We start from the raw sequence: 136,823 nt of genomic DNA, 5'->3' as shown, positions 1-136,823 counted from the left end.
CCTCCTCTTCACCTCTTCTGTACGGGTCTCTGAAACCCCAGGCCATAGCCACCCTATCAAGTGCTCCTCGCTCTTCTTCCCTAAGCCACCGATGTCGCAAGGGGATGCCAGGAGCCCATGAAACTCGCTCCATTTGATCGTTGCTTGTAGCAACAGCGATAATTCCCACGGATGATGTGAACCCTATGTATGCCAGCGTTGCGGTAAACGTGATTCCCGTTGCAAGCGATTCGTCCATGGTGTTTTGCATATTCGCAGCCCATGTTGCAACCACGTACGATGCCAAAGGCGCAGTTGCCAAACCTGCGAGAGGCACGGCAGCATTCTTTAACAATTTAGCTCTGGTAAAGGCTGGCGCGCAAAAGGTCGTGTCGATAATAGCAAGCGCAAGCGATAGATTCTTCTGCTCTAAAGCAATCTCTAAAGCCTCGTTTGCAAGCTTTGACGAAATGGCATTCTTCAAGCTATTGGGGTTCTGTTGGCGGAATTTAATGGGTGATGTGTTTGCTTCCGGAATAGGTTTATTGGCGTATAGCGAGAAGATCTGAGGGAGGTAGTCGGCCCGCTTGAGGAGGACGTGGATCTTGGTGTATAGTTCGAGGACTTCAGGAGAAATGAAGACCTTTTCATCCACTAAAAGCTCAGTAGATATTTGCGATATAGAGTCCACAACCCTAGATTCCACCTTAGGTATTCTCAATTTTCCGGGCGTAGCCTGCTTTTCGTCGAGGCCAAGTAGAGACGATGCCGCAGTCGATTTCGTCGCAGTCACCTTCGGAGCCGGATTCGAGTTCTCTGTCTCATGCAACTCCTGTACTTTCAGAAAGGATTCGACATGATGTAGGCATTGCTGGAGCAGCGCAATTACTGCTTCTTCCGGGGCTGCTGTATCTGAACGGCGTAAGGCTTCGGACTTTTCTTTGATCTCAGCAAGAGATGTCGTTATGTCTGGAGTTGACGACAACAGTCTTCTAGGAATCTGTAACGGCTTGACGATTGACGAATCGGACGCTAACAAGTGAACATAATCTTGTCGCAATGGTGTGTTACTGGCATGGCGAGTCGGATGTTGGAGAGCGTTTCTAAGTGGCGCCCGCTGTAACGTCGAGTAAGACACAGCCTCTGTTCGTTTCGTTCGTTCGCAGAATTGACAAACTGCCCTTCGCAGCCTAGGTGCCCCATGAGGGCGTATAAAGACACTACCCATTGTGTCTTTATTACTGTGAGACCTTGGGAGGAAAGGAGATAAACGCCTGAGCTTTCTGGCGCTTAACGGAAACGCAGGCGGAAAAGTTACCGCCTAACTAATATGGGTCCAAGCAGGCCCGCAGGAGCCCCAGCCTTACTCATTTACGCTTAGAACACCGCCACGCGAGCCCTCAACGACCCAAGTGACATCGTTGGCGATGGAACTACGACTCGACAAACCACTCAACTAACCGACAAACAGGCTTCATTTCATCTGCCTTCACGATCAACGTCCCATGTTGGCCCCTCCTATGTCGCCAATTTTACGACCCGCTGACCTTCCGACTTTGTAATATCGACTACTTCCTACCCAGCTTACCTGCCTTGCGGGTATCTGGGGTCTCATTCTGCCATTCTGCACAGCTTACCTCCAGCTCAACGATAGACGAACACGATGCCTCCTCCGCCGCCTCCTCCCCCTCCCCCTCCTCCAGGCATGGGAGGTCCTCCACCACCGCCTCCGCCGCCGCCTGGAGGAAGTATGCCTGCCAGGCCAGCTAAAGGTGCTGGTGGTGGGGACAGAGTACGTTCTTCTCTCAATTAACACAAGTCGATAGGTCTACGTCATACAACACAAATATTCTTTACTAACTGTGCGTATAGAGCGCTCTTTTCGCAGATATCAACAAAGGCGCGCCCAGACTAAGGAAAGCGGTTACCAATGATCGATCGGCGCCCATTGTTGGGAACGAGAACAAATCTGGAGGTCCACCGATTGGAGGCGCACCACCAGTACCGGGGATGCCCAAGGCTCCCGGTGGACTAGCGCCTCCTATCCCTTCGGCGAACAGATTACGAAGCAGTAGTGATACCGGGCCGGCGAGAGATGATAGTGGCAGTTCAGGCGCAACGAGCGGTGCACCTCAATTGGGGGGTTTGTTCGCTGGCGGCATGCCTAAGCTACGCAGTCGAGGCGGTGTTGATACTGGTGCGAACAGAGACTCTTCATATCTGTCCGACTCAGAAGCAACTCGTCCASGAGCCACGACCGCGTCAGCACCAAGACCGCCAGTAGGCGCAGCACCGAAACCACCAGGAGCGCGACCACCTCCAGTACCTCCCTCTGCTCCAGAGTCTCCTGCACCCAACCCATTAGTCGCGAATCTGCGAAGGCCACCACCAAAGCCTGCGTCGCGGCCCTCGTCTACCTTGGAGATACCACCGCGTGCTCCCCCTCCTCTTCCAGGGTCAGGAAAGACTCCTCCACCACCTCCCCCATTGGCATCTCGAAAGCCGTCTGGTACGGCGCCCTCAGTACCACCGCCGCCTCCTCCTCCTGTATCAGTGAGCCCTGCACCGCCGAGTGCACCACCACCACCGCCTTCCATACCTGCTCCGAGGCTTCCTGTTTCGGCTCATCCCCCGCCTCCTCCACCGCCATCTTCAGCTCCACCTCTACCCAATGGGGCTTCTCCTGCTGTTGCATCCATTGCGATGCAAGCTGCTCGAAATGCTTTTGGACACTCACACAACACTTCAGCTCCTTCAGCACCACCTCCAGGCTCAGCACCATCACTGCCAGTATCTAGTCCACCACCACCTCCCCCGCCTACGTCACCGCCTTCTTTAGCACCTCCTGGGCGTCCGTCTGCATCTTCAACTCCCGTATCATCACGACCTACCTCATACGATGACCATTCTCTCCGCAGTCAGGGGCGGTCAGCTCTAGATCCAAGCGCTTATACACTTAGCAACGGGACATCAACTCCAGTTTCCCATCCATCATCACCAGGACCGACTCGAAGCACGGTACAAGATACGCGCTTCAAATTCCAGGACGAGAGTCTACTACCCAAACCTCGACCTTTTACCGGTGGAGTACGGAGATATCGCGCGGGCAGAGGAAGTAGTGTCCCACTTGATCTTAGCTCGATAGGATAGATTGAACGCGTTTATTTTACTGTCGAATTCTATGATGATATTAAAAGTTGATCTCATCAAACCTTACCACGCTTTTATACCATTGATTTACCTTTTACGGGCGATTACGTTTGTAAGTTTGAGTAACATTTCGCTCAGCAATCTGAAGTAATCTACTCCTAACATTGCCATGTAATGCACGAAGAAATGAGAGAGCCACTTAGTCTGCGATCTTTTGTAAATCAAAGATTTGTGCGCTGTCGCATAGTCAACTGTTGCGGCGTCGGATTCGATTCCAGTTCGTTCAAACCTCCATATTCGTCGAACGTTATGTGTCGGATCGAAGCGATATGCATTTCGATAATCCATGCGAGAATGGTATCGTTGATTCCTCGTTCCTATTCTTTTCTCTCATTGAGACTTCATGCGGTTCCCCTCTCTCGAGTCGTGCAATATTAATCATCTATTCATACAGTGACATGATCATACATTCTTCGTCCCCCGAATAACCTCTCCCTTGACTTTACTCCAGTCAATATCATTGTCAATCCCCTCATCCACTTCGCCGCAAACAACCACATTATCGCCTCGAATCAGGTACAAGCCATGCTCAATCTCGGAACTGGGTTCGGGGTCCTCCGGAGTGCGGATTATGCGTTCGACGGTTTGGGTGAGGACAAGGTTGGTGAGTTGGTCGGTGGAGAGGAGGGTGCCGAGGAGGGTGCGGCCGTCGACGGTGATGACGAGGACTTTTTCTGTGATGTTGTTAGCTAGCATTCTAGTTGCTTTTCGGTTTTGTTTTGAGGCGGGGCATGATACTATCAGGAGAGGGAGTGGAAGCTTACTATTAATATATGCGCTTAGAGACATGGCGCCTGATTGGTTATTGATCGACTAATGTCAATCTGTGAGGTATCTCGACAGACGAATGTTTTGCTGAGGTAGTTACTGCGCAGTAGCTATCCGACGACCGCGCAGGCCTAACTTCAAGAAGACGGATGATGGCACTCAATGCATCACATGAGACAAAGCCTGTAGCGAAACCTTATGCGATTGAAGGGTTTGAGGAACTAGAGTCAAAGCATGCTCTGGTTCAAGTGCTTGTCATGGTGCTTAGGGTCGTGGTTGAAATGGACCGCAGCTCTCAGATTCTGGAGGCTAGCTCCACCTTTGGTCAAGTCTTGGCGCTTTCATGAGGCTCGCCTTATCCTTGTTTGCTGTAGTTTGCTTTCATCTCCAACTAGACTTTGCTCTGAACATGACTTGCAGACCTTAGATGATCTATACGACCTGATCAAGAGCATGTTCAAATCGGACATGTTCAATCTAACTCATTCCTTGCAATCTCCGCAAACCATAACTCCCGGCTCAGCGCTGACTGCATTCACTGTCTTGGCGGATCCCTCATCGAATCATCTCACTATTTGGCCTCGTCGGTTGCTGACATGACATTTCTCTCGCGAGCCTAGCTAATAGCAAGCTGAGGGTTCATGCTTGCCTAAGCATGCATTCGCCAGTCTACGCAGCCAATTACGCATGCTCGCCGCATCACGCTAATCCATCAACCTGATCCCGACGATCTTCAGCCCACTACGCAGCCTTGTACGAGACGTCTTGGATTCTTTTCGATGAAGCTTTGGGCTGGATATTATCTTGCAGAACATAGACAGTTGGCAGACTTTTGGTCGACTGTATATGTCTTGCAGCAACTGCTGAAATGGTCTATTGGGGCTTGAGCGACATTAAGTGCAAGCCGTGCGGCGTTATATAAGCCGGATCATCAACACCTGCATACATATACGGATACATAGCAAAAGGGGCCGATATATGAATGACTATGCTCAATGGCGGAATTGATTGACTTACTTTTTCCATGGCCGGTGGTCTCGACACTGGCATCTCATCTGGGAGTCGGAGACCTACTCCACCTTTCGCGAGTGAACAGCGAGGTCAGGGCTGTCCTCCACGGCTTTCCGCGCCCCAGACAGTCAACCAAGTCGAGCCAAAAGGATGGAGCCGCTGCAGAAGTACGACAGGATATATTTGTCGGTTGGCACCAGAATCCATATTGGAAACATCTGAAAAGCCTCACGCAAATGCACTGTGCCGAATCGGATCATCGAAAGGGTTATCATTTTGGATTATGTCGATACTGCTCTAGCCCTGTATGCGACGCTTGCATCGTGCGGGTCAGTAACCCATCTAGTCCCTCGGTCCGTTGAAGATCCCCAACTAACGATCAAGCAATAGGAATCCTTTGCACAAAAGACCAGTGCATGGCGCACTCGAACGCGTCATCTCTGCACAGACTGCTGGGCAGAGGGAAATCCGCATAGAAGCCGAAATTTCACGAAACCGCCTTCGGCATCGACATCATACAACTTCCAACCCGGTGACGGAGACTTTTGCCGCTGCACTGTGCACGACGGATGGCTTTGCGCGGGTTGTCGTAAGAAACAGTGCGCGGATGCAGAAGCGAAGAGGGTACATTGTTTTGGCGAGGGATGCGCGAATGTTGCTGGCAGTGATCGGGAGCGACGAAGTATTTGTCTTTGGTGCGATTTACCTTTATAGATCGTCAAAGTGTATGGCTAGAGTCTGAATGAATACCGACCTCGTTAGGTATAGCCAGCTACCACATCGGGGGTGTGATTGGGAGACATGACCGATATAGTGTACGTGCCTATGTACCTGAACCAACACTGACTCGTAGGAAAGGGACGCATCGCAAGACCGCGGAGAGGTATGTACAGGCTGCCTCGGAAAGCACATGACTCTTATAACAGCCATGTCACTCAAGTTTGTTGACTTGTAGTACTCGGCGCTTCAAAAAGTAGTCACTGTGAGTCGTAACATAGATATTCATGTATTTCGATTACCTGACATGACATGCTGGCCACGTGGGGAAGCACTGAACGATCGATTGATCAAGATTGGGTATCTTACGGAGACGGAGTACGGAGTTACTTCAACATATCTACATCGTACACACGAATTGACCGTGCGACATCACGGGCACAAATTGACGTAGGATCTACTTGATACTCAGCTACGTACGTATATTCCGAGGCCAATGATTCCATCACACGGAGCACATGTCTCCACATCAGTTTGTACGTGCGTATCAGGTTGCGCCCCATGTGGCGGTGTAAGGCGCCCCACGGGCAGAGTCGAATGAGTTCCGACTCATCGTTCTCCTGTCTGCAACTCGATTTTTCAGAAATCGTCCTCAAAGTGTAGAATTGGTAGAATCGTTGTCAAGTAGAATTATATCTGGAGCGCAACAGAGTCAGCACAGCACAATACAATGTAGACGTACTATGTAGTAATACAATGTACAGTACCAGCCAAGACGACGATACGAAACAGTCAGACATGTAGCGCTAGTCCACAAACAGCCTGGTGACACCGTAGCGGCGGCAGTGTGCTCATGTCTCAACCAATGAGACACTGCCAATCGGTACATTGCGGTGGGGCAGCGCTTTTAGTGTGCCAAACTGGGACGCACTAAGCAATCCCCCCTCCTCGTTGGACGTACAGCAAGTACGCCAACTTCCCCTTGTTCGCTTGCATCTCTGCTTTGCTTCATGTCAAACTCTTTGTTTCGTTTGTTTCGCTCTCTCTTCACCTCTTCAGCCTGCATGAGGTTTTTCTTTACGTGCTTCATTTTACAAAATCGGTCGACTTCGAACTTTGCGATTTCATTTCTCTCTTTTCACCGTTTCTTAGCGACCGTTGCCAAAAATCGAGGCAGAAGCGTTCCGTACTGCAAGCGCCGGCGGATACTCGATTCGTACAACATCGACAACAGACATTCTCTGCCCTGACAGACGAAGAGCGAAGGCGTGCAGATCTCCAATAACATATCGACACATCCGGCCACCTCTTAGGGCATCATCATCGCCCACCGGGCTAATTGCCGCTGTCCTCCATGCGCTCCGTATCCCGTGCAAGTCGTTGCGTGCAACGCCCAAAACTGTCCTAAGTGACACTACCTACCTTCCATAAGAACCAGCGCCATGTGGCTGGCTCGCGGCGTACAGTCCGCTATATTCTACTATGCCACATGCACTCCCTGTGCCGAAGCCGAAAATCGTCGTCGCCGTAAGAAGGACGCCCTTCGGGCTCAGCGGGAACAGGCAAAGTCCTCGGTGATTGTGACCGATCAACCTCACCTATTTCCTCAGCCGACGCCTTTTAGTACAAATGCAGGATGGATGGAGGAGATTGCCTTAGGGCCCGGTCCGCCAGCTCGTCGGCACCGATCGAAGAATTGCCCGGGTGATGGATTGCCAAGGTTGTCGTCTACGTCGAGTATGACAGTTGAGGGGTCAGTGCTGTCAGGTGGGAAGGAGAAAGCAACCCTGAGTGACAAATTTCATTGGTCGCGCTTCCAGCGAGAGGATGAGGTACTTTGGGGTGAGGAGGAGCAGGAAGATACCATCCAGGGCTCATCCGTGGGTATCTCCGGTCGTGCTAGGGCCGGGACTGGTCATTCAAATAAATACTATATTGCAAGAGCACCACCCGTCAATGATTTGCACCCGCCCATAGTGAGCGGTCCGACGAGTCGGGCAGAGACACGATGGATGCTTCAGCCGCCTCCTAGCGCCAAGGTCATGGCCGGGAAAGCCAGACATGATGTTATGCGTGAAAGTCGAGATCCGAGCATACGAAGAAGAAGTCGCATTGACATGAAGATCAAGGAGTCAGAGGAAGAGGAAGAGATGATCCAGGAGGGACAGTTGAGTCCCATTACAGATCGACCTGGGTGGTTGATCAACAAGGCGACCAATTCGTACCGTCGGACTTTCGACAATTACAAGAAGCACCGACCTCCAATGCTAGAGATTGACACGCCATTGTCGTCACCGGAGACAGGTGACGGAGACCGCGACAATTTACAAGCACCGCCCAAAGCAGCAACTACAGTAGAGACACCACGATCGACATCCATGACGAACGTACGTGCATACGACGAGTGGCATCTCCAGTTATCCCCATCCTTCCATTCCAGGTCCAATTCGCCATCGAGCATGGGGTCGCCGGACGACTCGCTCCATTGGCCGGACACACCGTATTCGCGGCCTGACTCCAAACGCACAGCAGCAGATGGCGGCAAGGGGTTTCATCCGTCGTATCTCAACCTAGCGGTTTCGTCTCGAGAAGTAGACAAAAGCATTGAAGCTATACATCTTGAAGTGAACGAGCCGCGATCGAGAGAACAGATGCAGCCATTGAAATGGCGATGGAGTTTTGACATCTAGTCTCTCCCCTTTTTTTCATGCGGCACCATTGAACCTACCAACATACCTCTAATGTACAGTACACTACCATCCATCCTTATTGCATGTTCTTTTTTTCTGTCCAGCATCATTGCATACGTCTATCGACATCCCTTCGTTCAATATTTTTTCTTGTCTTACTCTCAACACATACAACGGCGTACGTTCTATTCTTGCTTTTGAAAGTGGGTGGGCAACTGTGTTGTTCTCTTTACAAACTGTCCTGCCTTGTTTTTCTTTTGGTCTGCTTATCATTAACCATGAAGGTTTGGTTGAAATTTGCCTTTTTTTCATTCTTGTACAGAGTTTCGATACATGAAATGACTAAAGCTGCATTTTGGCATAGACAAATTAATCGTTCATTTCATAAATCAAGTCTATCATAAGTAACAAGGTACATGAAGAGTAGATAAATTACGACGTAAGTAAATCCCGTACACTCATACCCATCCTCCTGTCCTGTGACGCGGATGATGCAGACGCAGAGGAAGGAGATTTCTTATCTTCTTTCCCAGCACTACCTTCACTTATCGACGCTCCACGCCGGTCCATATTCAACATTAATAGTGCCGCGCTCGCTTCTTGGTCGATTATACTATCGTGCGCCACAAACACGGGACTGGCCATAGTATGCGTCGACGAGATGCTTTGTCTATGTTGTTGCTGTTGTTGGTAATGGTGTTGTTGCTGAGGCAGAATAGCAGGTGACGGAGTCGTGGAGGCAATCTGTTGCGGAACACGGTATGAGGTCGCGTTCCCCATTTGATGTAATTCGGATTGTGGTTGCTGGGCCCGTATTTGAGGGGAGTATAAAGGTCTCAGAGCCGGGGATGGGAGGATGGGATGGTTGATTCCGTCGAGGGTTTGAATTTGTTGTTGTGAGTTGCTTACTGGGCCTGTGTAGGGTGAGAAGGATGGCGAGGAGTAGTAGGTTGATGTGTTTGTTCTGTTGTTATTGCTGCTTGTCTGAGGGAAAAGTTCGGGTGATGAGGAGGATTCTGATGCTGAGCCAGCAGAGTCTTCTTCTGCCATGTCCGGTGGCACAAGCATTTCAGGTGATGTTGGTGACGGTGGTGCGAGAGGAGGACCGTCTAATTTCAGCTTTTTGGAGACGGAGGTTGTCCGTCCGGCTGCTGATGAGGCGTTGTTTTTCAATTCAGTGATGCATTCTTCGAGGTAGTTCATGTAGTCGATGCTTGCCTATGCGGACAATTAGCATACATTTCGCAAATTTCCTGTTCCGGATGAAAAGACTGACCTGAAGAATAGCGAGCTTGTGCATCTCCTGCCCCCGACATGCAGGAATCATATCCTTTAACGTCGCAAACTCCTCATTCATCTTGGACCGTCTTCGGCGCTCAATTAGGCTGTGAGCGGTCTTGCGCGCAATTTTGCGTCCTGCCGCGGACGTAGCGCTGGGTTGTTTTCTTTTGGATTGTTGCTGGGTGGGTGAAGTAGCCTCATTGTTGAGTGCGGCTTCTACTGGGGAAATGGCTGTAGCATTATTTCCGCTTTTAGACGAAGTGCCGGTTGAGCCTGAGCTGGGTTTGGATGTTGAAGCTTTCCGTTGTGGAGATTGCTTTGTTGCTAGTGCTGTTGATGGTGTTGATGCGCTGCGGCTTGATGATGGGGTGGTCTTGGGTTTCATTTGAATGATCTTTCTTGATCGTGTTGGTGGCGGCGGCAGGTTAAATTCGTCCAGCGCCGTTGTCGAGGATGCAGTGCTAGCTGTTGCTGCTGCTGTACGTTTTGTCCCCGCGCGAGCAGCAGAGCCTACACTGTTCTTGCGCTCTGGAGAAGCAGGCGATATGGGAGACTGCGATACCAATGACCCCTTGCGACTGTTTGCGATGCCACTGTCCGCAGCAACAGGGCTCAATGCCGCAGGTGGCAAGGCAAACGAGTGTTCAGACATGGCGTCTATGGCATGAAAAGAGGACTCCTTGACGATAAACTCGCCAGATGCGGCAGGKGTAGGAGGGAGATGAGCTGGCATGCTGCTCAGATGGATGTTTGGCAGAGTGGTACACAGTACTCCGATAAGCAGCTATACAGCATCAAGGTCAAACTCAGACATGTTAGACAAGAGTTAGAGACTGCTACACAAGATATAGATGTCGACATCACATGGGCGCTGGGACTGTCGCGTGCCTTGTGCTCCAACAATCGCCGCTGATAGGCCGGGGCTATTGGCCTGTAAAAATGGCGCTGCTGAGCACGCGACAGGGGATTGCCTTTTTGGGCTAAATTCTCCCCGACTACTGGTATCAAGTGTGTTATTTTACACACAGTATGTACTTGGGTTAGTTTATATGGATACATTACACGCCTTAATATGGGCAAAGAACAGTGACAGTGGTATTGTATTACATAGTGAAGATCAATGGATTGTCCTGCTAAAAAATGGCTCAGACACCAGCACAGACTCACGTGCTCTTACCCTGCCAGCCCAGCCAATCACGAGTGGACGTGCTCCTTGATGCACCGGTCTTGGCACGCCGGATAGTTCTCCCAGCTATCACCATCATCATTTAGCATCAATACACTAAACATATAACTACTTACCACAAGGATGGAAGAACTTACCAGAAATCATTGTCTTTCGGCAGCAATTCAGCGCATTGATTCGCCAAGTCCTGGCACCGCAACGAGCAACTATCCTTGTCATCAACCCGCGTCTCAGGAGCCTCGCTGAAATCCGGGGCATTGGGCCGGGGTTTGCTGTCAGAAATGGGTCGGTTCCAGAACGGCTTGTTCGCGTCCTTGTTGGCGGTTGCATCTGCTTGTTTGGCGAGTTCCTGCACTGGCACGCTCACGTCATTATCGCCCACGGTCGATGGGCTTGAGGCAGGCATCTGCGCGGCGTGGGTGCCTTGAGCAGGGCGATGCGCAGCTGATGATGATGCCGCGACTGACTTTGATGGTCTCACCGAAGATTGGAATCTAGTTGCATGTTTCGATGATGATGGAGCCGCCGAGGATGTTGCTTTGGCGACTGACGACATGGGCACCATGACTTTACTGGCATCAGCTACAGCGGATGAGCTGGGGGTAGCAGCCGCCATAGGTGTCACTGTGACTACCTGTGCAGATGAAGAGCCAGAAAGGAGGTCGGCGGCGCGCAGCTTGGACCGGTTTTTGCGCAGGTTTGAAGGTATTTCGCCGCCATTGTAGTCTGCAGCGATCGATGTGCCTGCCAGCAAGGCCACAGAAAAGGCGAGAACGTTTTGAAAGTACATTTTATTTGTCTTAAATGAGTGTAGTAAAAGGATGGCTTGTATAGATAAACCCTAAATCAAACGAGGGACAGGGAGAAGAAAGTATGTAGAAGGAAGAGAGGTATCAGTTAGTCTCGCAACAGAAGGAGATATTCGATTCTCTTATACGACGACTACCGGCAGTCAAAAGACATGTCATGCAGCGGAGATACTGACAAAACGCGCCCCAAATCAACTTCACTGGCATGGATCGCCGCGTAAATATTTGCAACTATTTTATGATTCGTGTCCGGGGGGATAAGCTCCAGCCTATCGCGCGATAGGCTTGGAGTAATTGATGTTTGGGCGGGATGGCTTCACATTCCAAACTACCCACGATGCATTCCGGAGAATAGTACGCAGCTACCCGCTGCGAATTTCAATCAGGGTAGTACGTATGTGGCCTTTGTATTGATGTTGTAGTTGTCCTGAATTATCAATACTCACACTTCATGTATCGACAAAGTCATCGCCAGTGGTCAGGATGCTTTTTACGTTGGACACCACCTAGACACTGCACACCTAGATATATTAATGAAGATTCAGACTTTGTTAACTGCAACTTCGTCATTTATCTTCAGAGACTTGGACATCTGCAAGGTGGCATATGGAGATCAGCGCACGACATACCTAGATACATGGTACACATACCAACTCACAACCCACAATATACAACATCATTTCAAATTTTGATAGATTGTAACATCGCCAAAGTCGAAACGAAAGATCTACATGACAGTTTTTGAAATTACTTGACGCTCAGATACTAACGTCCAAATATTGCCTCAAGGGCTGAAACGAGTTTGAGCGTAGTCTATTCAACTGCAGTCTAGTCCTAATATGCCCCGTCTATTCAATGATGACATCACCCAAACAAATTCAAAGTAGTAAACTATTCAAAAATCTTCTTCAACAACAACATACCAAAAGTCTCTCCACCAGGTGAACCCCCCATTCTGATAATCCTATTCCCAGCTCTCGAGCTCAACCACAACCCATGATCACTATGACTCTCCACATCATCCTCAACTTTATGTCTGTTCCGTCGATCGACCACACACATCCCCCTCGTCCATTGTCCCACCGTCTCAATGCGGATATCCTCCGGTGATGTTGGGGTAGGTTTCCACCTAGTATCACCCGATGTCATTGCGTACCAAACACAGACGGGGTCGTGTAACGTAAGACTGGCCTTTGCGCCTTCGTGGCCTGGATGGAGACGCTCGAGGGTTTGAAAGACGTGTGCCATGAAGGCATCAACCCATTCGGCGAGGGGGCTGCCTGATTGTAGGAGTGGTGTGATGGTGCGGTCAAAGTCGCCGCGGATCAGATCGTGTTGACTTGTGAAATCCAGTGGGAAGAGTTTCAGGGTAAGTGTCTTGCTGAGTGTTGCGGGATAGGCTGGTAGGCGTTTGCTGGGKGGGAGCGTGCTTTCGGGTTTAGGTGAGGTTAGGGCAAATACGCGTGCTGCAGCAACTGCGTCGGCGTAGGAGTTGAACTCGCCTACGGGTGTGACCTATCGAAACATTAGTCCAAACGTTTACAATACGTTCTTCAGAGGTGATGGTGTTACATTTCCCGGCTTGTCGATCGTCCCACCCATAACAACCACTTCCTTTACACGGAGAAATGTTTCCGCATCTTTAGCGGCGGCCAATGCGAGATTCGTCAGAGGCCCGACGGCAACAATAGTCACGGTGTTTTCTTCATTCTCTTTGAGAACTCGTAGAATCTCGTCTGCCGCAGGAAGTTTGGACGGGATGAATGACTGGTGGGATTTCGATGGAGATGGGCCGACTTTGGGAAGAACCTCGGGATCTGAGATTGGATCAAAAAGATGTTCCCAAGATTCGCCCGGCGTGAGATGGGGATGCTAGTGACAACATTAGATGTGTATAGAGCTCCGGAGAATGAGACTCACGGTGAAATGAATGCCGCCTAGACCATCCTTTCCATCTAATAACTATTAGCGTCAAAATTGACCAAGCAGATCGGATCAGCAAGGTTAAGCAATACATACGAAAATAGTCTGCAAGCATTTTCTGGTCGTCTAGCGGTTGTTGAGCGCCGACAGCAATGACGGGTTTGTGTGTTCGCAGCGTCTCAAAGCCTTCTGGTCTGCCTTGTTTCTTGCGCCATTCCATTTCACGTTCCAGGATGTGTAGCATTGAGACGACATTTCGTAGGCAGCTGTGTAGTAAATTAGCGTTGAGCATGGACGTATGAGCAAGATATTTGTTGGGTAACAAAGTAAAATGAGAGAAGTGAGGTAACCGGGATGCCATATAATTACGTACCTCTGCACCTCAATATTGCCAAACGTCAACGAAATAAGCGCAACCTCAACTTCTTCCGGAGACGCCGCGAAGGCGAGCAGTAATGCAAGAATATCATCAATACCCTAAAATTTTTGTTTCGTCAATCCACCGATTGATTTCCGCAGTGGATAGACAGCTTACTGGGTCGGTATCGATGATGATCTTGTTCTTGGCCATATTGAGAGGTCTTGTCGATGTCTGAGTGTACGGTTGACTAATCCCAATCCGAATATGAGGTTGTAGATGTCTGATTTATATGAAATACAATTTCTTTTTATGCACTGAGTCCATGCGGAGATTGGCTGGCGGTTGAAGAGGAAGCGGAGAGCTCAAGCCTCAAAGAAGTTTATGCAGCAGCCCCTCCCCCGCTACGCGAATGCCAGCCCGCCATTGGCTGTGTCATATTCTTTAAAAGACTCATTGTTGTCTGCACGACATTGGATCTATCCAGCTCTGTATGTAGGTCATGTTTAAGCTCAACGGCAGTACAGAAAACCTAGATAGAGAAGTTGTACTGAAAGATGATCAATCTTGGCCTCTTGCTCTGGATGCTGTCGGAGTAGTACCGCGTTTCCGCGACACCACTCCAGCAACCATTGGCACCACCAACGGTCGGCGAATCTGAAGAGAGGAAAGTGTATACGTGGCTCAGGAGAATACTGCACGCGGTTGGCCCGGGTGACACCTTGCTAATGTACTAAATGAGTTAGTAAGTGTTAGCGACCGACCATCGAAGCTTGTTGCGACGGTAGAAATTGGCGATGTTTGTATGTGAAGTCAAACACAGACCAACTGACAGTAGACTGAATCTGTTAATTATGCAGCTCATAGTGATAATTACGTACAGCAATTCCATTGAGAGGTACAAGAGTCGTAGGAATAGAGGGATAGTAAGACATTGATAATAATAATGATAATAAGCGTTGTATGGTGTTATGGGGAAAGAGGAGGAAAAGGAAGGAGGGCCCCTGAAGCTCCGAGTTTGTTACGTCCTCCCAGCCAACCACACCGCCGTAAAGAGACCACCTCAACCACCTTCTCACACCTCACGTCTTGCACTGTTTCCTTTCTTCTTCTCCCCCATCTATCCTCACGACCGACTTGTAAACAGTCAAGGTTTTCACTGACAACCACCTCCTGTTCACGCTCTCTTTTTTCTTTTCATCTCTGTCGTTGCTCTGCAAGCATAGCTGCTAATCAGACAATCTGTCCACTTGAAGCTTCCGCTCCGCTCCTTTCAAGAGCCACCGACTCGCCGACGCTCTGATCTCACAGTCAGACAACAGCCTCCCTTCGCTAAAAGACACGTCTCATACACGCCAACTCACAACGTCATTGCTACACACACCAGCCTGTCGTCCTACTGTGGCACACTCTATATCACTGTGCCTGTCTCACTCGACCTCGACTCAAAAGGACATCTGGCATTCCCGCTTGCGACCCGTCTAAGTCACCTGCGGAAGAATAACCCCTGCATCCCGAGCCACGCGGCCCCGCAAATCCGGGTCTTGAAGGCCGATCTGCAACATCCAAAGGAAACGTATCTGAAGTTGTCCTCATGAACTGAATCCCTCATCGCTTGGTCCTGATCACGCTACTGCGAAGCTCGTAGCATCGCGATTCCGATCTTCTTGGGTTAGTGTTACTTGTAAACACATCTGTAGTAAGATCCACCTTCAAAGTCGCCTTCGAAGTGGATGATGCTAATATGCTCTTGCATAGGCCGACAACATGAACCCTTACGTGAGTTGGGCGATTATGCTGGTGGTGGCCGGTGGATTGGGATACTACTACTCGAACGGGTCCAAGCTGAAGAACAAGGCGCCAATCAAAGCCGTACCTGAAAAAGTCGAGCCTATCGTCCAAGCGCTCAAGCCAAAGAAACAAAAGGCGCGCAAACAACCCGAACCGCCTGCCAAAAAGCTGGACGAAAAACCCGTTGCTGTAACCACTCAGGTAGAAGACACGAATGAGCCAGAGGAGGATGTCGATAACAAAGAGTTCGCTAGACGTCTGGCTGCCGCTAGATCGGGCGTCTCTGTTGGTGAAACGAAGGCAAAGGCCCCCAAGGAGAAGCGCAACAAGCCGTTGCCTCTTACCCAGGAAAGCGCCAGCAGCGACTTTTCCAACCGTGCGCCATCAAGCAACGGAGCAGACGCCGACGATGACTTGTCTTCGACAGACTTTGTCTCTCCCTCGGGTCGCAATGTCTCTGACATGCTCGAGAAGCCAGCCCCAGGCCCCTCTGTTATCCGCTTGACAGGATCAATGGAGACCAAGGAGAAAAAAGCCAAGCCCCAGGCATTCAAGCAAGTTGAAACAAAGAAGCAGCGCCAGAACCGACAGAAGAACGAAGCGCGTAAGCAGGCCAACCAGGAAGCCGAAGCCGAACGACGCAAGAATCTCGAGAAGCAACTCCACACAGCCCGCGAAGCAGAGCGCCAGGAAGTGAGCCGCAAGAAGTCTGCGACCTCCGTCCCAAGCAATGCCTGGACCAGCACAAACGGCAACCGTGCGGCGGCTGCTCCTGCTCCTGCAGTGAACGCTGCTCTGCCATTACTTGATACCTTTGAGCCAACTGCTTCAGCGGCTGCCAGCGGAAGCTCTTCGGGCGCTTGGTCTGGAAACCTTCCTACAGAGGATGAACAGATGCGTATTCTCGGCGTAGCTGCCCCGGCCGCTGACGAGGACTGGACCACTGTGTCTTCGAAGAAGGACAAGACAAAGAAGAAGACCAAGGTAGACGAGAGTGCCAACGAAGCCAGTGCTTCTGAGTCTGTCGCTTCCTTTGAGCCCGAGACCACACCTCAAGCATCCGAATGGGTCGCTCCAAAAGTTACACAGGTTCCCATCCCACGCGGAAAGAACCACCCTCTTGACTCGGATTGGGCTGCTTGATCGGCTCAAGAACAGATAACATATCCAAGGAAGGAGCTTATCTTTAATACTCTTTTGATGTACACTTTGGGAAACAAAACTTCAGGCGTTCAAATCATTGGGAGGCATAATTTTTTCCAGCTCGTTGACCTGCTCAGAAGGGTAAAAAGAAAAAAGGGAAAAAAAAGGTTGAAGCATTTAGCCATATTGCTTAGTGGGCACGGCCTTGAATGGACAATTTGACATGGCCTGTCTGTGCTTTTCTTCTATTGTATTGTATTTTTTTTTGTATGTGTGAGAGTATACGCTTGTATTTTTCCTAAGTTGTTATCAACAATACCCTGAAATGAAGTGAACTCCCACTATGTGCATATATTCCATAGATACATCAGTCCGGATCTCCAGATTATGGTCCGGACCTTTATTTGATCTAAGATTCTGTGCAGACGCCAGATCTGATCGATCTGACCCACTTCTCCACGATGATGGTCTGTATGTCATGAATCTATACAGCTCCGGACCATGACAGAAGTGATTCGAAATCTAGAAACCTTCCACAACAGTTCCCAGCCCTTGCTCCCTCGCCATATCCAACAAATTCCTCGCAATAACCAAGTCCATAATACCCATCCCAACACACTTGAAAACCACATTTCCGTCCCCTTCAAGAATACTAGCAGTAGAGGTATCAAGCTCCCCCAACTCAATCAACTGTCTCTCTTCAACTTTCGCCATAATCAATTCCCCCGCTTCTTCCATGCACGCTTCCACCGAGTCAACGTATATCGTCCCGTTTACCCCCGACAATAGTGTCCTAGAGTCGATCTCTTGCATGTGCGGTTTATACGAGCCAATCAACGAGATATATCTCCTTTTTGGAGGGTTGAGATCGTCGTATGTGAATAATGGTTCTATGGAAGGTGTGCAGCAAAATATGGCGTCGCTCGATGCCAGATCAGCACGTAGACGAGCCCGGAAATCCTCTTCCTTGCCTTCATGTTCTTCGCGCGAATAAGCGTGAATCTCAAGATGGGGATATTGCACCTTTAGCTCTGGGACTAATGTAGATGAAATACTCTCCTCCAGCCGTCGCTGACTTCGATTGACGAATGTCATCCCCTCGATATCCGTAGGTTTTGGTACAGTCAACAACGCCAATCGCGCATGCCATTCCGCCTGCTTCCCCGACCCGAAAATTAAAACCCTCTTCCCCTTCGTCTGTTGTTGAGCGGAAGAACAGAATCGTCTGAAAGGAATCATACTAGCAAGCGCAGTCCGGAACGCAGTGATTTCCGCCGCGCTCATGACGCCCTCCAGCCGGCCCTCGGGAGAGAGGATGTTGATTACGCCTCTAATCCCGTTTGTGGGTGTACTCACTTTGGGGACTGTGACGACCTTGAAGCCTGTAGAGGCATGGTCGGATACGGGCATGAAGAGTGTTGTTGAGGACCATTTTTCGCTGACGATGCTGGTTCGGGCTGGTTGGTGGATGTCGATGTCTGCTGTTTTGCGTTGTGCGGAGAATGCGGCCAGCGCGGTTGAAAGGGTTTGAAGGAGGTTGTCGCATTTGGTGTGAGTTAGGCTGTGGAGGAGCTTGGTCAGCTCTTTTTCCGAGACGGCTAGCATTTTGTCTGTCCTTTCGACTTTGCGAATATGTTTTATTTGAAAGAAGAGGTTAATATACGGATGAAGATTGATGTTTATGCCACTAAAGCTATAGTTATCGGATCGTCGGATAAATTCCGATCTGTAGATAAGCCTAACCCGGTATCGGAGTCATCAACCGATTATTCTTCAACTCTTCTATATATTTAGATAGTTGTATAGTTATTCCAAAAATAGGTTAATAATATAACAAACCATGGTATCAATATCTGCGCCACGCTCGCAAGGAATAATCATAATTCATCATGAACGGTAGTATATAATTGTGTCATTCATCAGCATTGACGACACATCTGGTATGTTATCCGCCAACGAGTCCATGAGTTCTATCTGCTCTTCTTGACTCAACGTCCGGCCGCGCCAAGGTCCAGGTTGATTCGAATATTGAGAATACTGGTCTCCAAAGGGCCCCATCCAATATGTCGAGTCGGCGCTCATATCAACGTAGCTGCCGCTCGTAGTGACTGGAACGGCTGCATAGTTGGGATCCCAACCAGGAAGACCAGGAACAACAGATGGAAAGGTATTGAAAGGTGTAGAAGGATCAAAGTTCGGATCGCCGTACGCGGCATACATCTGTATGTTGGAATGTTGATTGTGATGCATGTTTCGCCTATGGAGGTGTTTGTTGGCGAGATGAGTGTTAGGGAGGTTATAAGCTTGTGAAGGCATGTATATCGGAGATGATGAAGGTTGAGAAACCGGTGTGTTGGGCTGCTCCTGAACAGGGGTGGGGTTTTTTAGAGGCTCCGTTGATGGTCCTCTTGAATGTGAAAGATATGCATCTGATGTCGACGTTGCCACAGTAACAACTGTTTGTACAGATTGCTGGGACTTGGCTGAAGGGCTTGAAATAAAAGGCGGTGTGGTCACATCTTGCACAGACACCGGCGACGGCTGGGTTGACGGCGTATGCACAACAAAAGACTCCGCGGTATCATATGCTTTCAGGCATGCCGTTATGAGGCTCTTGTATAGCTGCAAGGCCGACTCACACCCAGGCCAACGTTGTGCGGAAATAGCAACCGCCTCCAGGGCGATTTGAAGGTAAGATTTGACCTCTTCAATATCGTGCTCTATGCGGATGTCAGGATATGACAGCGTCCACAGCATGGTGCTGATGGCCTGAAATAGAGATTGAGTAAACGCCCAAGTCAAATCAACAGAGCCTGTGGACATCTGGTCCATGTGCATCCCAACGTTAAAGGCACAGGCCTCGTAGCATTTTCGAGCAGCATCAACCGAGGGTTCCGGTATTTGCGGCGACGGACGATATAGCATGATAATCATGGTATTCTTTCGGCCAACGAACCTGTAGAATATTAGTCCACTTAGCTCGTCACAACTGAATGATAGGCTTACCATGTCTTGCTCAGACCACTGCCACCATCCTCTTTAGGGCATGATTCTACCCAGTCGTCTATTTTGGTCAAGATCTGATCGAACCAAGGATCCTGATCATTTACTGGAGCTTCTCGCTTATTCAAATATAGCGTCCGTCGAATTTCTGCCTGCAGCAAGCGCATCTTGAAAAAATGTATAGCAATACACTTGGCCCAGATTGGCTTGGCCCCTGGAAGTATCCCCTGCGCAGTAATGAATCGGTCATCCACAAGTTGAGGAAATCTGATATCAAGATGATCATGGCTGATGCAGAACGCATTGGGACGACCTAAGCTATGAGCGAGGCCGAACTCCATGGTGATGACTACCCAAGCTACACGTCGACGCATGTCCACTTCCAAAACGTTCAGCGGTTCGCCTGTTGCGGACTTTGTTATGTTGGCCTCTTCAAGCAGCCCTAATTCCTGAGCAAGTTTTGCGGCTGCCCCGACTACCCAATACGAGGCCGTCCTAGTCGGCGTTACTAACGAGTACTGCGCGATAAGGGCCAGGCATTGAAGCGACCGTGTGTCCATTCGTTGCAGTGAAGGTTGAAGAAAGGGTAGAGCTGCCAGGTAGTAACTATCGGCCAAGCCTGCGTACTCGGGACTTAATTTCTGCATACTGATTGCAATGACCATTCGCAGTTGAAAGTTCTGAACAGGGTCTCGGGATGCCCTGAAGACGTCCTCCGCATCCTGACGAAACGTAGGTTCGTGTAATAATGGAAGCATAGCTTGTCCTTTGACCATGTAGAGATCAATTAGCTTGTTCGTCAAATCATGTGGAGGTAAGCTCTCTTGAGGCACAGAGCTAATCATCGGGTAGACCTTGGATGTCGGCTTGGAGCTTTCCTTGGCAAACATGTCACGAATTTCTTGCGCGGTCATTTCTGGTACAACGTCTTTGATACTTTTCGAGTCGGTGTTTTGCTTGGCCAACTCCATCACCAACCTCGTTATGGCGATACCGCTGGAGGGCCCCAAATACCTCGGCTCATCATTTGCTGTGAACTTTATACGGCCGGCGCTCCGAACCATCAACTCTGCATCGGCGGCGTGCCTGACTTCTTTTTCTGCTGCCTCTATTTCTCTTTCAAGCGCGCGAGCTCGTTCTCGCAGTTGTACTATATAGGATCGGGAGATAGTCTGGTTTTTTGTCGAATCGTAGTAGACACATCGCGCATTGCTTCGTTCGCACGGCTCGCATCTCGGTATGCCTGGATCGCATCGGGATTTTCTCTGCAGAAAGTGAATGATCAGTAATGCGGAGCTATGCAAGAGATCGAATMCCCTACTTGTCGACACCTCGTACAAGCCGTTAGTGTATGGGCTATCTTTCCATCTGGCACATCTTGTAAAGTTCTAGATGGCGCATCATGTTTCCATGGATTGGTGAATTGCGGTCGAGAAGCTTGGCTCCGGTGCTCCGCCATGTTGATCTTCTTGTATGCTCAAAAGAACGGGCTCATGAAAAGTGTCTGAATAGCAAATAGTCCGAATTGGCTTCAATCATGGTCTGTGACTCGGTTGTGTAGTGCTGCAATTGCTGCTCCTCGGGGATTTGGAGTGGGCGGACAGGCGGATCATTTGGGTTTCTGTAAGGATAGTGCCTTTTTGGACGCAGTATACTCTTTGCCGTTGACTGAGTTAGTAATCGCTGTGAAGTTTATGGTGGAATCGCCCGCAGTCAGACTGACAAGAGTCTCGAAACAATGGAAGGTAAGGTCGACGAGCATTCCTGCCAGTGTAGATCCACCAATCGGCATGTGCTGCTAGGGCTGTTTTGCATGAGAAAAGCTTCACTCGGGCAGGGGCTCTTGACAGCGCTTCAGGCTGGCTGCTATGCCATATGTAGTCCGTAGTACGTGCTGATAGTCGCAGGGTGTACGAACCAGATTGCTATATATAGATTTGGAAATTGGACGAGAGCACAAGCGCACTATGTAGAGATGGTACCCGTAGTGGAGGGGCAGAACAGAACAGAACATGAATCGATCGGTGCCCACAATAACTGATCGAAGGAGCAACAGACGTATGACCTGCTCTATGTACACATACTATGCACAGGGAAAACTCGAAAGCGCCTGCAGTAAGCGCATCAGCTCAACAAGATGAAGTCGAATGATGAAGGAAGAAGGAAGAGAGGAAAGGAAGAAGCATTGTGCCAGGTACCGCAGGACCAAGGTTCAGGGCAGGAGCGACCGGTGCAAGTCCGTCCCACTGTCCCACTGTCCCAAAGGAAGGTGCGGCCTAACCTTGTTCACCCTAGTCTTCACTATATCGACTGTTTCTGAATTACTCAGGCAAATCCTCTTCGATTCACTTCATTCCTAATATATAGTATACACTATGTATACTCTCATGATCAGTGGATCACACTCCATATTCATTCATGGTTGTGTGTCGCACAGTGTCACAGTCAGAATTGTCTTTCCCCGAATTGCTCGGATAAAGGGCAAGTGCCGACAAGTCTACCAGAGGCCAAAGCTATCCCAGTTGAATCCACACAGTGCCCACTACTGACTCGCTATGATCAGGACCCCATAAATCAGTCCATTCAGACTCGGTATTGCACTGCCGGCTAAGCGTTCACCAAACCAAGAAAGCTTCGAAGACATACTTGCACTTGTGCGACTCTGCGACTAGCGAGTCGTAAGTAATGCTACTGAGTCCATACTCCCGAGCCTTTTGCATCGTCTATCATTGAATATTTGCCGATGGACCCCGGCTACATGCGCAATCTATATATCTAGACGCGTTAGCTGTGCCACCAAAATCGCCAGTGAAACACAATCACATGCGATGAAGAAATCGAATATTCGTGTTGCTATCGTTTGCTTGTGACATTCGTTGACAGATTGTGAGTCTTGGCTTGCAAGAGCCAACGGAAGAGCTTGAGAAATTGACTGTCCATCGAGACAAGTCAACGAGTCATGGGTAAATCAGGGTTAGGGTTATGACTATCTGGAGTCCATTGAGTTCGAGAGTAGTACCTGATACAGATGAGTTTCTTCAACTCGACATATTGTCACTCGGCGGACACACGTCAATCGCAATTGATCAAATGTCGATTCATCCATCCGGTGGGGTTTCATCTCAATGATTTCTGGTCAACCCCGGATCCCCACCCGGAACGAGCCCGAATAGCAGCCACATGGTAAAATGTATGGTCTGGCTGCTGATAGAACGAAGAACATGAGAAGCACAAAGTAATTGTTTATATAATCAATCCTCGGTTGACAAATTTCTCTGACTTATTTTTCAGTGGCATTAGGATAAATTCATTGCCCCATTTCCGAAAGCTTTAACATACTCGTAAGTTTCGTTTCCTCTACTCTGTCAAAGGATAAAACGTAAAATGCATGTGACAGGGCTCTGGTCCTGGCTGATCTAAAGAAACTGGGCATACTAGAAGAAGTCCAAAATATTAGTTACGCTGATGAAAGAGCAATCTGGCAATGGCGGCATCTGAATGGTGATTCATTGGCAAAAATGCACTGGAGTCTGCTTGAAGATGCGACCGACAAGCGTCTGGGTAAAGCCATACAGTTTGAAATGTGGCCAACACCTTCTAGCAAAAGTGTTGACGAAGTGTTGTGGTCGTTTCCTTACCACCAACGTTCTGTTTGATCATGTGCTCGTTGAAATAGAACAGAAACCTGACAGCAATAGAGTTGAAGCCAAAGTCGCAAAGGGCGGGGACACAGGATCCGTCCTGACTCTCACGGCAGACTGGAATCTTGGTGTGGATGGCGCAAAGTAAAGCCTTCGACCAGAAATTTGATCGGTGACACTGTGGAAGGGTTTACTTGGGATACAGAAAGCTTTGGTGCCATGAACGTGCACTTCCCAATTGCAAAGTATGGCTGGGGAGCTGCCAACTTCTTGATTCGAGGTAAAGAATGGGCTGTTATAGGCAGAGCAGGTCCATTGAGTGATCCCTGGCGAGTTGCTTTCAGTGTTGAGCATGGTTTGACTGAAGAGCATATGAAAACTGAAATTGCCCCCGAACGATTGAAAAAGATTTTGTCAGGGAGGTGGTTTTGGTGGGAGACGCTGCGCATTCCAATAACCCTATAGGAAGGTGTGGTCTCATGACAGGTAAGACTGATCCAGGATGTATTTCAGATGCACTGGCAACGGTCATCTAAGGCGAGGCCGGAGAGGATTTGCTGCAGAAGGCGTGTGACAAGAGGCACGAGATCCTCAAAACGATCAGCAATCCAAGCTCAATGAAGTTCGAGGCCATGGTGCAGCAGGATCGAATAAGGTTTCTTCCTAGGACTGCGATTTCATTAAGAAGTTGAACACAGACGAGAATTTCATGGCAATGCGTTGTTGGGTAGCATGCAACTTTATACCCCTGTCGAAAGTCTAGTATAGATTTTTTCATATAGTCAAATGCAATGACACTTGAAGTGCACCCAGAACACTGTAATTATACTTTAATCCACATATATACTTCACTAGTCCTAGCAGTCACTGCTAATGCAGATCCAACTGTGCCAAAAAAGCCCCAACAGCTCAGGCAAACTCCCATGATCGTAAGACTGTGGAAGAGATGTGCGTCATCATGGAAGAGCTTACGATTCGGATTAAGTTGTATCGTCTCATGAAAAGATTGTATACTCTTCTCTCCCTGTCTGTCCATGAAGAGACGTCCTTCAAGCGCATCAACGAACCCGAGGAGCAAAACAGAAAAATGACTGAATCATGTCCACTGTCAGCCATGTATTAGACCAATGATGCAACGGCAAAGTAACCTACCTGGCTCGCTAAAGAATAATCACCGAAAACATAATCTGCTGAGCGCTTGTTCTGAAATGATGTGTTGGCATTATTCCTCAAACCTTGGATTGTACAATAAGCAGCTCTAGTTGCGCGTGGCGACAATGAAACCATATCGTGATGACGATAGTGACTGTCTCAATGGAATGTCGTTGCTCGAAGGCACTGGAAATACCATCTTCTAATTGCCATAAAATGCTCTGACATGCGTTATAGCAATTCGTAGGAAGGAGACATGAGAACGAGGTGGGAGATAAAGGGTGTCAGTATTTGACGCGGGGACGTTAGGTATTTTATAGTTCATGGGAGTCGTCACATGATGACATGAACCCTACTTTTTCTCTGAGATCATTTATTGAGGATGGACAAATTCGTACCACGTATTGTGGTTGATGTAAGAATTGATTTCGACTACAATATAAGAGAGGTCACATAATAGTGCAGGGTCTTATCAACTATTCGAAATCAAAAGCCTAGAGGCCGACAACTATAATTCTGGTATCAACAAGTGGTTGTCAGCATATTCCTCACCCAAGTGAACATTATGAAACCACTTATTGAACACTGGCTCCTGATGTTCGACCATGGGATTGTCCTGCCTGAAATCTGCAGTCTCAATCTTTCGCCTTTTTCATAGATAACACTCATCGACCAAAACCCGATGTTCATTTCAACCACGCGCCCAAGCGGCTCTACACAATCAGCTGATAAATGAGGGTGGTAAGGCCAGTGTTCGGTTGATTTCTGTGTGATGCGCGCAGCATTCCAGCGACCCATGGTACTTAACCGGGCTCACATTTTTGACATCTTTCACCGTCTTAACATCGCCAGGGACTTCGTGCAATGTTAAATTGGATTGTTCCCTAAGCTCACAATCTACTGACAGTTTACGAATCGTGACATAGATGTTAAAATCATTATGATCCTTGCAGGAGACAAAGACCTCGGGTCTGGAGAATCCGGCAACAAGGGTGCCTTCAGGAAGATGTAGTCATAGGTAAGCATGTTCTTTGTTGTTGGTTTGTATGAATGTACTGCGGCATCCGATGATGGAGTATCCTGCAACTTTCCATGACCATTGGCGCGTTTGTCGCTAGTTTTTCTGTCGGCCCTCTTAGGATGTTTGTGGTTCAGCGATTGGCGCTCTTCATAACATGCACACTCAATCATGTCGGTGCTACTTTCATGCTTGTTTCTACTGATCTTGTAGTATTATATGCTGGTCGGGTAATTGTCGGTCTTGTCAACGGTCTACTCATGGCCGAAACACAGCTCTATTTCCAGGAAGCTTCCGCGCCACAATTCAGAGGAGTAACGATGGAAGTTTACCAGATTTGCATTGCAGTCGGAATTATCGTCGGTTCATTTTTGGATTGCCACACATCCACCTGTCTGAATAAGTTGGCATATCAGATTCCATGTGGTTGTTTGTTTACCATCCCGGATTCATTGCCTTCGTCTTACCCTTCATTCCGCAGACGTCACGATGGCTCGTTGCTCACGGTAGACACGACGATGTTCGACAAGCTCTCGAGAGACTACGACCATCGAATACAGATCACCAGTTCCTCGAAGCCGAAGTCGACGAGATCATTGAAATGACATGAGCAGAGAAAAGCCAGAGCTTCAACAAGCTTGTTGATATGTTTGGCGGAGTCAATCGCCGTCAGTCGACCCTGTCAATATGTTTGGTTATCTCCTTATCAGCGACTGGTATTCTTCTACCTCGTCGTCTATTGAACATACTTTTCTCCAAATTTCAGGCTCTACAAACTCCCTTGCCGAGACTCTTGGAATGAATTTGGTGGTCTTGCAGGTATTTCATTGTCCCTTTACCTGATTACGATCTGGGGTAGGCGCACGATACTACTGCTCAGTGCAGGGATTCAAGCTATGTGTATGCTAGTCATTGGCGCCATTGCGAGTTCGGACGGTAGCAAGTCTTCAGTGGGGAACAAAGCTATAGGTGCGTTTGTCATACAGTCTACTTCTTCGATGATACCTTCATGTGGTGGTCCTATGGACGCTAACTTACTGCCGTATAGGGAGCCAAGTATGCATGGATCTAGTATTGCATACTTCCTCTCATGTTCTTCTTCTTACCAGAAACCACAGATCAAACTCTCGACGAAATCGATGGAATGTTTAAGAAACGGATACCTGCTTGGAAATTCAAGTCGTATGTGTGGGTTGCGGCAAATGAATCGAGGATACCTGATCTGAGAGGGAGTATCATTGTGAATGGCGACATGGAGGCTGTGCAAAGTATTGAAGACTTAATTTCTTAGTTAATACTGAGTTTAGGTTTCTAATTACTATTTCTATATTAGATTATAATTTCACAGAACCAGCCAGCTATAACATTAGTTATGATAATCAAATGTCTTCTCTGAATAGTACTAGTTTCGTAACATGGCATCCTTGGCTCTCCTATCAGGCAGTGGCTGTAAGCTGTACAATACTACAATGACCAGCTCGTCAATTTTTGGGTGCTTGCGATGCTAGCCAATCAAGCTGCCTAGTACGGAGGCGACTCCGTCGAGTAATAGTGGATATCTCTCAAGGCAATTCTTGAATGTAAATAACATTTCGCCCCCTAGGAAAATTATGTACGGATTATTACGGAATCTAGTACTCTACGTAATGCGGAGGACTCTGTACTGTACTATGTAATTCACATACTACTCTCTAGCGTGCATTTAGCGTAGTAGATAGTCCCACATTAGTAGGGCGCGCGGAACGCAAGGTTAGTGGGGATGTCCTCTGTTAAACAAAGCATATTTGTGAGAACTGACTTCCTTTCCAGGCCTAGAGCGTAGGTTTTGGATGCTCGGCTCTCGTACCCATTGGCGCTATACTACGTAATATGCAAGCGACTGTTGGGGAAAGGTAATCGACAATCATAATGACTCGTGGAGAGGTGACAGTCTGACAAATCGATTCACCCTGCCAAGCTGCTAGATCTGCCGCCCACTCTTTCAATAACAAGGACTCTTCCGTTCAGGGGTCAACAAGCCCGCCTCGGCGACCTGCTCTCCAGAGCCTTTTCAAGCCTAAATTCGGTTAAAACAATTTTTCTTTCCAACTCTTCTCCTCTCATCCAACTGTGTGGCGTAGCCTCGTGTTTGCCTAGTACCTAAAACCTGCGGATTTGCTTCAATTCTTCTCAGCAAGAAACAGTTGCACGATACACACAACCGGTCAATGACGCTGGACCACGACCAACCAGCATCCTCCGAAAGCCGCGATCATGAGGCGGACGGCAGTCAGGATGTAAACGCCGTGCCCGACGGCCAGACAGCTTGGGCACAAGCGAAAGCCACTGAAGAGCCCGCCTCCGACAATGCAGGCCATACACTGATAGAATCTCATACATCACATCCAATTGTATCCCAACGAGAAGACGGCGCGTCGCTGTCAGATACCGTGTTGCGGGTGTCAACCGACCCTGACGGGAACACTTACCCCGAAGGCGGCCTGCAGGCATGGCTGGTTGTTGTAGGAAGCTGGATGGCTTTATTCGGGTCTCTGGGGCTGCTGAACAGCATTGGCACATTCCAGGCATACATTTCGAAGCACCAGTTGTCTGATTACAGTGACGGCACTGTTGGCTGGATCTTTGGCGTGTTTGCCTGTCTTACCTTCTTTTGCGGCGCGCAGATTGGACCCATTTTTGATGCAAAGGGCCCCCGGTTTCTGGTTCTGGGCGGCTCGATTCTCATTATTGCGTCTTTGGTTGCCTTAGCTTTCTGCACGCAATACTGGCATTTCATGGTGACAATTGGAATTTTTGTCGGTATAGGAACGTCTATGGTCTTCAATCCGGCGATTGCGGCTATCGGTCACTATTTTTACCGGCGACGAGGCGAGGCGACGGGTATTGCAACGACTGGTGGCTCGTTTGGAGGCATTGCTTTCCCTCTGATTCTTGAGGCTCTATTTCCTAGGATTGGCTTTGCATGGGCAACACGGGTCGTGGTGCTGCTGTGTCTGTTGACCCTGGGCGCCGGTTGCATCCTCATCCGCTCTCGGCTTCCATCCAAGCCGGCTTCAAAGGAGAATATCATGCCAGATGTCCGGATCTTTAGGGATCCGATTTTCCTGCTGACCACTGCCGGCGTCTTTCTCATCGAATGGGGGCTCTTTGTGCCGATTACGTATATCTCCTCCTATTCACTAGCTCAGGGCTACTCAACATCATTTTCCTACCAAATCCTTGCCATACTCAACGCTGGCTCCATCTTAGGCCGATGGCTGCCCGGATATATTGCCGACTTCATTGGTCGGTTCAACACCATGATATTAGCCATTCTGGGCTGCCTTGTGAGCTGTGCTTGCTTCTGGCTGCCTGCTGGAGACCGCAAGGCCTTGCTGATAGTATATGCTCTGGCTTTTGGCTTCTTCAGTGGCAGCAATATCAGTCTAACTCCAGTGTGCGTGGGTCAACTCTGTAAGACGGAAAACTACGGCCGATACTATGCCACGATGTACACAATTGTTAGTTTTGGGTAGGTTGTCCTCGTGCTTCCGTCACATCTCATTTTTATTCCTTCTAAATCTTCGTTTTGAGAGAATCTTGACTGACGACTTCCGTAGAACTTTAACTGGGATTCCAATTGCCGGAGAAATTTTATCGAGATCTAATGGCGAGTATTGGGCGTTGATTACTTGGGTGGTGGCCTGTTACTTTGCCGGTCTCGTGGCGTTTATTGCCGCCAAACTCGCCAAAGTTGGCTGGAAGAGTTTGTGGGTTGTTTTCTGAAATCTTTTCAAACTAGATGAATAGTTCTTTGTGAAAATTTGCGTCTCAATGTGCTACAAGCTAGGTGGCGTGAAGAACTTTCTTTTTGTGAAGATATGGACTCTTATTTGGTTTTTACAGTCTCTCTCAACCGCACGCCACGAGTAGTATTGCTTCCAAAATTTCGGTCTATACAAAGGGCGCCTTACATGGATGTTTCTCGTGTCATATTGTGGAAGGGAAATATAGAGGAAGCAGATAATAAAGCAGATTTTTAATATTATTCCGACCAGCTAGAGGGATATTTCAAGGCGAGTTTAATCAGCGTCACGGTGATCTATTGCACACGACCGGTGGAATGCATATCCGCAAGGTTTCCCACTAAGAGAAAAGACAGCTCAGTGGCCGGCAATACCGACTGAAGAAATTTCGGTGGGAGGCCAGATTCGATATCTGTCCGATGAACAGGAGGTGTCTGCCTGTTCTGTTGTTTCTCTTTCATCAACTTCTCAGGCCGATCGAGTTTGGGGGAATGGCTCAACTAATAACACAAGAGGTGCAATAGGTTGGCCTGGAATGGTGATGCGCGTAGACTGTTGAAAGCGCTGGAGTAACTGTTGATGATATGCTCGGGACGATGGTGAATTTCGGCCTTGTTGCTCGACCTGATGCGTAGGTCGACGTAGATGCTCGTCCAAGTGACCCCTAATACTACCTAATGGCATAAATATCAGACAATCACCCGCTACTCGAGTTCGAACTGCGATAACTGCAGAATATTCGGCATCACCAACTGTCGGAAACTTCGGTTTCTAAACTACCGTCGAGTATATCTCGTCTAGCTTATAATACAAGAGAGTATAAGGCTTCGAAGTACGAACGCCTTCTTGAAAGCAAAGTCTTCAAAAAGAATCCGGAACATCCGATTCAATGGAAGAACGGGTACTCAGGTTGACACAGTTTATTCAAAACGATAGCACAATGTAGGTACGTATTAAATGAACGCTCCGATGTATGCCTTCATCAACATAGCCGTATTCTAACCACCTCACAATATAACCCTATCAATTTTAGATTACTTGCTGCAACAACATGAATAATAGGCGAAATGTGCTCAAAATGATTCTGTGTGCCGACAGGTCTGTCATATATTGCTCAAACAAATTTGAAAATCTACCCTAACATGGATGTAGGCGTGTGAAGTCGGTTAAATTTAAAAATCCCTACCGACTCCCTTTTACCTAGCACGACGCCAACGTCCGATGAGCAAATGATCTCGACCGATTTTACAAAGGTGAGACCGTGATTGGCGCATAAGATGTGAAGAAATGAGAAAGGCTCGAGGTTAAATAGGCTTGTAGTGTCTAACATAGCTTTTCCCCTGCTCCCCCTGCATGAGGCAAAGAAAGCCGAATTCAATCAGGAAACGGCAACGATTTCACATGTGTATGATAATTAAGTGACTTTTCACATATATAATCTTGCTGAGGGCTTGAATTGGGCTGTTGAAATTGTAAGACTTTCTGAAAATTCGGAGGCATACTCGGCAGATGAATCCGTATATCATGTTTAATCTATACGTCGAGGCGTTTACGACCCAAACGCGGCTGGCCCTTATACATAGCAAGCCTTCACTGCCATTCCAGATGTTCACGACAGAATTTTCTACTGTTCTCATATATATCATATCCATAGACCCACATTCTACCACCAGGCTCAAACGTGCTTTTGCAATCTGGATCAGGCGTAGGTTTTTCCCGGATCATCTTCTCTCTAATCTTCTCAAGTCCAAGCTCAGCCCACTGTGCCCGCTGTTTATCGCGAATAGTGTTCCATTTCATATCCCGCGCAATCTGAAGCTCTCCATCAGGAAGTGTCATGTCACTTGCATTGCCTCGGCTGGTATTGCGTAAATGATCCACACGAGCCTGTCTAAAGTGGCTCCAAGCATTCATCACCTTCGGTAGATCCTCTTTTGACCTCAGATGTCTTACGAACTCCGATAAAGCAGCCGCATCCTCGAATGCCATTCCGGCCCCCTGCGCCGCATGTGGAAGGAGAGCATGCGCCGCATCTCCAACCAGCGCTACCCTTCCAGATGTACTAACAAAGCTAGGAATAGGGGGCACTTCGCCTAAGGTCCAGGAAACACAGTCCTCTTGAACCAGAGAAGCCAGCGCTTGCACTTCCTCACACCATCCAGATAAAAGGCCGCGCATTGTCTCAAGGTTGGCAGGGTGATTCCAAGACCCGACAGGTACCCCTTCGCTCGGCCGAGGGACACCAACAACAAGGTTGTACAACTCCTTTGAGGCAACTGTATATGCCAATACAAATACGCCGGGCCCCACCCATAATTTTGCCTCTGGGGAAGCTATAAAAGGTGCAGTAATGGGATTTGAGAGCATCCGGGACCGTGGAATCACGGCACGGTAGTGATGTTCCCGATAGGCCGTTGGGGACACATCCTTTGATGCCGGTAAGCATCGCCTGGTCCGAGACCAAATCCCATCCGCTGCGACCGTCAGATCCGCCTCAAAAACCTCCCCGTCAACCGTATAGACGGTACCAGTCACAGCGTCTACGGATTTCACGGACTTGGCAAATAAAATAGATACGTTTGGAAACTCTTTCGCGCGTTCGAAGAGCGCTTTCTGCAAGTCTGGTCTGTAGATCTGCCATTGGGGCCAACCATAGAGCCATGTACTGGAAGGGTTGTTCATGTTGAAGGTTAATTCTGCATCATCCTCCCAGCGGCGAATAGACAAGTGAGAGCACTGGAAGGCAACTTTTTCCAGGGCGGGAGTTAGTCCCCATCTGTGTAGGATACGAGTACTATTTGCGAAGAGCTGCAGTCCGGCGCCGAATTCGCTGAGGGATGCGTTTGACTCTAAAACTGTAATTTGGTGGTTGGGGTTCATGTCTGAGAGTGCTATTGCCGATGCAAGGCCGGCCATCCCACCTCCGATGACTGTGATTTTCAACTGAATACCTGGCCCGTTGGAAGACATTTTGGCATGCGAAATCGTGGAAGATTGATTTCACGTCCCAGGTGCTGCTGTTGATGGGGTCTAGATGGAGGGATGTAGAAAAATTTTCATAGCTGAGGGAATGAGAACTTTCCCCTGCGAGCACCGGCCTCCGCCCCTAGGTAAATAGAGCTGGTGCCTTTCAAGCACGCATTTTAGATGGATGCTTCGGCGATAGCGTTATTTTCATTAACACACGCCGAGAAATGTAGGGGACTGACCTCTGGAAAGATGCCAAGAAATCCTATAAAATATAGGGCTACGAATATATGGGGCTATGTCTAGAATTACTCTAGTCTCCAGCGACGGAGCGGGCCGCCGTTGCATCCTGTACATCTGAGGGACTTTGTGTAATACAAGGAGTGGGGCGTAATGGTAATGTAATGAGGTATCTTTGAATATGTATTACTGATTTTATTTTCAGTGTTATTTTATAGACTAATATCTTATATGTATAGAGAGACTAGGAGCATGTCTTATATATGCAGTCATAGCAAACCTACTTTTTGCCTTACCGGATCATGCAGATCGATATACGAAGTCGCATAGAATCCATGACTAATTGTATGTAGCATCGCGATCTACTCTAAAGTTCCCACCCCGAAAATCCCACGTGAATTTTGTCACCTTATAATTGGGCGACTCAGGGCGAGGTGATGATGATGTGCGCCTTAGTTAAGCTAGAGTTTATACGTCATTCAGGTAAAGCCGATCCTCCACGAAGAAATGTAACGAGTAATACAAGGCGTATCTCGGAAACTAGTTTCCTTTCCAGATCTAGAACACATGTTTCAAATGCTCCACCATGGTTTCCACTGACGCTATAATATTAAGCGACTGTTGGGGAAAGCGAATTGACAATCGTATGTTACGCCCGGAGAGGTGATGGCTGCTGCGTCCTGAAGTTCGTTGTCTGAAGTGGAAATCGGAGCTGATGCATTCAGTGTAACCAATCACTTCACTATGCCAAGCTGCTAGATTTGCCTCCATGCACTCCCCCAATAACCGTGGAAATTGTGCACCCTACTACCTGTATCCAAGCATGACGGAGCAGAAGCCTCATGCTATTGTCGGTCTCGCCGTGACATCCATTGATCATATAGACTGCAGCATATTTTCTCCATCGGATAGCGGGTTTTATACTATATCCGTAGATTGAGGATAATTTTCGAATATTCGTACTAGCATAACTCTCGGTTAATTATCTACATGGTGTCGGACTTCGGCTTAGGTGCGAGAAGCAGACAATACAGACATGAAATTGATACTATAGAGGTCTGAAACATCAGAAACTAAAAACAAGAAAACTGTAGTAAAATTCAAAAATACAAAAAATAGTTGGAAACACGATTGGGACATCCAGTTATCCTATGTCCTTCAATTCCACGACCACTGCAGTGTAATTAACATGTAAAGGCAGTTGAGATACTGGAAGCCCTAGCTCTGACTCAACTGGAGCAGCATTAAAATTTGGGATGCGTCAACCTGACCTTGTATAAACTTCTGAAATCTCCGTCTTTTTCCTTGCTTATGCGATACCTGCCTTCTAGACCGTCTGCATTTTTGCTACCCTTTCTTATGCGCAATTCGGAATTCATAAACTTCTTTTCATACGATCAGAAGATTATTAGTGCTCGTTTCATAAGCCTTGGATATGCGGCATTTGCTTGATTGATTGGTTCGAATGGGCTCAATTTGCGCTGGCTTATACGCTCCTTGATCGTCCTGAGTTGTTGTTCAACCTGACGTAGTATTTGAAATGCTTGCAAGCAAGAAGAATGCGAATTGATGCTTCGACTTTGAGGTGTAAGAGTCCTTAAATGAAAATTAAGCTGTTGGTAGACTCAATCCGAAACAAGTGGCACTAATTCATGTGCCTTGAAGACATTCCAAATAGTCTCAACTTTGTATGCCATGAATCGGGCTTCCGGAAATGCAAAGGTTAATTTTATCAATGTGGTTGAACCAAAGCCTCACTTGCTGCTCAAAAAGTCGTTCATATCGTCGGTCAAAACTGTAAAAGGCTTCCATGGCCATCAAGGATCAACATTTGATATCTGCCGATTGTAAGGCCATTTGTTTAAGAAAGTAAAGTGGTTAATAAAGCCAATTCATTCCAATATTGTCTGTGGTCCACCCCTTGTCACTAATATTGATTCTCCAGTCATTTGGAAGGTTCTCCAATTAGCCTTCCTGGGAGTATTTTGTTGCTTTGAAGATCACATATGAAGTCAAAGCCCATCCAGTAGTATTAATCGCCTCAATCAAATTTGCCTATCTCCAATTGCTAGGTTGCAATAGCTTTGGGGGGTCATATCGGTCGCTTCCAGTAATCACCTTTCAGCCGTACAGAGTTTTAGATATCTTCTGCTGAGATACCATATTCTAATGTAGGCTCTCGTTCGTAATCCTGGATTATCCTTTGGTCTCCAATCTGTCGATTTCCATATTGTGCGAGAAGCATTTTGGCCATATTTCGTACCATAGATGGTCGGAGAGGTAAACTTCGCTTATCTAGGTCCATTGTCACTTTAACAAGCAACTACCATTTGAGATTTCGATGTTGGCCAATTTGTCCATTGACGCCCGTTTCAGCTCTATTGAAGACTGAAAAGTGTGGCATCATAGATTTTGCTGCATACCGTATGGAGCGGGCTCTCGACATTTTGTATCGAAGTTGTTAATTGGACCCGTCGGTATTTCTTTTTTGAGTATTATTATTTTTTCTTTCTGAACCGATGGCATAGTGACGCGATGAGCTTTGAAAGATAGTACAAAGTGCGCTTTCGGGCGAGAGTGACCGGTTGGGGAGTGGATTACGTTTGAACATAGTACCAGTCTTTCTAGGTGTACTAAAATTGACCGTGATTATTGAATCAGTGTACGAAGTTTAGTGTAATCTGTTGATATTCTAACATGTGCACTTATAGCCATGCGATATATCCGAAACAGGAAGAAAACTCAAGTCCGTACTTGAGACAGCTCAAATTTTGGTCTCAGCGTTTGCGCCAACATTAGGTGTGTCTAGTGTATCTTCGTCAGACGAGTTGGTCTTGTCCTCGTGTCCCTGCGTTCCCAGCTTTAAGAAAGGTATCAAGAAGACCCCCAGACCGGCTGACGCTGCAGCAAACCAGTACGTTGACAAGTACGGTTTGATTGGACTTGCCGGTCCCTGGTTGCGGACAGAGTTATAAACAGCAGTCGTGATGCCAAGACTGGTGTTGGCGCAGAACTTAGACGCAGTGTTGAAAATGCCTCCGGCAAGAGACTGGTCGGACGATGGAAGACTGGACATGACATACATCTATATTCCAAGTATCATTAGCTTTCAGGGGAGGAAGGGAGGGAAGGTGGCTCACGTTGACCACGTTGAATTCAGTGTCAGCCCCAACAACCATCAACATTAGCGGCACGAAATACCAGACCCAGTAAGTGCCATCATCCGGTGTAAAACTCATAATAAGGAACGCAGTCATGTACGCCGTAGCGCCAATAAGCATGAGCAACTTGTTACTGACTTTGTGCAGAATGAGACCGCAGACAACGTTGACCAAGATTCCGTTGATAATCATCGGCAGCAAACGAGCAGTGATTTCTAAAGGACTGTAGTGCTTGATTTGTTGCATATATAAAGCCATCCAGAACTCACTGCTGATAAATCCCATGAAACCAAGACAGAGAGATGCGATTAGCTAGGCGCGTTAGTCGATTGTAACTTCGGAGGGAGGGGGGGTGGAGGAGCATTTACCAGAGAAAAGTTCCGATCCCGCCAGACGTAAAGAGGCATCAAAGGAGTTGAATATCTCGATTCCCAGAACAAAAAAGCAGCAATAAGGACAATCCCCAATACGAGTAGCAGAATGACGTATGGTGTTTTCCAGCCATTGGATGCGTCTCCAGCCGTCCTATCCCTGGGTGAGCAGTGTCATACAGAAGCTCATAGCTCGAGATACTCACGAAATTGCAGTCGAAAACAGAGCAATACCAGAAATTGCCAACAACATACCAATAGGGTCTAGTCTCTTCATTGATTGCCAATTCAACTTTGCTTTGGCCATTGGCGGGTCGTTAGGAACCGTCCAGACGGCCAAAAAAGTAAAAATAGCGTATATCACAGCCAATGTCCAAATAGCAATTCTCCAGTTACCAACTTGAGACGCAACACCGGAGATAATCATGCCCCCTACATAGCCCAATGGGTTTCCGGCACTGAAACAGGCAAAAGCACGATTTTTTCGTTTCGAAGGTTTTGAATACACAACCCCCAGCGATCCGACCGCCGGTGGTACGGCAGAAGCGCAAAAAATACCCATGACGCCCGAGAATACATCCATATAAATAGCTGCGTTGGCGAATCCGGCGATTACCAATGCGACCGTAAAGCCCGCCATGCTGGCCATGAACATTATTCGGCGGCCGAACATATCAGCCACTTTTCCAAACGCCAACAGGAATGCGCCGCTCGTGAGTCTATTTCCCCAAAAATTAGAGACTATGTAAGAATGATAGCAAAACTTCAGAACGTACGAAACGCCGGCGGTAATCCATGTGATTTCAGCAGAGCTCATGTTAAGATCTTTTCCGATGGAAGCAGACACGACAAGAACCAGGCCCTCAAAGAATGAGGTCTGAGCGATAGCCATCGTCGTCGTCAAGACAAATAGGCACTCTTGCAGGGTACTGGAGAAGCATTCGGGGCGGTCATTAGGGTTGCGTAATTGCTCGCCCTGCGGGGGACCTGATTCTTCCTGTGGCGCGGTCATTGTGTCCGTATACCTCTGTTGTCTGTGGTAGACGTACCGACCTGTCCTTGGCTGCACAAGGCACAGTGAGAGTAATACTCAGGGGTGCTGAAGAGTTTTTGCTTGTTAAGTTGGAAATCTGCTGCAGGAAGGCTCCAGTCTGGGATTGATGGACTACTGGCGAGAACGATCCGGAAGGTGAGTTCTTGAAAGGCGTGTGCCTAGACTTACTCAAAGTGCTGTGGACACCTCAAGGCGGAAGATCCTGATTAGTCGGTAGTCTAATCCGCCTCTAAGTCTAACTTTTTTCTTTGACGTTTTAGAATCCTTGTGAGCTAATTCGTTTCAAACCATTTTACAACATGAGTGGAATTACGACCGAAAGCACCGACAGGAATAATGTTCAAGTAAATGTTTTTTACGTAAAGTTCCGGACGCAAGTGGCCTATTATTGGTGGTTTTCCATATGCTTCTAGTAGTTGGGGTCCAACTTGGGGATATAGACTATTATAAGACTAAAATCTATTTAGGAATTATCTTTTCTTGGTATAATAATATTATAATTAATAACGTTACATATATAATAAGGTTGACCCCGTTGATCTCCCCTAGTACGTTTTTATCCTGATGTAAATACGAACCATGTAGTTAATACTATGTATGGTACTTTACGAGGAGACCGTCTACTTGAACAAGTAAAGTCTCTATATGATTGAAAATGATAATAGCAAGTTATTGGCTTTCAAAAGTACGGCAGAATTACGTGATCCCTGTAAAGGAGTAAAGTAAAAAACGTACTAGGGAAATTACCGGGTCAACCATAGTATATCATTGTATTTACTCTCAAGCATGCAGGTTATTACTTTGATTGATCCTAAACACACAAGCTAGAGCTAATGAGGTAATAAATCCTGATTGTCTGAATACTCCACAAAATTGTCCACACGCTGATTCAGACAGGTTGCGTCTATCTGCAGAGGCAACCCAGAGAGCTGCAGGGATATGAATAATTGCCTCGTATAGAGTACGTGAATTGAAAGGAGTGGACCTAGGAGTATTATATCTTAAAGCGTATGCCTGCAGCAGTATTCTGTAAATCAATACTAAAAACTGCAGTAGCAAGTAGCTAGGAATATGCAACCTGCGTCGCCGCCACTGTACCTTGTCATATTATTCGTAATATCTCGGTGAGTCTGGTAAGCAGGCTTGAGCTAGCCTGTACATGATGAAATTGATGAGTATGTAATGTCAAGCTTCAGCTATATTATTATAAAGGTATAACTCTGATATAATTACCGCAAAGTAGAGTAGTATAGTGTATATACAATATATCAATCTAATATTTCTATTTTAAGCATAGTACTTTATCTTGTTCATATTATGATTTACGTTATATATCCTATAATACTGATGAATATCTTGTCTGATGTATAATATGATTTTGTCATTTTTGTCTAGAATGGTGCTGTTTTAAACGCGGGTCAGTGTGCTTCTACTTAGCCTGAATCTGATTAGTGTTTGCCAGCTGGAAAATAAAACTGCTTGTAGTACGTACTCAGTATACACAGTGGAACCTTATACGCATTACAATACATTACGGCTCGACCAGGCGGTCCGAGGCGAGTGGATATCCGAGAAGATGCCAAGAAATCCTAGAACATTTAGGCTAGGCCTGGAATAATCTGACCCCTGTAACATCTTTTCAGCACTGAGTCCTTGAGGAACTAACTACATTTTTCGTGACTAGAAATCGTGTATTGCGTAATTTGGTACGTTGGATCAAACTTATTTCTTTCATGACATCAGTTTTATTCTAGTACTACCTTGGCACTGTTTTGGACGAAAGCGAAGGGAACGTCAAATTTACTGTGAATATCTATACAGTGTATAACTTCACACAAACACACACACAGAAGGAGAGAGAGAAAAAAAGAGAGAGACAACGCATGAGGCTTACTTGGAAATGTCTTCTCGTCTAGAACTTGCAATTTCGAGATTTCAAAATTTTGAAATCGGGCCATTCTATGTCTTTTGTTGTGTCGTTTTTCTCTGTCTCTACTGGTGGAAGTCCACAAAGCTGGAGAATCCATCTGGATTGCCAGTTATTGGTCGAAGATGGTATGAGATAGGTTATGGTAAAGCCAGGGAGCGATTTCGGCATGATTGCTTAGGACTTGTTAGGTCCTGCTTGGAGAAGGTCAGTCGTGTCCCGATTCTAAGCTTCTGTCCTTCAAATTAAATCAATTTACACACGGCAGTACGGGGATGCTTTCTATCTCTATACTGATTCTAGGTATCGCTTAATTCTCTCTGGCAAGTATGTTGATATGCTCCGCAATGAGAAGCGCCTGGATTTCATTACAGCATTGGAGGATGTAAGCAAAATGTCAATCCGGAGAAATCAGAAGCTGACACGGAAATAGAAACTTGTCAACGGTGTTCCTGGTTTTGAGCCGATGGAATCAATGACAAGCAGTAAAAAGATCATACACGCCGTAACAAAGCATTCGCTCAATCGCCATTTGGGTAAGTGCCACCCTACCATGGCCAGCTTTGCTTTCCGGGTCTGACTTTGAAAAGGAACATTTATAGAACCGCTAGATGAGGAATCGAAGTACGCACTTGCTCAAGTCTGGACGGATGACCCTGGTAGCACCCCATAACCCTCAACGTTGACTCTATATTGAAGTTGAAGCTAAGGATCCTATCAGAATTCCACGAGGTTATGTTGAAAGATTCCGTCTGGAAGATATTTGGACGTATAATGTCTAGAACCTTTATAAACGATAAAGACTTTTATCGAAATCCAGAGTGGGTTAATGCAAGTTCGGAGTATGTCGAGCTATCAGCATTGGCGGGATACGAGCTTCGAGGGTATCCAAAATGGGCTAAGCGCTGGGTCGCACCTTTTCTACCTAATTGTCGGAAGCTTCAGTCCCTTTTCAAGCATATTAACAAACTCCTGGAGCCTTTGAAGGAAAAGCTAGATCAGGAACCACCGGGGGTTGATTCTACAGATCCGCTCAGTTTCCTATACCAAAAGACGGGAGGTCGGTTGGACGAGCTTGCGTCCATGTTGATTGCGCTCTGCTTAGTGTCATATGATGGAGGAGGTGAACTGTTCACTCATGTCCTTCACTCGGTTTTTACAAATAGTCAACTGGTCAATGACCTCCGTGCCGAGATTGTGACTGTGATTGGGAAAGAAGGGTTCAACAAGAATACCTTACAAAACCTAGTGCTCATGGACAGCGTGTTGAAGGAGGCCCAACGTATGCATCCTGAGTCTGTTCGTAAGTCACATCCACCCACATTCCTGAAGGCTTTTCTTAACTACCGATGTTAGTCATGATGCAACGAATCGCTGTGGAGGAGGTCGTTCTACCCGATGGACTCATTATACCCAAAGGGACTGCACTTTTCGTCTCCGCTTGCCACATTATCGATGCATCGGTCTGGCCTGATGGTGATAAATTTGACGGTTACCGATTCTACAATCTACGCCAGAAGGGAAAGCCATCTACATCCCAAGTATCATATAACTTTACATCGACATCTCCAGACCATTTTAGCTTTGGTCACGGATCCCAAGCATGCCCTGGAAGGTTTTTTGCATCGTATATGCAGAAAATACTGCTGTGTAATATTCTAATGAGATATGAAGTTTCGGTCACTATTCCTGATGAAGGCGCATGGTTTCAACGTGGGCAGACTCATGTGGCTCATCCGGGCCTTAAAGCCCGTGTTCGGCGACGGAAAGAAGAGATTGAGCTATGAGGAAAAATTCTATAATGGGAAAGAGCCATGTACTCTATCAATTAGCACAACCCGACGGGTTTAATGCCACTGCTTTTCATCTTGGGATCCGTCCATAGTCTGACCCCCTTTAACAAACTATTCTCTGCTTGATCGATTTTCGTGTCACAAATTGACTGCCACGCGCTTAATTCCGTAGGTTTAGCCTAGCCAAAGTCCATGTGGCTTATTGTGAAATTGGCCTACTACAGGGTAGCCTATCTCGAAGAAATTAAGCTTACAAGAGAAAAGGAAGAAGAAGCTCTTACACGCTCGCTTGCTACAGGTTTTATATGGTGCAAAAACCCCCGCGACGGTGCCTTATTAAGAGGTCGTGAAGCTCAAAGGAAAATCCCGCTGCTAGGGCTTAGCACAACGACGTAAGATCCGGAGCGGCACCATATCAGACCGAGCAACAAGCAAAATAATGCGTACGACCGTCACACTCATCTATTCCCACTGCCACCACTGATTGCTTGGTAGCAATTGTCAAGCCTCGCCGTTAACTGCGCCCAAATCCAAATATCAGACGCTCGACCCTATTCTGACTCTTAGTGGAAGCAACGCTTCGGTAAATCGAGGGTCGGGGGGGGNGGGGGGGGAGGTGTGGTACTGATGTTTCGAATTCGATGTTCACTAGTAGCTATGGCGGGSCTCCTTCMATTAGTAACTGCAATGTATATCTAGTATTATGACTTCGATTTTTTTTGTAAGCATAGAGGACCACATCTGTAGTGATTGATAGCTGTAAGGTATGACTCAAATGCAGCTGGTCGAAATGACAACCTTGAGAGCACCAAGAGACAAGGTCGGTTCACTATTTGATCCCATCTTCATTAGATAGCTACGGATGGTTGGTTAAATGACTTTTGTTTGACGCACGCCGCAGGCCTGGACGCCAATCTTGAGTGTGAAGAGAATTTGTAGGTGAGACTAAATGTGTTCTGGGAAGGCTATCTGCTGGACCATATACATGAAGTGAAGCAGGAGTGTATCCCCAGGCCATCAGGCACAGGAGGCCTTAGGGAACTATGCTATCAGAAGCTAACTACTGCAGTTCGGCTTCAATGATGCCTTTATGGTACCCATCAGGCAGCCAGAAGTTTATGACTCTTAGTCCTACTGACTCCAAAAGCTCCGTCCATCTCTGACGAGTCCGCTCAATTCCTGGGCACCACACCATAACAATCATATCAGTCAGTGTCTCCTTTAGCCTGGCATTTTGGTCAGGGATAATATAATCCTCAATCAAGATCTTTGAAAACCCTCTCTCCATGGCAGTTGTAATGTGCCTGAGTATAACCTGACAATTATAATCAGACCAATCATGCATAATGTGCTTAAAGTAGTAAGCGCGAGCACCTATGGTACCTGTTAGATAATTGGTGGACAGAACAAGGGCACCACAGACCTTTAACTGGCTGAGGCTCGAAAAAGCTATGCTTAATCCTTTGTATGCCACCGTCGAGATTTTGGATGTCGTCAATTACCGAAGGCAAATCTTCAAGTACGAGCTTCCCAGCTTCAACAGGGAATCTTTGCTTGAACCCCTCGAGGTCATGACCACGGCCTCCGCCGACGTCAACAAGCAACGGACGATCGGGCGATAACCTGTCTAGTAATCGCTCTTGAACGGGAAACCAATCTGCCCAGTGAGATGTGTCATCTCGGCCGCCTTCCATGAAGGTATTAAAACGGCCTAGAGCATCTGGATTCTTGGCTAACCAGTCCCAGCAAGAGTCGGTGGTGTTATAGGCATGTTGAAGTGGCCCTCCATTGGGATCCCCAGGATTCTTGTAGTTCGACTTTTGGAAGAATTCTGGTGTTTTCTGAATAATGGGTAAAAAGTCGACAAAACTAAGTCGATCATGTAAGATTAGAGTTGGTCGAGGTTTCTGGAGAACGGACATCATTGGAAAGTACTCACAGTGAGTCCATGGTTCCAATCGCTTTCCTCTCCGTCATCTTCCTCGACAGTTCGGTAGGCATATATTGACCAGAGCCCACTTCACTAGCAAAATCGTAGCAAACAAGAACACGCATAATACGTTCTACCAAAAAGGTTAATTTGTACAACGAGAAGGTTAAGTTGATGTGACAACCTACCAACAAGTTGAATATCTGCGTTTTTCGGTCCGGCCAGCTCTTTCCAAGAGACTGGGGACGTCCTGTCGGATAAAGTAGTGAAGATGTTCAGATCACTGGCAGTCTTCACAGCCATAAGAATGGCGGGCTATAGATCCCAGAGATTATCAGCAGCAGGCAGATAGATGGCTGAGATTTGATTCATACCGAAGCAAATAGTTTATAAATTGCATCTCCAGGGGTTTCCAGAGCTCTCACGAGGCTGATAGCACTTGCAAGCGCATCTTGTCGGGTCTGCTCAGTCTGAGTCGCTTGGTATGTATCAATGGATGCCACAGCCTTTGTAGTCAGGCTGGCAATATCGTGAGATTTCTGCCCCATAATGCTGGATACAGATAGAGTGGTCGAAGTGTGCACAATCCTGATGATTATTTAGAGGGTAGATAGAGGGCACATCAAGCAATTTGGCAGGATGAATTGACTTTTCAGACTCAATACAAAAGATCCGGTACTTCCGCTTCAGAGAATGTATTTATTAAGGGCGCAGCAACTACTACCTCTCTAGGAAGCAAATATGATAATCAATCTTGCAGCGCTAATAGATTCGACATTTGGAACATGTGGACTACGTCTGAAGAGGAAATCAGTCCTTGAAAATATACATTGTATCACTCGTCACGTATTATCTTGAAGAATTGGTATTGGCCTTACCTAATTCGGAAATAGACCTCCGCGAACCTATAGTTAGATGAGATGGGGGTCATCTCCATCTCGTCCAATTGTAAGGTGACAAAATTCTCGTGGGGGTTTCGGAGTGGGATCTATGGAAGAAATAGGTGTAGATCGCGGTGCTATATACAATTCATTAGTCATAGATTCTATACGGCTTCGTATATCGATCTGCATGGTACAGTAAGGCAGAAAGTAGGTTTAGTATGACTGCATATGAGGCGCATGTTCCTGGTCTCTATATGCATAGGATACTCAAATTGGTAAACACTACGTAAAGTTACATGGCACTACTCATGTTACGCAGGTCCCACACGTGTATGTAGTGTGGATGCAATGCCGGCCCGCCCCGCCGCCATAGAGTAGAGTTTGTCTAGACAGCCCTATATTCTAGGTTTTCTTGGCATCTATCCGGGCATCCGCCGCGCCCCGCATGGTCGAGCTGTAATGTAATAAATGGTATCTTAATGCGTACAAAGTTTTTGTGTTTCAGCTAGTAAATTACACTAAGATTTAGGCTGATTAAAACCTGCTGGGCCCAGTGGCCGAGCTGGGGTTATGGCAGTATTGCAGTTATGTTCTAGGCAAATCATGTTATGTGTCAGAGAAGATGTTTATTATATATTAATTTTGAAAGAACGTAATAAGAATCATATTATGAAGAATATATAGTAGTATACTAGAATGGAAATACAAGGTTACAAGCTTGAGGTATTATACACATGCTATACTACTAAGTGGATTAAACATAAAAAGAGGTTTAAAAAAAGACGCTATAAAGAAAGAAAGATTTAATTCTATCCTATAAGTGATATGATTTTCAACTAGATTACCACTATGCCAAGAAGAGATAGTTCCTAAATAGGTTTTAGTACTATACTGGCTTATTTTCCTGAATCCTGACTACTAGAAGCATATACCTTATGAGATTCTGCTGATTAGAAGCCACTTGCGTTGAAAGATACAGTTGGAATACTTCAGAAATTTACGTAAAAATACACAAAAATACTTACTTGCCACTTGGACATTCTTCCTGTCGGTATTTACAGTCATCATTCCACCGAACTATGTCGTAATTTGTTTGAAATGACATAGTCCACAAGAGTTTTAGAGAGGGAAAGAAAAATATCAGGGAAAGGCAAAGGGGAAAAAATTTAGGCTGAGGAACAGATTACATTATTGAATAACCAGGATATTTTTCCGCCATTCTCGAGGTCTCCAGACTCCAGAGCACTTTGAACAAGCCTAGGCACACGCCTTTGAACTTTCAAGTGCTAACCCTCCTCACCATTCTCGCTAGCAAACCAAAAATCTAGCAAACTAGACTGGAGATTTCCTTTGTCAGATTACCAACTTGACAAGCCAGAAAATCTACAATGTCTTTCAAGTTTGAATCGACCATTGCAAATCATCAAGCCGGCTTTCCCGGTAATCTTGTGCTCATATGCGCGTTCGTCATTGCTTTCTTGTCATGGAAACTTTTCAAAGGCTATCTTAAGACTGAAGGATCCAATGATTTATCTACACCAGGGCTCAAAGAGCTCAAAGGATTCAAAGAGCCACGTCCATATACCACGGCAACCGTAAGCTCAGCGAGAGAGCTAGAATTCTATAAAAGCCTCTATTACAAGCTTCAAAATTTGGAGGAACACCCCGACATAATACCGGTGGCACGACAGGCATTCCTAGTTTTGCTTTCGCAAGCAGTAGAAGATTACGCCAAGGCACCGGAGACCAACATACTCTCTGTTCAGCACTTTGACAGCGACGCGCTTTCTCGATTTCTAATGAATGATCAAGATGATGTCACAAGGCAATATCATCAGTACATCAGTCGCCGACGATCGGGAGGTCCACGCGAGCTTTTTCTCAATCGGCAGGCAGCTGAGGACTGGCTGAGGGAGATTGCACCGCTAAAGTTGGTCGATGGCGCCTGGCTCGGGCATTTAAACAAGATCACTATGCCTTTCTCCTTGAGACACATCGTCAAACAGACTTGGCAAGTGTTTACAGATGAACTGGGGAATGGGAACCCCGACCAGCATCATGTCAAGATCTACGAGGACCTTTTGAGAATAATTGAACCGGACTTGCCCTCGGCAACAACAAAAGCTATTCTGCATCCTCGTTACAAGCTAGGTAGCCTTAAGTATTGGAGAGCAGCTGTGGCACAGTTACTCGTGTCTCTCTTCCCGCACGAGTTTTTGCCTGAGATTCTTGGGTTTAACATGCACTTTGAAGCCCTGCAACTGGAAACAATGCAAGCGGCGAAAGAGTTACCTGAAGTTGGCTTTGACGGGTATTATTTCCTGCTTCACGTCTCCATTGATAATAGCCACTCGGGCCACGCTGCGATGGCTACAGCAAGCGTTGAGGATTACATTCAGCACATTTCAGAATCCGAGGGCGATGTGGCTGCTGATGCAGTGTGGAAGCGTGTTCAGGCTGGATATATTTTCAGCGAGTGGCAATTTCGAAAGGGCAACCAAGCAACAAATATTCTTGCACGACTCGATGATGACTCCCACGGTCGATTGGAGTCCATACAGTCAAAAGTTCTTGCGATATTCGGCTCGAAAATTCAAGCGGCTCATAGGCTGCATTGTGGCAGTCGGGTGAAAATTGGGGAGCGCTTGCTAACCGACTGGCTGGATCCTGAAGCGTTCTCGACCGAGCAATGGCGACAGAAGTTTATTGAAAGCTTGAGCACAAGTAAGCCATGGATATATCCAGGTGACAGCCAGAGGAGCAAATTGGTTCAAGCGCTTCAATGGGGAGGAAAGATGTACGGTTCATTTACGCCGAGCGAGCTTGATACACTTGTGCTTTGGATTGACTCCCTGGACAGCACGCACAGACCTTCCCACTACTCTTACATCGGACAGCCGCCCATGAGATTAGCTTTGGATCATAGTGATCATGTTGCCCTCGCTGCTGGTAGCAGAGCCATTGAGCCGGCCACTCTAGCCTCGTTGAGGAAGCACCTAGGAGATCGGACAGCTCATCTCAATATTGCTCATCTCTTACCACTCTGGTTTACCCAGTGCTGCCTACTGGAATCGTTTCTGTACGCCCCACAGAGATCGGGCGACAAGCTCGGGTGCGCTGTGGTGGGGTTCTTGAGGGCTCAGTCCGGTTTCGAAACGGACGACCAGCCTTACTCAGCGGAAAATGGAGGTATCGTCGAGTTTGGCCTAGAAATGATTCGCCAGGCCTCCCTGCCCGTCCCTGAGAATCTAGATGGCATCCTCTCAGTTTGGCCGTCTGATTTTGCGACAACCATGCTCAAATTAGCTTCCAGCCCTGTTCGAAATATCGGTGTCTTACTAGGTATGTCTCTAGCGTTCCTTGAACTACAGGAGATGATGTCGGAGTCTTCGAATCCCGGCTTGCTTTGTCCAAAGAGCAGTGAGCGCCTTGCGACACTAGTTCGGAAGCAGTACCAATACTTACAAATTTGTCTTGGGGAGATTCCCGCTGGAGATGCGCGACGCGGAGACATCGACCATGGGTTCAGCATGGCCAAAATAGAAATCCATAGACTCTTCGAACACCCTACTTCTACGCCATTCACTCCGAATGTCAATTGATTGTCTCCTGGGGCAGGTCTACACATATAAGGCCAGAAACTCCTGTATCTCTTGGTTATCTTAGATAGAAGATTGTTGATCTTGTGAAGAAGTGTAGTCACATGACTAGTGTCAAAGGTTTCCAGAACTCCTGTTCCGTAAATATCTGAGAGATTGAGTATTGTACTGTATTCAAGTGTGTCTAATGGAGCGAAAGTAATTGGCACCTGGGATTATTCAATGAGATCAGCCAAGCAGGCTGATGTGCTGCAATCACCATATCTGGAATAGCTGTAAAGTAATCCTTCTACTGAGCAAGTCAGCTAATCCCGAACACCTACTGTAGGGCGGCGGAAAGACGACGAAGACATTTGACGGGAATAGGGTGTTGTAATTACGAACATTGTAATTTCATGTAAACTGGCTAAATTGTAATTACACCAGTACTAGCGCCCGTTTACCTATTTTGGCTGACGTCGTATTCTAGAAAACATTGATTCACGTTTTAGTGACCAACAAACAACTATTTACATCTGTAGTTAGATTCTACTTGGCAGCCGCAGCCTCCTTTTCTAACAGCAGATATTTTTTCTCGGCGCCCTTGATGCATGCAATATTGGCACCCAATTTGTTCAAAGTCTCCACGTACTCGTCATACTCGTCAGAATCAAGGACGATACCGCCACCAGCCTGCAGATAGGCAACGCCATCTTTTAGAACCATCGTGCGCAAGGCAATGCAGGTATCCATGTCGCCGGTAATCTTGCTCGATCCATCCTGGTTGGACCTGTCGAATCCAAAATAGCCCACCGCACCAGCATACACACCGCGCTTCTCGCCTTCCAATTCACCAATGAGCTGCATAGCGCGCACCTTAGGAGCTCCAGAGACAGTTCCCGCAGGAAAAATGGACCGAAAGGCGTCAAATCGCGTCTTATCCGGTCGAAGGACACCGGATACTTGAGAGACAAGATGCTGAACGTGCGAGAATTTCTCGACAACCATTAGTCTGTCGACCTGCGTGGTGACGGGATCACACACTCGGTTTACATCATTTCGAGCCAGATCGACGAGCATGACGTGCTCAGCGCGGTCTTTCAGGCTGTTTCGCAGCTCGGCAGCCAAGGCTTCATCTTCCTCAGACGTCCTGCCTCGCTTGACGGTACCAGCAATTGGGTGGGTGATGATACGGCCATTTTCATTCTTGACTAGCAGTTCCGGGCTCGCACCCACGAGCTGGAAGTCGCCACAGTCAACATAGAACAGATACGGCGAAGGGTTGACGGTACGGAGGTGCCGGAACAAGTTGAACGGGTGTATGGAGGTTGGGCGGGCCAATCTTTGCGATGGCACGGCCTGAAATATATCTCCGACCTTGATATGCTCTTTGAGCCTTGTCACATGACTTTCATAGCCTGCTTGGCCGATATTTGATTTATACTCTTGATTCTGAAGAATCGGGTCTTGCGGTGGGAGGGGGATATCTGGGTGTAGTAGGGTGTTGATTGCATCTTGAATGGTCTCTTTGCCCTTTTGATATGCCTCCTCTAAGTTGGCACCGCCATCCGTAATCGGGATATACGTTATGACCTTGATAATCTGGAAAAAGTGATCAAACGCAAAAGTCGTATCGAAGAGCATAAAGAGAGACTCAGGTATTCCGAGCACGTCCTTAAGTGGGCGAGCTATCTTAGGCTCAAAGTACCGTGCACAGTCATATCCGACGTATCCAATGGCACCGCCGGTCACAGCGGGGAGTTTCAGCCCTGGTATAGTTGCGCTGCGAACTTCAGACAGCTCTTTCTCGAGAATCGGGAGCGGGTCGCACTCAGGACCATGGCCGAGGCCGGTCTTGATGACTTTTTTAGGGTCTTGGGGTTCAGTATGGGACTAACATCGAGGCAGAATGGAGCAAATACCTGCGCCGAAAAAGCTGTATCGGCCTATTGTCTCAGTGGTTGCTGCACTCTCGTATAGAAACGACGGCTTCGACCTATCCCAAGCTATTCAGCACAATCCAGCATTGCAAAAGTAGCATGTACACACTTTGCAGCAATCTTTAGATACGCAACAGTAGGAGTGATAAGATCTGCGGGAATCGAGGCGGTCAGGGGAAGCACGTTCGGCGGATACTGAGAATTTTGCGATTTGGCGACAACTTCCCTCGCAACGTCGAGGGACGGCTCTACATTTGCCTGAGGAATTTAGACAGAACAGCAATGGTGACGATGATGAGAGATAGAATACTCACAGGGCTCAGCATGCTGGGCGGAATTTGAAATGGGTGCTCGGTATCAGTTTTCTCTAATGGAATGGCAATGGGAGGGCGAAGCAGGTGTTGCCCGCGTCGGTCTTGGATGCGAGAAGGAACAACCTGCAGAGAGGATATAGCACAGCGATATTACCAAATTTCTCCCTTAGGGCAGTTCCAGATCAGTAGCTTCCTGACGGTGGACCTAGCAGCATTGTATTTTAAAGCTAATGCTTTCGGCAGTATTCTGTAAGTCGATACCAAGAACTGCAGTAGCGCGCAGCTAGGAAATGTAGCCTGAGTCGCCACTGTATCCTGTATTGTTATTTACAATAACCCGGTGGGCCGGATGAGCACGCTTCAGCTTTCTCATACGTAATGGGTTTGTGTCAACTACATGTCTGTAACCTTGTAGAAGCTACTGCAGAGCGGAGAAGTAGGTATATGCAACATACCCAACTTGGTTTTCCATTTTAGTATACTACTACATCTTGTTCATAATATGATTTGCATCATATATCCTATAATATTTACGTTAACTAATTCATGAGGCGGAGTAGACTTTCGAGTGTAAATTTGATCTACATGACTCTCCTGCATACACTGTTGATATACTCCCTTATTTGACCGTCATATCATTGGGACAACTGACACTGCCCCAAAACACCCTTGGTATCCACTGCCTTCTGTATAGATCATTGTGAGTGCGTTTCCCTTGAGGATCGAGCAGCGGGTTGACATAGCCTCCTCTCGCTCATCGATTATACTGTTGGGAGGGTCTGGCCAATCAGGGGGAGTAATGGGCTGTCAGAAGCAATAACCTATAACAAGTTAAGAAGCATGGTAGTAACTGTCTTGATCTCGTATATATGTAATGATATGGTTAATCAAAGCGAGTCATATAACCTCAACGATATCTATTCGTTGCGTGAAAATAGATCAACGGGGCATAAAAAATTAAATACTACTGGTAACTGTCACGGATCGACTCAAAGGAAAGGGAAAGGAGGTTCCATGACACCGCGGAGATCTTTGGTTGATTAGTTTCACGTATTGGTGATGGTTTTAGCCAGTAGCTTTGTTGTAGGCTTCCATTAGGGGTATTCATAAGGATATTGCAGGCACGTCGAGGGTTCATGCCATGGAGCAAGCCCTGTGTAGGTATAAACATGGGCCTACTCCCCTATTCATGAGTTCACGTCTTATTAGTTTTCTATGCCATACAATCTGCTCTGATATCTTGCTCTGTTATACCATACTCCCTCTATCACAGGAATATTCAAATGATATCGTTAAATTGGATACAGTCTACCATAGTAGTGCGAACTAAGTGCGCAGTAATTGATCATATAGCTAAATAATGAAATAAGCTGAAGGGCTAGGTGGAAACTAAGGGGAGTCTTTGAGAATTCGCCGCCATCCAAAAAGTGTCCGAGAAACTCAAATCTCATATCCTTAACTAATGATCCCCCCATGTTGATAAACTAAGTGTTGTTTCTTAAGACTCATAATTTGGCCTCAAAAAATAGGATACAAAGTATCGGTTCTCAAACCCATCAAGTGGTTGACTCACTCGATGGACTGGAGAATGCAGTCGACCGCCAGTCTGACCTTGTAGATAATTCCCGATATTGACTAAGACATGATCAGGCTTCGGGTCAATCCATAGCCATTCTTTTGTCTCCTTCGTCTGCATCTGGCTAGCCCATTTCTCGCACCAGAGCAACGTAATCGAACCGCTGTCGGTGTGGGTAGTATCCGGTGCATCAGCAGCAGATGCTTTGGTTGGATAAGATACGAATTTTATTTCTGAGTCGCTTTTTCCATCAGGGTGATGAGCATTGTCTATATCACCACGACCAAGGCTATCAGAGAAGCGGTGGAGGCAGGTACGGACTATGTTATCGCAGACATTAAGAAATTCCAGCGTCGCTACAGCATGTTCTGCAAAGGGGCTTGGCAGAGACATACTGTCCTGCTCGTCTCGGAAGATCTAGCGGATATTAGCTACAGCTCAGCATAATCTTAGATATGCTTACTCCGAATGATTCCATGCCTGCACGCTTGTAGCTGTTGATGTATGAGTATCTGTAGGTCTAGAGTTATGGTGAGTAAGGAGGTTAACATACCCGTAATTGACATCTTCTCTAAATGCCTTCATCTTTTCGTCTAAAGGCTTGCTGAAGAATTCATGAGAGTTCAAGTAAGAGATTCGGAGAAATTCTGAGATTTTCTTTGAGAGACTATTGTCAAAAGAGACGTAGAAAAACCCTTGACTCTCAGCAGCTTTCAAAAGTTTTGCTATCTCAGCCGGGTCTTTTGCAGTGAGGCCTTCCAGCTCGATTACTTCGAGATCAGCAACATCCAGAGATCGCTCTCCCACGATCACGGTCGATTTTGAGCGAGCCGAAGTCGTTCTATGGGCCATGATGAGCTGACAACAAAGTGCAATGTACAGTCAATAATGGTCAATAACGAGGTTGCATGATATTAATTCAGTGATGCTCACTATACGTGAGAAAGCAATGGCGAGCCGTGTACCAAAATAAAAACGTTATGTCTGCCTCCAAACATAGAGCGTAGGAAAAGTCTTAAAGACAATTGTACAGAGTATCTGTTATTGATTAGTAACCAGAGAGAGGCCAGTATTCTGATCACCGTAATAAAATATTTTTATCCTCGACAATCTGCACCTGCTAATGGATTCTTCACTCCGCGGGCCGCACCTTACAAGGATTTCACCGTAGTGGGTCGTACGTATTACTTGATGCAATCTAATACTGTTAGACTGTATTTTAATCGGGGCCTCTCCTGAAACTCATACATGCAGATACAAGAATTCTGTTATATGTACAGCAAAACGGTCAGCGGGTACCCACAGACTGCAGTCCAGCCTCAGCATGGGGGCGTAGCTCGTGCATTACGCCCTTGATGCGTTGATCGACGGCTTCATGGCAACAGAGTGTCCTTTGATTCTCACCAGATTGCCGCTTATCCCATTGTAGATACCCCTCAGTATGCAGATTCTTACTTTGATTAATCCAAACACACGAGCTAGAGCTAATCAGGTAATACATAAATCCCGAAGATCCCCTTGAAATTGAATTATCCACACACTGAGTCAGAGGAGTTACTTTTGTCTATTCGGCTTTAGCAGTATTCTGTAAGTTAACACTAAAAATGCAAAAGCACGCAGCTAGAAAACTGTAGCCTGACTTGTCGCCACTATATCCTGTATGATTATTTGTAATATTCCGGTGAGACAGGTAAATAGGCTTGGGCTAGCCTTTACGTAGCATGTGATGGGCATGTACCGTCAATTATACTTCCGTATGATTCTCCGGATTTGATTACTGTCGTTTCTTCTAGTGTCTCGTACTGTTGACAATAGCAGTCATTATCCCCCCTTGATCGTGTCTTTGGAGAATACTCAAAAGTAAATCGCGATCATCTTCCACCATGATGGCACCGAGTGAACTACATGGAAGCACCCTTCCAGAGTTACCTACCTCTCTCTACGAGGCGTTCTACCAAAATGTTGTGAAGTTCCCCAATACTATCGCTCTCATCAGCACTCAGCAGCCCTCAGCTTTATACGGCATCCCAAGCACGTCCATCGACAGCGCAAAGCATGGGGCGGACTACTTACGATGGACTTATCAAGACCTCAGTCACGCTGTACAAAGACTTGTCACTGGGTTACAAACAAGGGGGTTGAAGAGAGGTGACCCTTTGGTTATTTTTATGCCGAATACTGCGGAATACGTTATTGCTACTTGGGCCGCGTACGAATTGGGCTGTACCTATGTTCCAATCAACCCTAAGGGTCTATCCAATGCCCAAGAGATGCGGCATATGTTGAAAATCGTGACAGGACAGTGTCAGTCAGACTTTGTGGGCATTATTGCTGGGAAGTCTGATATATGTGCACGCATCGAAGAGTTGACGTCCGAGCAGAACTGCATGAGAATTTTGGTCGAAGGGGAGAGGGACGGGTGGACACCGTTTAAGGAGGTGATGTCGGATCCTGCTCCTGATCTCCAGCAAAGCGTGTATAGAGATCACGACTCAGAATTTTCTGATCGGACAATTTTCTTCACTAGTGGGACCACGTCTCTCCCTAAAGGCTGTCTTATACCATCTGCGTATGGCTTTTCCGCCGCTTTACGCTGGCGCGAAAGCAGTGTCCCTATGCTGCCTGGAGACCGGGCATTATTTACATTGCCAAACAACCACGGGTTTGGCTGGCTTTGTATTATAGGTCCCTTTCTTAACGCGGCTACAGTCGTGCTCCCGGGGCCAAGCTTCGTTCCAGAGGCTGTGGCGAAGGCCATCAGGGAGGAGCAAGTGAGCCACGCTGGACTGGTGCCAACCATGCTGCATGCTCTAAGCAATGTATCGCTTGCATCCGGGAAGCTCAATTCACTTAGGCGGATCGTAATGGGGGGCTCCCCACCGACTGAAGAGGTCATCAAGATTTGCCTTGACACCTTGGGTGCGTCGGGGGTCGAAAATCTCTATGGTATGACCGAGGGCGTTCTTATCTCTACTGATGTTGTGAGCCATGCCAGCGATATAATCAAAGGCAGAGATGTTTCTATTGGCACTCCACTCCCGGGTATGACTGTTCGTGTCTGTGCCAAGGACAGTAATGCATCAACTAAGACTGGTGAGGCTGGTGAGATTCATTTCTCAGGCCCAGCTTTGATCAAGGGTTATATTGGAGGAATGGATAGTAACTTCTACAACGGAGAGGACGGGCGCCCGTGGTTTCGTAGTGGTGATAAAGCCTTCATTGGTACCGACGGTCGTCTCTACTTGATTGGTAGATACAAAGATACCATTATCCGTGGAGGCGAGAATATTGAACCATCAGCCATCGAGGCTGTCCTGGGTCAAATCCCCGACATCAACATCCTTCAGCCTCAAATTGTACGCGCACCGGACAATATTGCCGGCGAAGTTCCTGTTGCTGTGGTGAACCAGAAAATCGATGATTCCACAGCGGATAGACTTAAGGATATTGTATTGACACGGATGGGAAATCTTTATGTTCCAGCAGAAGTGATATCGATACAAACATTGGGGCATGAAAAATATCCAACGACTATGGCAGGGAAAGTCCAGAAGACCAAACTGGAGGAACTGGTCAGGACATACTGGGAACGCCAAAATACGCAGGGCGGGCACAGTATTGATGGACCGATTTCAGGACCTCAAGTCATGCGGTCATTAAGCATGGCGATCGAAAAGACAATGGGACACCCAATTGACCTCTCTGCTGGGATGATTGAGCTAGGGATCGACTCGATTCGGTCTATCGCAATTCTCAAGCGTGTTCAAATAGAAACAGGAGTGTCATTGCCGTCATCCTTGTTTTTCACCCAAGCAACAGTCGGTGCAATCTTTCAACAAATCAGTTCGATTCCAGATACGGCAGGCTTTCTTGATTTTACACCTGTCATGAAAGATGCGCCTGAGGATAGATGCTTTTCGGTCCTGCTTCAGGGGACCCCCAGAGCGGGTGTTCCTTCCCTCTTTCTCACACCTCCAGGCTCCGGAAATGCCTTCGTGTACAGAACATTACCAAAATTTTCAAATGACTGTGCGGTCTACAGCTTTGGCTCACCATTCCTCATGACCAAATCGGAAACTTCATGGACGATAGAAGAGACTGCCACCATCTACGCAAACACTATTCAAAGCATTGATCCGGATGGCCCGTACATGCTGTGCGGATGGTCCATGGGGACAGCTACTGCATATGAAACTGCATACCAGCTCCATGAACAAGGAAAGCAAGTACTGGGGATCATTATGCTAGACTTAGCATTACCTCGACCACCTCCTACGATCCCGGAGGCAACTGTCGAACTGTTCGAAATGATGGGCGTCTTCCCCCCAATCCGTCGTCAAGGCAAACCTGACGTGGAGATTCCCGCATTTCGGAAAAAGCATCGAGTTGCAGCTTACTACGCCAAAATGAAATATGCACCTCGTCCCTTTAATAACAGAGGAAACACGAGTCGACCGAAGATCTTCGTCATCTGGGCTGGGCATGGTGACCATGACAGGATGGCAGATATGGTCCTCGAAGCAACGAAACTTGCAAAGAAAGAAGGGCCAGGAACAAAACTACAAATTAGCAATGACTGGCTTACTGTCCCGCGTGAGTCTTTCGATGCTGGTGGCTGGGACGAAATGGTTGGATCGGAGAATGTCGAGTGGGCCATTGTTGAAGATGCAGATCATGATACACTCATAGAGTCAGAAGAATTGGTAAGCCACACATGACTGAACCGTTGCTTATACTCTCAAACTTGATACACTTACTGAAGCTTGGTAGGTCGTTTTGACTAAGGATTTGATGGAGAAGGCAATGGATAAATGGTTGCAGCAAGCGGACCTTAAGTCCGACATTCCAGTCTGAGATACTTCCGTGTCAGCAGGAGTGTCAGGATAAGTAACAAGTTCAAATTTTAAAATACCGGTGAAATTCAGGTGATGCCTTTGGAAGGAAAATAAAGACTGCACTTGCAGTAGAGGCAATTGAGGGTACCTCCTGGTGGTTTTATGCTTCAATTCTGGTATTCATGTCCAGTAGTCAATAGTCAAAAAAATTATTCGAATGTCTCACGTTGTCCCAAATATGGAATAACCGAGGATATCATTATCAATTACACTGCACCAAAGGGATGTTAGAGCACAAAATGCTGAGCTGAGCCTTGGCCCGACTTTAACTTTCTTCCCCTCCCCTCCTTTTCACGAAAGTGAGCAGAAAACCTAGTCACTATATACTGTACGCACAGGACTGAGTGTTTCATGGTAATATAATCTTTTTACACATCAAAATCTGGATTCCAATTCTATTTACTGTCATGCTCAAAAAATGATCAAATATCTAACAAAATAAAAATCTATACATTTCACAGCTGATCATATCGTTATGATAGAAGGACATTTTAATACTATTCCAAGTCATCTCATTCTAAGATTTAGTCTTAAAACTTCAAGTGAGTACATCTTTTGGCCATACTAGATTCTATAGAAATAGTCCCATTACTCGAGCGGTGAAAGGGAAAAAACCGCTTGCCTTAGGCAGCGAAATAGATGCACCATTTGACAACGAACGTATTTACGCTGCTGGTGGAGCTTAATAAAGAGTCGGGCTGCTCCAAGTTGTTGTCGAGTTGCTCCCTGCCAGGATGGCGTGGACTTTAGGCCACAGATCACACCCAGTGTAATCAACTGTGCCGGCCACTGCCGAGTCTCCAAAGATCAATCCCGGAGTTGTGAGATTCTTTTCTGTCGTGTGAAATCGCGGCCAAGTGAGGCTCGCGGTTGACGGGTCGTCATGTTTAGCCATTGACGTCCAAAGGCTTCTCATCTGCTGGCTGAGGTATTTTTCGGACTGAGTGAACGTACAATCCCCATCTGGGAGATCGAAGTTGTTCATGTTTCCAAAGACAAACGGGATTTCGGCGGTGTGTGTGGCACTGAAAATGGAGACGTATTTTTGGGGGATGGTATCTATCCATGTGCAAGTTGAGTTGTGGGTGAATTCATAGGTCCATGCAGGGATATTGTTACGCGTAGCTTGTGCTGCACCGTAGTATGCTGGGCACTTGTACGTCGAATCGGTGATGACGGTAGCCATGGCTACAACAACGGCAGCCTCGGTTTTGTTCAGGCCTAAGGCGGCGGATAACTCGCCAAGGAGCGGTGAGTCACCGATAGTAGACTCGAACAAAGAGAGAGGGTATTGTTTTTCAACAAGAGAAGCGGCCTGCCCAAAGTCCTTACGCAAGAACTCCTCGTATGCCGCTAGCGATGGAATATTTCCGCTCGAGTTGGCCCAGTCAATAGAATAAATGATACCATCGTTTTTGGCTTTGGGTGACTATTAGCTACTGTGTTTCTAATATGGCATATTGCTAGTGGTGAAGACTCACTGAACCCAAAAACTGCCGGGACTTTTACTCCGCTCGTGTAAGGATCCTCAGGGACGATTTTGCCATCTGCGTAGGGGTAGAACGAATGTGTTACGGGACCGAGTATCCCGAGAAAGCCCCAGTAGCCAATTCCTTGAGACAGGAAGTCATCGTCATCATACGCCTTGGTAAGCTCATCAGCAGTTTTGAGCTTCAGGCAAGCTTTCTGTACAAGTCAGCACGCTTAGTCGAGTATTCCCAAATCAGCAAACTCACATCCGTAAGACTGCAGTTCAGAGCCTGCGCATATGACGCTCCAATCATTTGTGTAGTCGCGTTATTGATGAGACCCCTACCACCACCTGATTCCGAGATAACACTTTTGAAGAGGGAAGGAGCTTGAGGGAGAGATGCAATGACGTATGCATTCTCAGCGCCGGCTGATTGGCCGAACAGAAGCACTTGATTCTGTATATCAAGTCGATTGTCAGCTCCATATTCTTATACAGTGATTTGCATCAGAGTGGTGTTACATACAGGGTCACCACCAAAGGCCGCAATGTTGCTTTGAACCCATTCTAGCCCAAGAATCAGATCCTGGATTCCCTGGTTACCTTGGATCCCAGCACTGCTGAGTGCCATGAAACCAAGGGGGCCCACTCTGTAGTTAATTGTGACAAGGATAGAATCGCCATTGGGAGAGTTGCAGCCGTCGTATAACGAATCCGATATAGTTCCTTCTGTATTTGAACCACCGAATATCCAAACTTTGACTGGCAGTCCCGAGTCCTTGGTAATGTTTCTTGGTGCATATATGTCCAGATAAAGACTGAAAAACGATTAAACTCTGAAGACACATGTAGAATGATGAAAGTGAATGACTTGGCTTACCAGTCCTCCGATGTGGGTAGTGCTGGGGTATAGTCGTGTGTGAATTGAATGCATGAGATTGCTGATGTAGTTGCATTCAGCCCTTCTTCCGGGAACTTCCCATTGTAGGGTTTCGGGGGCTCGAAACGCAGGTCTCCAACCGGTGGTTCAGCAAAGGGAATTCCTTTGAAGAAGACCGTGTCTTCGGCACTCTCACATCGTCCACCATTAATTTTTCCTGCACTGATCGAGACGGAGGTTGCTGCAGCCGCAAATGCTGGCAAAAAGGTGGCGATAAACAACTTCATGGTTCATGTAAAGCCCAAACACGGACAAAACCTTAGTAAAAGCTAGCAATAGATCTTCGAATGTTCCAAGAGCATTCAACGTTTATGATTACATACATATACCGTCTAAGCCTGACCCATGCGTTGCCTGAAACTTGGCAACGGGAAAAATCCCCGTGCAATTCCCTGACATTCGCCAGGTACATTTCCAACAGTAATGCTGATCTGAGTCAGACTCACCGCAGCCAAACTTCTAGCGACATAGTATCCAAACTCTATCCACCCAAACCAAGGTGGGACGATTACGCAATTTCTCAATATAGCGTGCTTAGTGATCCGCCGACACTACAACGACATCATACCGGCAACGCTGCGCCCTACTATAGTCATCACTGAAATCCAATTCTGCTGTCTACTAAAGTCGACTTAATGATACTTCTTGTGCACACCAAGAGTGGGGTCCACGGTTATACCCTTCCGAGCACTAAGGCCTAGTATGTAACTTAATACTTTGGCTTGGTACTGGTAATTTCATGTACCGGTAATACAAATACATGTATCTGATGAAATTAACATGGCGTGTTATGACTGCGGGAAAAGAGGCTTAACTACGGGTCGTCGATCACAACAAGGATCCGAATCCCGACGCTAATTTGATTTGTGGGGTGGGCCAAGAAATTTGCGGAGTAGGCGGCATCCGAACCTACTGCAGTCTCTAGGAAAAAATGTTTCTATTACGTATATATATCTCGTTAGACGATGGTTATGACTATCTCCAGTGAGCGATTTATGACGGAATCAGACCTGATTTTTACATTATTGAACAATGAATGCAACATAGCCTTACTACTACCTTGGGGGCGGTACGATTGATGAGAAAGTGCCCAGACCAATATCTCTGTATTGGGTAGCTATCGACGAAAGTACGAAGCATGGAGGGGAAAGCAAAGGACTAAGCCATATGAGACTCATTAGACCACGTACGTTCGTATTTTCATGTACATTATTATAGTCTCATCCACCTTTACGTACACTATTCACTCACTTCATCTATTCTTAGTCTATCAGAAAATAATCAAGGCTATTCTCAATATTTTCACCTTAAGGACATCTTTGGCGAAAGATCCCGCCCCCAATGCAGGCCGTTCGTCTTCATCCTGCTCCTGCCACGTCGCAGGCATACTCTCCTTCAAACCCAGCTCCGTCTTCGGCATTACATCTTGACAAAGATCTGCCTGTCCCTAAGTTGTCAAAACCCGGAGAGATTTTAGTCCGTGTCAAGGCCACAACAGTGATTCGAGACATGTTGACATGGCCTGAGACGTATGCCCATGAATACCCCATTCTCGGAAACGACTTGTCCGGAGTCGTCATTGAGACTTTCTCCCCGCAAAGCTCGTTCAAGCCTGGTGACGAGATTTTTGGAATGACTGATGGTGATCGACCTTGTACATGGGCAGAATACTGTATTGTTATGGAGGATGAAGTAGCCTTGAAGCCAAAAGGTCTAACCTGGGATGCGGCAGCCGCAATGCCCCTCAGTGCCATGACTGCCTACGAGGCATTATATGATCATGCAGGTATATCTGTTCCTGTACTAGGGGATGTTTCTAGACCGGATGGCCATCGGTCTCTGACATCTGAGCACAAACAACGCCTATTGATCACCGGTGCCGCCGGAGCGGTAGGGATCTACCTGATTCAACTGGCGTCTATATCTGATGTGTACACTGTGGCCGCAACAAGCTCAAACGCTCGCAATAAAGAGTTCCTGCAGAGTCTCGGTGCTGATGAGACGGTGGAGTACAGTGCTCTGCTGAGCGAATACAAGAAGAGCTTCGATGTTATTATTGATACAGTTGGAGGGAGTATTCTATCAGGATGTTGGGAAAATATTAAAGAAGGCGGCTCCATTATCTCAGTGGATTCTGCAAGTTACGACTTTGTTGCTGATCATCAGAAGCGTGGTTTAAGCAAGGAAGGAATCAATGCATTGTTTTTCATCGTGAAGGGTGGCAAAAGGGTTTTAAAATTTCTAGCCCAGCTTGCAGAAGTGGACAAGCTACGCCCTTTTGTATTACAAACGTATCCTCTTTCGGAGGTGCGACAAGCGTATGACCACACTAACGGGAGGTATTCTGGTCGAGGGAAAGTCATTCTCACAATAGACTAGATGGACAATTTGGGAAAAGCGCTTGAATCACTGAAAACTCTTAGGTCAGGTAGATGTAGGCTTTCCTATTTCCTATTTCGGATAGCCGTATTCACGGCCTAAATATCATATTGCTTCTTCTCTCTTTTTTTTCGCGAAATAGAAACATTATTATGCGAAGAGTAGATTTTGATGACGGTCTTAGCGCCAATCAAATGCTGGGGAACTACCATGCAGTATCGGCTCAAAAAAGGATGTTTTAAATTATATCATAATTATCCTAATGGTAACATACGGTGGGGGTATAAAATGTCACACACTCGCCCCTCCGCACTCCGCCGACTCACTCTCCTTTTCAACCAGCCGGCGAGAGTAAAATCATTTTGGATAGCCCACAAGATCGACAATACTTCGCGGTAAGAACGTCGCTGTAAGACATCATGGAGAATGGCATAGTCGACTACTCCCAGCACAATTCGACAAAGATCGAAAACCTCGGCTCTGCATCTAATGTCATTCTCATCGACAACTATGATTCTTTCACTTGGAATATCTATCAATACCTGGCCCTTGAAGGTGCTTCAGTCACTGTCTACCGCAATGACCAGATCACGCTGGAGGAGCTGATTGCCAAGAAGCCCACACAGTTGGTAATCAGTCCTGGCCCTGGCCATCCAGACACCGATGCAGGAATTAGCAAAGCAGCAATCAAGGAATTCAGTGGGAAAATACCCGTGTTTGGGGTCTGCATGGGCCATCAATGCCTAATTTCTGTGTTTGGTGGCAAGGTTGATGTGGCGGGKGAGATCTTACATGGGAAAGCCTCGGTATTGAAGCATGATGGAAAGGGCGTGTATGACGGGCTACCGGCTTCATTAGATGTTGCTAGATACCATTCCCTTGCAGGCATACATCCTACACTTCCCGACTCGCTCGAAGTGTCGTCTTCGACGAATCTGGAACAAGACGCAAAGCCTATTATCATGGGATGCAGGCACAAAGGTCGGTTACTCGGCCCTTCTTGTTTTGAGAGAGATTGGATCTAATATAGCAGTGCAGAGTTCACAACCGAGGGAGTGCAGTTTCACCCAGAAAGCATCCTTACTAAACATGGACGAACAATTTTTCGCAACTTCCTTAAACTGAGCGGTGGAACCTGGAAAGCCTAACGATGACCGCCAACCGCAGTCTCACACACTTGAATAATTATAAATTGCTATTGATTTGTTCTACTCTTTGGCCGAATTAGATTATTTGGTAGATGTCATCAACAATAAAAGCCTTGCACAGAAGTCGATAGACCTCTTTCAGGCTGACCAACTCATCCGCAGTGATCTAATCCAACCGAATTAGAGGCCAAACAGTGTATGTTCCATATAAGTGATGTGATCCGTTGGAGATCGCTTAGGGTGTTGAAAGAAGTAGTACTGAGATTAGTGTGTACGTAGATAAGTACACATAGGGTGAGAAAAAATTGGCTAGAGGAAGTACGGATTCAACGCTCCTAGACTGCTTAAGTAAGTTGATCACAGCAGAACTCTACAATCGGGCTACAGCGTACTCAATAGATTTACTATTCTTCAAAAAAGCCCACATCAAGTAAAGCAAGGCTGTGGAGCAAGATGCTCACAAATTCCAGGATACCTATCATTTTTAATTCACGAAAGGCTTCCTTCATCGACAGCGACAGTACTGATTTTTGTATCGCGTTATAGCCAATATCTCGCTCCCAAAAACATCCCTAAAGACAAAGGACAGCAGCAATCAGACTCGACTCAGGTAAATAAAATTTGATTCCACACTGTCAACGCGACAACACAGTTTCTCCTCCATCTGCAGAACCTGGATAATTACGCGTTCACTTTGAAAATACCTGCATGTTATTGTCGGCCGGAGACCAACACGCTGATGACACCAATCGTAAGTCGATTTAGCCACACATATGAGGTTACCTCCACAAATCACTCTCGCTACATTATTCGACTCAAATCGATTTTCTTCAACAAAACTGAACTGGCCATTTGCACCGTCAATTTGCAGATTGTTTGGGACAGATAGAAGGAGGAATGATGTATACGATCGAGCTTCCTACTGGTCCAACCGAGCTCCCCTCAACTATTAACGAAATCTATACAAAGGACAAGAAATCGCGGGATGGGGGTGCTCAACTAGACGACGAGAAAGAATCGTCAAATCCGTACCTATGCAAGACCTGACATAGAACCCTACTCAGGGACCTATTGGCGAGGCACCAGAGCCACGAACTCAGCACGAACGATGTCGTTCCGCCCACTAGCAGGAAAGTTTCTGCTCGCAACGCTTGGCATGTATTCCACTGTGGTCTAAATTCATTTCGACTGGAGGGATATTGATAGGTCACCTACTTGTAGCGGAGCGAGGTATCTTCTTAAGGTAATGAGCGCCAGTGACCACCAGGATTATTACTGCACGATCTATGGATGGAAACTTTAGCTCAGATCAAACTTTGAAGAGACTACGACTTGTTGTAGAGGCTTACAACAGCAATGAAATAGTTCGAGATGCTCGTATGATCTCCTGCTCTCTGGAATGTGTCAAGTGTAAGGTTTGTGTATTCACGACCTGATAGAAGCAAAAATTCAATCAAAGACAAACCTCAACTGCCACTTCCTTTGACACAGCTCGCTGCCAAAATACCAAGAGAAGCCTTGCTAGAAATCACATTATGACTCTACAGAATTCCCAAATCAGGTAACTGCTCGTTCTACACTTACCACGTACACCGCAGGGACAATGAAGGAGTTAGCTCAAAACACAACCCACGACATTTTCATTGCTCCGGCCATAAGTAAGGAGTCGGGATCACCTGCATACAAACAGACGATACGCTCATTCTCGCCGACAGCTCTTTCATGAGGAATGAAAAACCAACCATACTTGGATTCATGTGCCTAGACTAGTCATAAAAACGACTGGAAATGATTAAGATCCAATAGATGAATAGCAACAGAGATCCAGTGGATCTTTTAACTAAAAAAAAAAAAGGTCTTTTTGTGCCTTAAAAGGTCATTTTTAATACTAAAAAAATCCTATATTGAAGCCACCAGCTGCGTAAGAGGAAAGCCCTAGCGCAAGATTCCAAAGAGCCAGAAGCTCTGTACATTTGCTGTATTGATCTTTCTAGATCAATGCTTATTTTGAGTCACACTGGCCTGAATGGCTTTAAAACGCCATTTTACCATCCTTTATTATAACTGTGTGAAGCAACGTATCGCAGTTTATGGTAGACATCTGATGTAGGTCTTTGACAGCATGGCGTATAATTGCCAAGTTTGATGCAAGTCATTCCGAGATGTTAGCCAGCAAACAAGTTTCGAGCTGCTCCGACGAAACCTAGGCAAATTGCTCATTACTTGAAGGCACAGCTGTACTTTGCGGCAGGATCAGAGTTATATTGCGATTGGCATGAAACAACTGAGGTGTCAAGCTGTAAATTACTATAGCAATTGTCTTGGAATCAACTTCAGTCAAGGTCTGCTGCAGTACACCGACAGTCCACGCGCTAGGCTGCTTTGGGTGATTGGTGTGCCCAAGGCGGAATAGCCGAGATTTCACCCCACATGCCCACCCCGGCATCTCGACCTTTCATGTTGCAACTTTGACCTCAGCCATCTCTCATATCGCACGCCTCTTATTGGCACGCTCGCAATCGTAGAGGGGTGCCACCGACTATCAGGCACTGAAACGTACCCCGGTAGACTGGTCAGCCCAAGAAGACAAGACGCAAGAAAGGAAGGGCAATTCCGTGCCCGGCAACATCGCAGATCCTACTCACCTCGCTTTTAGGGCTGGGTACAATACGAAAAGATCATCCTGCGACGGAACTTCATATTGCTACGACGCCTTAACCGATGGTCTCTTGCTGCGGTAAATTCCACAATTACAATTACCCCAAAAGAGACTGCTTGGACTCCACTTGTCTTTCGAGTAGTCTAATTCATTGATGTTCAGTGATCGTACAATAAAACATCTTTTTCTTGCCTCATCGTTGCTGTGTATATTACTCGACACTAGGCAAAAAACCTACGGAACTTCCTGCTGGCCAAGGAGAATGTGACACGGCCAGCCATGCCTTCCTCAATCTTTCTCGATCACCCGGTCCTGAAAGTAAGTCGTCCCGTGGCGGCATGCTTGAGATGTCGCACTGCCAAGATCAAATGTGATGGGAAGCTACCAGCCTGTTCAGCATGCGAAAAGGCTGGCAAGGCCGGTACTTGTTCGGGCGCGACAGATGAGTTTGCAAAAGGAAAAGAAAGAAGCTATGTCGCCTCCTTGGAGGGATATTGCGAGAAGCTAGAAAAACGTCTTGCCGAATTACGGCGTCGCAAGGAAGCGCAGGGGTCAAATCATTACAGCGGGCAAGAGGTGCCGCAAAGTTCCATTACGGCCTTTGCAGCCGAAAATAGCAGCTCAAGGGCTCATCGTAAGGAAGTCAGAGATATAGACGACTTAGTGGGGGACTTTGGCTTTCTGTACGTGTTCGATGAGAAGGGTCTCATATTGCAATAGGCTAACATTACCGGTATAGATCAGTCAATGCCACATCGCGAGACTTCCATGGTATCACGTCGAATGTGTCTTTTGCACAGCTCCTATTGACGTTATCAATCGTGAAACCGCTTCCGCAACTGGCTCCTCAGCCGCTACCTTCAAGACGAGAAGCGACAAGGTTTGTTCAATACTATTTCGACAACATATTGACGCAGCTGCCACTCTTTACCGAGACTACGTTCTGGACTTCTGTAGAGGCAGTTTATCAGGATGGAGGCCGGTTTGCGAAGCCGATTGACCAGTGGATGGTATACATGGTCCTTGCAATCGCATCTGCTTCATTATGGCACCAGCAACCGAGCGTCAACCAACAATTCGCTCTATCCATGGTATCAGCAGCAATGCCATTTGCAGGAGAAGTCCTACAACCTGGCTCAAGTTCCGGCATCCAGGCCATCCTTCTTCTAGCACAATATTCACTATTCAATCCTGAACACTTTCGTCCTCGCTTCCTAATATTCTTCGCGTCTCGAGTAATGATAGACTTAGGACTCCATCAAGATCCTCCAACGGAAGTGGTCGTCGACAGAGAGCGTCTGGAGCGGCGGCGACGGCTCTTCTACGCGCTATATACCTTGGACCGGTATGTCAATTTGCACAATACTTGTGGTAGGAAGATAATCTGCTGACATTTGTTTTACTAGGGTTGTGTGTACGTCTTTAGGCCATAGCTTTTCATTCTCCGATCTTTCCGTCGATGTTGACCTCCCAATCGTTCGCGTGCTTCCTGTGGATTTACCTAATGAAAATGTATTCATGAGAAAATCGGACTGTGCAACGCACATGATCAAGATTCGGCGAATTCTATCAAAGGGCTACCAGCAAATGTACTTCGATGGGCGAGACCCTGTGCCTCATGCACTAGCCCGGACGTGGAAACTTTGCGCAGACGCGCGAGAATGGTACGCCGATGCGCCGATAACAAGGACAAGTTCAATTGGTCTCCTGTACCGGCTTGAGCTATTGTATTGTACGATTGTTTTTTTGTCGCCTTCATTTGGCGACCCGGAAATTTGTGACTTCAGCCGAGTTGTGCTTTTTGATCGATGCATTGACTACGTCAGCCAGCTCCACCAAGTATTGGAACAACCAGGCAGCCTTCCCTTTATGACATTCGTGGATATCCGACGAGTATACCAGGTTGGAGATCGGTTGGTCAATATCTTGGAAGAAAGTTATGATTTGCTTTTGAGCAATCAACTGCCTGAGCCTCCTGCCGTTCCGCCTGGTACACCTGAGCCTCCATATCTTGCGGTGGAAGACCGGATAAATTGTCGCTCCCGCGCCGCAAGATGTTTGCAGTATATAATCGATATACTGCATTATGGTTGTACCAGATGGAATATGCGGGATGAATTGGACAGTTTTGTGCGGGAGTCAATCACTGTCAGGCAACGATTATCTCCAGATGAAGGATCCTCTTCTCAAGCGGGGTCGCAAATCCCGCCGTATACCTACGCCGCACAGAGTTCATTGCCTGCCAATGACCATCCAGCATCTCAAACATACCCGGATTCTGGTCCTAACTACCATTATCAATGATAGAATTATACCCCTTGTATACCATTCGATGACGTGGCATTGGGGTTGGCGGAATGAATGTCTGATGCACATTTCTGTGGTATCTTTACATTATGAAAGAGTCGATACAAGTGCCGAGATAATAGCCCGAGTCTACGTTGGCTTATATCACATGACAAGCGAGTAGGATGGTCGCTCCTTCCTCATGCTCGTTCTGGCCACACGTGACTTCCTCTTCTTTAGGGCGGAGGAAGTGAACACTTTCATTCTATAAACATAACGCCTACATTGGGACATTGTATAACCTTCTATCTGGCCGTCTGTTTAAGCCGTATACCATCGTCACCGCAGTCAATATCTGTTGCATGCTATATTCAGTTTCACTTTCAAGATTCCATCGCAGTGCAAGCCATTTGCTAATCACCATGCGTTACTACTCGACTCTTGTATGCCTCGTGGCAGTTTCCCTATGCTTCACACCCCATCAAAGAAACGACGAAACCCCCCTGGGCCAAGGAAAGCAACTTATCGACACCGACGACGTTCGCATGAATCAAGTTCGAGGCAATCGAGATCGCCTCATCGAGGATGTCAGGGTTTGTGGGCAATTCCTCAATGGTCTCAATGTGCTTTCCGGAGAATTCAGCAACGACACTGCTTCATTAGACTTTGTCAAAGCTTGTGAAAGAGTCGTTGCTATACTAGACCAAGCTGTCGATAGATCAATGCATCGCCACGTACAATCCCGCGAGCAGCGAAACCTCCCGGCTTTAATTAGAAAGAATCGACCAGATCTGGAAGAAATTGAACTACAAAAAACATTTTCAACTGAGTTTAGCGAAGAGATTTTGGCTCGTGATGCGATTTCTTCCTTTCCCGATACAGCCAGACATCGGTTAAAACACAAGTACCGCAGGGATGAGATCTGTGAGGACAGAGTCTGTGAGGCTAATCGTCTTAACGAGCTTTGCAACGCCGAGAAGATCGATCCAAGCGTAGCCCAGACTTGCAAGATGTGCTACCCTGTGAGGAACGCTCAACTTATCAACGCACATTGCCAAGCGAAATGGAGGCGAGAGCGAAAAGCTTTTTATGTTGTCTCCTTTGTCCTCATTGGCGTTACCTTGGTCAGCGGACTCATACTTTATCTACGACGACGATACCTTCGCGCCAAGAATCCTCGCACGGACGAATTGGCTGAATCAGGCATCAATCCCCCAGGAGAACTCTACTATTACGACGGACCGAGATCAATCTTGCCTTCGGAAAGAGGTAGTTCACTAACAGTCAACTGCTCTCCGGAAGCCTCCCGGCGCGAAAATTCGAACAAGTATCACAATTCGTGGGACGAGAACGAAGGCGATGTCATCAGAACGTCCTTTGCTCAGCGGAGACTTCGACAACTTGGCATTCTCTCAAGAACAGGGCGCAAGAGAATTCACGATTTATTTGATCTGGAAGCTTTGCAGTCAAGGCGTGGTACTGTAAAGGGTCCTCAGCAACACTCTGATGACAGTGTTCGAGTGCCGGTGATGCCATGGGCACCAAACGCGACTATTCGATCCTCTAGTCGATCGTCCTCGTGTGTACGACCGGCAGATTCCACAAGTCCAGAAACAGTCAGGTTGCGGGGAAGTAGCCTGAATATCAATAAGGACCTTTGCTGATTTCTTCGATCTGACTATAGATCATGAATTGCTCGTTGTATATTAGAGCAAACATGATAATTAGTCCCACGTTTTGAGGGGAAAGTTTAGATCGGTTTTTAAATCAAAAATATTCTATTAGGAGACATATTCCAGGCTACCATGGATTAAAAAGTATACAGTCTGATGTGATATACTTTATCTAACCATACCGCCAAAACGGCAAGAAAAGATTGATACGCGTTATACAGATGTAAATACGATAAATCATCGATACAGGTATACAACATATATGTAATTACCACGGAATATACCGGGGATCAATATATCCTGGATAATTTTGGCAACCACATATTAAACGTTCCAACGTCGCCCAGTCCACAATCTTGATATATACAAACTGGTGTGGTGTCATATTATAGTGGGCCTAGATCAGGCCTCACTCGGCCTCCCTGGTGAATGAGATTGACAATTTCACAAAAATTGGAATCTATACCTACGTGATTCCATCTACGCCTCATATTTGTACTTCTCCTCGAGGTCCTATTACACGGCGAATGTTAAAATAGGTCCCAAAATTGCAATGGAAGTGGCAGAAATATAACGTACCCAGTATCTATTGAAACCCACTCCTTTACACACCTCAGCATAACTGAGGATCTGCGGAGGTGGACCAGTAGTCATACTATGCTTCAAACCCTCCAAAGCTTCCCGGATACTCTTGAGCTTCGCCGCAACAAGAGTCCACGGATATGCAACAGCACAGAATCCGAGCTCGGCCAAGTCCTTAGCAGAAAGATTCTCTGTCTTTCCGCCCTCAATGATATTTGCAAACGTTGGAATACCGATTTCTTGGACGCAGGCCTTCATTGCTTCGCGATCGGGAAGGGCTTCGACGAAGACTGCGTCAACCCCGAGACGCTTGAATTCTTTGGCACGGGCCATTGCTTCGTCCCATCCGAGAATGAGAGCGTCTGTCCGGGCGAGGACAAAGATGTCCTTTCCTTCGTTGCGGGCATCGCATGCGGCCTGTATGCGAGCAAAGGCTTCACCACGGGATACCACTGATTTTCCTTTGGTATGTCCGCAGCCTGGAAAGTTGATTATGTTTGATTATTATAGATTCAATCTAAGAATCTTTGATAGTCTGCTTACGTTTTGGCCACGTCTGGTCTTCAATCATCACGCCCGCAGCTCCAGCAGCTGCGTAACATTCCACGGTACGTCGCACATTCATAGGACTTCCATAGCCGGTATCACCATCTGCCATGACAGGAACACTGACTTGACGAACAGCCTCCTGAATCTTATGGCACATTTCCTCCATAGCAATGTATCCCGTATCAGGGAGGCCGTAGGAACTTGCCACGGGGTATCCGGCAAGAAATACCATTGGATATCCGGCCTCCTCAACAAGACGAGAAGACAATCCGTCATAAGAACAGCAGTGCGCGAGAATTTTATCAGGGCTGTTGTGGGCTTCGAGCATCATTGAACGGAGACGGGAGGCTTGGAGTGAGGGGATGCGTCCGCGAACGTTCTTGAGGGTCAGCGTTATGTCGCGAGTAGCACCATTGCTTGCTTCGATGTCTTTGTACCCTGTGCTCTCAAACTTGAACGGGTAAGATGTGGCCATTCTGAAACGGTTGTGTTCAATTTGTGAATAACGAAGACAAAGTGGGTGAATTTTAAGGTTTGTCTTTTCCAAAAAAAAATAACAAAAGAATGCAGGACAGGTACGACTTGATTGATTTAGGACTGCTTCTAAGCATACATGCACGCTTGATATATATACTCGAATTTTGAGTAGCATCGCGGATATTTCAACGACGCGGATAATGCCAATTTTCCATCACAGCGGATGTTTGGCAATTCCCGATCTCTATTTGAGCACGGACACGGGAATTGAGGGTTTCTGGGTAAGCAGTCTACCCCATGGGGCTTGCACGCCTTATTATCTACTAATACACGACCCATAGCAGACATGTTCATCCCTGTATACCCGAGTGCTCAAGCGGTTACTGCACAAGTATAAAGGAGCCGAGAATCTCTTTTTGATTATCCCTGAGCTTAGTTACTCGTTAATATCGGCTTCGCGAAATTTCCAAATCATGACAACTACTAAAGATACCCAGGTTCAGGGGGAGACTCTGCACCTGGAGGACAGCTGGAGTAAGAAAGATAATGAGGGTCCTGTCACCACTCCAACTACACGGAGCCCACTCCTTGTCAGAAAGGCATGTGTTCCTCTTCATCTCGTATTCATCAATCATCTAATCAATGTTTATAGTTTGACCGTCGAGTTTTGCCCATAGTCTGTGTTTTGTATGTCCTGTCTTACTTAGACAGGGGTAGGTGTTCAACAAACTTTGTGCTATCGATGGACTGTACTGATGGAACGGAAGGTAATATTGGCAACGCGAATACGGCCGGACTATCGAAAGATCTTGGACTCAGCAGTCTTCAGTTCTCTTGGGTTCTGTATTCGTTCTACATCTGCTATGTCTTGTTCGAATGGACAACAGTGTTGTGGAAGGTCTTACCGGCCCATATCTACATTGCCGTTCTGTGCGTTTGGTGAGTACCACCAAGATAAAGATATGCACGGCAATTAATAAACTCTCTTTCCTCTCTAGCTGGGGTATCACTGCAATGTGTGCTGGCACGGTTCACAATATGGCGGGACTCGTTGTTGATCGATGCTTTCTCGGCATTTTCGAAGCCGCATTTGGTGCAGGTGCTCCATACTTCCTTTCGCTTTTCTACCATCGACGTGAATTGGGATTTCGAGTGTCTATTCTATTGGGTACATCACCCCTAGCAAACTGCTTTGCAAGTGCTCTTGCATACGGCATCACACAGATCAAGCATTCAATCGCGCCGTGGAGACTTCTTTTCCTCATCGGTAAGTTGATGTGGGTCCATAACAATGGCAAAAATGTGAGGCTAATCATTTTCCCAAAGAGGGCGCGCCCACTATTCTTTTTGCGCCTGTAGTGTTCTTCTTCCTCCCAGACTCCCCTGATACCGCCAAATTCCTTACCGAAGATGAGCGTACTGAAGCCGTTGAGAGGCTACAAATCATTGATACAACACGGAAACAACAAGTCGAGTGGACTCAAGTCTTGAGTGGACTTACCGATTATAAGAACTATGTTCACATGGCCATACATTTCTGCTGCAATTACTCATTTGCGGGATTGTCTAACTTCCTGCCAACTATTATCATGGACATGGGCTTCTCCAGCGTAAGAGCCCAGGGACTTACCGCCCCTCCGTATCTTGCTGCATTTTTATGCTGTATTGGGGCAGCATTCGTTTCTGATAGATTCGGTGTACGAGGTTATATCATCAGCGCGTTTGGTTGCATGGGAACCATAGGTTATGTTCTCTTGGTAGCCCTTCAAGACCAGACGCAGACCGGTCCTCGGTACCTGGGTGTTTGGCTCGCTACTTGTGGCATATTTCCCGCACTGGCGCTGAACATCACTTGGCTTCTGAACAATCAGGGAGGTGACTCCAAGCGAGGTAGCGGAATGGCAGTTTTAGCTATCTTGGGACAATGCTCCAGTTTTGTAAGTAGTTCTGTGTTTCCAAAGGAAGATGGTCCCACCTACGTCAAGGGCTGTGCTATCGGATGTGCTTTTACTGGCATGGTCGTCATCTTGTCTCTGGGTCTGCACTTCAAGTTGGAGCATGAGAATCGGAAGAGAGACAGGCAATATGGTGTAGTTGATGAGGATGCTCGGATTGATGTCACAGACGGTGGTGACTATAACCCGAGATTCCGCTATCTTACCTGATGGAACAGCACCTGCAACTGTTATTAACTGGTTATGTATGCTCATGTATGGATGGTTCTCATTCATAGGAGAAACTCTCTTTGACTCCTGGCCTTTTTTCATAGTTCATGGACTTTGTGTGAGACGGAATATTACAATTACATTTCTCGGCCGAAAAACATCAAAGTGTCGCGCCCTGCAAATTGTATAGCCCATATCATGATTCTAGAGACTAATACATAACTGCCTAGTACGTATCTTGTAAATATGGGGAACCCTAATCCGGGGCATGAAAACGTGGGGATGGATCCACTGCGGATATTGTGCAATAGCCGAGCATTTTCTTCTCTAGCTTCGACAATAACCGCCCATCATCGCGGGGTGGACAGGCAATTTCTATCTAGAACATCCTTGAAGCGCACCAGCGGGCAGAAAGAGCCGCTCCTATCACTATGGCCAACGAGTCGAAAAAGAGGCCTCCACGCAGCAGAAAGCTCCTGGATTATGAGTTCCAACGTGCCTACAGAGCTTGTCTTCCGTGTCGGGAGAGAAAAATCAAGTGTCAGATGAGTGATGACGATAGCCAAGCACCATGTGCAAGATGTAGTAAGCAAGGTTTGCAATGTACTTTCTCTACGAAAGTTCCCTGGTCACGGCAACGGAAAGGCAAGTTCGCCATCTTCTGACTGGCAACTTTTTCTGACAGGGTCTATATACAGGTGCCGAGATTAGGCAGACGAGACGGACATCTACATCTTCAGAACAGAGGAGGTATCAAATATTCCTTCATTTCAAGACAACGGGGAATTAACTTTTGCTAAGTTTACTATCTTCGAAACTTGTCTCGCCAAAAAACAAACCGAATGCAGTCGATGAACTTAGCACAACCGACTTACAACTAGTGGACCGTACTGAAGAATCCAACAATATCCAAGAATCAGTCTTGCGGACAATGGTTTCTAGTGAAAACGATGCATTGAATATACTATTTGAGGCAGCTACATGTACAGAGCCGGCCAATGCCTTTCCTTCAACCTCGAAAACAGCCCTAACCGGTTTCCCATCTGTTCGCGAGGTGGAAGAGTCGCCAATTTCCTTGCAGCAGTCGACACCTCAACTAAGCAGCATTGACTCTATAGATTATGACATTTTGCGTATATGGAATGCTTGTCGATTTGTGAAGATGGGCTGGTTTACAGCTCACGAAGCAATGACTTTGGCCGATCTGTAAGTCCTATTCAAGTTGAGCTTCAGTCTTGAATAGGTTTAATACTAATTACCGTCGTAAGCTTTTTCATCAACATGTCAAATCGATCTCCCATTCTGACGGACTTCTACGCTTCTCATAAAAATCAATACTGGCTCGTTACACAGGAACCCATGCTATGCTGCACTATACTGGCTATTTCCTCGCGATATCATGTTCTGCCAGGACCAGGGGGGAAAACACGCGGACTATTTATCCATCATAGATTGTGGCAGCATTGCCAGCACTTGTTACTGCGTCTGATATTGGGTCAAGAGAAAGCATCCAAAGCAAAGACTAGGAATGTCGGTACGATCGAAGCCCTATTACTTATTGTCGAATGGTACCCACTCTCAGTGCACTTTCCGCCAGACAGCGACGGTTGGGATTCCGATGTGTTGCTGACAATGCCTGATACTCGCGATCCTCCTCTCAGCCATGAGATCCCAGCGTTGGAGCGCTGGAAAAGGGACGTGATTGAACCAACAAAGAGATCGGAACAGATGTCCTGGATGGTTCTAAGCTCCGCACTGGCGTTGGCGCATGAAGTAGGGATATTCGACAAGAAACCTGCTCTTTCAGGAAAGAGCGGCGCTTTTTTTGATGCTGTCAAGCCGGATGCTAAGGCTTATACAGAGCACTTGAAGATACGCCGCGAGAGACTTCCGAAGCTCTTGTATTGTTTCATAAATCTGATGTCTTCCCGATTAGGGTGCACCTCATTCATGTGTCCTGAGTCTACCGTCGCGCTTTTAGAGGTTGATAAGGATCTCAGCACAGATCTCAACCAGCAGTGGCAATCATTTATGAATTGCTGGGTTGAATTGACCAAGCTTACAAAAAGTATCACAGATACATTGTTTCCACTGATGACTGCCGACGATGATGAGAAATTCCAGAACTGTCTTCAGGAGAAACAACAACTGTTGTCACATTGGTATACCACTGTTGATTTTGGTAGTATGTTCCCTTCATGTACTGGGTACCGAGGAAGAAAATTTGAGCATTGACTGACATAATTGCCGCTAAGATTGTCACTATGAGGACCTTTTATTCATCGAATATCAATACCTCCGCGTCCTTACCAGCTCCACCGGAATGCAGCGAGTTATCACTCATTACTCGCAGCCCCAATCTGCCCACAATTTCAGACCAACGTTTTCTGCACGACCATTCCAGTCGGACCATGAGTACCACCTAGTCGAAGAAGTAATCGATGGCTGCTGCCACATCATAGAACTAACCATACGCAAGGCCGAATCAAACACAAACAACAGTCTCCATTACGCCCCGATCCGCATGTTTTCACGTATGATCAGTGCATCGATCTTCCTCCTCAAAGCTCTTGCACTAGGAGTGCGAAGGACAAAATTAGCCGAGTCACTCCAGGTTCTTGAAATGGCAATTTCAGCACTACAAACTAGCAATCTGGATGATATACATCTAGCTGCTCAGTATGGGGAGCTGCTCAAAATCCAGGTCGATCGTCTACGCAGAAGCTTTGAGTCTTCTGGGACACCGCATTATCATGGAAAAGAATCAGCTAAGCACTCCGGCGAGGGACACTGTAGCATCGGTCGCGAGCAGTGGCAGCCAAAGTTGCAGCTGCCAGCAAATCAGGCCGCGTCGCCGTCCTCGTACTTCCCACCTCGGCTGTCTGGCGGAGAGGACTTGCTAGATGATCAGCGCTACTATTCCAGTCATGGCCAATGGACAGAGACTGCCAGCCTTGATAAGCTCGATGTTGCTGCTGCTGCAGCAACGAGTACTAATACTTGGAATAGCTGTATGGATGACTGGTTCTCGCTTCCCTTTGATCCGTCAATGGCTCCATTCACGGGTTGGGATTATGATGATTCTTTGGATCCTTTGAATCCATGTTGGTTAGATGTTGATTTTATATGGCATCTGCCTCCTTGATGGAGTTCAAGCCGTTTCCGCGTTTCAAATGTCAATCAAACATCAAAAGAGGGGTCCTACTAAATGAAAAAATGACTAACGCTGGGACCAGTAATTTGACAACTAGCACACCAGATTGAAAGCAGGAGAGCAATGATCAGGTGGTCCCCATTGTACAGATATACTGTGATGAGTTGATAGTATGTATCAAGAATAGAAGTAGATGTAGTTCGGAATAAAGCGAGATAATCAGATTGCACGTGACCGTCGGCCTAGCAACTCCGAGTGGACGGTAACGGAAAAGTCCGTGCAGAAAAAGAAGGCTGGAGCACGGGTCACGTGAATCACGTGGTCCTCGGTCGCCTTTGCCGTCATTCCTCTCGCCGTAACCTCACTCACCCATCTCTCAGGCCAACAACCAGGGCGCCGTTGATATCAATACCACCCCAGCGAAGCCCAACGGTTTGTCTCTTATCGTCATCTTACCACCAGGTATTCGTCACTCGCCACGGGATTTGCATTCTTGATGCAGGTTGTTCGAGCGGTAGCACGATCCAGGATTATCCCGTGAGCGAAACTCTGCTCTGCCGATCCCTTCCTTCGCTCATCGGCCCTCGCAATCCCTCATATCGCCTTCACTCTGCTTGAAGCAGACGGAGCCTGGTGAATTCGATCAATCAGACACCGCCCACTATTACTCTCGCGACAAGGCTCATGTCCGATTCATTCCCGCTGGCAGGCAACGTCTCCCCATCTTCGTTTTCGGTCAGTAACATCAAGGCGAACCGTTCGCCTGTTATCTCAGACAACCTCTACCCACAAACTCCTACATCTCCTACGTTGATGTCAGTCGGCGCACAGAACTATGCCTCCAACTTCGCACACACGCATACGTCCCCCAGCCACACGACGACGTCAAACGGACAGCCTCTTTCCTCTCCTCCCTCATCAACACCCATGTCTACCCAAAACTCACAGCAGCCGACTGTGAGCGTAACAACCTCATTTCCGACACCGGCCAGCAGTGTCAGTGGTCATCCACGAAACACGACCCCAGCAGATGAGTCGGAACTTGCCGACAAATCCTGGGGTCAAGGCCCACAGAACTCCCATGCGACAGGCAATACGGACCTTGGTAGCGCCGAGAATTTAGGACACAGACGTACAGATCACGATCGGCATAGGTTGCCTGAAGGGTTCGATATGGAAGGCCGGCCATCAGCTACAGACGTTGATATGATGGATATCGATTCGAAAGCGGACACTTCTTCGTTCCGTGATTCTAGTCTCGATGCATTGCAGCAGGATATTGGCACGGCCTTCCATCTTTGCAAATCTGGTAAGGCATTTTCTTCTTGACGCAGATAATCCCTTTGACTGCACTTGTTTGTAAGTCTAGGCTTCTGTGTCAATGTGTTAATACGTTCCACAAACAGTTCCTACAATTACAGGCCCTGATCCGAGCTTTGATCTTATATCGTTGTACGGCTTGGGACCAATTGGAAGGTCAGTAATGAGAGCAGATCCCACAACAGGCGAAAAGATCAATCGTCTCCGCAAGTCGTATGAGGGCAAGTTGAAAGGGCTCGGCCTGTCCGGAAGAAACAAGGCTGTTAAAAATGAAAACCAGGCTGGAGGGTTGCGACACTTGATGATGTGGCCAGAAGAAGAATGGCAAATTCAAAAAGTCCATGGCAAGGAGATCAAAGTCGCAGAAGCCGAATCCGGGCTCCAGAAGTTGCAAATGCGGGCCATGAAGCTGGAAGCCGGGCCGCTTCCGAATAGCGAGTACTGGGAAGATATTCTAGGCCACGAAAAGTCCTCGAAGCATGCTGTCATCGAGAGCGGCAAGAGGGCAGTGTCAACACCAAATGCTCTTCGTCCAACGCTTCAAGCGAATGGAGCTCCGGCAGCAGCAGCAGCACCCGAGCGCGCTCGCCCCACTCGTGGAAAGAAACGGCATTATGATGACAATAGTTTTGTCGGCTACGGTGAAGGGTTTGTAGATGACGAAGATGAAGGTGCACTATACTCAAATAGTGAAGACAGGAGTGGGAAGAAGAAGCGCAAGAAGGTTTTTCAACCCAGTCATAAGTCTCATCAGACAGACAAGCTAATGGACTCTTTCCAGGAACATATTAGCAAAATGTCTCCTTCTATGCCAGAACGAACGGGAAGTTATGGGGTCGGCATGTACGGGATCGGGGCCAGATGAGTGATTGCACAGCACAGATTATGACAGCCTCACGATTTCAAAGTCGACACGGAACGCGGTCAGAATTTTAGATTTTTTTCGACGTACATGTTTTTTATGCATGGAGGTGCTGGATATACCCGCTTTATTTAAAATATTGGGATGGCGTTTTACGGGGTGTTTATTTTTTTTTTCTCGGATTTTTAATTATTTCGAAAATCATTTTACAGGTTTCGTTCTATGGTTTTCCCTTCGCCTTCGACTGCTCTTTCTTCGCTTCATCACTATGCAATGCAACCACGCCATGACAGTTTCTTTCAGTGTACGGAAGGATATATTGTGTTTGACTATTACAGTCCAAGGCAACCGCTTCACGGATTGATTGATTTTATCGGGGACCAACAAAATAGGATGGGTTCATGATGCGATTTGATGAGTTGATATGCGCGCAACAAACAAACGTCAGCGTTTCTATTCTTTTCGAGAAGGAGTGTGGCAAGCTTTTTGCTCTATTTGTATGCTTGAATATCTTTGTTTTCTCTTGCTACCATTGTTTTTATTCTTGATGGCCAAGCTGAGGTTCTGGCTGGTCTATCAATGTATTTTGAGTAAGCTCATTTTTTTAGCCCTGCTGACACTGCAGATACGTCGGATAGGGAACAGAGAAAATCAATGAAATTTTATGATAAAAAACTTGAACACCGTCTATAGTTACCCAATTAATGAAGCCACTACACTAATGTCGTTTTGGATATGTAATGGGTGCCCTCCGACTACAGATGGAGCACCAAGATGCTCAGAGCGGGGAGTCACCCCACGTCCTATCAGCACAGCAACTCTTCGACCGCAACGATATCTTGGACATCACCTTCAAGAAGGTTTTCTTGATCAATCGCTAGTAATTGTTTTCCTAAAGCCAGAGACGAGACCAAGAAAGTGGACAAAATGGCTGGCATACAAACCCCCTTCTCAACGTACCGCCTGCTATCATTCGATATCTACGGCACCCTCATCGACTGGGAGAGTGGCATCGTACAAGCCCTCTCGCCAATCCAAGACCGCCTCCCGGACTCTTCCCCACTGAAAAGCGGAGGAAACGATCTCGCTCTCGGCACTGTGTTCACAAAGCATGAAGCCCGGCTTCAATCCGAAGAGCCAGGAGCAACATACGACAAGATTCTGCGAGATGCCTACATCGCAGTCGCGAAGGAATTACTAGAGAATGTGCCAGGAGAAGACCAGTTAGAAGAGGAAGGCGTAGCTTTCGCGGATAGCATCGCCGTCTGGCCTGCCTTTCCAGACACAATCCAAGCAATGCGCAAACTCAAGAGATTGGGGTTCAAACTCGTGCCTGTATCGAATGTTGACCATGGCTCCTTTGGAAAGACTCTTGCTGGTCCATTGAGTGATCTCAGGGAGCCTTTAAGTCCGGGTTCGGATCCGCTAGACCCCTTCTTTGATGCAGTATATACCGCGCAAGATATAGGATCTTATAAACCCGATCTCAGGAATTTTGAGTACTTGATTAATCATGTCAAGGCCGATTTTGGGGTCGAGAAGCATGAAATCCTACATGTGGCGCAGAGTTTGAGGCATGATCATGTCCCTAGTAAGCAGATTGAGTTGGATAGTGTTTGGATTGCGAGGGGGAAAGGTGGTGTGAGTGGGATGGGAGGGGATGTAGAGGAGTTGTTGGGCAAAGTGTCGTTTGCGTGGAAGTTTGAAAGTCTTGGTGATTTTGCGGATGCAGTTGAAGCTGAGTTACAGAAGTAAGTTAGACTCAAGTCATTGAGATAATAATACAGGATGTGTCGTAAATGACTATTATGGCTTCTACAACGATGTTTTTTAGAGATAATCTGATAAGGGTTACCATCAAAGATAAGGGTAGTTCCTTATCTTTCACAGACTTTCCTTTGCTCGACTGCCCCTCATTCCTTTTCGTGACCATTTCCTCGGAGACGTCTTCTAGAACCTATAAAGTCCATTTGTATTGCCATAAACAGTTGAATACAGATCTAGCAAAAGCCAAAATGTCCGAGAAGTTCTACCGCGCCCTCTCGGCCATCGACGAGGCACATTCCCAAGACCCCAACCTCACAACCATCACGGAACAAAATGCAGAGACCAAATCGATCCCATACGAACTTCACTACGCCCAGAAAATGACCTCATATCTCAATACCTACAACCCATCCGCCTCTGAACTGTTACGTCTCGCAATTCGCGCTCAACACTTGCGGCGCTGGGAAGTACCCCGCTCATCATATCCAACCACCAAAGTAGGATACTTGAGTTGGCGCACGTTCCTCAAGAACCGACAGGCCGATCAGGCGCGACAAATATGTCTTGATGCAGGTTACTCGGATGGGGAGGCTAGTCGAGTTGCAGCGTTGATCAGGAAGGAGGGACTAAAACGGAAAACTACGACGACAACAGACGAGGCTGCTGAGGCCGAGGAGGACGAAACGCAGATCTTGGAAGATGTGGCTTGTTTGGTGTTTTTGGATGATCAGTTCGCTGCTTTTGAGAAGACTTTGGATGAAGAAAAGGTACTGGGTATTCTGAGAAAGACTTGGGGCAAGATGTCGGACAAGGGGCATCGTATGGCGCTTGAGATTCAGATGAGTGATAGGTGTAGAGAGTTGGTACAGAAAGCGTTGAACCCATGATACGGGAGTCAACCAAGACCAACAACTTTTCTATTGTACAGATCTATGATTCTATTTGCTTTTGATTTGCATTACATGATTCGAAGGTTTCTCTGACTATCGCAGATGAGCATAGCTCTTGGTATGTATTGAGGAGGATTTTGTTACCCCGGAAAACGCCGGATATTATCGCTCCCACATGAAGATAAATAAAAGGACTCCGCATAAAGTCGTAGACAATGCCAATATGTTCATGAGACTAGACACTGCCTTCCCCGTTGATTAATTTGACTAACGCTACAGCCGCCCCTGCAGCAAGACCGCCAACCACACACATCTGAATGCCTCCAATCACACCAGCCCGGATATTGACCCCGCCTTTCCATCCCCTCACTATGCAAGTTTTCACGTATCCAAATGCGAATAGCGTGATGGCCATGACAATGACACTCGCAACAAAAGCGGTGTAAACCTTGTCGGCAATGAAATATGGGATCAATGGGATGAAGCCGCCGATAAAGTAGCCAAGAGTGAGTGTCAGAGCTGACATGTACGCTTGATTGCAGTCTGGCTTTGTTTCACGGTGATAAAAGCTAATAAGAAAGTCGCGTAGCCTCTCCGGTTCTGCCTGGAGAGAGCTGCTAATTTCATCGAGTGTGCTTGGTGAGAGGTTGTAGTTTGCAAAGGTAGAGGTGACCATAGATCGAGTTTCGTCGGGATGGTCAAGGATCTCATTGACCTCGCGCACTGTTGCCTCATACGATTCGCTGTACGAACATACATTAGTCGATCGTTATTTCACTCTGGAACTAGTCCGAGCCAAAAATGGAGGGTGACATACAGCTCGCTTTTCGCACCAACGTAGCCACCTAGTCCCATGGAGATCGCACCAGCAATCAGCTCTGCCAATCCTCCGAGAACAACAACTTTTGTATCGCCAATGGCCGAAAGACCAGCACTCAGCGCAAACGGCACTGTAAGTCCATCCGAGAGACCCAGAATCGCATCAGAAATCAGTCGCGGGTTGATTCGACATCGACCGCTCTCGCTACTACGGACTGATGTATCGTCTCTGTTTTGACTGTCGTCGTTGGTGGTTCCGGCAAAGGTGCTGTATGATCCGGCCATTTGTGCTTCGATATCTGCATCGCTGGTTCCATCAATAGTTGAGCTGTCTATATTATCTGAATCATAGACAAGCAATGGACGTCCTAGATATTTTGATGTTAGTGATGATTAATAGATTGAATCGAAGAATAGGCTCACGTAGATCAGGCGATAAGGAAGCATTTCTTTTCGACTGAGTTTTGTTCTTGGTCTTGTCGCTCTGGTCCCACGATGGGAATATTCTGTTCTTCAGGAATAATAGCGCCATATCCGTATGAGTATTGAGGGATGCCGATTGAAGTATGACGTGTCTTTCGTCGAATATAATTGCCCACTGGGACCAAGATGGCAATATTTGAAGAAGATAATACACCTCCGGAGTGATGTTTCTAGGACAATGAAAGATTGATGCTGGCTTCCTGAAGACGAACTATGAACGTAGAGTAGACAAGGACAGGAAAGAAGTATGTAGAGAAAGAAAATAAGCCCAGATCAAAGCGAGCAACTTCCAAAAAGATCTGAACGATTACTATCCCAGCGCTCTAATTGGCGGACGCGGGCGGCGTAAACAGCTTAAGTAAGTCAACGTCATGCAGAACGATCTCGGCCAAGTGGGGCCCTGGGAGCTGTTCAGCCAATGATATCGACCGCAAATGTAATCCGTATTCCAAAATATGCCCTCTCATTGGTCAGTCTGGTGCAGGTGACCACGGCTGTCTAATCAGCTGTATCTGATTGGCCGCTCATGGCGGACATACTTTCAAACTATGAAAAAAGCTTCACGAACACGTACTCTTCAGAGTCTTCACCGCCATCTACATTCGATTGATGGAGACTCGTCTAGATAAAAGGAAACGACAAACCCTCACACTTAGGCAGACAATATGGTGCTCTTCCAACTTGACGTTCCAACCGCGTGAGATTGACGGTACCAGAATCGATACGTGTTTGTGATAGGCAGATAATCCACATGTGTAGCGATAATGCGCTGGGATTCAGGCACCACCTCGCCGGGTAAAAGACCCTGTGTCTCGATTTCAATGAGTTTTTCTAAACATTTTGCAGAGCCCGCAGTATTCCAGAACCCTTCCTGACACGGCCAACTCCGGAGCAGAGACATTGCTTCTTTGCGCAATTTCCAATCGCGGCATTTATTAATGCATAAGAAAAGAGGCGGTATGATGCCCGGTCCCATATGGAAGGTGGGCAAGAATGATCGCATCGACTCTGTGGTTAAGAGCTCCTTGGCGTACCCGATGGCCTTACGAAAGTGTGAGAGGAGGCCATCGAATCTCGACTCGCGTCCGTCTGCACACCAATCCGTTGCGGCGAGAATATAGATTGTCTCGCTCCACATTTGGAGCATTATCCACGAGCCTCGATCTCTAATGGACATCTCTTCACGTCGGCCCATTAAGGCGATGTGGCATTGTGCTTCCCACCTCTGGAGATTGTTGAGGGTGGCAACCACATCGTAATGCTCATTTCTGTGCGGCCGGCTCAGCCAGGGTTTCCTCTGCATGACCTGCCAGCCGATATCGAATAGCAAGCTGCTTGCTGCTTCGATACTGTCGATCGGCTGGGAAAGACTTTGATTCGACGACAACACGTTCATTGTGCCTTTTGGATTATATTCCTCCTCCACGAAAAAGTCGGGGTCACCGCACGTCATGGCATGAAATTGTATCCGGGAAAAGACCCTCATCACGGTCAGCTTTATTGTAGAGTCTTTAAGCGAATTTGAATTCTTCTCCCACTCCGTCATCATTTTCACGCCGCCGTGTATCAAACGACATGCTGCTCCAGCGTCTCCTTGGAGAAAAGCAAACGAGACAAACAATATGCACGTGATTAGGGCTACCTCCATATGCTGACTTTGGTCGCCAATAAGCCGATGTTTGAGATTGTAAATCGCTCTGTTGCATTGTTGGATTGCGAAAGAAAAATCGGGCTCTTGTGAGTTGAGTTGGCTGTCCTCGAAGTTTCGATGAAGTGCCCCAACGGCAATGACAGCATGGCGAAGACCGGGTTCGGCCTCTGTGTATTGAGGCACGATACGTTGCCAGAAGTCGTAGCCATAAAAGACCGAACACTGAGACGAAGTATATCTAATAAAGAATTCAAAGTGCCAGCGTTCACGTTGACTTAGGCTGGCTTTGTGTGGGTCTGTTAGATAATGGGCAGACGATATGAGATCCGACCTGTGAGACTTGGCAAATACGCTAGGTCTATCTTTCAGCATGGGAGAAGATACCACTACTCTTCTTGTGACCGGTCTGGTCTTGACAGAAGGTGTTGGTACATTTTCTTGAGGAAGGGCAGTGCCAATAAAGTCCTCTTCGGTCGCTTCTTCTCCAGCCTCAACTGCTTGCAGTTCCTCTACTAGTATTGGCTCTGTCAGGAGATCATCAATCGGAGATCGAGGATCATAGGAACTATCCCTCTTGCCTTTCCGGAAGGCCCGTGTCCTTCTGTCAGGGGTTTGCTGGTAGCCGTCGCAAACACGCCCAGTGTTTGTGCACATGTAGCAAGCAGGCTGCGTCTCGTCACATTTTTTATGTCGAATCCTAGGAAGATCGTCGCCACGAGACGTCGAGTTAGTCTTTGAACGTTTATACGCGACCACCTCTGTCCATCGCTTTGCTAATATTGTAGCCACGGTAGGATCCTGTAGTCGCAACCAAGAAGGATGGAGAGAGCGGGTCTCATACTCACTTGCATGTTCCACATCCTGTACGTACTTTCGGACGACTGGCGCGTGTCTTTTTGAGTTTGCCTAACGAGGATGATGGAGGCTCCACGATTCGTTTAATATCTGTTGTCATGACTCATTCTACCTTATGACGATCTCGCTTTATTCCGACGAGCCAATCTGCAGTCGTTTTGGAGTTGGTGTTGTCGCGCTTTTACATTAGATATGTACGACGTGATCGTAAATGCAAAAGTCGCTAAGACTCTGAAAGAAAAGAGATAGGATCGATGGCACACAAGGATGAAATGTCTCTGAAAGACAACGAATCTTACTTGAATGCCTTGGCTGAAGGCCCGAAATGTAATTGTGACTGGATTTAGGGTCCCTGATAGGGCCGCGCGTAAATGCGGTGCCGATGCGGTGGGGGCCAGCCGTTCGCTGTCCGTCGTCGAGATTGATAATTATACAACAATCCATACATGTTGTCTGTTCGATATGATGGATGGGACTTGGATCATGCTTGTTTATATATAAGTTAGATTGCTTGGAAAACAATATTTCTTAAATAGAGCGCACTTTGATGTTGACGGTCGCGTTATTTACTGTTCATCGTTACAGTATCGGTCTAGATTTGTAAATGAAGCTGACAATTCAGCCGTATGCACTTATTACGACGCACTCCAATATACCCAGGTACCGAGGTCATCTTCATCGTCCTTCAGCGAATTTTCAATAAATCGTCAGAAAGAGAACTGTTGAAATGTTAGATGTATTGTTGATTGTTGAATCCCAAGCCAAGAGAAGATGTCCTCAACATTTCGGATGATTACTAAACACTAATTTGGTTGAATTAGGCTTCAATAGATGGACAGATTCATGAATGTCTACATTTATAGATTAGCTATGTAGTCGTCCAGTCAATAGTCGCAACATTTTTTGCACATCGAGAAGACACAGTAACACGAAATCACAGATTTTCAGAAATCTAATTCAATGGTTGCATATACGGGTAGCTGCCATTGCGGCACTGTCAAGTACAAATTTCAAATGTCACCAGCAATCGGAGAACGAAAAGTAATAACATGCAACTGTATGAAACTTGCTCGTTTTGTGTCACGATACTATGATTAAAGCATGATAACTGACCCTGTCATATCAAGGCTCCTATTGCTCCATTACTGGCAGGTTACTCGTTCATATACCGAACACTGATTTCGTATATACCGAAGGAACAGACAATATTTCCGTATGTTTATATACCTATATCTCTGAAGAAAGAACAGGGTCTGTTTTCGAAATGTACATGAGTCATTGTAACATGACTGACTCTTCATTCTCGCTTTTATCCAAGACATACCGCTGGGGATCCAAGTCGATCACAGCTTCCTTTTGCAAAACCTGTGGAATACAGGTAGTCGCCGAATCAAGAGCTGAAGATTTCATGTTTGGGAAAGTTGGTATCAATGTAAGTGTTCGTCTTGTTTTGATCCTCCGGGCGTTGCATGATGCTGTCCGTCGCAGTAGGGTGAAGTTGAAAAACTAACCACAATGAAACTCAAAAACAAATAAAGGTGCGGACCATCCACGGACTTGATCTAGAGACTTTGGATTTTCACAAAGTTAATGGAAAAGATTTCAGCTTGCCGCTGTATGTTGAGAAAGATTGAGCTTGGGTTGCGCACCAACACAGACGTTACCAAGAGAGTTGAAGCCAGGGTTGTGTACATTGACTACAGAGCTATAGACGTGTATTCTGTGACGAGAATTATTTTCATGTGTAGTTGAGTGTATCGATCGTCGAAATGAAAGACTGCTTTAAGTTATTTGGAGCACCGAGGTGAGTGATTAAGGTTTAACCTAGGGTTTAGGGTTTCAGAACGAGAGCCCTAAGTCGTCTGCCTACATCCAAGTCTGTGCTTTTTCCACGGTGACAGATCGAGAAACTCCAATGATATTGATAACGCTATTGAAACCAACCCAAGCTTAGTTCTTCGCATGGTCGGAATACTTTACATGGTAATCATCTGCAGCGCTGGTAAAGCGATTAGAATAGACCGCCACAGTTTTGGAACCACAAAGACCTCATTTACACCCATACACGGGCTTGAAAATACGAGTTCACTTATTGTGAGATGTAAAAAGTACTTTTATAAGAATCATTTCTTACATGTGGGGAGTTAAGGCATAACACGGCATATTATAGCCCTTGGCCCTGATTCCTAAAACCGTACTGTAATGACTGTAATGCAGTTACATTACCACTTAAGTATGCATGCAGAGCACAGTTTGGCACTGGATTGACGGTACATGTGCATGCGAGCAGGACTCCGAAAGAAGCAGAGACATGCATGGACGCATTAGTAAAAAGCTTTAATTTTCCAAAAGTTGACGCGTTTACCGCAATATAGTGGTCTCGCGGAGGGTAGCGTGACTATTTGAGATGTTTCTACTGCATTGAAAATTAATGCGCCTTTAAGTGGGCAATTCATATGAATGCGGGGTAGGAGGGGAAGAGAAAAAACAATTACCGATAGTGATAGCAAATATAAGGCTGATTTGAGTATGGCTAACAATTTGCCTCAGTGCTGAGGTAGGATCTAGATCTTGTAAACATAAGCAGGTCTCCTGGTCAATCATGTAATCAGTATGTCCAAGAAAATTCTGGTAGTATAATTTAGCGAGAGTCTAAGATGAACTCACTCCGGGAAGTTTGCTAATTCTACCTTTGGAGCTTGAAGTGTCACCAGCTTTTGTTCAGTTGATAGTAGTCTGATAAAATATTCTGCACAACTCGGTGGGCTTGGACGTAGTGATGACTGCACTAACTTGTTTGTACCGATGGTGGCAAAACTAAACTTGCCCTGAGAGGCCGCTTTTTTCATTCGGATTGACATATCACTTTGTATGGAATTGGCTTGCAGAAGTTTACGGAGTGTCATGTATGTTTCTTCAGGTCTTGTTTGTTGTCCCATCTCGCAGCTTCGAGTTCGAGCCAATGCTACAAGCATCAGTCGCAGACTTCCGACCATACCCAAGAGTGTGCACTTAAAATGGCTGAACAGAACTCAAAATTTGATTGATAATGATGAATCGCCTCACCTGAAATAGGCCTTTTCAAGATTTTAGCCTCAACCGTGTGATGAAGAAATTAGGGTTACGGTGTACTATCCCGATGTGGAAACAAGATGGGATTGGCTCTTGAGTTTGATGTGGATTCGCCGCGTTCGCGTTCGGCAAGTCGAGTTCAATGAGCGACTCCCTCCGCAGGCAAAACTATTCCATGAGGCTGAACGCAGTGGGATTAAGTAGCGTCTTTCGCATGTGGGTCGTTCAATAGCATAAAACACCATGGAAGCTGAACTGCGGTTAACAGCTCCATCAAGCGGGTGAGATAAGCGTGCCACCAATGGAAACCTTCTATTCCTGTAGGCATTCATTGTACGAGTTCAGGTTCAGCCCTTGGATCGGCGGAGTACGGTACCGAACCCGAACTTCAGGGCGAAGCGCTAGCAAAGCCAAACATTTCTCCACGGTTCTTCAGAGGACATAGGTCTCTGTGGAGTTATTACGTAGTAAGAACCATCATCAAGAGTCACTGACTGGGGCTTCTCGAAAACTGTCATTTCCTACTTGCTTCGCCTGGTAGGACGTTGGATTCTGCCAACATTGCAGTCCGTAGAAGTCCTCGCGTAGGCCAATGAGGAACGTCAATAAACGAATTCACCAATGAGAAAACCAATTTTGTTTATAGCTGAAGTGGCACATCAAGAACTTTAAAGCTACTAGTGTTCATCTGTTTTCCGCGCATGGGGCCCAGTGACATTCTTTGGAAGGATGCGGCGTCTCAACGAACGAACAGGCCAATAAGCAAAGCTTCTTTAGACTTCCTAGATTGGGATAGAGCCGTAAAATTTGTATAAGCAAACCAAACTAGCAATTCTGCACTCCTGCGGAACACGTTAAAGCACGCTAAAGCTGTTAATTTACAGCGTACGATGCCCTAGTCAGTCGTTGAACAAATCTCATAAGCACTTTATTCATAAGCAGTGGCTAGGCTTAGCACTAGGCATTGTGTGCAGTCAACCATGAAAAAGTTTGCTATTGCAATGTTGACATTGACATCATGGTTGCAGCACAAGTCTATAGGGCGGGCGGGCTTAGACGTGACTCAGTCTATGTCATTATCGAGTTTATAATTTGAGAGGCCTTTCTTACCTACTAACCTAGATCAACGATCCACCTTATTGTCGCATCAATAATAAATCAAGAGACCTCCGATCCCTGAATTCTGAGCCCAAAACGGGAACTCCATGACCAAATGATCGATTACCTTGTTGCGGTTAGTTCAGCGCAAATGTAGATCCCAAGCGGTCTGTCGAAACCCTCCGGTCGTTAAAATCATCCGGTCTATTGAGACCCCTGAAGCCATACATTTCTAGTCTTTTCCTTAAAGCCGAACGTCGGATTATGTCCTAGGCAAGAACTCCAGCATAGCATTGTCAATGAACTACGTAGTTGTTTATCAAACGTTCGATCCATGTTGAAGAATTCAACGCGCCATTTTCGTAGTAAAGTACATACAGCAGTAACCGTCTACATCTGCGTTGGTGATACTTGAACTGTATCGGGACGGACACACGGAGGTAAGAAGACCGTTATCTCCTTATATTCTCCGCACAAACCCTTGCGCGCACCAGTGTTTGTCCGAGGCGATCAACAGGATGTCAACGGGCGTGTCCGCTAGGTTGAACCGCTGATTATCTCCTGCTTAGGTACTATAAAGTGTCTATGAAGCCCTTCGTAACTTGGTACGTATTGGGAAAAGAATGTCATCCAGGTGCAGCTCTAATGGGCATGAGAAAGCGATGAGATCCAGATTCTAGAGCCGCTGCAAGGTTTGAAACAGCCAGGGCTGAAAGAAGCATTCCACTAAGGATTTAGCAAGATGGTGTATTTATCCGTATCCAAGCTTCCGGTCTATGACGCACAAACCACGCACAGCCGCTCGGAGTTTACTGAGCTGAATAAATATCGTAGCATTTACCGCTTTAGTGACGAAGCTTGTGGAAGGATAAAAAGAAAGTAGAAAAGAAGAAAACATGATGTTTATGAAATAGGAAGCATGACAAATCGATGGCGCTAGAAAAACCTAAACTTAATAGCTGCGGAACCACGTAATTAAGGGCCATTGTCTCTTGAAGGTTAGGCAATCTACGCCCCATGGGCTGGACTCTACCAAATGATGCCCTAATTGGCTCGAATAAATATCCTTTCGAAGCTAGCGGCGCATATTACCGTGGTCAATTTGCTTTGAAGCTTTTGTCCCTCTATCGTGGGACCAGGGGCTGATGCTGCCAAATCCTAGGGCTACAAGATACTGAGTACGGAGTAGACAGACACTAGGGAAGGATCTCGACTCCACAGTGGACTAGTAGAACTACGTATACCATCGCTCTTTGATTTGGCGTCCGGCAGATTATTGATAATCAGGTATAAGCTAATCATGGTTCATTTAATCGGCCCTACACATGTCCTTGGACCCAACGCAACGGGTCCCCCGATGTCTAGAATCCAACGTTCGAAATTCATATAGAAGGCCCAGTCCTCGTAAGGAAATACTAGGTAGGTAGTCCAACATTTCATCACCCGTTTTAAAATCCGAATGGACTAACGAATCGTGAGATCCCCCATAAGCACCTTGCTTTGCGGATTCAACCTTCGTAAATTCGATCTACAATATGCCTAATACTGGTAGGCCGAGTCGAGACTGTCATACCTGTCGAAAGCGACGAGTAAAGGTGCGTGTTATGCGCCACCGGGTTGTCGTTTCTTTGGTTGATGATGCCAACCACGTGGTTTTGCCGAATGAAGAGATCTTAAAGACCAATGGAAACTATGCAGCTAATTTTGAGTGTAGTGTGACCTTGCGCGTCCACATTGCGATCGTTGTGTCCGGCGTGGACAGGTCTGTCCTGGCTATCGAGATGAGGTGGACGTGCGTTTTCGGGTTGAAAATATCTCTTCATTTCCATTTGTGATGAAACGGGATAACCGTAGAAGACGCACAGATGAAGAGGCATCCTATCATTCCGTGCCAGATGAACGGCAGACTCAGAAAAAGGTTGAACGCGAAGAAGAAGAGCAACAGCAACAGCAGTACCACCACCCTTATGTAGAGTCAACCACCGACTCGACGGTTTCCCAAGATAGGACCCCATCCCCTGCTTTTTCGGGGACTGAAAGTCCAGTAGGGCGACGTTCTCAGCTTGATTCGACAAGAACAGACTTTCTACCCCTAGTTGCGGCCAGGATTACAACTGGTCCAAACAATGATCATCCAGTGAATCAACTAAATGACGTGTTCGACTCAATACCGCGTATCATCCGACAAGCAGATGCCACATCCCCTATTCACCAGGTCTGTAAGGCAATCGGTCTCACATATGTACGGAGCAAGACTCGTGCTGTGACTTGGACACATGACAGAGTACATATGTACCAATCGGCCCTTGCAGCCGTCAATTCGGCTCTGCAGGATCCGCAACAGAGATTACTCGACAGCACACTGTTAGCTGTGTGGATGTTTAATGTGTATGAGGTAAGCCATTGCTCTCAGTCCCTCTTTACAACGGCATTTCCCAACATATTATGTTGTAGTTTCTGTCTATGGCACATATGAACCTTCAATCCGAGGACTTCAGTAAAACAGAGGTCTGGTGCCGTGGTATCTCACAGTTGATTCGCGTACGAGGACCGGAGCAATATACAAGACAAGATGGCCGGAATCTCATCTGGATGGTTTGCTTTTGTATAGTGAGTACGCAACAGCTCGTTTGATTTGCTCGTATCGCCTTAAAATACATCATCTGATAGTGATGCCTGAAGCATTTCAAATGCTTGATAACTAGTCGCGAACCCCCTGCGGAAGTACCTTCATGGTTCCTCTCTGTTGCAAAGCACAGCTCCATATCCGACCGACTCATGTGCCGTATATGGACATATTTATATAACTCCACACGCCTACACAGCCGAATCCAAGCCCTTCTCCAGACGAATGATCTTGATCACATGTTATCAAAATCTCCATCGATCCTTCAAAATATCGATCACCTAGAAGCTAATATCGAACCTTTTAATGACCCATCAATAGTAAATCACGACATCCCTCCTCCGCTAGCATCATTTCCCTGTCTCAAACCCGAAAATATGAGTCTGCAATCCATGGCGGTCTGCTCTTATTTGAGCAATTTTCGAATGCACATCTCATCCGCCGCGCTAACGTTCCTCCAAGAAGCCTCGCGCGCCCCGAAATGTACGCCACAACAAAAATATTATTTACTGGAGCGGCAGGATCGGTGTATGTGGGAATTTTGGTCCCTTTCCGACCGCGTACTGGGATTATTGAGTCATCATAAGATCATAGGCGAGGATGCTTACATCCCGAACTTGGGGTGGATAGATGCGATAATGATGTATGGTGCATTAAAGACAATAGCGAACTCACAGCTTTCGCTTAGCTGGCAGCGAGAGATGGCGCAGAATAGTTTGATACTGTTCCATGAACATTTGGGCATGATGTTCCCAATGCAGACGGATGATAACTTTTCGATTAAGACTGAATCAGGGAGGTCGACAGCGATGTCCGGCGCGGAGGTTTGACTGCAGGGTTATTTATGAATTAGCGAGATTTGCATATTTACCTAGGTATCTGGAGCACATACATATAATGGAGTTTTGAATTTCCGATTTTGTTGTATATAGAACCGCATCATCTAGGGTAAAGTTTATCACGTGATCATTTCTTTTTCCCCTCCTTACAATGTTCTCTCAGCCAAACAAATCTACAAAATCTTTATACCTGCTTGGCTAGTTGAGTCCAAGCAACTGCGCAACGCGCGTAGGCTAAGGAAATTGTCGCTGTCTGTAGAGGTGACTATTAAGCAATGCAACGACGGTCCTACGGGGAGTTAACAGGAACGCAGTGCTCCGTAGCTGTTTTTTGCCATACCACCAAGTACTCGAGTACGCAGCAAAAATACATGTCACTCCGTCTCCGTGTGCGTGGTTACGTCGTGGTGGAGTAAACTCAGCACACAGACATGTATTTTTAAAATTTAATTTACTCAGTGAGGCGGCTACCGTACCGAGTGCCCACCCTCTAGTCTCAGGAGTACACCGCAGCCAATCGTTCCTCGATCTCCCGATTTACATCACGGAAAACGCAACCAAAAAGGTCTAGCTAATCAGCACGGTTCAAGCTCGAAATCAGAGTGTTTTGGCTTGATTGGCCCGTTGATAGTTCTTACTTTTATACATGCAGTAGCCTGACTAGGCGGCACGGGTCAAACTCTGTGCGTGCCAGTTAGACGATAAGCGTACGTATTTTCTATTAGCAAGAGGAATTATCAAGAGCTTTGTGTTGCAGATGGATGCTTCGAAAAATATGTAATAAATTATGAACCGCTGCTACCTGAATAGGCACCCTCACCATAGTTCGCACTGTTAAAGGTCTCAACAGACCCCGGAAAACTTTTCAGTCAATGCCACACCACATATTCCGTACTCCGAGAAAAGAAGAAAAGAGAAGGAATCAGGGATTTGCGAAGCATAAGATATTAAACTAAGACAGCAAGCTAAGAAGAACAAATGGCTTGGCTGCTTGTCATCTGATGGCCAGTGCTGCAGCGTCGACTTAGCAGCTGAGTTAATTTTTTGTATGGCCGATACCGTACTCGTCGTGTGTGTATTCAGAGCGTATTGTCTGCCGTTCTACCCGTGATGTAGCGTACCTACTATGGTATAGCGTGTATTAAAGCGTTACCCAAACTTACGAGTCCGACCGAGCCGCCAAAATCGGCAAAGCGGACCTGCAGGGTGCAGGGTGGACTTTCTCTTTTGTAGAGAGCCCTCACTCCTGCTTCGTCTCTCGTCGCATCCATTCGCTCCTTTTCTCTGTCGCTTCATTCGCTCCTTTCGGATCGGCACATGGGTGTCGAGATATATTAAGATCTCATCTCCCTCTCGCCGGTCTTTGTACCTGTACAGTTCGATCTGTTCGCTGCTTCGCCGCCTCGCCGTGTACTTCTGCCCGTTACACCATCTCGCCTACATACCTCACCCTGTCTTTCAGTTACTTAGTCTACTACCACTCCAATGCATCGACAATCGACCTTCCTTTCCCAGCTCAGCAGCACAAACACGTCCTCCCAGAGTAGCAGTCCAAACAACAATAATATGGACTTGTCTCAATCGCAGTCAAGCCTACCCCTCGCCACGGCCGCCCGCCCACCACCAATCTCTATACCTCCACTCGTCAACAACATTTCCAGCAAATTGCGCAACAGGCTCTCCTTCAAGAGTGCACGCGCCGCATACGCAGAGCGAGAAATCCTGAAACGAGAAAACCGGGCTGCGAGACCGTTGACGCAGCGTAACATGGACACTTTTCTGATTGAGCAAGATCTTCATGATGCGCGTGTCCGCCGTGCCGAAAATCTGCACGTGTCGCAGTGGCTGCAGCAATTGCCATGAGCATTCCTCTGCGTAAGTTCGACTGACTCGCGGTCATCCCTTGCTTTGCTAACTTTAATCCGTGCTCAGTGCGAATGGCCAATTATTCCTCCGTACTTATCGTGTATTCCTCTGAAATTGACGCCCGAGGAAGACGTACACGTTCGATACGAACCACGAGAACGAGTTTCTCCCTCCCGCCGTGACCTCGCGATACACATCCACGATTGAGTTTTAATAGTTATATTATTATCGTCCGATTAGTGTACTGGGTCAGACGGCATTGACAAAGTCTACTGTCATTATTAGCACACGACTGCATAGCCCTATGCAGCTGCAATAGACAACAGGCTACCATGGACGCCATTGAATACTGTTAGGGCAAGTCTACAGTTAACTTGCTTCTGTTCTGCCATGCAGAGTCTTTATTCCTATCTTGGACGAATGATCGTCAGAATTTGATCGTTTCTTGTATGATACACGTTATTCAAGATAATCTAATGTCTAATAAGGAGGGATCGATATTATATGCTAGGCAGAACTAGCTTGGTTGTGCATACTGTCTATATCTTTCTTGCCTATATCATTCACTTGATATAGACTCAACATGGAATCAAAACTTGGATTGATTTATAACTTTTTTTAAGTTTCTCAACGCGCATTTCAACTACCTTGACCTCTGCCAGACGAAAATCGATAATCCCTGATTCATGTTTCTGTTTAGCGCATTAAGACTACAGGTCGTTGACGACGGCTGGATTCCTCGGGATCGTCCTTGAATGACAAGTACGCCCAGCACGATAGCGCTATTCCAGACCTGTGGCGCACTAAGACACCAAGTTAAATGCTTCCCAGGCTCAGAATCCCCGTCATGCTCCAGACGGTCTTGAGATCGGTACGCGGACGCGAAGCATACATCACAGCTGAAGGCATGCTAAGCGGCAATTCAGGAACACCATATGTAAAAACGATGCAAAGTGATTCAAGCGAAATGCAAGGCTGTGCGAAGATATGACCAATGCCAGACTAGGTAAGAATAGGTTGCGTCCAAAGAGAGGTGTGCATTTTCAGGTGCCAAAGGGTATAAATGGCCTCAGAGTCTGCGTCTAGTCTCTACGACATGCAGAGAAAGCCGTCAGACCATTCCATCGATATGGAAACCCTGGTCCTCTACGCCTTCATGTTCTTATGGCATTCAATATGAGACAAGCAGCGAGTGGCTCAGCGCATACGACCATGGGATGTGGAAGCTATCAGAGCACCTAATATCAACCCCAAGTAGGCTGGCCACATAGTGTACGCAAGGTAAGTCGGAAATGTCGCCGAAGGCTTCCACAAACACAGCCATACCATACCAACGTTTGCTGCCCCGATACCACCAATAAGTTAGTTGTTTCGCCGGATAACTGAAACATAGGATAGATGACTAATCCAGAAATAGAATCCAACTGTCCATACAGCTGGAATTGCTATAGCAACAAATGTCGTTATTGCAACAAGTAATGCAAATTCGCCTTCTGTTTGTGGTCCGTCGTGATTCCAAAATGCGGAACTAGTGTAGACCTGAGCAAGAGAACTGGAAAAAGACATCATGCATAAGCCGACAATAGCATGTCCGAGGTGCTCAAAGTCGGTATTGCTCCATTGTCCCCTGTGTTTTCTCAGCGCGTATTTTGTCTTGCTTAGGGGAGAGAAAATAGGGCGTAGTGTAGTGTTGGAAACTTCGATACCCAGATTCGTACTGAGCAGATAAAGAAACAAGCGATGATATGTTTGAGAAGGTCAACTCGTACCGATTTTTGTTTGGACTTAATGATTTGTGCCGCGGGATAGTAGGCTGTTATAAGTGTACACCAATCCTGCCTGCCTAGATCCTATCAGGAATTAATAAGGGCAAAATTACCATTCTTCCTGGTGCTACGTACTACCCCTGATAGGGTCCTTTGTACGACCTCTGTGGCTTTTTCTAGTGCAGCTTAGGGCATACCAAGCTGCCGAGCTAGCAATTAGGTACCATTTAATAGAGTATTATACATTAGCTAGATATTGGGTAGTAAATTAATCTAGAGGACTCGCTGAATAGTATTTAACCCTAACCCTATTAGATTTGAGGATCTTTGGAGATACGCAATTATCCTGCCCGACTACTTGGTCTGAACGTAAATGATCCATAAGAGCCTACACAACTCATATATCCAACACTTCTGAAGGCTCAGTCAACCCAGTATGAAGCTAACAGAGTGAAAGAAAGAAATGAACACGACGAAAAAGGTTGCAATCATTGGTAAGTGTAAGCCTCATTTTATTGGCAGCTACCCCGCTATAAGATTTCTTCTGCGTCCTATCTACAAGTACCGACAAACCAAGATAATGAAGGATGAATAAAAGAAAACTTGAATATGAAAGACAATGCACTGACATCCAATCTCAGGTGCTGGGCCCTCGGGTCTTGTCATGGCCAAAACTCTTCTACACCACTATCCAAAAGGCTACTTTGAACCCATCATATTTGATTCGAAGCCCACCGTCGGCGGGATATGGGCTGTGACCAGGCCGGATGGCAGCACTTTAAGGAATGGTTCATCGGAGTTTGTGGACTGTTTTATGCGCACGAATCTGAGTCGGTTTACTGTTTCATTTTCGGATCATCCTTGGAATGGTGAAAGTCAGGATAAGGATGGCAATGAAGAAAACATGTTTCCGCAGGCGTGGAGGGTTGGTGAGTATCTGCAAAGCTATGCGAATCGATTTTTGCCACGAGAGACTTTGAGATTGTCTTGTCCAGTGATTCGTACGCAGCGGAATCAGGTTGACGGGAATACTCCTACGGCGAGACGATGGACAGTTGTATGGACTGATCAAAGTCGTTCTGATGGAGAAGAGCATCTCTCGGAATCATTCGACTATCTCGTTGTTGCGTCTGGGTATTTCAGTCGCCCCTTTATTCCATCCATCACCGGTCTGGATCAGTTCCCCAAGGATAGGGTCATACATAGCTCAGCTATCAGATCAAGCAGTCAAATCCTGACCAGTCTTGGAGGAGATGGCGGCAAAATCCTCGTTGTCGGTGGCAGCATGTCCGGTGCCGAAGCTGCAGCTTCAATGGCCCTGGATCTACCATCAAAAAGCATAGATATGGAGAGGAAAAGACCGGTAATACATCACATTACCACCCGCCCATTTTGGGCCGTCCCTACTTATCTGCCCGCGAACGACCAACCAGGCTACTTCCTACCGTTAGACATAGTCATGTATGACCTATCTCGAAGACCTCCAGGCGATATTCAGTATGCCTTGGGACCCGTCACGGCGGAAAGAGCGAATATGGTCCATGCATATTTTGAGTCATTGCTTGGAACGGATCAGTCCGATGTTGCAGAGGAATTGGCCTTGAAAGCCCAAAGTCAGGATAGAAGTAGTGCGCCGTGGGTTGCTGTGACGGATCATTATCCTGGGTTTGTACGTGCGGGAGATATTGCGCCTACTTTGGGACGAGTGTCGGGAACGTCTTGGACTGGTGAAGAAGCAGGATCGAAAGGTGTCGTGGAGATTGAACAAAATGATGGGAGAACGCTAAAACTCGACAACGTCGCTGCCATAGTATTTGCAACTGGCTTCACACCCTTTGATTCTCTATCCTTCCTACCGGAAGAAATTTTGCAATTCCTGGAGTACACTGAAAATGACACTGTCTTTCCTATAGTACTTGACGAAAAGGGCGTTCGGAATCCTAAAATCCCTGACCTGGGCTTTGTCGGCATGTATCGTGGCCCCTACTGGGGTGTTATGGAAATGCAAGCACGAAGTCTGGCACGTCAATGGAGTGGCCAGGTCAACAACGTCAACACCAACAATGATATGACCAAAGTCAAAGATCTCAGGACGACTTCGTCACGCGCCCAGTTCCCTATGGGTGATTACGTCGGACTGATGGAGACATTTGCGCGAGAAATGCATATACCGCGAAAGTCACTTCAAGGTCATACTACGGAGAGAACAGGACCTGTTATCCCTGCACGGTACTTTGAGCCTACAAGCACCGGCGAGAATGACAATAGCAACAATAGTAAGATCGCTTCCTTACGAAATCTGCTCTTGGACCCAACCGAACCATCCTCGAACCATAAAGAACGACAGCGAGGGCTCTCAAAGGCAATATTGAGAGCTCTGCATGGCCATTGGCTATATGAACGAGAATTATTACCAGAAATGAAAACGGTCACAGGCCAAGCATCGATTCGTCTTCAAAAAGCCTCTTTCGACAAGGATTCAGGTTTCAGCATGGAATTCATATACGAGGAAGACTCCGGTTCGACAACACAAGAAGAGGAGGGAAAGGTTATTTTTCGAATTTCTGAACAAGATGGCCGCATTGATACTGCAAGACATACTACAAAGGGCAGGTTCAGATTCGTGAACGTTGAGAAAATCGAGGACGGTGATAGTAGCGCCCCATATCAATACCGACATCTAGCTAAAGAGCTTGATGTGGCGCCTTCTGATATTGACAGAAATTACGTTTTCAACATGAAAGGCGTGACTATGACTTCGTGGAAAGTGAAAGTCGAAAATAAACAAACAAACACGGCCACCGTTACCAAGTATAGTCGATGAACAGACTGGCCTGCAATATAAATCCAATTCAAATGTCAATATAACTCCTCGAAGAAAAGATTCATAACATGTCCATATCAGGAAAATTCGTAACACTGAAATCCGAAGTGAAGTCTGTGATTTTTGTAATGGAAAAAGATGCAAAGAAAGGATGAATATCCGTCMCCCGCCGTGTCATGCTGATCGCTGCATATATCTTTTGTTTGAGTCGTTGTAATTATCTGTTTCTCTCTGCGGATGACTTCTGTCGTCCCCAGAATGTTGTATCGTTTAGTAGACTTTCTTCTTCTCATCGACGCTGAATTGACCGGGACCCATGTTGACAAGGAGGAGGAGACCACCACTGTTGAACGTTAGTTCTAAGCTAATGAAGAAAGGGAATAGAGAACATACACAATGGACAAGACCTGGAAAAAGTCGTACTTGGCGAAGTCCTTGTTGGGATGATGGGGTTTGAGCTAAGGGAAATGTCAGCCGCGTTGGCAAAGGACCGAAACAGAGAAGAAATACCGTCCAGAAGTTGTTGACCAACACGTTGAAAACGCTCAACAAGATAACCAAGATCACAGCGCTCATCTTGGCCTTGAAACCAACAACAACCATGACACAGGCCACAAATCCAATTAAGCTGACTAGCACGCGCCAGAAAGTCCATTTACCAGCAAGAATGAAGCCAATGAAGAGCAAGATCAAAAGCACCCGACCGGCGAGCTGCACGTACATCTTGCGATCCTTCTCGTCGAGCTGCGGCAATCCAGCGGGCATGTACTTCTTGCGCACCCACGAATCGGAAATGACGAGCAGCAAACCGCCGATAACGCTGAGGTTGCGTAGAAAGAAGTTGAGGTCGAAGAGGAGTCCGTATCCGAGAGCTTGCGTGATCACCACACCGAGCAATCCACCTACTGCGTATTCACTGTGTCTGCGGGTGATGACCATGATTGAAGCGGCGAGCATGACGACGACGTTGACGATGAGGAAGAGATGTGTGATACCCCAGGGGACTGTTCATCGTTAGCTTTGAAATCATGGGATTCGAGTTGTGGCATCACGGAGATGGGTCGTCATACTGTGTCGGTAATCCCGGAGAAACATGAGCTGATCGTTCCATTGCGTAACGATACGGAGAGAATCCTCGAGGAAAGTAACGACGATGAGAAAACGGCCAATTGCAGGAATATATCTATAGCATTGAAAACACGTAAATCAGAACGGATCTTCTCCCTCGGCTTTGAGCCGTCCGGCGGAGAGTAACACAGGACCAACACCAACGACATCAAAAGAAACGTACGGTTTGATGGGATCAGAAATGGTATCCAGCCAGTCCTCGATTTTACTGGTTTGCTCGCGAATCGCCTCCAGTGGACTAGGATCACTAGTGGCGTCCTGTCTGCCTGGGCCGGTAGCGAAGGGACTCTGGTGGCCGAGATTGTAGCCCGCAGTACCGCGTATTTGCGCCATGATGTAAGTGTTGACGGCGTGTTTGTTTGGGTTGGAGCAACGAGCAATGGATTAAGGATATGAGTGAAAGAGAATGGAAGAAGACGGGCAAGAGAAAGCAAGAGTACAGAGATGCAGATCTAGGAAGAATGTCGCATTATAGCAAGAATGGATTCCTTGGTCGAGATATGTAAGGACGGCGAGCGGCATTGGGAAAGAGGCCACGATGCCTTTTCTTAGCTAAGGTTGCGGCATGACGGGATCGCTGTTTAGCTCCACATCACATCTCTTTATTTATTGTTTATTCCTGATTATTTATACGGAATACGTATTACTGGATCGTTGTATTATAGGAATTGAATGTTGTTCATAATGTTTTAAAGCCTCTAATATTCTTCCTAGATACCTCCCTCATTCCGCTGTCCATCATTCACACATTTTCCTGCTCACAATTACACACTTGAGGCTACTTGAGAGCAGAGTTGAGATGTAACATTGATAGCCCTCGATCAAGTCTTAGCAGGCCCACTCAATCACTAGCCAACCACTAGATTCTCGGATGAATCTGATATGACACCGCTGAAATCCGGCCCCCCGAGTCTGATTTTAGGCGCTGTTGGATGGTACACTAATCCCTTAATTAAGAATCAATCGGCACATCTGTGGATGGCTGACCAGTATAGTGATCAATGAAAAGGACATTGCCCGGAATATGTCCCGAGGCGACCTTTGTCTTGTCTTTAGTCACGTGACTTAATACCAACCCTAGCCCTACATGCTCTTTAGTACTTTCCCGGAACATTATTGTTCCAGTAAACCGGCATTCCATACGTCGTACTCGCGTCCTACGACATCATTAAGCTCTGCTTGGGCCACTATAGCTAACCTACTATCCGCAATATGTCGTGAAACTCGTTTGGTAATTGAATGTTCAAAATATGCCATGACTTGGGCACAATTATGACCATAGAGCCACCTGCTCTCTCTGCAAGCTGTCTTGACTCTTCTGGCATTGTGCCGTCAAGCTCGCCAGCCACGAAGATAAACCGGGCGCTATCGCCTCTCTTGCCAATCTGTCAGCCCATGGAGGTTTACTAGCCTCGTAACCATCGATGCTTTGCTTGCAGTAGACTACCTCGGCATGTGCACTCCTGTCTGGGTCCGCGATACAACACATCAAAGCGTCTGTCTCATAGTCAAGAAATCCGTAGATCCAGTGTATACTGAACCGGATTGACCACCTCAGAAATCGTTGGTGTCCATAGCGTAAGGTAGACTCAGTATGGGCCGGCCAGATACATTGGCAAAATGAGGGCGGTCGTTACAGGCGGTAGCTGGGTCATACAACAAACCTTCCTCAGCCATGATGCGACGGCTGTTTTTTGTAATAGGTGGTCTTGGAAAGGCACCCGAGATCCGCTTACCGATGAGCTCCAAGGTCTGATCAATACATTGGCGAAGATCGGCCATTTCCATCTCTTCAAAAAGATTTGGGCGAGTGATAGACCTCGTGCAGTGCGATACAAGCTCACAGTTCTCCGTTTTCGGTTTTCCTGCCAGAATAGGATTCACCAGTAAAGCCTCGGACGGTAGGAAAACACTGTATGGAATGTCAAACTCCTTGAATATACGTAGGAGGCGTCAAAACTTCAACCCGTGTACCGCACTCGTATTTACCCTCTTGCATAAGGCCTCGCTCACTCTCTGGCGGTGCACTACTCACTCCTGTACGGGAGTATCGTGTAGCGTCGCCTAGATGTGGGCTTTCCTATGTTCCTTCTTCGTAGTTGATGGCAAAGTTGATGGGTCACTTTTTTGCCTCATGGCCAGGTAAATTTTGGAGGATTCGCGTCATATCCGGGGAAAATCGCGGGGACGAGCTGTATTTGAACATGCCATAGTTGAAGAAAATTTGCGTATCTTGCTAATACTACAACGATCAGTAACATTGCGAAATCAAGATTACCATGCGGTCTTACCACTTGAACTCAAGTCAACTTCTGCGAGGATCGTCACATGTGCTATTTACAATAGGTACTCTATAGTAAGCCAAGATAGCATCGAAAGTGATCAATCATTTTAAAAAGAAGACAAAACTGAGCGAGTATCATGTAGATACTGCGTCAACTGATGGCACCTGCTAATCTAACGTTTAACCTTTGTTGCGCTAGTGAGTAATACTCGGTCAATTTTGGCAACGTTAAACATACATATTGAGATATCTTGTTAGGACCTGGGGCTCTCTTCATCCATGTCGTTGAATACCAGATAACCTCTCAGCGATACGGAGGGTTCACAATGTCGGGCTTGTTGTCGAAGAAAAACCAACGAAACATGTCGTCGTTCATCTTAGCTTCCATCACATTCATGGATTATTATGAAGATGCATACGAACAAAAGAAATAGTGGTCAAATAGCACAGATAAGAACCATCATTGATACGTTCAAAGTCTCCCTACAATGCTCCACCAATGATCGTGCTCCCTGTGAGAGGCATTGCTTTTCTGGTGTGTGGTCACTTGATCAATCGTCCAGTGGCGGTCGCATAATACACAGCCTTGTTGGGCCGAATGAGGCACTGAATCCCAATCTACTCATCTTCTGTTTCTCGAACTACTCTTCGATGTCACAATTACTGTAATCAATTTCAATGCGCTTATGGGGACCAGGCTCAGATTTCAAAGCTTAAACCTGGTTACTACTTGCACAAGTCGTTGGAGGTACACAAAGCTCCCAATGTTGAAACCTTCATGTTGTTGACAACCACGGTGTCTACCCTTACACACATGGAATGAAGCGACCGAGTTACCCTGAGCCTCATACATCATATTTTTTGTCTGTCTACTCTAACAAGGTAGCGAATACATCGATATCGGCGACACTGTCTAGCCATCTCTCCTTCCCATCGGCTTCCTCCCGTATACGACTCGGTCGCCTGGCGTTGATTGATTCCACCTGGTTGAGATAAAGCCTTTGACGCGAAGAATATCGAACATTTGGGTACATCAAAATAAAAGCTAGGTTATACAAAGGAATGGATCGTACTTTGCACTCCGACCGCACGAACAAAGCAAGGATTGTTGTCAAAGCCACTATATCTGAGGACTTATCTGGAAAAGAGGACCACAACGTTGCCAAACTGCGATATCTTAATAAGAAAAATGAAAAGTCTAACGGAATGCATATCCGTTCTGATATAGCGCTGCCTTCAAGGAGCCGAGAGCGCAGTCACAGTTTGAGTCAGATTATGGGGCATGAAGGTCTATCAAGGGCTCCTGACTACTTTTCCAGCTCACTATCTAAACTCGACATCAGCCAGGCTCTTCACATATCACCGTCAGCTTCGTCAGTGGGGTTCTCCAATCTGCTGAACCCACAGTCCAACTCGCTTAAATCAACAAATAATACCTCTTTATCATCTACTACCACCGGCATAGACTCCAATTTAGACAAGGAAATGGCTTCTTCTGTTAATCTATTCCCACCGCTCATGAAAGGTACCCATTCTACCACAGAGAAGATGCGACAGGATCTTCCACGCCCCTATAAGTGTCCTTTTTGTGATCGTGCTTTTCATCGTCTAGAGCACCAAACTCGTCACATCCGTACTCACACTAGCGAGAAATCTCATGCCTGTCAATTTCCAGGCTGCACGAAACGGTTCAGTCGTTCAGATGAATTGACTCGTCACTCGCGCATTCACAACAACCCCAACTCGGGAAGAAGTAATAAACGGGCTTGATACAGTCTCGACGGTCTAGTGTGGACGGACAACAACAACAACCTGACAATCAGCACGCAAGACGACTTCAAATACAAGAGCAATGGATCAGAGGACCCGAGAAGAGTTGGCACTCCTTGCTGCCCAAGAGCGCCGTGATTTGGCAAACCGTCAGTCGACTATAAGAACTAGCCAGTCTCTATCAGCGCAAACGAGCATCTCACAGCCTACTAATGGTCCCAGCACAGGCACAACCATCTTATCAAGTGCAGATCAGGATTACAAAATGCAGCTAATGTTACTGGAGCAACGAAATAAAAAGCGTCTCATGATGGCACGCCTTGAATAAGACCAGAAAAACCAGGACACGGGTTCAGAGCAGATCAAGGAGATGGGTGAAATGTCGCCCTCGGTGAAAAACGCAAGCTCAAATTTGAATCGATCCCTACGAAGATGATAAAAACCTAGGGTCACTTAAAGACATAATTCTACATAGTCATAGAATACTTAGTCGTATTAAACCGGCCAAACTACTTAAACTCCAATATCAACTATTTACAAGGCGAAGCTGGGCGAATTTCATGAAGAGATCGGACAGCTTAATTGAGTAAGAAGTCACCAAAATGTATAGTATCACTATCTTAATGAAATCGTTGTCGCGGCTCACTGAGTCAAGCAATGAAAGAGTAGACAAGACATTATTACATATTATCTGTAGCTACAATGACCAAATAAACGAGCAGAGAACTTCATTACATTGGTATCATACACATATATCACTTATTTACCACTATTGCAAGAACTCAAGCACCACCCTCGCGCTTTGCATATTCATCCTCGATATTCTCCTCATACAACCGATCGGCCTCGTCCTTCGTCAACTGGCGCGCACTGGGTGCATTTCCCGATGGCAAGGCGGGCTGTTGGGAGTGCGGAGCAGAGACGACGCCATCGCTCGAGGCATCGATGTGTGTGCGAGCGCCTATTTCATTTTGTTGGAGGTAGTTGGTGGCTTCGAGGGAGGCGGCGCCTGCGTTGCCTGTGGAGCGTACCTCGGATGGGTTTTGGGAGGTGGGTTGTTTATCGGAGGCGGAGGCGAAGCTGACGGGCATTTTGGGTGAGATAGGTAGTGTAGGAGGAAGTTGAGCAGTTTGAAGTAGTTTGTAGCTTGATAATGGAGAAAGATGAAGTATCCTTTCACAGGATTGACATGAGAAGTCAAGATGAGGCTCGTTAAATAAAGTGCCTGGAGGTGGCGTCGCGATTCGTGGCAAAGACGTCACTTGCTAGAGCTCGCGTGGCACTAACAGCATTACAGGAGGATTCTGGCCTACACGGACAATATTGTAGTATATAACAGTCATAGCGGATGAAACAGTTATTATAATACTATCGCTAGCTACGGTCTCTTCTCCAATACCCAGCATATAGCCGAGCCTTGATGAAAAGAAAAGTACCACGTAGTGGAAGGTGCCAAAGAATACGCCTGCCAATGACCCGAAGGCCGTTGGACAAACTGTTCCTCCGCGCTGTGCAATGCAGGGACCAATCTGTGGTGAACCGCCTTCTTGATCGCAGTCACCCAAACAAGGTAAGTATGAAGAAAAGAAAGAAGAAGAAAAAGACTACAGATGTTGGGGGGGAACACCTGTTTATATAGACCACGGGAGAGACGCTAGTGCTACTTTGGGCTAGTTAAGCGAGGGAGTGATCTTGCGCAGCCAGAGTTTGTGATTGGCTGGCGTTCGGCTAGGCAACAGCTGTTTGATCAGTTTGCCTTGTGCTTGCATGCTTGGCATGTTTGCACTGTTTGTTATACATTTCATTGTTTAGCTCCTAAGATCAGACCTTCAGAACAACACTCATTATGCTATCATGCTAATGCTAAGTATCTATGGACTCGCTAATTATTGTAGTCGTCATTATTATGTGCAAGATTCATCATTTGGTAGTCATATCGATCAGCCAAGTTACTCCTCTATTCCGTACTACTCAGTGCGAGGCAAGCATCCACTGCCAGTCCGACTCTATAAACAAATCAGTCATTGCTCTTTGACATGGTCACACAATCAAGGTGGTTCAACGTACCTTCCCTCCTTCATCCGTACAACATCGTCAATGATGTCTTTATCTAAGTTCGGGAACATGCCTGACAAAGTCCTGCCACCATGTTAGTATGGAATGAAGCACAAGCGGCCATTAATAACCTACTCTACCACGTCTCTATGCTCTACTCGTTGTATCCTCCGAGCCTCTGCTGCTTCTGCGCTTGCTTGCCGAGCTGCTGCTTCCTGGGCATCAATACGCTCATTGCCAGCTTGTGCTGCAGCAGGTCCCCGTTCGGGTAATGGTGGTGCATTTGCGCTGCTCTGTTGAGGTCTCCTGTCGACTTCTGAATCCTCCGAAAATATCCGACCGATTGAGGAGAGCGGTTTCTGAATCGTTCGAAGTAGTCCTGTGACAGGGGCATTCTCATCTTCATTTGTGGTAGGAGGTCCGACGTCCCGTCTTTGTGAAAGTCTTTCAGTATCGGCCGATACGCGCGGAGTAGCCTGGGTGCTTGACGTTTCCGATTCGGCTTTCATGTTCTCCTGCGCAATAGCAGAAACGGCGGCCTCTACATTCTTCTCGAACTCCTCGTCACTAACTGTCAAACTCGTCCGGTCAAGGGTTTCAATAAATTGTATAGCGCCAGACTATAACGAGTCAGATCTTAATCAGCAGGTATCGATAGCAAGTCCTTACCAAAGAAGACAGGTAATAACCTGCTTCTCCTCCAAGTTTGTCTTGATTGCGGAAGCGTAGAATATACTGCACATTGGAAACGAGATGTTCAGGGTTCGCTTTCAGAACAACGTAAATCAAGATGGGAACGAATGAATCTGCCGAGGTATCGGGATTCTTGGAATGCTTCAGCAGTCCTAGATCGAGCATCATGAGTATTCAAGTCTTCTTCAGTAGTCGCATAAAACGGAACTTACCAAAAATGACCTTACAACAATTCAAAATACAAATCACCTTATCTCGTGGCGCTCTGTAACCTTTGATTTTGCTCAATTCTATCGTGCCCGGTTAGTCTTAGGCCCCAATGAGACGATTGCAGAACCTACCTTGTTGTGCAAGGTTGATAAATCGGCGGCCATTGTTACCGAGTGACGGGATATCTAGATGTTCGGGTCTTATCCAACTATATATCCGTATCTTCTGGGCCAATATTTCATCGCGCTCAACATCTTCTTGATGCTGGCCCCGTCGACCTGGCCCATGGATTCTTTCCAACTCTTTGCGTTTGCTCCTGCTCGCACTTCGGGGCACAGACGGAGGAGGTGGGATGGCTGGTGAGAAGGTCTGACTGTAAAGCCTGTTCATAACCAATTTCTCCATCCCTTCCTTGGCATTATCGAACTCCGCATCTGAAACGTGCCTCCAGACCTCACACTGAGCCATCTTGTTCGTTATGAAAGCTAAGAAGTCGCTGATGATTTTCACTTGTTCATGAACCAGCCACTGCTTCTTACCAAACTCCGTCAAAAAGGAGCGTAGAAACTTGGCGACTGGGTCTGCGGTTCGGTGACGCAACTGCTCAAGGAATCGATGGAAATCAAACGGTTGATCCGGCTCTGGCTCAGGGGGAGGAAGCCCTGTTCTCGAAGATGTCGACTGCGGAGTATCGGGTACATCGGTTCCGGCGTTTGGCGCGGATTTGGGCACGATAATAGGTGATGGTACGGAAGATGGGCCAGAGGATGTCGGGTAATTGCTTGCGCTCTGCGGAAGTGGCTCAAGACTCGATTTGCGTTGCGGAAATTGGCTCTGAAAATGCTCTGCAATTTCTAAACGTGGCGACATGATTTCTGTCTCATTGGGCCCTTTCATTTCATCTGAAAATTGTTCCATTATGCTCTGAATCTCTGACTGGTCGTCATCGTTGGCTCCGACATCTTCCTTTCGATCTTCGAGCTGCTCATCTTGAGGCACGCTTGGGAGTTCTTTCTCGGTATATTCGGATGGCATGCCCATGGGGGAACGGGGTGCTTGAGGAGTCTTTGGTGTAGGATCAATGTACGCGTCGTCTTTTAGTGGAGGTGGAGGCGGTGAGTCGATTTGAGTTTCAACACTGAGCGTATCTGGTTTTTTCGATGATAGTGATAACTCTTGTAATCGCTCCGTGTTAGTGTTGTGTGTGCTTGCGCTGCTCTCAGCCGCTGGCTCGTCCATAGGAGAAGGATCGATGTGTAGGAGCTCTGGCTGACTGGTCTCCGGTTCGGCCATACTGACGGCGTTCGCAGATTCAATACTCTCGAGATTTGCGGTTACTGGCTCCTGTATATTGTCATGGCTCSAGTCTTTKAGCTTGGCATCCTCGTTCGATAGTAAAGACCGAGGTTTATCTGAAGCGGACATGGAGCTTGTCCCCGCCTCAGCGAGCAGTTCAAGATTACTCCTGTAATCGTCGCGAGATCAGTTCATGTGTTCGTGCAGCATGCTGTTTCTGTGTCAACCTGTATATTTGCAAGTCTCCGAGCTAAGACAGCTTGACATGGACACTTTCCCACAATATATCTCGTTTAAAAATAGAATCGTAATTTAAGGCGCCATCTACTCAGGCGCCCATCCCGCAATCTGCGCCTGCTTATCATTCTGCCGCAACCTGCCGCCCCAGTGCCTTCCGGATAAACAATTTCACTTTCTTTCTTCTCGTCAACCTTCGAAGCTTCCTCTCTGCCTGCCAGTCGACCTGTTATGTGCGGCATATTCTTCTCTTTGAGTGCATCCGAGCATGTGTTGCCTCAAGAAAAGACCGCAACATGGCTTCGAAATCGGGGACCGGATAATTACTACAGTCATCTACTTAAGCTAGAGAGTCTCAATGATGCTGCAGTATCGACAACCGCTCCAAAGACCATATATCTCACTTTTATTTCATCGGTTCTTGCTTTACGAGGCGATCACGTTGCCAGTCAGCCGCTTGTGGATGGTGACAGTAACTCTGTCCTCTGCTGGAACGGCGAAGCATGGAAAATCAACGGCGAACTCGTTGATGGAAATGATACAGAACTAGTTTTCCAGAAGTTCATCGAAGCTCTCGGAGATCACCATGATGCTGGTGAAACGGAAGAAATCAGATTGAATAACTCTGTTTCTAGACTAACAAACATAATTGGCAACATTACAGGTCCATTTTCCTTTGTGTTCTACGATGGACTTCATCGCAGACTATATTTTAGCCGAGATTGTCTCGGGAGAAGATCCTTACTTCATGGTCAAGACAACTATGGAAATCTCAGAATATGCAGTGTCTGTGACGGATCGTCAGGTGCTGCCTTTGAGGAAGTGGAGACTGACGGGCTTCATATGATTGACCTTTCGCGGATTTCACTTTCGGAAGACGCGCCTGATGACACACTTAGAATGTCATACCAAGTGGAAATTATTCCATGGTCACAGGAATCAGTGAATGCTCCGCGTTTGAAAAATCCAGTCGCCCCCATGAATAGAACGTTGCCGAGCAAAGATCCACCATCTTTATCTTTATACTCTCCTTGTATTCAAACCCTGGAAGATCAACTCCGTCAGTCGGTAGTAATCCGCATCCGAAATATACCGCAATTAGGATGCGGATCTCCTGGAGTTGACGCCAAGGTTGCGGTGTTATTTTCTGGCGGCTTGGATTGTACGTTGCTCGCCAGGCTTGCGCATGACGCGCTTCCAAAGGACGAGAGTATTGACTTGATCAATGTCGCTTTTGAGAACCCTCGCGTCGCAGCCGCTCTAAAGGCCAAGCACGAAAAAGAGAATGGAAAAGAACAAATGCCATCGATTTATGAGAGCTGCCCAGACCGCATCACGGGTCGGGCTGCGCATGCCGAGCTACAAAAAGTTTGTCCAGATCGCGGGTGGCAATTTGTTGCTGTCAACATACCATTCCGAGAGTTTTCAGCGCATCGAGAAGAGGTCATTCAGCTTATGCGGCCACACAATACTGAGATGGATTTATCCATTGCATGTGCTTTATACTTTGCTTCTAGAGGGCAAGGCGAAGTGGCCACCAACGATAGTAGCGACGAAATTACAACATACACAACAGTAGCACGAGTGTTGCTGTCTGGCCTAGGTGCAGATGAGCTCTTTGCTGGCTATGGACGCCATGGCATAGCTTTTGCTCGCAAAGGATTTCAAGGCCTCATTGATGAGATTGATCTAGATGTTGGTCGTCTCGGCAAGCGGAATCTAGGCCGTGATGATCGTGTCATATCAAACTGGGGACGTGAAGCTCGTTTCCCATTCCTTGACGAAGAATTTGTCTCGTATGCCACACAGACACCTATCTGGGAGCGGTGTGGATTTGGTACAGCGAAATCAGAATCCGCATCGGACGATGAGCTTGATCAAATCTCAGAAAGTCTTGATTTTGAAAAGAAAGCTCTCCGCTTGCTCGCACTCAAACTGGGCATGGTCCAGACGGCACAGGAGAAGAAACGTGCTATTCAATTTGGCTCTAGAACAGCCAAGATGGAAAGTGGTAGGAGCAAGGGGACTCAGACAATCTAGACATTTTACTGCCCTGGAATTTTCCGCATTCTTCTCGATAGTTCTACAAGCCTGGAGATTGAACTCACATTCAGCGGTGATGACAACCAGGAATACAGATACTTATGAGAGTCTCACTCCCCTTGCTATTATCTCCTTGCTACTTCTGGAGTTATTTCCATCTATGTGCACCTGTCTCCTCTATCTACACTCAAGCCAGACCACGCTCTCTGTAAAGCCGCTCTGTCACTGTTTCGTCTCTCGCAAGTCATCGAATTATGCATCACGTCTAGTGGAGCGAATTCGGCGTTTTGTATATATTGAGTCGGATGATCAAGGTGACAAAAAGAGGTATGCGCTATGTGTGCTCTTGCCATGCTTGAGTTGTAATAGAGGAAATCAGAATGTCGTAGCGAAAGACAAAAGAACAAGTAAGAGTATGGCACGGGCGATTACAACCGAAGAGACTCGATGATCTGTTAAAAGGCAATTCTGAGCTGAATAGACATTTAATGCAGGCGTAGTTTGTAGTTGAATGATTGGACAGACCTTGAGCCTGTTAATTTCTCCTTTGTATCTGTGTTTTCTATGGATTTGAAGCACTCATGCGTTGGCATTGGCGTTGACAACAATGATTGAACCACGCCGCCGAATCGCCGACGCCTTCCACGATTAGCCCTAACTTAGATAAGGCCGCCGTCTCCAATTGCCAGAAGCAGTTAAATTTTGACTGACTCGGATTGCCTAACTCAGCACGTAGGCTGCAGATAAGGATGGAAATGATCTAGATTTAAGAGACAACGGAAAAATCTCCGTAGGCGGGGTTTGTAATCAGTCAAGCAGGCGTTTGGTACCTACATTCTTCCACTCTACATATACATACATATCCCCACGTAGAGCCTTGGAAGCCAATTGAGAAACCAAGCTTTCAACACATTGTCTCGTCAGGTATATCAAGCTCTGATTCCTAGAGCAATGGCAGCTGTGCACCCTCTCGACCCTCTCACACCCCAGGAAATTTCCTTGGTGAGAAACCGCAACGCTAAGGCGATTCTCAATAGTTGACTGACATATGGTCCAGGCTGCGCATATAGTACGCAACAGCTTCCCCAGTAATAATCTAATTTTCCGAGCGATCACACTATGGGAGCCCCCAAAGAAAGAAATCATTCCATACCTCGAAGCAGAGAGACTCAAAGAGCGACTTCCTACTCCCCCACCACGTATCGCTCAAGTGCTTTTCTATATCGATAAGGCAACTCAATATCGCCGAGGTCGAATTGATTTGGAACAGAAGAAAGTAACAGACATAAATGATCTGGACGGTCATCATGCATACGTCGATGCTGGGGAGATGAAAAAGTGCGAGAGGGCTTGTTTGGACGATTCGCGAGTTCAGGCTGCTATCAGGGCACTGCAGTTACCTGAGGGGGCTGTCGTTGTTTGTGATCCATGGACATATTCGCCTGACGGCATGAATGATATGACACGGCGCTGTGTGATGGTTAGAGGATAATTCCGCTTTCATATCACAATGCATGCTGATGTTGAAAATAGTGCTTCTTCTATATGAAGTTGTCACCACACGGGGACGCCAATCACTATGCCTTCCCCTTGGAGTTCGTTGCCGAGCTGTCGGATGAAATGAAGGTCATGCAGGTCTTAAAAGTCCCCTCGGGCGTTAATGACCAGATGATAACCGCCGACGCAAGTACACTCAGGCCCTTCGATAGAGCCAAGATCCACACAACCAGCGAATATCATCCAGACTTGGCTACGGAGCGTAGAACCACAGTCAAGCCATTGACCGTCTCTCAGCCACTTGGTCCATCATTCCACACCAGTGGGAACCTAATCAAGTGGGAGAAGTGGAGGTTTCGAGTTGGCTTCAATTATCGAGAGGGTCTCGTTATCCATGATGTTACGTATGATAACAGAAGGGTTTTTCATCGACTATCGAGTTCCGAGATGTTTGTCCCTTACGGTGATCCGCGAGCTCCTTATCCTCGCAAGGCGGCCTTTGATTTTGGGAACAATGGTGCTGGTGTGAACGCTAACAACCTCGGACTCGGTATTACCCTCCAGCAAAGTATCTTTGTTGGCTTGAGCTAATGGTAATATAGGATGCGATTGCTTGGGTCATATCAAGTACTTCCATTTCTGGCACCATACCAACGAAGGCGTACCTACCAAGATGTCAAACGTCGTCTGCTGCCACGAAATCGACGACGGTATTCTGTGGAAGCACACAAACTACCGAACCGATAATGCGGTTGTCACTCGATCTCGTGTGCTTGTGCTCCAGACTGTCATCACTGTCAGTAATTACGAGTATATTTTTGCGTTTCAGTTCAACCAGGCAGCAGAAATATCCTACGAAGTACGCGCAACTGGTATCCTCAGCACAGCGTTTATAGATAGGGACACTTCTGTCCCTTTTGGAACGGTTGTTGCTCCAGGTGTCATGGCTCCGTACCACCAGCACCTGTTCTCCCTTCGCATTGATCCTGCAATTGACGGATACGAGAATTCGATTATGGTGGAGGAATCTCATCCCATGCCAATCGAAGACCTGAAAAGCATGACCAACGTCGGCTATATTACGAAAAACGAATTTGTCGAGAATGAAACACCCCTCGATACAGATAATCGAGTTGGCCGTGTATTCAAAATTGTCAACGAAAATATTAGAAACCCCATCACGGGTGGTCCGGTGGGCTACAAACTCATACCACACTATTCGCAAATGCTGCTTGCGCATCCATCTTCGTATCACTCCATCAGATCTGAATTCGGCGATTATCCGATCTGGGTTACTCGACACTATGACGATGAGCTCTTCGCAGCCGGAGAGCACACGCTACAGTCAACGACTGGTTCGGGAGTTGCGACGTGGATCAAATCGCGCAGGGACAACCCGGAGAGTGTCCGAAATCAGGATCTTGTGGTATGGCATACTTTTGGTACTACCCATAACCCTCGGGTAGAAGATTGGCCGGTTATGCCGGTCGAAAAGATGACGGTCACCTTGAAGCCTGTCAACTTCTTTACGCGCAATCCGGCTCTGGATGTACCGATTTCTACGCAAGCAGATAACAAGAGCGTTTTGGTCGGGGATGATGCTGAGAAGGGTTGCTGTGGAACAACAGCTCGTCTATAGAGATCAGTTTACCGTATTCTTAAACTTAAATAGCATCCTTGTAGTCATGAGACTGTTCTTGCTTTAGATTATACGCCCAATCGAAGAAGCGCATTCGTGTATTGCTCTAAACATGAATGATCGAGACCATCTCCAAGATCGGGTACGATATGCAGTGAAACCACTGCATGCTACCCTATAATAAATATGCACGTACTACTGTACGATCTCCAATTTAATACGATTCCGTTATCTTCAAGGTTGCGGGGTACTGTTCGCTATCCATGGATGCATGACCCCCCATTACTTATAATCAGCGAGACCAACTTCTTATTCTTTTCACAAATCTGGACTGCACCGAAAGATAATCAAAATGGCTTCCTCACCCGACAAGAATGACTTCAACCTGTTCCAACTGGGAGATTTTCAACTAGAGTCAGGAGAAATCCTACCACAAGCTTTTCTGGCATACAAGACATTTGGAGACATCAAAAACCCAGCAATTATCCACCCAACTTCTTACACTGCGTGCACGTAGCCTTGACCCATCGACTTTGTCATTACATCGCTAACTCCTCAATAGTCATCCACGAAACAGCTTCAGTAATCTCAGACACGCGCCAATCACTCAACCCATCAAAATACTTCATCATCGTCCCAGCACTCTTCGGCAATGGCCAAAGCACATCTCCATCCAACAGTCCACATCTCCGAGATGCGTTTCCAGTCGTCACCTTTGCCGACAATGTGCGCGCCCAGTACCTTCTAGTTACACAGAAACTAGGCCTCACAAAAGCTAAAGCCGTGGTGGGCTTCTCCATGGGCGGAGCTCAGGCTTATCAATGGGCTGTCCAGTATCCTGATTTCATGGACGTCGTTGTACCCATCTGTGCCTCGGCAAAGAATGCGCTACACAATAATGTGTTTCTGGAAGGTGTCAAAAGTGCTTTGATTGCAGCTCGGGGAGGGCTGAGTTTAGGGGTAGGAAAAGGTCAGCGATATCCCTCAAATGAGCCTTGGACACCGCAACAGAGGGAAGTTGGTCTCAAAGCATTTGGACGCGTATATGCTGGTTGGGGGTTTAGTCAAGCCTGGTATCGACAAAAACTCTTCTCCAAATTTTTCGGTGCCAAGGATGAAGAGGAGTTTCTCCAAACTTTCTGGGAGCCTTGGGGGCTCAAGAATGATCCGGATGATTTGCTTGTTATGCTTCGGACTTGGCAGCTTGGAGATATCTCTAGGGCCCCTGAGTTTGGTGGAGATCTACAAAAGGCGCTGCAGAGCATTAAATGTCGAGTTGTGGTGGCCCCTGTTGAGACAGACATGTATTTCCCTCCGGAGGACTCTCAGTTTGAGGTAGAGAACATGGTTACTGGAAGGGGAACACTTGCCGTGGTTCCGAGTGTCTGGGGACATTGGGGTGGAGGTTGCACAGATAGCAAGGACGATCTACAATTCTTGGATGAAGCAATGGTGCAAGTTTTTGCGGAGACAGGCTAGGCCGAGGAATTTAATCTTTGACCGTAGCCGTGATGGCGTCGGTGAAGGTGGTGAGCGTTACAGGTTGATAATAAAATGAGATCACAGATAGCAATTGATGTTCACAAAGGTGCAGAAGCCTACATGTCAGCCTGTAAATATTGTGAAGAGAGTACCTTAGTCTAGCAGTTGAAATGAACATTTGATTCACTTGAAACGGCTTATGGCTAGGTCACCCGACGCCCATCATATTTATTACGATTTTTCGACCTTTACCAGCATGATCATAAATATGTTGACCAAAAGAACGGTGATCATCCAGTATGTGCATTAGAGGTTTCAACAATATATATATCGTTATGAAACGTATTGTGTTTTGGGGGACGATTGGCTGTGCTGCAAAGTCTCTAAGCGCCGGTATGATGCCAGACTGGTTCACTCGGCGGTTACAAGACAAATGTTGCGAGCCTTTTTAAATAAGTATAGGATCATAATTTTTCTACAGGATCTCAACATTTATCATTTCCGCTTATCTCCCTTTGGATATTACACCTGTGTCAGAACTACGGCTCAATCCTTAGTGCAGCTGCCTATATCCAAGCATCCTATAAGAAGTAGTATGAGCGCAGCTATATGGGTTGGTTGGTTGCTTGTAACACTTATCTTTGTTATAAGCGTTTTTCGAACCCGCTTAAGTCTATCGACTACACCAATTAGGAAGATTTTATCCTACAATGATTATAAAATCGCCTGGATTTGCGCCTTGCCCGCGGAAATGGCAGCAGCACAAGCTCTCCTAGACGAAGTCCACGAAGATCTGATGGCAGATCCAAGAGACAACAATACCTATGCCTTGGGAAGGATTGGGAAACATAACGTAGTGATCGCTGGTCTACCTGCGGGAGGCTATGGACTCGCTCCTGCAGCAGCAACGGCTACCCATCTACAACGCAGCTTCCCAGCAATCAATATAGGTTTGATGGTTGGCATTGGCGGAGGGGTACCAAGCAAAGATGCAGATATCCGACTGGGGGATGTGGTGATCAGTAAGCCTACTGATAAACACGGGGGTGTTGTGCAATATGACTTTGTCAAGGCAATGAGTAATGGCCGGATACGAATGGGCATGTCTGATCGTCCTCCTTCGATTCTCCATAGGACGATTAGTAGAATGCAAGCCACGCACCTTGCGCATGCGAGACATGTTATGGATCATGTCGCTGCAATGAACGAGAAACTAGGCGAGTACGCCACGGGTTTCGCACGTCCGACTCAAAAGGATCGCCTTTACCTTTCCGACTACGAACATGTAGATGCAGGATCCACGGACTGCGATGCTTGTGACCCAAGGGCTACCGTCCCCCGATGTCCTCGAGACGATAACGTTCCAGTATTTCACTATGGAACTATTGCGTCTGCCAATACGCTTTTGAAGAATAGCAAATTACGAGACGAGCTAGCCCAGGAATTCGGTGCTCAATGCGTGGAGATGGAAGCTGCAGGGTTGATGAACGTTTTTCCATGCCTGGTGATTCGAGGGATCTGTGACTATGCAGACTCCCATAAGAATGATAAGTGGCAAGGGTTTGCTGCATCTGTAGCGGCGGCGTATACCAAAGAGCTTCTTTTGGCTACCCGGTTTGAGTGATAGTATACATAGCCTCGGAATTAACGGGTCAAGCCGAGTCATACTTTTCATTCAAATTACTTATCATACGTATGAGAAAACGTTAAAATTAGGATGATTAGATTAGCAAGCTAATTTCAAGATAAAATAAACCAAACTGGCCACGAGTCAATCCAGGCATGAGCGAGGAGACATCAGAACCGGCACAGAGAAACCAAAGACTAAACCCATGATATAAAACACGTAAGCACGTACAAGTCGAAAGAAAGAATATAGAAACAGACAAAATGGAGTAAATCCAGTGGGCAGTGGTCGCCGGAAGAGAAAACATAAAATGTCTAACAGACATTCATCATGTATAACAAGCAAATAAAAAACACACTTTTGCCTTGTGGAGCGTCATTGTGAGACTGATTTTCAGTCAAACTGGTACTCCTCCCAGGTGTGAGGCATACCCAGCCCCCCACCACCGAGGTAGCCACTGGCTGCCGATTCAATGATAACAAGCACAGATACAAAATAGCAATAAAACAAACTTTTGCACAACAGAAGACCATCAAAAGGAAGGTACACTTTAAAAATTGTCGTAATAATACTCGAGTCATTCAAGACTGGCCACTCAAGCATCGGTCATGGAGGTTTGAGCCATAGCCTTCCAGTACTCGACATCCTTTTCAGATTTGGCCAACATTGCCTCGAGGTCTCGGATCCGGTCCTCCAACTGCTCCTGCTTCTCTAATTTGCGTCGACGAGACTTACGCGCGGCCATCGTATTTCGCGCACGCTTGACCGCGACCGGGTCAGTAGGATCGAACTTTGGATCGGGAAGATTGCGCTTGTTCTTGGCCTTGGGCGACGAAGCATCTCCATCAGTGTAAGACTCCGGAGAAGCAGCCGACATACTGACAGTAGAAGGACGAGGTTTGCTAGTCTTCTCCTGCGCAAAAGTGGCAAGTGTCATGTCGAAATCTTCAGACATATCATGACTATCTGGGAAGAGAGAGCTCCAGTCATTGTGGTCGGCCGGAAGATCGCCATCGGCCACATATACGGGTGATGTAAAGTGACCAAAGGACAAGTCTGCAGGCGAGTCAAAGGCGGACTGAGGAGTGCCAAGCTCAGTGGAGAATGATGATGGAGGGCCCGACATCAAGTCCTTTGGCGACACTGTACCCGGGGGCACAGGAGCCGAGGACGTCGTCATAAACGCAGAAAAGCTGTCAGGAAGTGGAGAAGCCATCATAGACGAGATCGGTGAGGTCAAGTCGTCTAGCAGAGGGCTTTGTGTCGGTAGATCAAAAAGATCTAGCGAGAAGTCTGTAAAAGGAAAAGGGTAATTGTTAGCGTCAATGTCGGGAACTGACTCAGTTGGACATGGTGCGGGGTGCAGGTGGAGTGAGTAATTACCTTGAGCGATATTGGACGAAGACATGACTCTGCGATGTTGTTGGGGACGTATTTGATGTCTTTTGTGCTGATTTTTTTGGTAGTTTGGAGTGTTTTGTGTGCTGTTAAACAAAGGAACCGGTGGACGGTTTGCAAGCGGAGAATTTGAAGGCACAGAAGCTGCGTAAAGACGGTGCGCGAGACGCTTCTGGCTCGATGGACTGTACCGAAAAGAGCTGGACGGAGGAATTAATGACCCGGTAGACTGTGGAAACAATCTGTTCACTTGCTGAACGGATTTGTATTGCTGCTGGTGTACGTTGACACTGCTGTACTGAACTGTGTGTCGGCGGTTGACCAGAGATTGGTTCTGCACAGTTGGTTGATTAAGGCTGGCACTCGGAGGTGCTGGCGAACGCTCGTCCCAAGAATTGACTGGCGGACGAGAGGGTTGCTGATGCGGGTAGAGCACGAAGTCCTGATGTAGATCGCTCTTGTTGTTGTTGTTGCTGTTGTTCAAATTCGGGAATTGCGCCAAAGGCTGCTGGTGAGGGGGGTTGGGAAGCCATGATTGCTGTTGGTTATCCGTGGTGAACGACGTGAAGTCGGACGAAATGGTGGTTGAGAGAGACCCAAAAAGGGGAGACTCTGAAGTTGGGATTGTTGAGGGGAGATTGACAACGGGGATCCGAGAGGGATTTATGGTGTTGTCTGTCGCTTTAGCAGGGACAGAGGGTCTGAAGAGACGAGACTTTTAAAAGGCCGCCATTATGGAAGAATACACGGTATCTTGTTCTGTTTGATGAAAAATAATTTTGTGATGTGTGATGAATGGGATGATGTGTATGAAAAGAGGAGAGAAAAAGAAGAGGAGAAAATCCAGGCACCAACTTTGGGGGAAATCAGGCCAGTCTTAAGGCGTAAGCGAGGGACGTGCCGTTTCTGCGAGGGAAACCCGCACTTGCCCAGAGAGAGACTCCGAAAAGGCAGAGTTGGCAGGGAGCCATCGGACAGCCTCGCGCCGGGGGCGGACTGGGCCAATCAGGGAGGATGACGCGTGCGCTAGACAAGTCTGGCCTTAGACCTGCATTTCGCATGGGGCGTTACGAGTGAGTCATAGACTTTGCGCGTCGTGATTGGCCAGAMCCCGAGCCGCAGCTTCCATCGCGTCGGTCTGGCACGCCTTTCGACAAACCTGCCTGAGGCTCACGCGTCCTAGTGCCTCTTTCCGTCCCTTGCGCCATTTCCCATCCTTGCTGTCTACTACTATGTAGTAGTACGGTGTCTAGACTCTTTACGGTGCGGAAACACGCTTTTTGAATCCTTTGATGATTGCTTACTGGATGAGTAACAGATCATATGCGGCCAGGTCGTGATCTCTTGCAGCTGCTGGCCCTGATTGGCAGCCGGCACTACATTCCTTGGCTACTTATGTATGGAGTACGTACGACGTAGGCACTTGGGATGACTCACTCCACCCTGTTGCACTTCCCAGTGCCGGCGTTGCGTCCAGATCGTGAAACGAACTCCGAAGCCGATAACAGACTTTTCCTTCCTTTGACCCCGACGTCAGGTCTACAAAAGGACTGTGGCCGGAATAAATTCTCCACTGCATGCCCACTACGGAGTATACGCACATGCTTCAGAGAGTACGGAATACAAAGGTTGACACCCCACTCTAAAAAATTATTTGTCGTGTTTTTTTTTGGGGCCGATGATGGTTTCTTTACTCCCTACAAAACTACATATCCAATTGATCTCGCTTTTTTGGACAGTCATCCCTATCTCGAGTAGAGGACTACTCAATTCCTATGGTTAGCTTGCTAGCTGATCCATGATGAGCATAGCCACCACCACTTTAAGTGGCATACGGAATAGATTTCTGTTAGATTGATTCCGGCACGAGTTCCGCACGGCCCCGCCCTAGGACTAATTCGGTTAGAAAGGATTAGGGCTAACATTATCGAGGCCATTTCAGGCTTATTTCAGCGAGAAAGTTGGAGCAACTTTTCAAATACGAGAGACAAACCAGTTGTTAATATGTTACAGTTCGCTGCAAGCAACAACTAGCCAATTACGTTTCCGATATAAACCCGTGGAATTCGAGCGACTTGATGCAATGTGTAAAGACGGGTTGAAACAACCATGCTTCAACCGGGTATCACGAGCCGAATGAATGTTATTTGCTTGGCGTGCGGTGCAAAGGTTACTTCAAATTAGCGCACAATGGAGGCCGTCGAGATCATCATCCTGTTCATCGGCTGGCTCACCGTTCAATTTCTGGCTTTTATTGGTCTTCCAGCTGGCCTGAAGGCAATCGAAGGCACACCAGGCGGTAAGCTAGTCAAGAGGTTGCACTATCGACCAAAACAGTCAATGGATGACAAGCTAGCCGGAATAGTCTAGTCTGGAACGCGGACGTTCAACCAATCTCCGCCAGAGTCGAGACTGACCAAAATGGCGCTTGCTTGATTTGACAGCCGAATTACTACGTGATACAGTGACAGCAGTCATCTTGGGGCTTGCAAGCCCCATGTTTGAACATGACGGTCGTCTGTGTCTCTATGCCGAGTATCCGGACATCTTCAATCACATGCCGACGACGGTATGCTTAGTTGAGTACGGAGAAGCTCCGTGCTGTCTGCTCCCATTATCCATGTTTCCGCGAACCCGTTCAATACGATTTATCGTGGACAGTGATGTTGAATGTCCGTTACTGTTCACATCGCTCGTTAGCGCGTCTCCTATCGATTTGGTATTTTCTCATTTCTCATTGTGAACTGTTTGGATCTTGATTCCCCAGATTCGGCTATGCAAGGCTGGCAGCGAATCTCTGGTTCATCATGTCAAATCTGCTAGATCTATTCCACGGCCAGGTGATATTGGCGCAAATTTCTCGGCTTCCTTATTTGAGACCGAATCCATCTTGAAGAGCCGTATAGCCTTTCGATCTTCAATGCAGGCCGGCAGTCTGGTCAAGGAGACTATGGGTATGGTGCCTATATTCGCGACTATTCATGGTATAGCAGGTCAACACCATGGTTGCAAATAACCTATCTTAGATCCTAGCCTTATACCTAGCGGTGGAATCACTACCACGAGTATAACGTCAGAGAATACGAGGCTCTTCTGGGACCTTCAGCAATTGCTGATTTGAATGAAGGCTGCAAAGCAAGCTGTCCCGCTCCCTAGTCCTCTATCTATATTCTGATTTGGCATTGGTCCAGTATTTAGGTTGAATCCTCAACCCTTGGATGTCTACCGTGTATGCTAGGACTGCTCCAAAGAATATGCCGGCTGTGATGCGGTCTTGTTTCGGTTCCATTTTCACGACACGGCGGAGTTTAGCTTCATGTGGTCGAGCTGTCGCATCTATTGTATCAAATTTGAGCAGCAGAGGAGACGAACTAGATGCAGGCGGTCGTCCTTGGGGAGATTTTATTCCCAACTATCATTAAGTCCTGCATTTGACTCAATTTGACATGGACGTCGGCCAGCTTAAAGTCATTTCAGACAGTCGCTTGACTGTGTTGTTGCATTCATGACTATGCCTCACTAGCCATCCAGAGCACGTCCAGTGTTCTCAGTAGCGCTGAATTTTTCGCTTCACTCAGCATCTGCTGTAATTTCCTCTAGCAGAAGATTGATGTTTAACAGACGAGAACCTGACATTTTCTGTCAGAGATTTCATTGCAAGGTTAGCAGTAATGGTAAGTGACAGAATACTCACTTTTCGCCATCTGGAGCATATACCGCGGCCATTCAAGGATATTGTGTTCTACTACGCTTAATACTATAGCAGAACCATGGCAACTGCCAAGGGGAAAATATGTTCTGAACATCATACTTCGTCGGAAGCGCTTATTTCCTAGCAGAAATGCGATGATATGAGATCTTTTACATAGATGAAATGGGCTGCAAGCAATTAAAACGCTGAAGGCTATGGCAAAAATCCTCTTAGAAGCAATCAGTCTCTCTATGCGATGGCACACTTGTCTACGACTCGCTTGGCGCCCAGTGTCACGGCTGGCTTCTCGTCCACCTATTTCAATATCTTCTCGAAATCACGGATTCCCCGTGATATTACACCATGATGAGACTCTTCTATAGATCACTGGTTGTACCTACGGACCACTCGACAAGTCGTGAAAGCGCCAGGACCAGTGTCATGCCCATACCCTCACATCAATATAGATGCTCGTCCAACTCCAGTGTATCAGTTTTTCCGGTAAGTCCAGTGTCCTATTCGATACGGTAGGGACATCCGCCAAAAGATCATGTAGGCGAGTACACATCTTCTCGTCTGGGACAGGAAAGAAGGAACGTTCCATCCACGAATCCATGTGTTTGTAATTTGATGAGGTCAAATTGTCCTTATGCTGTTATACATGGCGGTAGCTTCGGCGTTGAGAAACATCTCTGTTGTAAAAAACAACCGACCGCTTCGAAGAAGTCAGTAAGTAACATGGGTATTTATGCTAGTGCTATCTCAATTTCAAGAAAGAGAGGATATAAGGCTCCGAGCCGTGCACTCTACAACCTGGTCGAGGTCAAGACGCACAGCGCACTATGTAGTCGACGTCGACGAAAGAAAAAGCAAAGGGCCAAGACACGTATCAAGCTTTCTTGCCTCTCAAGACAGCTTAACCATTGGTCAACGCATTGAAGAACGCCTGTCAATTTATCCTTTGCTTTTTCGAACTGAAACATTCAAGATGAAACAAGTATTATATGATATCTATCAGTACAGTACTACGTGGTACATTAAGTTACCGGTCGGCACAACAAATCATACCTTTAATCAGCAAAATACTCAATTTGATACGCAGAAGGATGATTACGTATGAATATAGCAAAGATGATATAACGTCAACTCAAGGCTACGATTCGTTTACTGGCCAATCACATGCAAGAAAGCCCTGACAATTGTCAACGTCTGAGACAAAACTAACCATCTTTAACCGCCGAGTACCACAAGGTATCTTTTACTGATTCCGGACCGATGAACCAAAAAATTCTGTTCAGCGAGTCATCTGGCCTAGGGAGTCGAGACTACGTTCTATTCCTAGACTGACCAAGCGCAGTGGAGTTTCGTCAGAAAAGAAAAAAAATACGAAGAGCACCCTGAGAACTTAGTTCAAGTGGTTACATTAAGCGAATCGGAACAAACACCATTTTCCTTCTTACTGTAAATTGCCAGTGCTTGGCGGGTTTCATCGAGACTAGACACCATTTGGGAAAGTGCTGGCTTGTTGTTTCTTAATGCTAGATGGGTACTCGAGTACGAGTACGGAGTACGAAGTATGCCTCGAGAAGCTGAAAGTACTGCTGACACTTCAAACTTCGTACGAGTCAACAGTTAGATAAAGATGCATAAAAGTTTTTTTTGGTCACAGACAACTCGTGATACATACTTCCTATCGTCCGCAGAATCTGATTTGATGTACTCACAAGCCATCGCACCAATTGCCGGGATCCGGCACGGCCCAATCAAGCCACCGTGGTTGGACCAGACGGCCGGTGGACTGATAGTCATACTTCTTGCAAGGTTGACCTGAATGCGAATCACATCATTTGCGGTTGGTAGTTAGCCAAACGGTCATGCGCCCATCACTGGTGCTACAAGCCTACAACACGTTGCAAATTTAATTCGTTTCTGCTGATCTTGATAGGATGATCTCTAATTTGGAGGAGATTGTTGTGTTTCGGAGTCCCTGTAGGGTCACCCGTTCATCAACGACCATTCAAATCAAAAAGACGGTCAAGGCTTAACCGAAGAGTCGGCGAAAGACAAAGTCAAAACCTTGGAAGAAAAAAAATGATGTGCAGAAAATCTGAAACTAGCCAATTAAAACCAGACGCTACACGGTACACTAGAGAAAGATCGCGTTATCTTGGTCAAGCCTTCGAAGACTCGAGGGCGGACTCGAGGACGGACATGTGACTAGAAGTAGACCTCACCTCCATCATGAATCGCCAGAAGATGAACAGCGAATCCTTCCAATCCCAGGCTCGACGCCTTCCGCAACGGGAAGGACACTAGCACGCTGACCAGAAAAAGGCTTATAAAAGGTGACTTATTGCATGCATTTCGTAACAGATAACGGCATCCCAGGCTGGATTTGCGTATTCTTGTAGATCGTACGATCGCCACAGGGAGTCCATCCCGCGTATGCAAAACAGCAGGAACAATAGCCAGGAAAAAATTAGAAAAGTGAAAAGTATCGCCAAGAGTCAAGTCACGACGCCTTGTGTCCCGGTTTCTGCCTATGATTGTCTCTCGTGTGTAGGGAAGAGTAGGGAAATATGAGTGTTTGGCTTCCTTAGGGTTAGGACTAGGAAGAGGTTCTCCTTTTTATTTTGGCAGCGTTCCATGGTTGGGTGTGGCCCACACGGCATCTGATATTTTGGCTTTGGCGCTAGCTTACCCTGTTACCGTCACAAACAACACCCAGCGGTAAGTTGTGACAAGATCGTTGACTGCCTTTTAGGAGAGTCAGAGACGACCAGACATGTTCCACGTGTTGTATGTGTTTATATACTCCGTACATGTTTATGTACGATACTGTCGTTCAGACGTTGTACCCCGTATCCCTTGTGGCATTCTGAAGAATCAAGTTAAGGTAGTCGGGAGGACAGACCACCCTTGCGGAAAATAAAAGCAGGACCGACTCCACCGTATGGTATGTAACAGGTTACGGAGGCTCGTGAGTCGGCCAGATAAGCGTCACCTGATTGCCGTGTCTGTTTATGCAGCCCAGGGAACGTCATTGTAGAGATGACAGTAGGCACTGCGTTTAACGTTACTCGTCTCAAGCAGACAGAATATCGGATGCGTGATACCTGTCGAGTGACTGCCTGCCCGATCGATGACGAGCAACCACAACTTAGATTGTGACTAATTACGGAGTACGTGCCTGCTAGTGACAACATAGTATGCAAGCGCAAAAAGGGGAAAACGAGAAGGAACAGAAAAAAAAATAAGTGCTGGAAAAGGAGCTAACGGCAGCTGCAGTGGGGATGGCCTGTGGTGGTGGAGAGCTCTCCTGTTAGGCTGTCTGGTAGCTCACTATGTATTGGACTGCAGGGCCAGGCTAGACGATCGTCAGGCGCCAGTATCCAGCTAGGCTTAGTCCATTACCGGTCGTGACAGCCCAGCAGGTAACAAAATGACTGCCTGCCGTGCCTTGTCGACAGAATGCTGGTACGAATGTATCGTGACCGTACGGCTGGTTACCTAATACGTACGTGGTACGTGGTGGGCCGCAGTGCGCCTAGTCCCGTCCAAGCGCCTTCCCTTTCTCAGGGAGAGGGAGACCTCCTTCCTCCTACCTCATCTCGCTCTGCACTAAGCCTAATCGGGCCGGTCAGCTATACACGCCTTTTTTCTTGTCCTTCCCTCCTTCTATTTTTTTCCGCCTCTTCTCTTCTCTTCTTCTTCTTTCCTCTCATATCCTTCGCATCACCTTCTAATCTCGCAACTTCTCCCAGCCCTCGGCTTCCCTTTTAATTGTGATACCCCAACAGAGTCGTCTGATAGCTATTGCTTCTGCGTCTCTTGTATTTTCCTTTGAGATACCCCCTTTCCAAAGATACCCCCCTCCTCAAAATCACAAGTGATACCCACCTGTCCTCGCCAGCGAGCTCAGTGTTACTTTTCCAACTTCTATTCAACCGAACTCGATTTATAATTCTTATATCTACATCACCTAATATCCATCAAAATGTCTGCCGCTGAAGTCACCAAGCCCGTCGAGGAGACTGTTGCTCCCGTCGCCGAGACCTCCGTCGCTGAGCCTGCTCCTGCTATTACCGAGCCTGTTGCTGAAGTTCCCGCTGAGGCCGCTCCCGCCACCGAGGCCACTGAGGCTCCTGCTGCTGAGACCACTGAAGCTGCTGCTGTCGAGGCTCCCAAGGAGGAGGCCAAGGAAGAAGTCACTCCCGCTACCGATGGTACTCTTGGCTACAAGGGACCTGGTCTCGTCAAGTGAGTGCAATTGTTTGAACATTGGATCATTTGTGTAACGGTTCACTAACGCGATTGGTTCACAATAGGAGCTTCCGCTTCACCAAGCGCTTCTTCTACTTCTCCGAGGATGCTGTCGAGGCCAAGCACTTGACCTCTTACCTCGCCTCTGAGAAGGGCTCTGCTGCTGCTCAGCGCACCGCTGCCTGGGCCACCCAGACTGGCAAGGGTCTCCTTTTCTTGACCAAGCGTGCCGAGGACAAGGCCACTCCTGCTGGAATCTTCAACTTGGTAAGTTATCGTGGTTCGTCCTAGTTGATTCAATGCTAACATCTCGATAGTCTGAGGTCAGCGACATCGCCAAGGAAGGATCCACCGAATTCTCTTTCAAAACCCACGGACACAAGCATGTCTTCCAGGCTACCTCTACCGCTGAGCGTGACGGTTGGGTTTCTGCCTTGAACACCAAGTCCGCCGAGGCTGAGGCTGACAAGGAGACCGTCACCGGTAGCGAGGGCTACAAGGCTGAGCTTGAGAAGATCACCAAGCCTGCCGTTGTTGCTGCTGCCGTCAAGGCTACCCCGGCTCCTGAGAAGGACGCTAAGGAAACCGAGGCCGCTACTGCTGAGGATAAGAAGGAGGAGAAGAAGGAGGACAAGAAGAGCCGCTCCCAGTCTCGCAAGCGTGCCTCCATCTTCGGAAGCATCTTGGGCAAGAAGGAGAAGGAAGAGGTCAAAGAAGAGGCTCCCGCCACCACCGAGGCTGCCCCTGCTGAGGAGACGGCTGTTGCTGAGACTGCTGCTCCTGCTGAGACCACTGAGGCTCCCGCCGCTGAGGCCACTACTGAAGAGACTGCTCCCGTTGAGGCTGCTGCTGCTACCGAGACCCCTGCTGAGGAGGAGAAGGAGGAGGCCAAGCCTGCTGCTAAGACCAAGCGTGCTTCCATCTTCGGAGACTTCTTCAAGAAGGTCGCTAGCCCCAGCAAGGAGAAGACCGAGGAGGAGGTCGCCCCTGTTGCAAGCACTGCTCCTCAGCTCGAGAACCCTGTTGACGAGACCGCCGTTAAGCCCATTGAGCCTGAGAGCGTGACCGAAGCTCCCGCTGTTGAAGCTGCTGCTGCTGCTGCTTCTTCCTCTGAGACCCCCGCTGCTGAGGCCGCCACCGAGGAGAAGAAGGAAGCCACCACTCCCGAGAAGCGTCGTACCTCTTTGTTCGGTACCTTGGGCAAGAAGGCCAAGACCGAGTCCACCTCTGACGGTGAGGGAAAGAAGACCAACAAGCTTGGTGGTCTCTTCCGCAAGCCCAGCAAGGCCGTGAAGTCCGAGGACGACAAGAAGAAGGAGGCTGCTCCCGCTGAGACCATCCCCGAGGGTGAAGACAAGCCTGAGCCCATCGCCAAGGACGCCCCTGCTGAGGAGGCTGCTGCTCCCGCTCCCATCGAGAAGGCTGACGAGACCGTCGTCGCCGCTGAGCCCGTCAGCGTCGCCCCCACTGCGGCCCCTGTCCAGGCTGCTGCTTGAAGGAGAAGCGCCAGAACGAGCGTAGTGGAGTTTGAAAAATGGTGGGACGGGGATCACCCTACTCGTTCTGGCATATCTGCAGCCTGACGAACTGACAACTTGATGTTCTATACCCGCTTTTGACTCTTTCCTATTTCCAATTTGGTACTTACTTGCCTTTGGAAAATGAAAATAATTTAATAATGTGCAGGACTGTTGACAGGACTGTTGGAATGTTGGCGAGATGATGATACCCACTATTTTTCTCTCTCTCTTCGATAATTGTTCTTTTTTGTTTTTCTTTTGCTTGAGCTCACTTTGACTTTGACAACCACGAAAGCCCAAAAAAAATTAATAGTGTCTCGCAACGATACCCGAGTACGCACTTCAACATGAAATCTTGGATCTCATTTCGACGTGTGTCTCCGTTGTGCATTTGTCTGACCTCTTGTCTATCTGCTAGATTGATACCACTTTGCTTTTACTCTTTCTTGTCTTCTTTGCTTGCTTGCTTGCTTGATACCATGATATTCTTGCTCCTTTGCCTTCGCCCCGTGTTGGTGAATGGGACGAGTTAGTACGTTGTCGGTGTTGCTTTTGATATCATGTCGCTCGTTTTCAATACCTACATCTATAACCTATCTTTATAGTCGGACAGTCATCGTCATCATCATCAGTATACTGATAATAATAATTCATGTGATTTGTCTACATCTTTCTCTAGTACTTAAAAGAATTTCAACTCCAGATAAGTTAGTACTTATCGTGGCACTTAGATTGTGTCTTTATCTACAATCATCTCCCATCACATCCCTTCAGGGTACATACATATGTTACAACATTAAACAAATCAACCGGCTATCGCAAGCACATGGGATGTAATACTATCCATCCTCTCCGCAGTCAACTTGAGCGTAACCATCAATAATTCCTGCGCAATCTCGGGCTCGTCAGCCCTGAGTTCCGTCCAGCGCTCCCGATCAAGACACCATGCTACACAATCCTGATCGACTTTGACGGTTGCCGTGCGCGGCGTACCGCCGAAGAAAGGTAGTTCTCCGCATGGCCGGCCGGCGACGATGAGTTCTGAGTATCGGCCCTGGGGAAGCTCGTATTCTGCGCGGAGCATGCCTGATTCAAGGAGGTAGAACATCTCTGGTTCGTCACCTTCGTAGTATAGGACTGTGTCCTTCGGATAAGCCTCACGCCGGAAGTATGCGCATGCTGGGTACCAAAAGTCTTCAGATTGATAAGTGGTAAGATCGTGAAAAGTTTGGAGTAAAAGCGGGAGAGGTTGGCGGAATGTGGTCCATTTCTGTGTGATGCTCGCTGATGTTTCGTTTTCGCGGAGAGTAGAAAGCGCCGCTTGTTGAAGATAGTTACGTCGTGGTGAATGGCTATATGGGTCTAGGAATGATGGCTGATTAGCAGCTACCGTACCTGTAGGCACTTCTAGAGACGCCCTAGACGATTGCTGCTGTTCCGTAAGCGCCTCCTTGCGATTGTAGAAGACCTTGAGGTACTCATTCTCGCAATATTCCAATGCTGAATTTAGGTCCTCGAATATTTGAACCTGACCCTCATCGGCAAATAGTCCTACATTCTGTAGACTTCTGCCCACTTCACCTTCAACGTCTAACCCAGAAATCAAGACCTGCACGTTTCTTTTTCCTAGTATCCGATTGATGCGCGTCAAAGCTTCGGCAGCCGAAAAATCTAGACCGTTCACACGTGAAAAGTCTAGAACCAAAAACCTTATCGGCTGTCTTGTAAAAGCTTCTTCATCAATCAAACCCCGCGCTGTCGTTTCGACCTTGACTATTGTCCCGAAGAACAAAAATMCAGACAATTTGATGATCAAAGTCTGCTTTCCGGCATCTTTCAAAAATTTCTGCTGTATTGGAGGTCGCCTCACTGTTGACGAAGTGAATTCGCCAGAATACGTAGCTCGAATCGCCGACTTGCGTGAAGTTTGTACCACGAAGTTGACACAGGCTAGAATGATGCCAACAAAAATTCCGATAACAAAGTCCCAGGCGCCCATCGTCACTACGATGATAACGACGGTCAGGTACTCTAATCGGTGTAGCTTGCCCCACGTGTCTACCAACGCCTCTTCCATAAGCTCTATCCCGAGCATAAAGATCAATGCCCCAACAACAAGAATTGGGATGTAGCCAATGATAGATGGCCCAACGACCATGATTCCAGCGGTGGCTGCTGCCAGCATAATMCCTGCCAGTCTCGAATCGCCGCCACTGTTTATGAACAACAGGCTGTTGGTGTACACGAGGTAGTTCTATGCTGGTTAGCCAATGATTCATGTACACTGTTGCCCTAAGACCTACCTGTATACTTCCCACAGATCCTGATAATGTGTTTGTAATACCGTGTGCAATCAACTCCCGGTCGACACTAATATTGTCTTCACCAGTAGATATTCCCAAAGCAGGGACGTTGATAGGAACGTGAAGAACACCAAAAAACGTTAGTGCAAACATGGCAGGTATTGTATCAACAAGAGCGGGCCAGTCGACAACGTCAAAATCTGCATACGAGATCAGTTGGATGAAAAGAAACATGGAGCGTATGGTCCAAAACTTACCGTAAAGCGTGTAAAAATGCCACCACGGATTAGATGCTGCTGGCGGCTCAAACACCCATCCACCCCCTCGTAGTGTCTGCATATCAATGCGTGCAATAAACTTCACAATATAAAACAGTACAGCAACCAAGATGAAGTATCCTCCAACCAGAAAATTGGACTTTACAAATCGTTTCACTACGAGTAGAATAATAGCAAGAGCAAGTGGTACCGTCCAAAGGAACAGCGTATCCAACTGAAAAAGATGCCGCAATGTTACAAGATCATATTCCAAAGATCCTGGCAACCGCGCAGAAACCTCGACTCCTGTAGCGACCAGAAACCACCCGACACCGCCAATGCAGCCGATCAAGATGTGGCGAGGAAAAAATCCTATCAGCGAGCCTAGCTTGAACACGCCCATGAGAAAGAAAACGACACCTGTCAATATCGAGCTGAGCGAGAAGGACAGAATGGTTGTCGCGAGCACGGCTCGGGGATTATCTTCACCGACTCGGCTCAAAATCATAAAAGCCATCTTATGGAAGAAAGGCACAACCTCGATCATCTCACTGCCAATCCCTCCTTTGAATACAGACGCTCCGGATGAGAAGACCAATTGCGAGATAATTGTACTGATATAGAAGATGGATATTCCGTCTGAGCCTAGGTCGGAGAATATGGCTTCGCCAAGGGGGAACAAAATCATGCCATAGGACAAGGCGTCGAGTATATTGAGAAGAAGGCCTAGAAAGACAGCAGGAAGAAGACTGAAAGGACGTACGATGCCCTCTTGCCATATGACATGGCGGTCCCAGGACTTCGGATGGGTGGTGATATGGAAAACTCTCTTGGACCTAGAGTATGCCTCCTGGAGGAAAGATTTTCGACCATCGTAAATATAAGTAGGTTGGCTTTCGATATCCCCTGCAGTAGTCCCATAGTTGTATCCCTTTGAGAGCGTCCTCTTGCGGATGAGTGCCGTACTTTCATCCGGCTGATTCTCGTCCTGTGCCTCGTCCACATTGCTAGACGAGTCGACCCCTCTTGAGTCGGAGTCATTCGTAGACGTACTAGTCTCTGGTCTGGTTTGGCTCGTATTTGGCGGCGAGCTACGTAGTATCGCCGTTAGATTGGAAGTCGACAGCTGCGGTGGAGAAGACATTGACGACGGCTCAAACCGAGCAGACGTCTCGAAGTCGCTTGCGGTTGGCCGTGAGACGCCGTCAGTAGAACCATGACTGACCCTGTGTCTTCTTGCGTCTTGCTGCCGGAAGATATCCAGACCCGGCGGTATAGAGTCATTTAAAGGCGGTGCAGAAGCGGCAGACAAATTGTTCTCTGCATCGGAGATGGCAAGTGAAGCAAGCTCTGCAGTCTGTTCACGGACACCATGAGAAGAATATTGCGCCGGATCTGCATTATTTTGCGAATCAGACGAGTTCCATGTCATTTGAAAAGACGAAAGGAAACCAACCTAAAGACCCATGAAAGGCCCTATGATAGAACGAGCGAGCAGGAGTCTTGACATTGCTCAAGCTCTGTACAGAATCCCATTTCGTGATTGTCGGTGAAAAAGGCGCTTCACTTGTTGAACTGGCAGCATCATAAGCGTCATTTTGATCGGTGATGGTGTTATCGTGGTGATTGCGGTCAGTACCTAGCACATCATTTCTGGATATGCGGGAATTGCTGCGTCCGCGGCCGCCGAATCGGATGTCCATGTCGAGGATTGGCTAATTGGATTCGGTCAAGGGTTTGGTGACAGCCATGGCATGTGTTCGGCGACACGGGATTAAATTCGAAGCATCGCAGGGCAGCTTGAAGAAGAAGAAGAAGAAGAAGAGAAAGGAAGAAAAAGCGACAATGACGAGGGTGAGGGACGAAGGAAGGAACTGCTCCAATTTGGAACGGGCTCCACTGTGGGTTCCTTAGGAAAGAGGCAGATAAGCCTTGTTTACATAAACGCTTCTTTTATTGTTGACTTGAGTTACTGTAGTAGTTAGCTATTTGGTCGTTGATAGATATTCTGTCAATTGAAAACTTTCTCTCTTTTTTATAAATCACCAAAGTCAATTGATGTCTCACAATGCTCATCATGCAACATCGTCGTTGCCACTGCAGGGTTTTTTCCACCGGCGAGTCTAGAATTACGTGCAACGATTCTTATCTGCAGCTGCACGACGGTTGAATTTTTGTGCCCACTCTGTGTGTCTGATTGGCCAGCCCAATGCTACCCTAGCGAATCTGAGAACCCTAGCAGATTTTGAGGCCTCAGGCATCCTACACTTCCTCCATATGAAACGAGTAACTATTTGGGTATCTAAATATCTATATACATAATCGCGTTATATCAGCTCAGTCGCTGCAAATACCCTTGCGCAATCAGGCGCTCGACGTCGCCTTGCCGGACATAGAATTGACTGTTTTTGGTGAGATTGATTGCCCTATCTTCAAGTCAGTCATATCTTCAACCCAGCAATAAATGAGTGAAAGAGAAGCGTACCCATATTCAGTCTGAATCTCGCCCGCATCCTTCAACACTCGCACATCAATGAACAAATCCTTCGGCGGCTCCAGACTGCCCGTCAAATCAATATCAGTCCACTGCCCTTTATACGCCGCCAGCATCTCGCTATATAGCCGGAAATATTCTTCTTCCTCGGGACTCAGCGAGCTCTGTCCTGACAAATTCGTAGTCGCATTATTCTCTTCCGTCGCAGGCTCCTTATTCCCATTATTGTTGGCCCCAGCGCCACCGACACCGGCAGAGTTGACAGGCTGCTGCTGCTCCAACACATCAATACCCTTCCAACACATCTCCTCCAACTTCTCCGCTCGGACCCGATGGTACGCTAAGAGACATCGCTTATTTCGTCGCATGCATAAATGATCTACTAGCAACGCGCATGCAATGGCCGGTTGTGCGGAAGGGTTGAAAGAGGATTGTTGGCTTCCGTCGACGCTCTCAAAGGGCGCGAGGTGATGCGCGACATCGTTGTTGAGGTCGCGCACTTCGCGGGCTACGGAGCGGACGATTTCGGTTTGGTAAGGGGGTAGATGGGCGAGGGATTGGGTGCGTTTCGCGTGTTGAACCTGTTTTTTTTTTTCGCGTCAGTCTGGTTCAGGTTGGCCACGGAGTTTGGTGGAAGAAGAAGGTAAATACCAGTTTGTTGCCTAGTTCGCCGTACATTTCGATCGACTATTAAAAAAATGGCAATATAAGAATAAAGATTGACCAGTATGTGATGCTATCAACCATAGAAACGCGTGATGGTCAATTTAAATTGGTGCGGAGATTTGGAGAACCTCAGGTACCCATTTCTTGGCCGCGGGGAAGAGGACAATTGGCCGTGATAACCCTCGCCAGAAACAAGTCATTACGCGACAAATAATACGGACTCTAGACAATGAACTTGCATGAAACTATTCTGTATAATAACTAGTTTAATGCCTGTGCAGAAGGCTAGCTGATTTCTCAAGGGGCCAAAAGCCTAAGCCAACCTACAAAATTAGTTACCATGGTCCTCGGATTGATCTACACCGCAACCAAAGAATACGTTTAAATCATTGTCCATTCTCAGTCTGATATCCAAGTACTTACACGCAAGCAGAAAAAACCTAACAACAAATCAAGATGTGCCCCGAGGCTAATGTCTAAGACAGCTCTACAAGTCCGTGATTGCGCGAACAGATTGCCTCCCAAGACCTATCCCAAAGGTACACGCATGCCATAACGAGAGGAAATAGACAGAAAGCCTCCTGACCATAAATGCAACACAGGCTGATTAAAGAAGTTGTAAGGTGAAGAAAATTGTAACAGAGAACCAATTGGAGAAAATCAAAAACCAACAACTCGAACCAAGGAAAAGGAAAAGGAAAAGGAAGAGGAAAAGCAAAAATACTCACATTAGTAACATCGCATCAATAATAAGAGATATTAAAGGCATTGTAGATGGATTCCGTGCTCTCATCTAACAAGCCAAAGGGATATTTTTTCCTTTCTCAAACCCGACTGAACAATCGAGAATCGCCGCCAGTATCCCGAGTCGTCGTGATATTCGTCAACTCATCTTGACAGTGGTAGATCGATAGATCTAGTATCACTGTGGCCCACCAAAGCCTGGTTGGTGGTTCTGATGGTGGATCCACTGATCAAAGTCTTTGCCAACAACCTCAGAACCGCCGATTCCTTCATCTTCAGCACATGGCGCCCATACCTGCTGTCCCTCTTCCAGAGATTGCATGGTATAGCTGGTGTTCAATGCGTCGTATGGAATACCATTGTTTCCCATGGGAGCATTCATGGGCATGTAGGTGCCCAGATCCTGGTCCTGATGAGGCCAAATTGTAGACATATTGACTTGGTTGTATGAACGCATGTCAAGCCCAGCCTGCTGAGAAGTCAATAGTTGTGGGTCTAGTTGGCTGCTATCCGTGCGAGTCACAGTAGAACCATCACTGTGGCTGTTGCTGCCACTATTTGCAGTGGAGGTGCTGGCAGCGCTACTGTTGCTGCCGTATGGACGCAACAGTTCCTGGTTGATGCTTCCTGGAATACTAGCCAGACTACTGGGCGTACCGTATCCATTGTTGATAACATAACCGGTGGGCCGTGCAGTAGCGTGCCCGTCGTCGGAAGATCGGATCATGTTTGGAAATGATCCATGTATGGTCATGTGGTATGCACCAGGATGCTGTTGCTCGTGAGAGGCCATGATGCGCGATGGCAAAGGTCGGCCGATAGGTATCGGCCATCGACCCGGATAGGGGTCAGGGAAAAAAGTGTCCTGATCGTATGGGGTCGATTCACGACTGTCAAATTCGCTCTTTAGCCTCATCAGCTTGTGAGGATTTGGGGATGCGGTAGAGCCAAGCCGATATCGAGAGTCGTCGACATCACTAACGTGGCCATTGTTGGATCGCTTCTTACGAGGCGGCGTCTGTGTTTTGTTCGGAGCAAACTTGTACTCTGGATGCGCTTTTTGATGGTTGTCTCTTTCAACCAAAGCCAGCAACTCATACTTTTCCCGAACCTCGGCTGGTTCCTTGGGCCAGCTGGTCCCAGATACCTGTGAGACGACCTGGTGGTTGTTCTGAACGCACCACTCCTTTACGCGGTCCGCATAAGCAGATCGATACATCATAAAGGAGTTCATAGGCCGTGCGATTTTGCCCTTCTTCTGTGCCTCCTGACGACGAACATCAGCTGACCGATTGACCCAGGCTTCCATATCCTTGATAGGAATGTGGTGTAGGTGCTCGGTTAGCTGGCTCAAGGGTGCCGGAAGGTCTATGGGTGGTCGTTTTTCGCCCTTTGTCTTAGGACGACGTCGCACGCGCGGAGTCTTCAAGACTCGGACTTTGTTCTCGTTTTCCATGGTTCGGAGACCCAAGGCAGGGGGGAATTTGAAAGTTCTACCACTGCGAGTGGTCAGGATACCATTCTCTGGTGAACTGCCATGGCCGATAGGTTCAAATTGAGGCTCGAGACGCGTCAGTTGAGATCCTGGAATCACACATTCTTGGCAGTTGGCTATTGCTACTTACTGCATCGTCAATTTGACTCGAGTGTTGAGATCCTGCATCAGATGCGAAGGAAGGTGATCCTACATAGGACTAACCAAAGCATGTCAGTCGAGACAAGTCAATCGGAAGACACGAGAAGAACTCACGGGAAGCGAAGATATTCTAGACATGGCCAAATTGTGGGGGGCTGTCGAATTGTTCGAGTGTTGCGAATAGTCGTTTGGCTGTCCGTTCAATTGAGCATCGGAAGAGGTACTGCTCTGTTTTGAGAGGAGGAAATTTGATGTAGGGCTTGTCGTCATGTCTCCACTCGGACGATTTGTCGTTCAATGCTGAACAGGCGCGATATTTCCGATTGGCCTAGCCTTCAGGGCTGGTTCTGCTTCTTGTGATTCAATTGCGATTAAGTCGACTGCTTGGAGCCGAACAGATATTTGCTGACAATCGTGTCTGAAAAATGCTGATTACAGCGCGAAGAACCAGGTGTCGATAGTATTGTTTGGTTTGCGACACGACAAGGTAAGGGACAAGCTGTATAGCTCGGCACCAGATCACTGAGCAGTAATCTAGTGTTGCGAATGAGCAGCTTTCAGAGGAAAATAGCTGATTGTTGATATGAAAGAAAGCTGAGTCAAGCCGACTGTGAGAAAGATGATTAGGATGGACGATATGATAAGAATGCCTGACTTGGAGGGGAAAGAAGAGAGAATGGGAGGAAGATGTGAAAGAAGAGAAAGAGAGAACCGTCTGTATTTGTACAGAGCAGACGGCGGTAGATAAAGCAGGATGAGAGGCAAAAGATGAAGCATGAAGGAAGAAAGGAAAGGGTAATGAAAAGGGTTGGTGGTGGAGGAGAAGAGGGAGGAGGAGGGGAGGGGGACAAGGAAAGAGAGAGCAAACGCTAGTGGGAAAAGCATTGACTGACGAGGGCAGCTGCCGGAGGAAAACTCACTATTGCCCAGCTTACTCGCCACGACCGCTGAAAAATGGATCCAGAGACTGCGACTGAAACTGCTCTTTCTGGAAGGAGTAATAGATAGCTCGCAAGCGCAATGAAACACAGTCAGATGGTGCCTTGTTGGAAATCTGAGGTGTTGTCTGCTTGGCGATGGGATGTTTCATTAACCTTTGTTGCTGAGACTGCGAACTGAGCTGTCAGACATATGGCGCGGGACGGCTTTCAGCTTAATTTTAGCAGTAGAGCAGTACCAGAGGTCTGTGTCTTTGTTGTAGACTGTGGTGAACTATTCTGGGGAATAGATGAGGTGCTGTACCTGGACAGATGGACGATGAGGGGAGAGGTCTGGGGCGATGTACCCAGAATAGACAGATAACAATTGAACAGACACCTCACTTGCAGTCTCACATGGAGAGTGAAACGAGGTAATGTTCTGGAAATGGATACACCCAAGATTCAACCTTACAACAGAACGGAATTAAAATAAAATTGGACAATCGATTTCTGGCAGTTAGGCTTCTACATATAGAAACTGGTTAGTTACTTGGAAATGGGGTGTTGGAGCTAGCCAAGCCGCATTGGGGCAAAAGAGCAGTTTAATTTCGCGCTTGCTTGCTTCCTGCTTAGACTGCTAGACGCAGTCGAGAG

At 47.1% G+C, this 136,823-nt stretch overlaps 41 protein-coding genes across 41 annotated transcripts in view; 20 read left to right on the top strand and 21 right to left on the bottom strand.

Annotated features, from left to right (window-relative positions):
- BHQ10_001584 (uncharacterized protein) overlaps nt 1–1,207 on the bottom strand; it is a gene marked incomplete at both ends in the record, with an annotated part of 1,293 nt that extends 86 nt beyond the window's left edge. The window contains one exon of the mRNA XM_040873636.1: nt 1–1,207. This exon is cut by the window's left edge and continues 86 nt beyond it. Within this exon, the coding sequence (XP_040730089.1) occupies nt 1–1,207 (1,207 nt within the window).
- A 435-nt stretch (nt 1,208–1,642) lies between these two features.
- On the top strand, nt 1,643–3,129 carry BHQ10_001583 (uncharacterized protein; the record flags this gene model as incomplete). The annotated part of the gene is made up of 2 exons (XM_040873635.1): nt 1,643–1,771; nt 1,852–3,129. 2 exons carry the CDS (start codon nt 1,643–1,645, stop codon nt 3,127–3,129), a joined length of 1,407 nt encoding a protein of 468 aa, XP_040730088.1.
- A 462-nt stretch (nt 3,130–3,591) lies between these two features.
- On the bottom strand, nt 3,592–3,978 carry BHQ10_001582 (uncharacterized protein; the record flags this gene model as incomplete). The annotated part of the gene is made up of 2 exons (XM_040873634.1): nt 3,592–3,863; nt 3,954–3,978. The coding sequence occupies 2 exons, from the start codon at nt 3,976–3,978 to the stop codon at nt 3,592–3,594; spliced, it is 297 nt and encodes a 98-aa protein (XP_040730087.1).
- A 3,149-nt stretch (nt 3,979–7,127) lies between these two features.
- On the top strand, nt 7,128–8,375 carry BHQ10_001581 (uncharacterized protein; the record flags this gene model as incomplete). The annotated part of the gene is made up of 1 exon (XM_040873633.1): nt 7,128–8,375. One exon carries the CDS (start codon nt 7,128–7,130, stop codon nt 8,373–8,375), a length of 1,248 nt encoding a protein of 415 aa, XP_040730086.1.
- Nucleotides 8,376–8,807: 432 nt separating this feature from the next.
- BHQ10_001580 (uncharacterized protein) lies at nt 8,808–10,389 on the bottom strand (the record flags this gene model as incomplete). The annotated part of the gene is made up of 2 exons (XM_040873632.1): nt 8,808–9,593; nt 9,652–10,389. 2 exons carry the CDS (start codon nt 10,387–10,389, stop codon nt 8,808–8,810), a joined length of 1,524 nt encoding a protein of 507 aa, XP_040730085.1.
- A 461-nt stretch (nt 10,390–10,850) lies between these two features.
- On the bottom strand, nt 10,851–11,632 carry BHQ10_001579 (uncharacterized protein; the record flags this gene model as incomplete). The annotated part of the gene is made up of 2 exons (XM_040873630.1): nt 10,851–10,908; nt 10,980–11,632. The coding sequence occupies 2 exons, from the start codon at nt 11,630–11,632 to the stop codon at nt 10,851–10,853; spliced, it is 711 nt and encodes a 236-aa protein (XP_040730084.1).
- A 910-nt stretch (nt 11,633–12,542) lies between these two features.
- On the bottom strand, nt 12,543–14,145 carry BHQ10_001578 (uncharacterized protein; the record flags this gene model as incomplete). Its single annotated transcript, XM_040873629.1, has 6 exons — nt 12,543–13,166; nt 13,224–13,523; nt 13,572–13,606; nt 13,671–13,840; nt 13,948–14,051; nt 14,110–14,145. 6 exons carry the CDS (start codon nt 14,143–14,145, stop codon nt 12,543–12,545), a joined length of 1,269 nt encoding a protein of 422 aa, XP_040730083.1.
- A 1,554-nt stretch (nt 14,146–15,699) lies between these two features.
- On the top strand, nt 15,700–16,866 carry BHQ10_001577 (uncharacterized protein; the record flags this gene model as incomplete). Its single annotated transcript, XM_040873628.1, has 1 exon — nt 15,700–16,866. One exon carries the CDS (start codon nt 15,700–15,702, stop codon nt 16,864–16,866), a length of 1,167 nt encoding a protein of 388 aa, XP_040730082.1.
- A 522-nt stretch (nt 16,867–17,388) lies between these two features.
- Nucleotides 17,389–18,471, bottom strand: BHQ10_001576 (uncharacterized protein; the record flags this gene model as incomplete). Its single annotated transcript, XM_040873627.1, has 1 exon — nt 17,389–18,471. One exon carries the CDS (start codon nt 18,469–18,471, stop codon nt 17,389–17,391), a length of 1,083 nt encoding a protein of 360 aa, XP_040730081.1.
- Nucleotides 18,472–18,753: 282 nt separating this feature from the next.
- Nucleotides 18,754–20,840, bottom strand: BHQ10_001575 (uncharacterized protein; the record flags this gene model as incomplete). Its single annotated transcript, XM_040873626.1, has 2 exons — nt 18,754–19,822; nt 19,873–20,840. 2 exons carry the CDS (start codon nt 20,838–20,840, stop codon nt 18,754–18,756), a joined length of 2,037 nt encoding a protein of 678 aa, XP_040730080.1.
- A 7,047-nt stretch (nt 20,841–27,887) lies between these two features.
- Nucleotides 27,888–29,445, top strand: BHQ10_001574 (uncharacterized protein; the record flags this gene model as incomplete). The annotated part of the gene is made up of 2 exons (XM_040873625.1): nt 27,888–29,191; nt 29,280–29,445. 2 exons carry the CDS (start codon nt 27,888–27,890, stop codon nt 29,443–29,445), a joined length of 1,470 nt encoding a protein of 489 aa, XP_040730079.1.
- A 1,610-nt stretch (nt 29,446–31,055) lies between these two features.
- On the bottom strand, nt 31,056–32,435 carry BHQ10_001573 (uncharacterized protein; the record flags this gene model as incomplete). Its single annotated transcript, XM_040873624.1, has 1 exon — nt 31,056–32,435. The coding sequence occupies one exon, from the start codon at nt 32,433–32,435 to the stop codon at nt 31,056–31,058; it is 1,380 nt and encodes a 459-aa protein (XP_040730078.1).
- Nucleotides 32,436–35,436: 3,001 nt separating this feature from the next.
- On the bottom strand, nt 35,437–37,216 carry BHQ10_001572 (uncharacterized protein; the record flags this gene model as incomplete). The annotated part of the gene is made up of 6 exons (XM_040873623.1): nt 35,437–35,757; nt 35,813–36,048; nt 36,103–36,145; nt 36,202–36,358; nt 36,411–36,923; nt 36,981–37,216. The coding sequence occupies 6 exons, from the start codon at nt 37,214–37,216 to the stop codon at nt 35,437–35,439; spliced, it is 1,506 nt and encodes a 501-aa protein (XP_040730077.1).
- Nucleotides 37,217–39,522: 2,306 nt separating this feature from the next.
- Nucleotides 39,523–40,972, top strand: BHQ10_001571 (uncharacterized protein; the record flags this gene model as incomplete). Its single annotated transcript, XM_040873622.1, has 5 exons — nt 39,523–39,570; nt 39,619–39,721; nt 39,776–39,844; nt 39,907–40,488; nt 40,542–40,972. The coding sequence occupies 5 exons, from the start codon at nt 39,523–39,525 to the stop codon at nt 40,970–40,972; spliced, it is 1,233 nt and encodes a 410-aa protein (XP_040730076.1).
- A 1,066-nt stretch (nt 40,973–42,038) lies between these two features.
- On the bottom strand, nt 42,039–43,456 carry BHQ10_001570 (uncharacterized protein; the record flags this gene model as incomplete). Its single annotated transcript, XM_040873621.1, has 5 exons — nt 42,039–42,352; nt 42,402–42,847; nt 42,918–43,041; nt 43,097–43,223; nt 43,283–43,456. The coding sequence occupies 5 exons, from the start codon at nt 43,454–43,456 to the stop codon at nt 42,039–42,041; spliced, it is 1,185 nt and encodes a 394-aa protein (XP_040730075.1).
- A 1,724-nt stretch (nt 43,457–45,180) lies between these two features.
- BHQ10_001569 (uncharacterized protein) lies at nt 45,181–47,394 on the top strand (the record flags this gene model as incomplete). The annotated part of the gene is made up of 1 exon (XM_040873619.1): nt 45,181–47,394. The coding sequence occupies one exon, from the start codon at nt 45,181–45,183 to the stop codon at nt 47,392–47,394; it is 2,214 nt and encodes a 737-aa protein (XP_040730074.1).
- A 525-nt stretch (nt 47,395–47,919) lies between these two features.
- BHQ10_001568 (uncharacterized protein) lies at nt 47,920–52,052 on the bottom strand (the record flags this gene model as incomplete). Its single annotated transcript, XM_040873618.1, has 7 exons — nt 47,920–49,232; nt 49,293–49,366; nt 49,420–49,568; nt 49,625–49,747; nt 51,198–51,617; nt 51,664–51,694; nt 51,754–52,052. 7 exons carry the CDS (start codon nt 52,050–52,052, stop codon nt 47,920–47,922), a joined length of 2,409 nt encoding a protein of 802 aa, XP_040730073.1.
- Nucleotides 52,053–53,083: 1,031 nt separating this feature from the next.
- BHQ10_001567 (uncharacterized protein) lies at nt 53,084–56,054 on the top strand (the record flags this gene model as incomplete). Its single annotated transcript, XM_040873617.1, has 2 exons — nt 53,084–55,903; nt 55,971–56,054. The coding sequence occupies 2 exons, from the start codon at nt 53,084–53,086 to the stop codon at nt 56,052–56,054; spliced, it is 2,904 nt and encodes a 967-aa protein (XP_040730072.1).
- Nucleotides 56,055–56,777: 723 nt separating this feature from the next.
- BHQ10_001566 (uncharacterized protein) lies at nt 56,778–58,733 on the bottom strand (the record flags this gene model as incomplete). The annotated part of the gene is made up of 5 exons (XM_040873616.1): nt 56,778–57,514; nt 57,577–57,781; nt 57,832–58,023; nt 58,093–58,384; nt 58,447–58,733. The coding sequence occupies 5 exons, from the start codon at nt 58,731–58,733 to the stop codon at nt 56,778–56,780; spliced, it is 1,713 nt and encodes a 570-aa protein (XP_040730071.1).
- A 1,114-nt stretch (nt 58,734–59,847) lies between these two features.
- BHQ10_001565 (uncharacterized protein) lies at nt 59,848–60,885 on the top strand (the record flags this gene model as incomplete). Its single annotated transcript, XM_040873615.1, has 1 exon — nt 59,848–60,885. One exon carries the CDS (start codon nt 59,848–59,850, stop codon nt 60,883–60,885), a length of 1,038 nt encoding a protein of 345 aa, XP_040730070.1.
- A 419-nt stretch (nt 60,886–61,304) lies between these two features.
- Nucleotides 61,305–66,996, top strand: BHQ10_001564 (uncharacterized protein; the record flags this gene model as incomplete). Its single annotated transcript, XM_040873614.1, has 5 exons — nt 61,305–61,866; nt 64,918–65,010; nt 65,090–65,375; nt 65,432–66,037; nt 66,099–66,996. The coding sequence occupies 5 exons, from the start codon at nt 61,305–61,307 to the stop codon at nt 66,994–66,996; spliced, it is 2,445 nt and encodes an 814-aa protein (XP_040730069.1).
- A 404-nt stretch (nt 66,997–67,400) lies between these two features.
- On the top strand, nt 67,401–68,642 carry BHQ10_001563 (uncharacterized protein; the record flags this gene model as incomplete). Its single annotated transcript, XM_040873613.1, has 1 exon — nt 67,401–68,642. The coding sequence occupies one exon, from the start codon at nt 67,401–67,403 to the stop codon at nt 68,640–68,642; it is 1,242 nt and encodes a 413-aa protein (XP_040730068.1).
- Nucleotides 68,643–69,131: 489 nt separating this feature from the next.
- BHQ10_001562 (uncharacterized protein) lies at nt 69,132–70,257 on the bottom strand (the record flags this gene model as incomplete). The annotated part of the gene is made up of 3 exons (XM_040873612.1): nt 69,132–69,164; nt 69,231–69,712; nt 69,777–70,257. 3 exons carry the CDS (start codon nt 70,255–70,257, stop codon nt 69,132–69,134), a joined length of 996 nt encoding a protein of 331 aa, XP_040730067.1.
- A 475-nt stretch (nt 70,258–70,732) lies between these two features.
- Nucleotides 70,733–72,424, top strand: BHQ10_001561 (uncharacterized protein; the record flags this gene model as incomplete). Its single annotated transcript, XM_040873611.1, has 4 exons — nt 70,733–70,793; nt 71,027–71,198; nt 71,258–71,526; nt 71,586–72,424. 4 exons carry the CDS (start codon nt 70,733–70,735, stop codon nt 72,422–72,424), a joined length of 1,341 nt encoding a protein of 446 aa, XP_040730066.1.
- Nucleotides 72,425–74,056: 1,632 nt separating this feature from the next.
- Nucleotides 74,057–77,763, top strand: BHQ10_001560 (uncharacterized protein; the record flags this gene model as incomplete). Its single annotated transcript, XM_040873610.1, has 6 exons — nt 74,057–74,609; nt 74,680–75,392; nt 75,959–76,040; nt 76,107–76,313; nt 76,399–76,887; nt 76,985–77,763. The coding sequence occupies 6 exons, from the start codon at nt 74,057–74,059 to the stop codon at nt 77,761–77,763; spliced, it is 2,823 nt and encodes a 940-aa protein (XP_040730065.1).
- A 924-nt stretch (nt 77,764–78,687) lies between these two features.
- BHQ10_001559 (uncharacterized protein) lies at nt 78,688–79,515 on the top strand (the record flags this gene model as incomplete). Its single annotated transcript, XM_040873608.1, has 1 exon — nt 78,688–79,515. One exon carries the CDS (start codon nt 78,688–78,690, stop codon nt 79,513–79,515), a length of 828 nt encoding a protein of 275 aa, XP_040730064.1.
- Nucleotides 79,516–79,775: 260 nt separating this feature from the next.
- Nucleotides 79,776–80,414, top strand: BHQ10_001558 (uncharacterized protein; the record flags this gene model as incomplete). Its single annotated transcript, XM_040873607.1, has 1 exon — nt 79,776–80,414. One exon carries the CDS (start codon nt 79,776–79,778, stop codon nt 80,412–80,414), a length of 639 nt encoding a protein of 212 aa, XP_040730063.1.
- Nucleotides 80,415–80,652: 238 nt separating this feature from the next.
- Nucleotides 80,653–84,230, bottom strand: BHQ10_001557 (uncharacterized protein; the record flags this gene model as incomplete). The annotated part of the gene is made up of 4 exons (XM_040873606.1): nt 80,653–81,160; nt 81,235–81,543; nt 82,433–84,143; nt 84,212–84,230. 4 exons carry the CDS (start codon nt 84,228–84,230, stop codon nt 80,653–80,655), a joined length of 2,547 nt encoding a protein of 848 aa, XP_040730062.1.
- A 9,196-nt stretch (nt 84,231–93,426) lies between these two features.
- Nucleotides 93,427–93,723, top strand: BHQ10_001556 (uncharacterized protein; the record flags this gene model as incomplete). The annotated part of the gene is made up of 1 exon (XM_040873605.1): nt 93,427–93,723. The coding sequence occupies one exon, from the start codon at nt 93,427–93,429 to the stop codon at nt 93,721–93,723; it is 297 nt and encodes a 98-aa protein (XP_040730061.1).
- A 2,232-nt stretch (nt 93,724–95,955) lies between these two features.
- Nucleotides 95,956–98,316, top strand: BHQ10_001555 (uncharacterized protein; the record flags this gene model as incomplete). Its single annotated transcript, XM_040873604.1, has 3 exons — nt 95,956–95,986; nt 96,134–96,421; nt 96,488–98,316. 3 exons carry the CDS (start codon nt 95,956–95,958, stop codon nt 98,314–98,316), a joined length of 2,148 nt encoding a protein of 715 aa, XP_040730060.1.
- Nucleotides 98,317–98,586: 270 nt separating this feature from the next.
- BHQ10_001554 (uncharacterized protein) lies at nt 98,587–99,777 on the bottom strand (the record flags this gene model as incomplete). Its single annotated transcript, XM_040873603.1, has 5 exons — nt 98,587–98,659; nt 98,710–98,774; nt 98,827–99,320; nt 99,387–99,499; nt 99,608–99,777. 5 exons carry the CDS (start codon nt 99,775–99,777, stop codon nt 98,587–98,589), a joined length of 915 nt encoding a protein of 304 aa, XP_040730059.1.
- Nucleotides 99,778–104,280: 4,503 nt separating this feature from the next.
- Nucleotides 104,281–104,589, bottom strand: BHQ10_001553 (uncharacterized protein; the record flags this gene model as incomplete). The annotated part of the gene is made up of 1 exon (XM_040873602.1): nt 104,281–104,589. One exon carries the CDS (start codon nt 104,587–104,589, stop codon nt 104,281–104,283), a length of 309 nt encoding a protein of 102 aa, XP_040730058.1.
- Nucleotides 104,590–105,455: 866 nt separating this feature from the next.
- On the bottom strand, nt 105,456–107,881 carry BHQ10_001552 (uncharacterized protein; the record flags this gene model as incomplete). The annotated part of the gene is made up of 6 exons (XM_040873601.1): nt 105,456–105,504; nt 105,566–105,637; nt 105,689–106,173; nt 106,223–106,398; nt 106,459–106,536; nt 106,588–107,881. The coding sequence occupies 6 exons, from the start codon at nt 107,879–107,881 to the stop codon at nt 105,456–105,458; spliced, it is 2,154 nt and encodes a 717-aa protein (XP_040730057.1).
- Nucleotides 107,882–108,967: 1,086 nt separating this feature from the next.
- Nucleotides 108,968–110,029, top strand: BHQ10_001551 (uncharacterized protein; the record flags this gene model as incomplete). Its single annotated transcript, XM_040873600.1, has 1 exon — nt 108,968–110,029. One exon carries the CDS (start codon nt 108,968–108,970, stop codon nt 110,027–110,029), a length of 1,062 nt encoding a protein of 353 aa, XP_040730056.1.
- A 954-nt stretch (nt 110,030–110,983) lies between these two features.
- On the top strand, nt 110,984–114,647 carry BHQ10_001550 (uncharacterized protein; the record flags this gene model as incomplete). The annotated part of the gene is made up of 5 exons (XM_040873599.1): nt 110,984–111,034; nt 111,090–111,512; nt 111,566–112,079; nt 112,132–113,160; nt 113,731–114,647. The coding sequence occupies 5 exons, from the start codon at nt 110,984–110,986 to the stop codon at nt 114,645–114,647; spliced, it is 2,934 nt and encodes a 977-aa protein (XP_040730055.1).
- A 754-nt stretch (nt 114,648–115,401) lies between these two features.
- Nucleotides 115,402–116,274, top strand: BHQ10_001549 (uncharacterized protein; the record flags this gene model as incomplete). The annotated part of the gene is made up of 1 exon (XM_040873597.1): nt 115,402–116,274. One exon carries the CDS (start codon nt 115,402–115,404, stop codon nt 116,272–116,274), a length of 873 nt encoding a protein of 290 aa, XP_040730054.1.
- A 598-nt stretch (nt 116,275–116,872) lies between these two features.
- BHQ10_001548 (uncharacterized protein) lies at nt 116,873–117,496 on the bottom strand (the record flags this gene model as incomplete). The annotated part of the gene is made up of 1 exon (XM_040873596.1): nt 116,873–117,496. The coding sequence occupies one exon, from the start codon at nt 117,494–117,496 to the stop codon at nt 116,873–116,875; it is 624 nt and encodes a 207-aa protein (XP_040730053.1).
- A 7,867-nt stretch (nt 117,497–125,363) lies between these two features.
- Nucleotides 125,364–127,125, top strand: BHQ10_001547 (uncharacterized protein; the record flags this gene model as incomplete). Its single annotated transcript, XM_040873595.1, has 3 exons — nt 125,364–125,626; nt 125,695–125,896; nt 125,947–127,125. The coding sequence occupies 3 exons, from the start codon at nt 125,364–125,366 to the stop codon at nt 127,123–127,125; spliced, it is 1,644 nt and encodes a 547-aa protein (XP_040730052.1).
- An 829-nt stretch (nt 127,126–127,954) lies between these two features.
- On the bottom strand, nt 127,955–131,412 carry BHQ10_001546 (uncharacterized protein; the record flags this gene model as incomplete). Its single annotated transcript, XM_040873594.1, has 4 exons — nt 127,955–129,403; nt 129,453–129,652; nt 129,710–131,104; nt 131,166–131,412. 4 exons carry the CDS (start codon nt 131,410–131,412, stop codon nt 127,955–127,957), a joined length of 3,291 nt encoding a protein of 1,096 aa, XP_040730051.1.
- Nucleotides 131,413–132,041: 629 nt separating this feature from the next.
- Nucleotides 132,042–132,881, bottom strand: BHQ10_001545 (uncharacterized protein; the record flags this gene model as incomplete). Its single annotated transcript, XM_040873593.1, has 3 exons — nt 132,042–132,135; nt 132,195–132,784; nt 132,855–132,881. 3 exons carry the CDS (start codon nt 132,879–132,881, stop codon nt 132,042–132,044), a joined length of 711 nt encoding a protein of 236 aa, XP_040730050.1.
- Nucleotides 132,882–133,791: 910 nt separating this feature from the next.
- Nucleotides 133,792–135,387, bottom strand: BHQ10_001544 (uncharacterized protein; the record flags this gene model as incomplete). Its single annotated transcript, XM_040873592.1, has 3 exons — nt 133,792–135,174; nt 135,239–135,307; nt 135,364–135,387. 3 exons carry the CDS (start codon nt 135,385–135,387, stop codon nt 133,792–133,794), a joined length of 1,476 nt encoding a protein of 491 aa, XP_040730049.1.
- Nucleotides 135,388–136,823: the final 1,436 nt, after the last annotated feature.

Source organism: Talaromyces amestolkiae (assembly GCF_001896365.1).
Source record: "Talaromyces amestolkiae strain CIB chromosome Unknown scaffold2.1, whole genome shotgun sequence".
Lineage (NCBI taxonomy): Eukaryota > Fungi > Ascomycota > Eurotiomycetes > Eurotiales > Trichocomaceae > Talaromyces > Talaromyces amestolkiae.
Note: the sequence above shows the minus strand (reverse complement) of the source record. Positions and strands in the feature narration are given on the sequence as shown.